General features: G+C 36.1%; 6 protein-coding genes and 2 pseudogenes across 68 annotated transcripts; 3 read left to right on the forward strand and 5 right to left on the reverse strand.

Moving 5' to 3' along the window:
• The first annotated feature begins 9,487 nt into the window (after positions 1 to 9,487).
• Positions 9,488 to 10,300, forward strand: LOC122293958 (annotated as a pseudogene).
• A 6,666-nt stretch (positions 10,301 to 16,966) lies between these two features.
• On the forward strand, positions 16,967 to 20,304 carry LOC122294636 (ETHYLENE INSENSITIVE 3-like 3 protein). Of its 3 annotated transcripts, XM_043103540.1 has the most exons (3): positions 17,084 to 17,442; positions 18,170 to 20,041; positions 20,157 to 20,304. In XM_043103540.1, the coding sequence occupies exon 2, from the start codon at positions 18,199 to 18,201 to the stop codon at positions 20,005 to 20,007; it is 1,809 nt and encodes a 602-aa protein (XP_042959474.1). In that variant the 5' UTR covers positions 17,084 to 17,442; positions 18,170 to 18,198; the 3' UTR covers positions 20,008 to 20,041; positions 20,157 to 20,304. The 3 variants fall into 3 exon arrangements, 2 of the variants coding, with proteins under 2 accessions (XP_042959474.1, XP_042959473.1); XR_006237686.1 differs by lacking the exons at positions 18,170 to 20,041; positions 20,157 to 20,304 and adding an exon at positions 17,835 to 18,160 and having other exon boundaries at positions 16,967 to 17,442; XM_043103539.1 differs by having other exon boundaries at positions 17,085 to 17,442; positions 18,167 to 20,304.
• A 6,560-nt stretch (positions 20,305 to 26,864) lies between these two features.
• LOC122294214 (pentatricopeptide repeat-containing protein At1g06143-like) lies at positions 26,865 to 28,910 on the forward strand. The gene is given in 3 exon segments (XM_043102783.1): positions 26,865 to 27,005; positions 27,375 to 28,225; positions 28,227 to 28,910. Coding segments are annotated over 2 exon segments (1,158 nt in total). The 5' UTR covers positions 26,865 to 27,005; positions 27,375 to 27,400; the 3' UTR covers positions 28,560 to 28,910.
• A 30-nt stretch (positions 28,911 to 28,940) lies between these two features.
• On the reverse strand, positions 28,941 to 31,628 carry LOC122293814 (annotated as a pseudogene).
• Positions 31,629 to 35,688: 4,060 nt separating this feature from the next.
• On the reverse strand, positions 35,689 to 115,684 carry LOC122294203 (putative disease resistance RPP13-like protein 1). 50 transcript variants are annotated; one of them, XM_043102765.1, is made up of 16 exons: positions 113,376 to 115,684; positions 96,444 to 97,701; positions 95,359 to 96,236; positions 94,776 to 94,879; positions 94,187 to 94,555; positions 93,586 to 93,882; positions 93,262 to 93,371; positions 93,033 to 93,161; positions 92,619 to 92,958; positions 90,774 to 91,796; positions 90,070 to 90,173; positions 89,386 to 89,573; positions 87,748 to 87,851; positions 87,080 to 87,228; positions 86,831 to 86,975; positions 85,856 to 86,357 (listed from the first exon to the last, which is right to left on the reverse strand). In XM_043102765.1, the coding sequence occupies exons 1-3, from the start codon at positions 115,363 to 115,365 to the stop codon at positions 95,423 to 95,425; spliced, it is 4,062 nt and encodes a 1,353-aa protein (XP_042958699.1). In that variant the 5' UTR covers positions 115,366 to 115,684; the 3' UTR covers positions 85,856 to 86,357; positions 86,831 to 86,975; positions 87,080 to 87,228; positions 87,748 to 87,851; positions 89,386 to 89,573; positions 90,070 to 90,173; positions 90,774 to 91,796; positions 92,619 to 92,958; positions 93,033 to 93,161; positions 93,262 to 93,371; positions 93,586 to 93,882; positions 94,187 to 94,555; positions 94,776 to 94,879; positions 95,359 to 95,422. The 50 variants fall into 50 exon arrangements, with proteins under 50 accessions (XP_042958691.1, XP_042958693.1, XP_042958699.1 ...); XM_043102750.1 differs by having other exon boundaries at positions 92,619 to 92,732; positions 92,901 to 92,958; positions 95,359 to 97,701; positions 113,376 to 115,683; XM_043102753.1 differs by having other exon boundaries at positions 92,619 to 92,732; positions 92,873 to 92,958; positions 95,359 to 97,701; positions 113,376 to 115,683.
• On the reverse strand, positions 61,934 to 70,653 carry LOC122294209 (putative disease resistance RPP13-like protein 1). 12 transcript variants are annotated; one of them, XM_043102777.1, is made up of 8 exons: positions 66,811 to 70,653; positions 66,380 to 66,657; positions 65,767 to 65,870; positions 65,490 to 65,638; positions 63,848 to 63,951; positions 63,158 to 63,306; positions 62,909 to 63,053; positions 61,934 to 62,435 (listed from the first exon to the last, which is right to left on the reverse strand). In XM_043102777.1, exons 1-2 carry the CDS (start codon positions 70,445 to 70,447, stop codon positions 66,455 to 66,457), a joined length of 3,840 nt encoding a protein of 1,279 aa, XP_042958711.1. In that variant the 5' UTR covers positions 70,448 to 70,653; the 3' UTR covers positions 61,934 to 62,435; positions 62,909 to 63,053; positions 63,158 to 63,306; positions 63,848 to 63,951; positions 65,490 to 65,638; positions 65,767 to 65,870; positions 66,380 to 66,454. The 12 variants fall into 12 exon arrangements, with proteins under 12 accessions (XP_042958711.1, XP_042958705.1, XP_042958701.1 ...); XM_043102771.1 differs by having other exon boundaries at positions 65,490 to 65,608; positions 66,385 to 70,653; XM_043102767.1 differs by having other exon boundaries at positions 66,385 to 70,653.
• On the reverse strand, positions 78,339 to 79,225 carry LOC122294215. The gene is made up of 3 exons (XM_043102784.1): positions 79,080 to 79,225; positions 78,780 to 78,984; positions 78,339 to 78,698 (listed from the first exon to the last, which is right to left on the reverse strand). Exons 1-3 carry the CDS (start codon positions 79,213 to 79,215, stop codon positions 78,425 to 78,427), a joined length of 615 nt encoding a protein of 204 aa, XP_042958718.1. The 5' UTR covers positions 79,216 to 79,225; the 3' UTR covers positions 78,339 to 78,424.
• LOC122293815 lies at positions 79,244 to 80,879 on the reverse strand. Its single transcript, XM_043102272.1, has 5 exons — positions 80,678 to 80,879; positions 80,459 to 80,559; positions 80,175 to 80,360; positions 79,339 to 80,034; positions 79,244 to 79,249 (listed from the first exon to the last, which is right to left on the reverse strand). The coding sequence occupies exons 1-5, from the start codon at positions 80,877 to 80,879 to the stop codon at positions 79,244 to 79,246; spliced, it is 1,191 nt and encodes a 396-aa protein (XP_042958206.1).
• Positions 115,685 to 121,238: the final 5,554 nt, after the last annotated feature.

Genomic DNA, 121,238 nt, shown 5'->3' on the forward strand with positions numbered 1-121,238 from the left:
AAAGGGTGTGGAAAAAATTACAATGTTGAAAGGAAAAGATGCTATGACAAGATGGCAGAGAAGTTTTGATCAAGGCATTATCACTCTCAATCCCAACATATTTAATGAGCTGTTTTTTTTTTTGTGTGTGGGTCTTTGCTCAGAATTATAAGTCATGATGGCCAAGTTTTGGTGGGGATAGAAAAAAGAGGAGAGGAAAATCCATTGGATAAGTTGGCAAAGGATGAATGAGTCAAAAGTAGAAGGGGGTTTAGGCTTCAAAGATCTACACATTTTGGTGGGGACAGAAAAAATGGGAAGTTTAGTGTAAGAAGCTGCTATAGATTCTTCAAAGAAAAGCAAAAAGGAGAGGTAGAGGAGTGCTCAAATGGAAAAAAACAGCAAGTAGTATGGAGAGCCCTCTGGACAATGAGTGTTCCTAACAAAATAAAAGTATTTGCTTGGAGAGCTTGCAAAGAGGGCCTACCAACACAATCAAATCTGCATGAGGTAATCACAGAAGGCTCCTGCTGTTTCTGCAAACAAGATATGGAAGACCTCCCTCATGCTTTATTTTTCTGTCAGAGTATTCAAGAAAGCTGGTTTAAATATGTGCCACTAATCAAAAAGCTAGAACTGAATATGAAGGTGATGGAGGTTGCAATAAAGGTGTGAGGAAGGAAGGATAGGGGAGTTGGAGTTGACAAGTATATCATATCTCAATCGTTTCCCAATACACAGTAAAAAATTGAGAATTACTGTCTTCTGCATTGACCAGTAGTCTTCCTTCTAATACAGGAATTTTTGGGAGTGAACGTGCTGCGTAGAACGTGCACACCACTTGCTGTCTATACCATTTTTTTTTTTTTCCCTTCCCCGTGGACACCACTTGTCGGTTCTCAAAATCAGTTTTTTTTTTTTTCCTTTCCATTGTGGGACTCACGTTTTTATTAAATCTCAAAAAATAAAAACTATTTCATCTCATTTTACTATCTAAACATATTTTTTTATAAATCATCTCATCTTAATTCAAAAATTATACTACTATTCAAAATATAAACGAAGCCTAATATTATGCAGGTACTTAACCAGGAATAGGCACATATTTCAATTCCTGCATGCATAAAGATGGGGATGGCATCTGCATTGCAGCTAGTGTACATAATACGTGGGTTAGACACACTTGATTGCATGTCTTTAGAGAGTAAAAGTTATTTCTGATTCAGGTAGGTGTTCGGCCCTTTCTGTGCAACCAATTATTCAATATACACGATAAGAAAATAATACCGGTGGCCATTTAAGGTTTGTTCTTAATTTAGATATGATTTTCGTTTATTTTTTGTCTCACTTTTGATAAGTAGATATGATTTAACATAGTGAGAGAGTGAAGAGCAATAATGATTGGGGTTAGGAAAGTTGTGGGCAAGAAAATGCTTTTGGGTCAAGAGAAGTTTTGAACTAATTTCACAAGATGTCTTCTGACCCTTCCATCTCTTTCCTGGAGAGGGACCCCCTCCCCCCTCCCCCTCAAAACCCAAAAAAAAAATCTCCCCAGGTGATCAGTGTGAGTTTCTTGGGAGAAGGGAGAGAGAATGACAAACCGAAGAAAAAAGGCAACCGTATGTATCAAAATCAGAAAATAAGCTTCTATGAGAGGCTGAATGTTTAAAAACACTCCATCTATATACGCATTGTTTTCAGGGAAGTGTTTCGTAACTCTATTTCCAACCAATTTGTCGATGACACCAGATAGCAATTTAAATTCAAAACCTGGAGGCGGGGCGGGAGGAATTTTTCACTGGTAAGAATAATTGTTTCCACAATTGGAATGGAAAAGTTGTAGACATGGAATGGACTTTTTAGGTAAGCAACTGGTTTCTATAATATGAACACTTCTAACTAGGAGTGAACAGAAACCGATGAAACTGACCGCCACCAATGGGAACTGATTGGCTGAGTTAGGACTAGGACGGAACCGATGGAGAACCGGTCAGTGGATGGTGGTAATTTGAAGAAAACTGACATTCAGTGGATTGGTCTCAATTTGAAACTGATCAGACCGTTGAACCAGCTGATCAAATAAACATATTTTTTTTAATATATTGTACTCAAAACGATGCTGTTCGGTATTAAACCAAATGGCGTCGTTTTATTCAAAGCATATGACAAAAATGTGTGAAACGACACTGTTTAATTTTAAATCAAATGGTGTCATTTTCAAGATAAGATCGTCTTCTTCCCTAGTTTCCCTTCCCTCTTCTTTCCTGATTAGGTTCCTCTGCAACTCTCTCTCGCTCTCTCTCTCTCTCTCTCTCAGATGAAGCTTGTGACTAGGGGGACTGAGAACTGCTGGAATCGATATGGCCGGTTTTTCTCATTCTCGTCGACCGGTTACGGTCGGTTGCTCCTCTCCATTTTCTCTCATCTGCCGGCACGCCAAAGGGATTGGTTTTCACCCCTACTCCCAACCAACAATCAAACTTATTTGTTAAATGTAAAGTCTGAGTTTGAGTGGTCGAAGCGTGATATATGAAAGTCACTTAAAAAAAGGATGTGACGACCAAACCAGCAAACAGGTCACTCTTTAGGGGAAAGAAAAGGTGACCATGAATGTCAAACAATTATGGGCGAGAAAGAGTAGTTGCTTTCAGATAATGAACAAGATTTTGAAAATGAGATTAATTGCTCAAAGAGGAATGCTACTCATTATTGCATACCACACACTTTACATATTTTAAAATTATTTTTTATTATTTTAATTTTAATTTAGTTTTGTTAAACTAATTGAGTTGTTCTACCTATCATTCATACACCACATACTTGTTATAGGAAAAATGAGAAAATAAAATAAAATAGATGTGCGTGATATGTGGGGATGATAAGTAGAATTATTGTTTATATATATATGAGTAATGCTATTCATTATCCCACGATGTAACATTAGATAATTGGAGACTATTTATTTTATTTCATTTGTAAACTTATCATCTAATACCACATCATGAGATGATAAGAAGATGATAAAAAATATTATAGCCATAAAATGATTTTATAAAAATAAACTCACAAATTGATATGGTTTCATGTGAGACACGTTAGCTATACTTTATAATAAAAATAATTTTATAATAATATTATATACCACATGAAGTGATGTCAGTTTATGAATTTATTTTTATAAAAAAATTTTGTTGTGGCGAAAACATATCTCATCTAATTTATCTTGTATTAAATAGTACTCCTTTTATAAACTCCTCTCAACTGCACTTTCTACAAAATTATCCTTACGCTTAAAACTCACAAGACTTTAGAGAAATATGGTCTATAAATTAATTATATAAATATATTTGATCACTTTTGATTCGTTGATTTTGATGAAGTGGGCTGGAATTGAACTCTTCCATCATTCGTGAAGTGTAGAGCCTCATTTTCTTTAGAAAAGCACCATATACAGGGCATTTTTAAATCCTACTGCGAAAAGGGAACGCCTCTTTAGTCTGTACGTACGTGTAAGCAGCAGGTGTATAATACATAGGATTATGATTCCCATGTTCACTTGGGCATGCATTTTGGATCTAGTACTTAATTGATAACCTTTTGTATCCCTCCCATGAGTTATTGAAATTCACTCAACGGTTGCCCATTTTTGCGGCGCCTACCATCACCACAAATACACCTTCCAATCACCTCATTTTCATGTTTGTGACCAATTTCTATCGCCGCATCACGACCGCAAAATACAGGTCTAATAAATTATGTTGAGGCGAAACGAACACAAAACACAGTTAGTTGCGGCGATCATATGTTGCCGCAAATAAGGTCTGGTTTCATCCACATATACAAAACCCAACGGTTTTAAAAAAACTAATTACGGCGCTATTTCACGTTGCAATTGTGTCATTATTTTGCCACAAAAAAAATGTATCCATTAGCGGCACAATTTTTCCGCCGCAATTGTGTATAGCTGAGGTACAGATATATCATTTGAAGGCAAGACTTTCAGGGTCGCAAATTGCAAATTGGCGCTACAAATGTATTTCATCTATTATCTGCTGATCATCATGGAATTATTAGCGGCTACCCATGGATCATCGCAAATGTGTCATCGTATGTCACCGCTGCAAAAAGCTAAAGAATAATCGCCACTTTTAACATCTGTCACAAAAGGCTTAATATGAGAGGTGGCATTTTGGTGGCCCTTTTCGGTGATATTAGGCTCATAGCAAACAAACTTAGACGCAAAAAAGTAATTAGCAGCATCGTTTATTGCATTAACAACGTTGTTAATATATATATATATATATTTACCCTGTTTTGCATGAAGAGCAAAATTATAGTGAACATTTTTGGGGCATCTGTTCTTATACTAGTCTCGGTAAAACCAGCATAATTTATTTTATAGGTACACATATCCCACCAAACCAATTTGGTAAAGCTAGAGTATGGGAATATGGGGCTGTACACAGATCACGTATAAAATCTCAATTACTGATAGATAGCACAATGTACACATATGCCATATTATATTTATATTCCAACCATATAGTGTACTATCCATACACAGATCTCATATGAGCACTGGATTAATTCCTACCATTCAGTCAAGTATTGGACCCGAACTTAATATCATCATGTACACAAATAACTAGTGAAAGCAATATAGCAGACAACAATAAACAGTTTAACACCGACATTATGCATATGGCACAACCCCCTTTGTCTTTTTCACTGACGCATGGGAGTTAGTTCATATTGCATAAATATAGCAGGCCCTCCTTGTCTGCAGCCCCAACATCATAGTTTATCCCTGGTCATCAAAATCCCAGCTTTCAAGTTCCCATACTCGTGCAGCCCCAACTGGGGTATTAAGAAAAAACCCCACAGCATTCTTTTCATAACCTTCTCACTTTTTATATAAATATAGCCATACATATCACACAGCTTGGCTTACACATATCTTCCCCCTCAACAGCAAAAATCTAGTAATTTATACAAACACATTACAAGCATCAATTTCAGAGGCTGTGGAATTTAGTTACCTCAAATCCCTAGTAAGAAATTTATAGGGAGAGCTTGTGTGACACCAGAAGAAAGCTTAGAGGTATGTCCCGCAGGAAATCAGTCCCTCTCCTGTGCTCCAACTACAAAATCATTGAGATTGCCCATGGCAATCCAAAATAAACCGACGTTCTCTATAGGAGTAGTCCTCCCATTACCATCAAATGAAGTCAACTTTGGACATGCCACACCACAAAAGCTGTACAGATGCTTCCAAAATAAAGCACTCTTCAAAAGTCCCAACTACAATTTATAATACCAGCCAATGGTTCTGAAACCCACATCTAGTTGTCTGCTATTGCTTCCAAAATGGCCTCCCATCTTGACCCTGCAAAATTCACAAAAAACCAAAAAACGGCATTTTCAAATACTTATGCAGCTCCCTGTGTCTCCCTTGGAGACTCTCCCTGGGATTGCTCCTGTGAAATGGAGTATGTCATGAGTTTGTCTTGTTTCCCTAAAATGTCCCGAACATTTGATCGTAATTCCTCATATTGGTCCTTGTAAAACTGAGCATCTTGCAATGCATTCTCAGCATTTTCCCCACATTGCTTTCTTCCCGATGCTTTAGGCATGACCATTTCACCCAATCCCCTCGCATATCCTGATCTATGCCCATATTCCAATCTTCATATAAATACTATTTTTGAATGGACAGTTATAGGTTTTGAAAGAGATGGTGATGATTAATCAACTTGTGAGGTTTAAGTTCAACTCTCTCCGATATTTAAGCAATCCCCTTGCTGGTTGAAGGAAGGCAAACAAGCAATTTTAAATGAAAAAATTGTCTTTACTTTTGTTGGGTTAAGGAGGAAGGAATGTGTCCTTAAATTTAAAAATAAGAATTAAATTATATGTTGTAGGATCTTCTCTATATAGATCATGTAAGTTAGATGGAAAATTGAAGATGATTATGATTCCTTGTGGTTGACTTTAGCACTATAGAACATCATGAAATTTCAAGTTAATTAGATTGATTGTGGTCTATTTAATTGGGAGCCTCCATCCAATTGAATAGACCACAATCATAGAAGACATCAAGGCATAAGCTGGGAAACCTTAATTGGAGGCCCATTAAAATATCACACGCCGCAAAAGTAATTTATGGGTCCACGAACTTGTTCTTTGGGTTGGATCCATGAATATTAAAGAATACACGAGTATCAAAGAGTTCTATGAAGTTCTTATTTATTGATATTTACATCTAATATCACCTAATATTGGAATTCTTGGAGTACATTTATTGATAAAAATCAGTTGCACGTAGTTTGTAATTAGGCTCTTTCTTATATATAACTTTTTATATATTCGGGCTTTGCCTATTTACATGAATCAATAAAACTTCTTCTTATAAAAAAATAAATAAATAAATAAATATTAAAATCTTTTCTTAAAACGGAATTTAACAACTTCAAATCCTGTAGATAAACACCTAATATCAACAAAAATAGCCCAGGTGGGGATTCACACCCAATCGGTCGACTGGCTGTGCCCCTCAACCAGATAAGCTCTTTAATTTTAAACGAAATTCACAACCAGCTATGAGCTCCATTTAAAATTAAAGAGAGCTTGACATAGCTAAAAAAGTGCAGTCCACACACCAGCTTCGGACTGTGAATATCTGGTGGTTGTGTGAACTGTTAATGATTGGTTGAAACTTTACATTGAAGAGTTAATTTCACACATTCAACCAAAAGTGAAGCTTGAACCAGATGTGTGTAATTCAACCAAAACTTGGACATTCAGCTGGTGTGTGAACTTCATTTTGGTTGAATGCATCTTTAACCAACAGTGAAATTCACACATACGTACACCAGCTTGACACACTATTTGAACTACAACTAAAATAAAACAATGAATGCAATATAGTTCACACAGCACACATTAGCGATTGTTGCAGTTTCAACTACGTACACGTGAACATATATTTCATATTATCACCAGTGAATGCAGCCAGCTACTTCAAAGTTTGTCCACAATATAAGAAATACGTTGATTGATGCAATACAATAAAGACGTTATGAAGCAGAATTGATGCAATTGTAGAGATAATTGTGCCCAATATTCCGGGGCAGCGGAGAACGGCTCGGAAATGTTGGAAAACATTATTAGCGACGATAAATACGATCGCTGCGAAAAGATTAGACGCCAAAACGGGCATCCATTGTATTAAAGATGAGTAAGAAAAAGGAACATAAAAGAAATGTAATAATGGATGGTTAGGGGAGTAAGATTAGATGTGAATTTTATGAATAATAGTAAAATAGTTTGAGTTGAGTTTTTTTTTTTTTTTAGTTTTGAGAAATAATAGAAAAAAAGTTAAATAAAAAATATTATAAAATTAAAATATTGTTAGAATATAGTTTTATAATATTATTTTTGTTTGGAGATTGAAAATGTTTTATTATTTTTTATTTAAAAATTTGTGAAAGTTGTAATGATTAGTTTGAAAATTTTACATTAGAATTATATTTAAGAAGGAGATTAAATGAGATGAAATATATTTCCAAAAAGTAATGAAACTCATGACTAAGTTGGATGGTGGCTTTTTTGAGTAATACTATATATCAAATTTCCATCAGACTTTCATCTCATTATGTAAGATGTAACATATTTATTACTATTGAATGATAATGAATTATCCTGGATGAAAATGGAATGATGGTATAATGTATATAATTTTCCAGATTTTCTAGTATTAAAAAGAGAAGAAAAATCCAGTAATCCTAAGCTAATTTAAGGAGAAAACTGATAAACACAAGTCATTTTTCACCAGATTTTCTAGTACTAAAAAGAGAAGAAAAATCCAGTAATCCTAAGATAATTTAAGGAGAAAACTGATAAACACAAGTCATTTTTCATAACACATTAAACAATCATGTTTTAAAATGAATTAAGTTTATTTTCGTGAAATACCTTATAAAAATAACATCATTTTACAAAAATACCTTCACTTTAAAACATGTATTGTGAAATTTGTTTGCGGTACCATTAATCTTTTTAAAAAATGTGATTGGTCTGAAGTTATTTATAAGAGAATTGAAGAGGCCAAATAAAAGGAAAAAGGTTCATGAGGAGATCCCAACAATGCTGGTGGAGACATCAGTAAACTTAGGAATCTCACTTGGAGAGAACAAACTATCATCCATTTTTTCTAGGTCCAACCGTCCGGACATAATATGTTAATTTGAGAAGACATCCTTAGCCAAAGTAGAACTGATTAAATTTAAGAAAAATGTTATCATATGCATGTGTGTCCATCATATTGGGGGTGGGTTAAGCACTTAGATCATGATGGATGATATGTGCATAAGAAGCTCATCAAAGCCAGAACAATGCCTAGGAACACTCTACCAACACTTATTTTTAGGTCTTGTTTGCTTACGCAAATGATATAAGATGAAATATTTTGAATAGTAATGAGATTTTTGAGTTAAGATGAGATGAAATAGTTTGTAAAAAAATGTGTATTTGGATAGTGAGATGAGATAAGATAGTTTTTACTTTTTTGGAATTTGAAAAAGGGCGGTTCCCACGGTTTGGAGAGTACCTATTCCCTTGAAATTTTGTACTGTTCACTTACTATTTCTATCAGATTTGCACTGTTTATTTACTGTTTTGCAATATTCACTTACTTTTTTGTCAGTTTTGCACTGTTCATTTACTTTTTTTTGTATTGTTTACTGTCCGTTTTACATTATTTTGCACTGTTTTACTTACTATTTATTTCAGTGAATATTTTCAAAACTTATAGATAAAATACATTGTTTGGATAGGCAAAGCCTCAATATTGTATAGCTCCATATGAGAATCTGGCTAACCAAACCGAGCCTAAATAGTTATTATAAATTTCATGACATAAAATGTCACTATCTAACATTTAAAATAAAAAATTTAAGTCAAGTCAATATTTATTGTTCTGTTCATCATGGATTACCAAATCACATAGAATTTATAATTATATGATTATGATGCAGTAAAACTTTGTAGTATGTTTAATTATTTCCTTTCGGTTATAAAAAGGAACAATGATGAGCAAAAATCAACAAAAATTTATCTGTTTCCCATTCTATTAATAGGATACAAAATGGTCATATTTGAGTATAAAATAAATGAAATTGAATAATATATGTCGACTTGGAATCTAATAAAATTAAAGATTCTATATGAAAGTCTTCCGCCACATACTTCTACTTAACTAATATATGATTTGTCATTTTTTGTTATTTTATCTTAATGCTTAAATATGTGTATATTTAAATAAAAAGATAAAAATGACAAATTACATGTTGATTAGGTGATATGTATAATATAAAGCTTTCTTCTAGCATTATTATTCGAGTATCAAATTTTAGCGTATTGAATGATGTGTTAAAATATTATCAGTATAGAGTATAAGAGCTTTACGAAATTCTAATATTTTGATATCTTTTCCAGTTTTGTAAATAGATTCAACGTATCGAGCAATTAGTTTCCAATTTTGTTTTTCTAAAAACGCAGCTGCAAGATTTACAGAAGAACCAGCTGCATGCCGTACCGGTGGAGGAGCAACCCTTCCGACGAACCCAGACCGTCGCACCCACAGTTCGCAGACTAGCGCACCCATAGTCGCATGCACCCCTTTTTCGGTTCTGTAAATTTTCCTTAGCCAAATTAAATTCTTTCACCAGCCAAATTTTCACACTAGCTACAAACAAAGCCCTATAGCTACAAACCAAGCTCAACTCTTAAAGCAAAATCACCAGTAGCTTCAGCCGCCCCAACCAGAGCTCCACACCTCCGCTAAGGTCCTATTCTCTTTTTCACTTTCTTAGAACAGAAGCAAGAAAAGATGGCTTATGCAATGAAGCCGCCGAAGCAACAGGGTGTGGATGAACCCTAGGAGCAGATTCACAAGATCACGATCACCCTTTTCTCCAAGAACGTCAAGAATCTCGAGAAAGTTTGTGCGGATTTAGTTCGTGGTGCCAAGGACAAGCGTTTGAGGGTTAAGGGACAAGTGAGAATGCTCACCAAGGTTCTGCACATTACCACCAGGAAGTCCCCTTGCGGTGAAGGCACCAACACTTGGGACAGATTTGAGCTTCGTTTCAACAAACGAGTAATTGATCTCTTCAACTCCCCTGATGTTGGTAAGCAGATCACCTCTATCAATATTGAACAGGGTGTGGAGGTTGAGGTTACCATTGCATATTCTTGAATGTTGTGCAAGGAGGGATTTTTTTTGTTTTGTTATTCTTTTCATTAATCTTAAATAATTAAATTGAGGTTTTTGAATGATTTAAAAAAAAAAAAAAAACTCAATCCTTAAAGATTCAAGCATATAAATGACAAGGAAAAGCCTATCAAAGAACTCAAACATCGACACATAGAGAGAGACAGGTTAGGGTTTGAACAATGGAGAGAGAGAGAGAGAGAGAGAGAGAGAGAGAGAGAGAGAGAGAGAGAGAGAGAGAGAGAGGGATGGGGGTTTGGGTCGAGAGAGAGCATGTGGCACTTGGGATTTTATTTTGAATAAATATTGGTAGCAGCCTTTGTTTGGGAACACTCGAAAACACACCTTACGTGACACATTGTAGATGACAAAATAGCCCCTAGCTGCCCAGCTACATGTTCCCGTCATTTTCATTTCATTAACCTGTTTTGAAGTCGCTGAACAGAGCTCGAGCCTCCCTTAACCCATTTGCTCCGTATCGCCAACAGATCTCAAGCTTCATCGTTTCGTGCGCTCTCATCGTTTCGTCCCACTCTCAGCCCAATTGGTTTGGTGTTAATGTTCTTTTCTTGTATTTTTATGGCTTGTGCTCCCCACCTAAAGCGAATCTAATCTTCTTTTTTCTCTTTTTCTCTCTTTGTATGATCTGTTTCTTCTAAACTTGTAGACTTCTTAATTTACTGGCATCCTTCAATTAGTTGGATGATTGTAGGAGACTCACATCCCACCCTATACATTCAAACTTAACCCATCATGGCTAACGTTCAAACTTAACCCACTACTTACTTCTCTAAAACTCGAATTTTTTTTTTTGAAGAGAGAGTAAGAACAGCTTCTTAAAAATCATACTTAACGAATGATGCATGCATTTCCTTTACAATGCAAAAACTCTGGCACTATTTCAGTGGTTTATTTCAGTGTAACGAAGGAGGGGTTTCGAGGGAAATAGCAACCCCCACTCATCGAGACCCAAAGACCCACTGCACGCCACCTTTCTTTCGGGATCGTAGCAAAGCAGCAAGTTGTGGCTTTGGGCCGCCATATATGAAGTTTAGCAAGTGCAACCGTAGCACCACATCTGGTCACCATCAACGGTAGCCAAGCACGCCACAAAAGACCACGCGAACCACCGTGCTAGCCTCCGAAAACCACTGGAGGGAGTACTCTGTTTTTGCTCTCTGAAACAGAGGATTTTTCTCCTCATCGTGAGCCACAGAGCTCCTCCAAAGCAGTGTCGCTAGTTTGCATTAAATGAGCTCGCGAGGAGGGACGGTGATGGGCAGATGGATGAGCTTCACGAGGTGGCGTTGAACAGAGGGACGGTGTCTCGGAGTGGTGTTGGGCAGAGGTCAAACACGAGGTGGGTTGCTTTGCGACGGAGGAGGGGTGGTCTTCGCGGTCCGTCTCTCTGGTTTGCCCTGTTCAATGATTTCCCGGGGAGTGGCGGCTCTGGGTAGATGGAGGAGAATCGCTCGGTGTCGCTAGGCAGAGAGACGACGTAGTCGGCAGCGTTGGGCAGAGGAAGGTGACGCACAGGCGAGAGTAGAGGGGTTTCGTGGGAGGAATTCGAATGGGAAGAAAATGAAAACACCGACTTTGGTTTTCAAAAACACACGTTTTGGTTAAAAGAAAGAAGAAGAATAAGAAGAAGACATGAGGGTGTGTGCTGTGTGCAACTGCTGAAGTTGTTGATCCGTAGCAAAACTCTTTTATTTTTCCTCTGCATCACACGCCCACCAACTTGAAGATATATCCCCTACGTGGCCCACAACCGTTGGTTGCTGTTGTTTTCCAAACAACGGATAAACCTGTTTGAAGTTATTCTTTATTTGTATAGAGGATAAATGGTTGATGAAATTCTAATATTTTGATCTATTTTCCAATTTTGTGGATAGATTGAACATATCAAGCAATGTTGTATTAGTATAGTGATTGTATAAAGGATAGATGATGGAATTCTATTCTTTTTTTATTTTTTATTTTTTATTTTTTTTTTAATTTTTTTTTATGAGTCTATCTATGTATAGTCCCCTATTTACAGTGGGGTGATGATAGGCTTTTTTTCTTTTAAGTGTATTTTTTAACATTCTTAATCATTAAGCGAAAATTTAAAAAAAAATATATATAAAACTTTACTAATAGTCACTTCTTTAATCATTAAGTAAAAAAAAAATAAAAAAAAAAATAAAAATAGTAAAAATGTAATAAGAGGGTAATAAGCCTATCATTGTTATTTAGAGTGCTAGCGGACTCTTCCGATAGGTCATCTTTCCTTATCATATTATTTTGAATGACCAAAAAGCTCCCTACGACATTTTTGATAGTTTGTGGGATTATTTTTGTATAATTACTTTATGGCTAAAGTATTTCTCTTTCATTATTCTATCAAAAACTTTATGTGGAGTCATTTTTGTATACTCTTTTACTCATTCTTTTGCGCACAAATCAACATGATTGGCTGTGTTAATTTTTTTAATATAAAATAACTGCGAAGTTTTGCAATGCTAGGAAAGTGCACAAAAAGTATGCATAATTGACTTTATGTAACATAATTCTTATTCTACTTTGTTTGTAGTTTTTGCATGTATGTTAATAGTAATTAGCTTTAAAATTAACCACTCACTCTCGTCTTTGTAGTACTAGAATTAGAGACTACACAAGAATCTACAAATCAACAAAGGCAAATCTTGTCACCCCAATCTTCTTCTGTAATTAGTGTGTGCTAATGTTGAAGAAATTAACCACTCACTCTCGTCTTTGTAGTACTAGAATTAGAGACTACACAAGAATCTACAAATCAACAAAGGCAAATCTTGTCACCCCAATCTTCTTCTGTAATTAGTGTGTGCTAATGTTGAAGAGCATCTCTCGTGGTCAACATTAGACAAATGAAAACAAGCATTCATCTTGTAGTTGACATTCATCTTGGCAAAAAAGGATTGCCAGTTTATAAATATATAATTTATATATATCTAATTTGAGAAGTGTTAAATTCAAAAAAAGATTTTATAAAAATAAATTCATAAATTGATATGGTTTCATGCGAAGACTATGAGGAACAATTAAGTTGCCCACCTAGTCCGAGAGTTCCAACCCGACCCGTAACCATTTAGCTGATCCGAAGGAAAATGGTTTGGAACTGGTTATTTCCATTTACTAACCGTTTGAAAATGGTCGAATCGGGTAATTACCCGATTAACTGATCACCTATGACTGCTCCAGTATTCAACGTTGGCTCGACAACAGCAACAACACCTGCGTGGCCACCATGCAAGTCCTCCACAGTAAGGAGTTCGTACCCAACCGCACCCTCTAATGCCTCATCCAGATCTGGTCTGACTCAGTCAGCAACAACAAAATCGATTAGGCCGAGTCGACTCCCCCGCTGAAGCAAAACGAAGATGTCGAGTAAAGCTACGAAGGGGTCTGTAGCTCTCAATTTGAATCCTCCCATCTGCAGAGCAAAACAAAGACACACAATGGTAAGTATGATTCTACAATCTTCCATGGTTTTGATTTCCCGGGTCTGTTTTTCTTCTTTTTTGCCTCTGAAAACCTTATTAAAAACTATTGTCTCCGACCCTGCTAGGCTACTAGTAGCTAGTAGCATATTTTATGGCTTATAGCATCCACAAAAATGAAAAAAATAAAAACAACATTTTAATTTTTTTTAATAAATACATATACATTCAGTACTATTATTATTTTTTAAATAGTTTCAGTACTATTATTTTTTTAATGGTAAAAAAAAGAAAAGAAAAAGGAATAACCGAACCCGACCCGAAGGGCAATCCCATAATTGAAGAAAGTGGAACTATTCTGTTCGGAAGCCACCCATTTCGGGTCGGGTCGGATTAGTCCCTTTATTGGCCGGGTCGGGTCGGCGTACAATCCTATGCGAGGTTGTATAAAAACAATTGTCTCATCTAGTACATCAAGTGACGTCAGTTTGTGAGTTTACTTTTGTAAAATTTGTTGTAACGAAAACATATCTCATCTAATTTATCTTGTATTATATAGTACTCCTTTTATAAACTCCTCTCAACTGCATGCACTTTCTACAAAATTACCCGTACGCTTAAAACTCACAAGACTTTAGTGAAATATGGTCTATAAATTAATTATATAAATATATTTGATCACTTTTGATTCGTTGATTTTGAATGAAGTGGGCGTGAATTAAACTCTTTCATCATTCGTCAAATGTGGAGCCTCCTTTTCTTTAGAAAAGCACCAAATACAGGGCATTTTTAAATCCTCCTGCGAAAAGGGAACGACTCTGTAGTCTGTACGTGCGTGTAAGCAGCAGGTGTATGATACATAGGCGTTTGATTCCCATGTTATGATGTTCACTTGGGCATGCATTTTGGATTTAGTACTTAACTTCTAAGTTTGTAACTAATAGTCTACAACCTTTTGTATTCCTTGCGGGAATTATTGAACGCTGAGAAAAAAAAGCACAAGGACATGTACTAAGGGCTCATGCGAGTAAGATGAGATGATAATTTTGTGAATAATAATAAGATAGTTTAAGTTGAATAGTAATAAAATAGTTTGAGTTGAATATTTGTTGGATTTTTAAAAATAGAGAGTAAACGTTGAATAAAAAATATTATAAAATTAAAATATTATTAGAATATAGTTTTATAATATTATTTTTGTTTGAGGATTTAAAAACTTGAATTGGTTTTTATTTTTTGTTTGAAAGTTTATAAAAGTTGTAATGATTAGTTTAAAAATTTTGTATTTGAATTATATATAGGAAGGATATGAGAATTTTAAAATGAGATATATTTCCAAAAAATAATGAAACTCATGACTTAAGTTGGATGGTGGATTTTTTGAATAATACTATACACCATATTTCCATCACATTTTCATCTCATTATATAAGATGTGATATATTTATTACTATTGGCTGATAAAAAATCATCCTGTGATGAAAATAGGATGATAGTGTAGTATATAGAACTTTCCAAGTTTTCTAGTGCTAAGAAAAAAGAAGAAATATCGAGTAATCCTACGAAGAAAAATGATAAACACACATTACTTTTCATAACACATTACACTATCATATTTTAAAAAATGTGGTGTGAAATGTGTTTGTGTGGATATAGTTACACTTTTTAAAAACATAGAGTCAAATGATCACGAGGGTTTAACAGTCGACGACTAATGCATCATAATTTAAAAATGTGATTGGTGATCTGAAGTTATTTATAAGAGAATTGAAGAGGCCAAATAAAAGGATAAGGTTCATGAGGAGATCCCAACAATGCCGGCGGAGACATCAGTAAACTTAGGAATCTCACCTGGAAAAGAGCAAACTGTTATCCATGTTTTATAGGTTCAACCGTCCGGACATAATATGTTAATTTGAGAAGACATCCTTAGCCAAAGTAGAACTGATTAAATTTAAGAAAAATGTTATCATATCCATGTGTGTCCATCATGTTGGGGGTGGGTTAAGCACTTAGATCATAATGGATGATATGTGATCATGTTTGGATTCGGAAAACGTTTTATCTCATCTCATCATTACAACTTTTTCAAATTTTCATAAACAATTCTAGTAATATTAAAAAATATTCTAATAATATTTTATTTAACTTTTATCTTTTATTTAAAATCATCTCATTTCATCCCGTTTCTAAATCCAAACTATAGATGATTATGATGCATTGAATTTATAATTATATGATTATGATGCGGTAAAACTTGTAGTATGTTTAATTATTTCCTTTCGGTTATAAAAAGGAACAATGATGAGGAAAAAAAAATTATCTATTTCCTATTCTAATAATAGGATATATATATATATATAGAGAGAGAGAGAGAGAGAGAGAGAGAGAGAGAGAGAGAGAGAGAGAGAGAGAGAGAGAGAGAGAGAGTAAACAAAATGGTCATATTTGAGTTTAAAATAAATGAAATTGAATAATATCTGTTGACTTGGGATATAATAATGAAAAATTCTACATGAAAATCTTATAACACGTACCTCCACTTAACAAATATGTGATTTGTCATTTTTTGTTCTTTTTTATTAATGATTAAATATGTGTATGTTTAAATAAAAAGATAAAAATGACAAATCATATATTGATTAAGTGAATGTGTATAATGTAAGACTTCTTTGTAACATTTCTTTAATAAAATTAATAAAATTGTAGAGCGAAGGGTTATTCTTCTTATTTAAATTGTCATTCTCAATTATATTTGTTGATCTGGTATATTTTGCACAATTCAAGATTAGTCCTTGTAGCTAAAGATAACTCTAATTCTAAAAACAACAATAGGCTTGCAACTTAAAATAACTATAAAGTACATAACTCTTAGGGATTGGCTTAAGTGGTAAAGGTCTTGAGTTTGAGGGTATGCTTCCAAGTCTAAGATTTAAATTACCTTAGGTGTTAATAATCTCTATGGGTCATGGGACTGGAAAATTTTTCTATTGAATTACCCCGATGTACACTTATGAGAAGCGCCTTGTCTAGATCTTGTACACTTTCGAGATTAGTCAAGACGTTGTTTCTGGATATTCGGTGCTAATTAAAAAAAGACTATAAAGTACATATTTATTTATTTAAGATAAATACTATTTATAAATTCTACACCATACACCGGTATGAATAATGCTTATTCCAAACCAAACTTAAGTATATCTTAATTATTATTTTTAATAAAAGATAATTTAATTATATTTTTATTGAAATTTTTTATTTTTTAATAAAAAAATACTTTAATTACAAAACTTTTTTTTATAAAAATAAATTTATAAATATTTTTAAGTAGATATAACGCATTGAGAGAAGCCTCATGGGTCCCAACGACGCAACGAGGAGTACTGAAATACGATGCACCAGATTTCGTCATAGGTGGTGTCGCAGTATCAACTATCGTGAATGGCTGCCTGCCTCCAAGGTGGTTTTGTCCCTTTTGACACCAAGTAGCACCTTTGGCCGCCTACTCTCTCTCTCTCTCTGAAATTTCCAGCTACTTTCTGTGGCACAAGTCGCGTCCCTCTTTTGGATTCTTCTTTTATCTTCCTCTCTTATATATTGTCAGCTGCTCGATAGGAAAAAGGATATCGAAAAGCCAACTTTGCGGGATTGCGAATTCATTTTCAACTCTAGGATTCCTAAAAAAATGAGATGATTGAAAGAAGTTGGAGATATTGGTGCTGAAATTTGGTAAGGGTTATTTTTGTTGCTTTAATTTTGCAATAACCAATCATAATCTTGTGGATTTTATGCCTATCATGCATTTTTATTTTCTTTTCAATTATCTGCGGAGTGGTTGAATAACTGTTGGTTTTGTTTTTGGGATTATCCACTCGTAATAATGTAGAATTTGAGTTTTTTATTCGAGGTACCATGGAACTATTTTATTTCTATCTGCTAAAAAGATTCAGTTAATGGAAATTTTGATAGGAGGTTTAAAAATCTGGTATGGAATTTATGGCCTTGTGTATTTGTTTCTTATATATATGTATATATATATATATATATATATATTCTGAGGCCTTTTATTAAATTTTTATAGGTTGTGTTTTTTTTTTTTTTTTTTTTCTTTTCGGACGAAGGTAGTGGCTGTTGGAGATAATCAGAAAGATTGGTTTTTTATTGAATAAAGCAAGGGGATTGTTCGACGGAATATTTGGGAGCTCGTTGAATTTTATCAATAATCATGCCCGTTTGGTTGCCGAGAAACGCTAATAATACAAAAGAACTCAACATTTTGGGGATTTGATTGTGGGTTGGTTTGATACCCGATAGAAGTTAACCTTGCGCGTTTATGGAGCCTGATTCAACCGTTTGTTCTAGTTCGAGAGAAGGTTTTATATCTTGGGGACTATTGTAAATTTGGTTTTCTTCTCTTTTCCTTTTTTTTTTTTTTTTTTTTTTTTTTTCTCAATAGCCAAGTACGGGCTCTTGTAATTTGACTCAATGGAGCAGCACCTTATGATGGTTGATGACACATTGGGCGACAGTTCAGATATAGAAGTTGACGACATAAGGTGTGAAAACATAGCAGAGAAAGATGTTAGTGATGAAGAGATTGAAGCAGAAGAATTGGAGAAGCGGATGTGGAAAGACCGTATCAGACTCAAAAGGATTAAGGAAAGACAAAAACTTGCAGTGCAGCAAGCTGCAGACAAGCAGAAGGCAAAGTCGACCACCGATCTGGCTCAGCGGAAGAAGATGTCTAGAGCACAAGATGGCATTCTCAAGTATATGCTGAAGCTAATGGATGTGTGCAAAGCTCGTGGATTTGTGTATGGTATCATTCCTGAGAAGGGTAAGCCAGTGAGTGGTGCTTCAGATAACATTAGAGCTTGGTGGAAAGAAAAGGTGAAGTTTGATAAGAATGGGCCAGCAGCCATAGCCAAGTATGAAGCTGAGTGCCTTGCCATGAGTGAGGCAGATGATATACGAAATGGGAACTCTCAAAGCATTCTCCAAGATCTGCAAGATGCAACTCTCGGATCGCTTTTATCTTCTTTGATGCAACACTGTGACCCCCCTCAAAGGAAGTTCCCGCTAGATAACGGACTTGCGCCTCCTTGGTGGCCAACTGGAAATGAAGATTGGTGGGTGAAATTAGCATTGCCCCATGGTCAAAGCCCTCCTTATAAGAAACCACATGATTTAAAGAAGATGTGGAAAGTTGGAGTGTTAACAGCTGTAATAAAGCATATGTCTCCTGATATTGCAAAGATAAGGAGGCACGTCCGCCAGTCAAAGTGCTTACAGGATAAGATGACAGCCAAGGAGAGTGCAATATGGTTGGGAGTTTTAAGCAGAGAGGATGCCCTCATTCAGCAGCCAAGTAGTGATAATGGGACATCTAGTGTAACTGATTTGCGACGTGGTGGTCATGGTGGAAATAAGCGAGCTGCAATTAGTAGTGATAGTGACTATGATATAGATGGCGTTGGCGATGGTGTTGGTTCTGTTTCATCTAAAGATGATCGGAGAAATCAACTGACAGATGTAGAAACTTCAGACAATCAACGCAATACTACTCCTCTCCAAGATAAAGATACAGGGGAAAAACAAAATAGGAGAAAAAGAGGCCGTTTCAGATCAAAATTTGCTGATCAATTGCCTGCAACGTCTCACAATGAACATCCACATATCGAGCCAAGAATCACTGTGCCTGATGTAAACCACACTGACGGGCAGTTGGTTGGATTCCAGACCGATGGTGATCAGCAGGAAGATGATACAATGACAGATTTGAGGCCCCTGGAGAAAAATATTGGCCAACTCCAGTTACCTGCGTCTGAGTTGAATCATTTCTCTTCTCTACCTTCTGAAAATGTAGTTTCCACACAGAGCATGCATGTGGATGGGAGGCCTTTGCTTTATCCTATGGCGCAAAACACAGAGATGCATCATGGAACTGCTGGCAACTTTTATAGTCCATTGGTGCAATACGGGAACACTCATGACTGGCAGCAGTCGCAGATTCCGATGAATGAACTTCAAATTAGGCCAGAGGAATTTGGAGTCCATGCACCAACACACAGAAGTGCAAATGAGATTCCTGTTGGAGATTTGCACTACCATGTAAAGCACACGTTTAACAATGAGCAACATCAACATATTGATCCGCAGTTTGGGTCTGCCATTGATAGCCTGTCATTAGACTGTGGAGGATTGAACAGCCCCTTCGATTTTGGAATTGATGGCATAAGTCAATTTGATGACTTTTTACGTGACGAAGATTTGATCGAATGCTTTGGTGCTTAATTACAGCAGATAACTATACTTCAGAGCTTAGATTGTAAGTGATGTTTCTATGGCTAACATGCATCTGACTTCAGTACTCGCTTAAAGGATTTTGCCTTGCGACTCTTGTTTTGATCCTATTTATTTATTTATTATTTTCGCATTTGGAGGAGGATTGCTACCCAATGTTCATCGCCTTGCATCTATCTGGAGAGTCCTTCATCCATCAGAGAGGATTTGTAGAGGTGGAAGGGCTTTTGTAATTTCATTAAAAAAATTTACGTCCTGATTAGTAAATAAAACAAGGAATGAAGAACATTCAAGGTGAGTTCAACTGTTCATCAAAGTGGAAAGTAATGGCAAAGGGGTAACGCCATTCTTACGGGCTTTTCTCTAGCACGAGAAATTGTCTTCGCCAATCATTTCATTGTCACAATTCATGAACAAATAGACACGCTTGAAGTAAAAGAGAATGTTCCTGTAAGACAAGAACAGGAAGATGAAAATTGTTGATTCTTGATCTTTTAACATTTTCATCTAATCATTATCTAAGCACAAAGACCAATACAATTTTAAAATTTCAAAACAAAACATAAAAATCAGTATAACTTTATCAAATTTTAAAATAAAAATAATTTTTTAATTTTTAATATTTTTATTTAAATTTTAATCTTGTTTTCTAAAACTCAATAAAATATTTTAATTCATCCCTCTCTACACCTAGAGTGGAGGTTTTTTTCTCGTCTAAGTACGAGGGTTGTACGGGGGTTCTCTATGAATGGAGGACGATTTGGAGATACTATATGCTGCGCTTACTGTCACTGAGAAGGAGAATGAGGAGGTTGTGGTGGAGAGCATTGCTTAATTATGAAATTGGTTACACGAAAGCATTATAACCACGAAGCTTTTAAGCAGACCATGCACAAGGTGTGACTCCCAGTAAAGGGGATTAAATTTCGTGATCTGAATTCTACTTTTACTATGGTTGAATTTGATGATGTTGGGGACAAACTGAAAGTGTTAAGGGAGGGACCTTGGTCTTTCGACAAACAATTGGTCCTCCTGCAGCCGTTCAAAGGTCACATACAGACTCATTCCCTGCAGATCATCCATGCGACATTTTGGGTCTGAATTTTCAATCTTCCTCTTATGGCCCGTAATGGCTATGTGGGGAATCTTGTTGGGAGTATGCTGGGGGAAGTATTAGAAGTGGATTTGGACATGGGCGAAGTTGAGTGGGGTGAGTATATGCGGGTGCGAGTTCAAATCGATATTACTCAACTGCTCCAACGTCGAAAGCGTCCAAAGTTTGGTGAAGGTGCCTCGTATTGGGTTCGTCTAGTGTATGAACGATTGCCAGATTTCTATCACTTTTGTGGGATTATTGGGCATACACAGAGAGAATGTGAGGCTCGTCCCCCGTCAGAGTTGTATTCCGGGAACTTACCGTACGGGGTTTGGTTGCGCTTTGGGTTTTCATCGACCCGAAGGGGTGTTTCTGGCATGCACTCTGCGGTACCTCCTACACGGCAGTCGAAGGAGGTAGTTACACTGTCAACCGCTACTGATTCTACCGTAGCGAAAGGGAAACAGTTGGTGACGGGTAGAGCGAACGAAGTAACTGGTAGCGGTTTATCTTTGACACAGTTGGAACCGACACCAAATAAGGCGGAGCTCCCAGTAACTGCAGGTCAACCGGTATCTAAGGTGGTTCCAGCGAAATCTAGGGCGCCTGGTTCGGCTAAAGCAATTGATACAAGGGGAGGGAGGCGATTGCAGATGGAGGAGGGTATTTCGGACTTTTCGCAAGGGGTAGATGTTGGTTTGGTGGATATACCGGTCATGGTTTGTGGAGAGGAGATATTGGGCTCCACTGGGCCCAAGCCCAAGGAACTTGAACTCATTGCCTCTCACTAGGAGCCCACAGCCAGCTCCTATCCTCTGTCTCCTAAGCCGGTCATGGATTTGTGGAGAGGGGATGTTGGGCTCGACAGGGCCCAAGCCCAAGGATATTGAACTGGATGCCTCTCAAACGGAGCCCACAGCCAGCTTTCATCTGCTTTCTCTGAACCCGATTGAGTCCTTAGGGTTTTCTGCAGTTGGCGGCGTATCTTCACCTAGTCCTGCGCATGGGACAAAATGGAAATCTGCTCTTACTCTGCGGGATGCTATCACCAGACGCAAGAAACGACATGGGTCAGGGACCCATCTCCCAGCGATATCGGCGGAGGCTGTCGAGTAGCCCCGCCGGATCTCATGAAAACCTTTAGCTGGAATCCCCGTGGGCTTGAGAACCCACGAGGTATTCGAACTCTTCGTGCTCTATTGGCGAAGGAAGCTCTCGATGTGGTGTTTTTACAAAAGACTCGGCTGAATGCTCGGCAGTGGAGTAACTGTAAGTATAAACTTGGCTTTTCAAACTGCTTTATTGTTGATGCTGTTGGACGTAGTGGTGGTTTGGCTATGTTATGGAAATCTGAACTTGTTTTAAATATTTTGAATTATTCTGTCAATCATGTGCATGCTGAGATCAAAATACCTAGTGTGGAGGGGGGAAAGTGCTTAATCACAGGGGTGTATGGTCACCCCCAAGTTGACCGTAGAGAGGAAGTATGGTCTTTGCTTAAACATTTGAGTCTCAATGTGTGTTGTCCTTGGTTAGTATTTGGCGGTTTTAATGAAATTCTCTTCCAATCTGAAAAAAAGGGGGGTAATTGCGAAGTGAAGGGCAGTTACGTGGCTTTCGTGCTGTGTTGGAACAAGGGGGGCTGTGTGATCTTGGATTTTTTGGAGCCCCATTTACCTGGTGTAATAAAAGGGAAGGGGATGGGAGTATTTCTGAAAGGTTGGATCGGTTCTTGGGTAACTTGGCTTGGACTGATTCTTTTCCTAATTTACGGGTTCAACATGGTGTCGTAGCCTATTCTGACCATATTCCCTTATGGCTTGATACTAATGGGGGTTGCATTCAAAATAAAGGACTCAAACCGTTTCGATTTGAGGCGATGTGGGTGGGTGACCGAGAGTGCACGACTCTTGTGGAGAAAGCGTGGAGTGCAGGCGAAGGGATTCAATCTTTGAGTCAAGTAATGTCCTGTATATCTCACTGTTCTTCAGATTTATCTCGCTGGAATAGGACCTCGTTTGGTCATGTTCAGAAGAAGTTGGCTGCTGCGCAAAAGAAGCTGCAAGATCTTCAGTCATCTGATCCTACTTTTCAACAGGGGTTATCTCATAAATTGGCTAGGGAGGAGGTCCAGAAATGGCTTGAGCGGGATGAGATTATGTGGAAACAGCGATCACGAGTGTCATGGCTTCGAGAAGGAGATAGCAATTCTCGGTTTTTTCACAGCAAGGCTACTATTAGAAGGCGTAAAAATAGAATTTATCATTTGAAAGATGAAAGTGGAATATGGAGAGAAGGGGTTCCGATGGAAACTCTGATTATTAATTATTTACAGAATTTATTCTCAATAACAGATTCGGGTGATATGGATGAAATTTTATCTGGGGTTGAGGGTAAGGTCACTGAGCAGATGAATGTGTTGTTGACTAGGCCTTATGTGGCTGAAGAAGTGGAAGCCACCGTTAAGCAAATGCATCCATCTAAGGCCCCGGGACCGGATGGTATGTCTCCTTTTTTTTTTTTTTTTTCATAAATACTGGAATGTTATTGGTAGATCGGTGGTTCTTTCTGTTTTAACGATGCTAAATTCTGGTTCTTTTCCACAAGACTTGAATCATACTTTCATCACTTTAATCCCTAAGAAACATGACCCCTCTACTGTGGCTGACTTTCGACCCATTAGTTTTTGCAATGTATTATATAAGATTCTTTCAAAATGTATTGCCAATCGACTTAAGAAAATTCTGCTGTTGGTAATTTCTGAATCTCAATGTGCTTTTGTTCTGGGTAGGCAGATTACGGATAATGTTTTAGTTGCTTATGAGCTATTACATTATCTTCGGTCTAAGAAAACCGGGAAGAAAGGCTTTATGTCCATTAAACTTGATATGAGTAAAACTTATGATCGGGTGGACTGGGGTTTTTTAGCAAAGATGATGCAGGCGCTTGGTTTTTCTCATAAGCTGGTTGATCTCATCATGAAGTGTGTCTCTACGGTGTCTTTTTCTGTCCTTATCAATGGAAGCCCAAAAGGCCAAATAGTTCCTACTCGTGGTCTTAGGCAAGGAGACCTGCTTTCTCCTTACCTGTTTCTGTTTTGCATGGAAGGCTTAATTAGTTTACTAAAACAAAACGCTGGTCCAGATTTAGTAGAGGGAGTGAAGATTTGTCAAGGGGCCCCACGTGTGGACCATTTATTGTTTGCTGATGATAGTGTAATTTTCTGCAAAGCAATTGTCTCTACAAACGTTCACATTCAGACCCTCTTGAGCAAGTATGAGAAGGCCTCTGGTCAGTGTATTAATAAAGAAAAGACGTCCATAGTGTTTAGTAGGAATGTGGAGGAAACTGTGAGGGCTGACATTATGTCTTTGTGGGGTGGGAGTAATGTTCAACAGTATGAGAAATATTTAGGCCTCCCACCTATGGTTGGGAGATCAAAACAGAAGGCTTTTTCAGAAATTAAGCAGAAATTATGGCAAAAGCTGCAAGGGTGGAAAGGGACTTTGTTATCACAAGGAGGAATGGAGGTTCTCTTAAAAGCAGTGGCAATGTCTATCCCGACTTACGCTATGAGTTGCTTCTTGTGATTCTAAGTTTAGGGGTGGTATGGGTTTTAAAAATCTTCATGATTTTAATTTGGCTCTTCTTGCCAAACAAGGGTGGCTTTTGTTAACTAAAGAGTCCTCTCTTCTTCATAAGATTTTTAAAGCCCGTTATTTCCCTAAGACCTCTTTATTTGAAGCCAAAATTGGTTTTAACCCCTCTTATGTATGGAGAGGTATTTTCAACTCAATGGGCTTATTGAAATCTGGCTGTATGTGGAGAGTTGGCAATGGGGAAAAGGTAAGGGTGTTTCATGATCCTTGGATTCTGGGTATTCAAAGGGAGGCACTTCAAGAAGCTATGCCAAGTGTTTCTTCTTTGAATCAAACTGTTAATACTCTGATTGATATGGATATTGGCTGGTGGAATATTGGTGCTTTGAGAGCTCTCTTCAATCCAAGATTAGTAAATCAAATTCTGAAATTGCAGGTGTTAGTGTCTTAGCCGGATTCTTGGTATTGGATGTCTGAAAAAAGTGGGCTTTATACTGTGAGAAGTGGGTGTAAGCAGCTTCAAATTGTCAAGACTCAACTAGCAGGTGAGGAGTCTTGTGCCTCTCAGATTTCCTCTTTCTGGAAAGAGTTTTGGCATTTGAAAATCCTTCATAAATTGAAGGTGTTCGGTTGGAGGGCTTGTAATGAATGTTTGCCTACTTTTAATAACTTGGTCAAGAAAGGTATTGATGTGGCAGATTGTTGTGTATTTTCTAAGAAGTCCAATGAAGATGCAGTCCATGCTTTATTCTTTTGTTCAGCTATCCAAAGTATTTGCTTACAATATGTGCCTATACTGAATTCTTTACTTCCTGATATGTCCTTTTGGGATTTAGTATTGTTGGTTAAAGCACAAGGGGGAGAGGGAAGTCTTCTTACTTTTATTACTATGGCTTGAGAAGTGTGGTATAGAAGAAACCACTTTATTTATGAAAAATCTGCACTTAGTGTTAGTCATGTGATTGATAGAGCTTTGTCTATGATTTCTGATTTTGGACAAGTGCAGATTTTTGAGGGACATAGACAGGCAATGCATAAAGTCTTAAGTTGGTCCTCTCCACCTCCAGGTTACATTAAGATGAATGTTGATGGCGCCAACTTTTTTAATCTTCAGAAAGCAGGTGTTGGAGTTGTGGTAAGGGACTGTCAAGGGAATGTGCTTGCTGCTTGTAGTAAACCTGAAAATAAGGTCTCATCTCCAGAATTTATTGAAGCCATTGTGGTATTAAGGGGTCTACAACTCTATTCTCATTGGGGTATTCAAAAGCTGATGGTGGAAACGGATTGCCTCTTTCTTGTGAATAGATTGAATTCAGATGAGCATATTTTAACAGACTTTGTTTTCATCATTGAGGATATTAAAAGATTAATGCAGGGCTTCCAAGAGGTGAAATTTCTGCATGTTAATAGGCAAGGGAATTCTGTGGCTCATCTTTTGGCAAGAAATGCTTGTAATTTTTCAGCTTCCGTTTTATGGGCTGATTGTCCTTCTTTTGCTTCTCAAGCTGTTTGGCTTGATAAACAATCTATTATAAAGACTTGATTTTAATGGAATGTGATGTTGTTTATAAAAAATATATATATTTTAATTATTTTCAAAAATTTTTTTAATTCAAATAATTTTACTATTATTTTTTAAAAAAGTGTTGTTATTATGACCAATGACGTTTGACCGTAGCATGTCATTAGTCTGTTTTTTTCTTAAAAAAAAAAAAAAAAGGCAAATGCAATATTGGTCACACTTTTACTGCTTGGGAATATTGACATTTTCCTCGAAGAATTAACAGGAGCACCGTTAGCAAATTTCCAAATTAAAAAAAAAATGATGATAATATATATAAATTCAAGATTGAAAAGACGACTTTAATATAATGTTATGGTCAAGTCTTAAAAAAATAGCAGAATGTAATTATTTTTTTTTTATCATTTGAAGGTATAAGATCTCAACATTGATGATTTAGTAATGTAATTTTAGATATTCTGAAAAATGTAATAGAAAAATAATAATAAAATATTAAAGAGTAATTAATAGTAATAAAAAAATAAAAAAATAATGAAAAGTACTTATAAAAATAAATAAATAAATAATGAAAAGAAATTCATAAAACTGCCTTAACCAAACGGAGTGAATAGTATACCGTACTACAAAAAGAGGTTATCAGTTTTTGAGTTTGTTTTGTTTCTGGGAGAGCATTCATTCGATCAGCCCTGCCACCTTCCTCTTGAAGGCTGAAAAAAATGTGTTGTTTGTCCGCGATTCTCTTCAGCCACAGGGCCTACCTCAATCATTCAAGGTAACGGCTAGAACTAGGAATAGGAAGAAGACTCCCATTCACCACCAAAGTTCATGAAATCTGCAATTAAAGTTAACTGTATTTTAATTGCGAAAACAGTACTTCATCCGCCAAACCCACCCACCCAAAAAGAAACTATTTTTAATCAGATGAAGAAATGTTCTAGCGTAAAGAAACTGGAATATGTATATGCCTCAATGATCAAAACCAATGCAAACCGAGATTGTTTCTTGCTGAACCAGTTTGTGGGTGCTTGTTCTGCCCTTTCGAAAATAGACTATGCAGTTTCAGCATTTTTACAGATGAAAAATCCAAATGTTTTTGTCTATAATGCGATGATAAGAGGCTTTGCTCATTGTTTTTACCCAGCTCAAGCTTTGGAGTGATACGTAGATATGTTAAGAGCTGATGTTATGCCAACGAGTTATACGTTCTCGTCGTTGATCAAGGCTTGTAGCTCAGTATCGGCTCTTGGGTTCGGTGAAGCTATACAGTGTCAAGTTCGGAAAAATGGGTTTAGTTCACATGTGTTTGTTCGGACTGTTTTGATTAATTTCTACTCGAATTTGGGTAAAATTGGTACATCGAAGAGGGTGTTTGATGAAATGGTTGAAGGAGATGTTTTCACATGGACCGTGATGGTTTTGGCTCATGTTCGGGCATGGGATTTGAATTCTGCGAGGAGATTGTTTGAGGAGATGCCTGAGAGGAATACTGCTACATGGAACGCTATAATTGATGGGTACGCAAGAGTGGGGAATGTGGAGTCTGCGGAGTTTCTGTTCAATCAAATGCCCGCAAGGGATATAATCTCATGGACGACCATGATCACTTGCCATACTCAGAACAGGAGATATAGAGAAGCATTAGCAATATTCAATGAAATTACAAACAATGGGATCAGTCCTGACGAAGTGACCATGGCAACTATTATATCAGCTTGTGCCCATCTTGGAGCACTCGATTTAGGAAATGAAATATATCTTTATGTATTGCAGAATGGGTTTGATCTTGATGTTTATATTGGGTCTACATTGATTGATATGTATGCCAAGTGTGCGAGCTTAGATAGGTCACTTTTGGTGTTCTTCAAGTTGCGGGAAAAGAACCTGTTTTTTTGGAATTATGTAATTGAAGGGCTTGCAGTTCACGGATTTGCAGATGAAGCACTAAAGATGTTTAGTAGGATGGAGAGGGAGAAGATCAAACCAAATGGGGTTCACTTTTATCAGTGTGCTGAGCGCCTGCACACATGCAGGACTAGTTGAAGAAGGCCGTAGGAGGTTTCTGAGCATGGTCAATGATTATTCGATCCCGCACAAAGTTGGACACTATGGATGCATGGTTGATCTAATGAGCAAAGCGGGTTTCCTTAGAGATGCACTAGAGTTGATAAGAAGCATGGAAGTTGAACCCAACTCCATTATCTGGGGTGCCTTGTTGGGTGGGTGTAAGCTCCATGGGAACTGGGAGATTGCTCAAGTTGTTGTTAATGAACTGATGGTTTTAGAGCCAAACAACAGTGGCTATTACAATCTTGTGGTTAATATGTAAGCCGAAGTAAATAGATGGGGTGAGGTTGTGAAAATCCGGGCAGCCATGAAAAATCTAAGGGTAGAAAAGAGTAGTCCTGGATCCAGTTGGATTGAAATGGGAAGGAAGATTCATCAGTTTGCAGCATCTGATAAAACTCACCCAGCTTATACTGAAATTTACTTGGTGCTGGCTCAGTTGGATGGGTTGCTGAAGCTAGCTGGCTATGTACCTGAACTAACATGGGGGATTTAGGCTAAGTTCCCCACCCATATGGGGGAATGTAACATATTAATTGTTTTGGGGTTCTCACTTGATTTTTGTGATAACAAGTGATCAGTCATTGTAGAATATGGAAGAGAATCTTATTTATTTGTGGTAACATATTAAAATCATTCCATGTCAATCAATAGGAATAAATTGGATTTTTGAGAACAATCCTTTGAATGTTCAAAGACAAACATGGGAGAGGTTACAATCCTTGATTCCATAACATCTTAAACAGTATTTATTCCCTTTATGGCTTTATCTGTTCCCATAGACATAGAACCATATCATTAGATTGTGTTCTTGTCGAGAAATCTCTAACCACACAACTGCTTGCTGTTTACAGAGTGTAATATATTAATGTGATCCCTTTGCAGTGCCTCCACAAATCCCGGTCTCTCTGCAGGTTCCTAAAACAGTTTCTTTCTTTTCATCTATATTGACAATTCCAATATGCCATGTTTTGCTTCCAGTACATCCCGATTGAACATTCCAATATGCCTTGTTTTGTTCCATGTTTCCAGTCTCTGCAGCTCTGTCATTGGCTTTCCCTTTTACGTCCCTTGAGCAAAACTTTAAATACAAATTTTAGGAAGAAAATCCCGTCTCATTTGATAACCGTGCAGAATCCAACGAATCTAGGCTTGGTCTCCTCTCATGTAAAAGCCCATGAATATCATTATGTCACAGAACACATAGCCCTTTGTCACTCACTCTCTAATCAAAAGGGTGATACCATCTTAAAAAACGAAGCACCCTTAGAATTACCAATTCGATGTGGTACCTTTTCCGCAGAAAAATAGCTGAAAGAATGTGATGCACAGGAGCCAAATTCTTGTATATTGTGCAGGAAAGTAGGACAACTTGCAATCTGAGATTGGCTTGGATCCATTGCAAACCCGATCTTTATGTCTACCAATAGTCTTTACAAGAACAACTTCCCTTTTTAAAATGGTGATATCAAATCCTGTCCCTGACAATAATCTCTTGATCATAAACTTTGAAGATGAACTTTGTTGCTTTGTGGCAGTCCCCACAAACTTGTAAGTTCTTTACAATTCGAATTGGGGTTTGGGATACTGTGTTCATCAAGCCAAAAGCAATAGCTAACTTCTCACTATGTTTAGATAGGGCTCTCTTTATCTTCCTCATCATCAATATCAAGCAAAACGTCTTCAAATTGTGGAACATAACCAGCAATCTTCAACTTAGTTGTCATCTCATTCAAGAACTGGTAGAGCTGTTTACTGGGATCTATCTCCCACAAGGAATTGATGGAACACACCATTTAATTCAATGCAGTTGCAACCTGGGATTTTCTTTCTTCTATTTAATTCAATCTCACGACCTTTACTTCATTCCATCTCGTGGATGCAGAATAAATATTAGCCAAAAGAACACGACAACCGATATGGCTAGGATCCAGTTCTTTTAATATCTTTCCTATTCTCTCTCCCCTTTCCATGTCTTTATGGATTCTACAAGCACCAAGTAATGCTCCCCATATGGCAGCGTCTGGAGCCATTGGCAAGCTAGATATGATCTCTTCAGCTTCCTCCAAGAATCCAGCATGCCCAGTAGATCTACCATACACCCATGATGCTCTATCTCAAGCTCAATTCCATAACGACTTGCCATGGACTCAAAATAACCTCTTCCTTCATCGACCATATTTCTGTGGCTGCAAGCATTTAACAAGGCAATAAAAGTCACCTTATTCGGAGAAACTTTTTCAAGCTTCATTTGTTCAAAAATTTCCATTGCTTCCTTGGATTTTCCATGCATTGAAAAACCACCAATTACGGCATTCCAAGGCCAAACCTTCCTCCTCAGACCACGTTTATTGCAGAAAACCTTTGATGCAAATTCTATCTGTCCACATTTTGCATACATGTCTATCAGGCTAGCTAGCAATTGCTCATTCATCTTGACCTCACCCCTTTCTATATAAACATGGATCCACCTTCCTTGATCCAATGCCACTAGATTTGCACATGCTGCCAGGACAGTTACCAGGGTTTAGGACCTGTTTGCAGCATCTTGTGGAAGAGATCCAAGGCCACCAGGAAACAACCCACCTGAAGATAACAACCACTAACTCTTTCAAACAAAGCCACCGGCCATAAAAATGTTTAATAATAATAAAATAAAAGCAACATTTTTTTTAGTACTTACAAAAAAACACAACATTTTTGGACTGGCAACTCTTTATGTTCATTCCAAATAGACTCTAGAGGTGCAAAGGTAATTTGTAAACAATGGGGCTTATTGTTCTGAAATGAAAAGGAAAACAATGCATTGCAACAACATTCTTGACCAAGGTGTCAAAAAAACATTTGCAAAGCATGCATACGAGGTAGTCATTTTTTTTTTTCAAATACAGTTACCTGTACGTAACCAGCTATGATAGTACTGCATGATACAACATCTCGTTTAGGCATTCGATCAAACCACTCCAGAGCTCAATCCATATCACCGGTCCCTATGTACCCACCAACCATAATATTCCATTAATACAAATCCCGCTCCACGCTGCAATCAAACATCCTTCTGGCCTCCTCAACCGAGCTCCAATTCGTATACATCCCAATCAACGCATTGGTAACAAACACATTGTTCTCCAGCCCAACTTTTATGGCATGAACTTGAACTTGAACTAGCTCACCCTCAATACCCCAAACTGTTCCCACATGCTTTAAACAAAAACACAAAAGTGTAACGATTAGGCGTAAGGCTCAGACCCCGGACCACTGCCCGAAATATAATCATAGAGTCATAGGAAGAAGTGGAAGACAGTGATTGATAAACAAAAATTTTGTACATTATAGCATCTATTGTGTGTCTAATTTTAAATCTCATTTATACAAACACTAACCTAGAAAAGAAATAAAGATATTAGAATTTCATCATCCATTTATCCCTTATACAAATACTATATTATCTCTAAACAAAAAATAAAAAATTAAAAAAAAAATCAAATACTATATCAACACAGCATTCAATACGTCAAAATTTGACATTTAAATAATAAAGTCTAACATTAACTAGCTATCCTTTATAAGAAAAATTTTAAAATGATCGATCTTACAACGTTATTTGCATATAGTTTAAAAATTAAAACAAATTTTAAAAAGCTAAGTATTCCAAAGACAAAGTGCCATTATTATATTGATGTCACACCCACGGAATCGGGTCTAAGCGGACGCCCATTACGCTGGAAGTAGAGCATATAAACCTATAGAAGTTTTTATATACATACATATATATATGTATATATATATTTAATGTGATACTTTATAATTGATGAGCCTCGTTAACTCTTTACATACATTCATTGAACATTAAAGGAGTTTTGCATGATTAAATTAGTATTGACTGACTTTGTGAATGAAAAAAAAAAGGAACTTTTCAGTCAGAATCCTCATATTCCTAGATTATGAGTTCAAAACTGCTATCAGACTAACAAAAGTTTCTGAGATATTCAAAAGTTAGTGCTTCTTAACATAATTTTGATCAAGATGAACATCAATGTGTTATGAATGCCAACTTACTGAAGGGGATCATCTGTGCAGGCTGATGAACATGAATGATGCAAATCTTTTTTCCTCCAGAGTTTTGTAATGCCCGCAACAGGATTGCTCTGCTCTCTTTCACATTTTCTTCTATAGAATGAACAATGTTAGTCTCTACAACTCTCTTAAAATCTTTTGCTTCGAAAAACTCGAGGTGACAATCTTTGAGAAGATAATAGGAAACAAATTCCCAAAGGAAATGACAGATGCTTAATTACCATCTTCATGAGTATAATCTTGAGCTAGGATGTTAATTCTGCCTTGCTCTTACGAGATATATCAGCAAACCAAACAGGGGTGTGAGCAAATGTGAGCATTAAAGCAAATCAAGCAGAGCGAAACCCACAAACCTGATTTCCTACGCAACGCCGCTCTCGAATAGCTTAGAAAAACCCCCGAGTCATGACCAAATTCACCATACGCAACACCTAACTGGTTGCATGCCTCAACTTCTAACTTCTAATGATTTCCAGAATAAATATACATAATAGGAACAAAACAGATTGAAAATCTTTAGAATAAGAAACAATTAATAGCCAAGATCTAATAAATAAAAGATTATCATGTAAAAGAACGTACCAAGAAATGAAAAATGAAGAGGAGGAGGAGCAATGAAGGTGGCAGTGTGGGTTTGGTTTCGAGGTCTGGAAGGAGCGTATCTCACATCCATTGTATTATTTTTTGAATATTGTTTTAGAAAGTCGTTAATTAAAATATTTATTTATTTTTTATATCTAAAATTTGAAACTCAAATTAAAAAAGAAAATATTGATAAAATGAGACCGACACTCAAAACATATAACATAGTGCGTGCGTGTATAAATTATATTAATTTGATAGATGGTCAGATGAGAGTTGTTGTTACAATAAATATTTAGATTACTATACAATGGAAATGGTTCATCTGACTTCATCTGTAGATTGGTCTCTTGCTTGTTGGTCATGAACTTCAAGTTGGTCTATTGCTGGTTGTGAGTGTTCGACGTTTTGAGTTGAGCAAAACTGCAGGGCTGTACGTCATTCACCCAAAGGTTTTGAGTATTTCTCTATCAGATTCATACGATTTTACAACCATATAAGTTGGATTGAAGTCAGATTCATACAATTGACCTTTGATTGTTAAGAAATGGCCTTATTTAATAACTCCTTGACACTAATAGATGATATGTCAAATAAGTTCGTTGAAAACTTGTCAATGGCATGATTTAGTGCATGTTTGGGATTGTAGTAAAAAATATAATTTATAGCTTTAGGACTTAGCTTATAACTTAAATAATAAGTTCTAGTATTAAAAAGTTATTTATTACTTTGTAACCATATGTTGAAAACATTTTTAAATATATTACGTTTGTTTGAAAAAAATTAAAAAAAAAATTCTGACGTAGAAATGACCATTATTTGAATTTTTAAAAATTATGATCATATATTTAAAATTTTGAAAGTTATAATTATATTAAAGTTGTATGGATATTTTCGTCAATTGATAGTATTTTTAAAATTTGAATTGCGTTCTACATTATCTGAAAAAGCACATTTAAGGAAAAACATCCAAATGATGATTTTCCTCAAACATACATTTTAGCGCTTATTTGAGATTAAAAGTGTTTTAATATGTAACATCTAAACGACACAACTTTTTCATTAAAGAGCTCTTAAGGCTATTTAAGCACTTTTTAATACTCCTACCTCAATCTCAATCAGGCCTTTACTTGGTTGTCTAGATTGCGGTAGGAAATAGAACTTTTCACAGCATTCATAGTAGTACTTTTTAATTACAGAGTTTTACTAGAAAACCTCTACTATCAAAAAGTTTTTTTTATTGTATGGTAAATATGTACTTAAAACGTTTTTAGAATTAGTTACGATGGTTTTTTAAAAATGTAACATTACTTTTTCAACAAAAGCTTCCATTTGGTTTTTTTATAGTAGCATTTTAGTATTATTCTAGTACTTAAAGTAATTTTTATAAATTTATCAAGTAATTTTTATTTTAATTTTTTTTTTTTTTTATAAAGAGCTTTTCAACTATTAAAAGCACTTTTTGAACCTCCAAACTCAAACCTGAAAAGTTTCTTAGCTACTGGCCATGAATGAGTTTAAACTAAGCGACTTGCGATAATTGAAATATTTAGAATACTACATTACGAGTAATGTGGACCGATTCATAGGAACCACATGACTGAAAGTAAGATTGTACCTAAACAAAAAGGTCAATTATATATATATCTTCTATATATAAAAAATGTGTATGAAACGGAAAATCTTGTTTTAACGATTTTTCTTATTTTTCCGTTAAAGTTAACACCGTTTATTTTAACGGTTTGACACATAAAATAAAGACATAAATGTTGAGAGAGATAGCATTCAATGTTGTTATATGATTTATTAATCTCAATAATTATAATACTTAATAGTTTATATAATAATAAGTAATTAAATATTAGTTATTATATTTTTCTCTTTCTCCTTAACATATACACGTGTATTAGGTGCATAAGACGTTAATCCCTAAGTATAATATACATATATTATACGTTTCATTAAATCAGATTATTGAGTATTCCAAATTTTAAAATCTCATATAATATATAATACAAGTGTGTTTAATCAAGTGTTTTTTTTCCCCCATGGTAGTAGGACGTAGCTTCCGCTAAGTCATATTCCATACGTAGGCTTGTTATGATAGGCACGTGACAAAGGCCGTGATCTTTAAGCTAATCAAGAAAGAGTAAATTCCGCCAACAATTTCAAAATATATTTTATGATTTATATATATGCTATATATAGAAAATATTATACCACAAATTTTATAAAAAGATTATGTTTTAACTTTGTATTGTCCCTGATCGACTCAACCAACAGCAAAATAAGAATTTCAATGTTGTCTCTATTGATTGTCTACAGGATGATATAAATTGATGAATTATAATACAAATATCAAACGACACATATTTTGAACTACCGTTTATGTTAGACTTTTATTAAATTTTTCGCATACATCTTTGTTAAAATTATAGATGTTATAAACATGTATTGGATTATATGATATTTTGAACTAATTTTTTTATTTTCTCCAATATGCCTTAAATTATTAAGTGACATCAATAATTTTTATAAAATATATATTATTTTTTACAAATAATCATTTCATAAAATTAGACAAACGTGCTTTGCACGTTACTCCCATCTAGTATATATATATATATATATATCTATATCTTGCGCACATAAGTCATAACTGCACCACAAGTTTTATTTTAAGAAAAAAATACAGATAAAAAATTTTTAAAAAGATTGGTTTGGAACCTATAAATACGTAATATCCACTTCTTTTTTTTATATAAGAAGAGGACGGTACCCTAATTTTATTGATAGCCCTCGCTTACGACAAAAGAATACCATGGTTACAACCGAACACCTGGGGGCTACATATAATTATAAAATCCAAACCCAAGCATCAAAATAAAATATAAAATAACTCAAACACTATACAATATACTAAAATAAGCATATAAATCAAAATCAAAATCAAAACTACATACATACCTGAAAAAAATAACAAAATCTAAAATAACCTGCATAAAATATTTTATCTATATCAAATTACATGTAAACAAGCTTGATCAAGTTGAATAGCTCCCGGAATGTCTTTTGGAAGGCGATTATTATTCTCAAAGATTGCCTCTTGACCGCTGGAGCCTAGCTTGGCTAATCTGTTTGAGATGTAATTCGTTTCCCTAAAAGAATGATAGATCCTTACCACTATCAAGCGAGCCTGCATTTTTGCCTCATTTTAGTACATTTGACTCCTCCAAGAGACTAACCCACCCTTTTCCCACCAATTAACTACAAGCTTAGAATTAGTTTCAATTTCGATGTGAGTTATATTTCTCTATGCACATAAAGTAAGACCATCTAATAGGGCTCGGATCTCAGCAATATTGTTTGAACTTATACTATAATATCTGACAAAAGCAAAAATCATATGCCCCTCCACATCTCTCAGGATTGCTCCACCTCCACTTCTTCCTGGATTGCCACTGCTACTCTCATCAACGTTTAGTTTAGCAAAATCTTGTTTCGGGCAGATCCATTTCAAAATCTGAATTTCCTTATTCTTGACAGGCATTGCTAGAAGGCCTAGTTGTTGTAAAACTGCACCATCTCAACACTTGATGAATGGTTTATTCGTTTTTGTATGTATAATTTGAACCAGAAATCTCTTGATCTTATAGCACACTTGCTCCCTAGTTTTAGTAACCCCCTCCATGCGAGCTACATCTGTATAGTCATAGAAACCAGCTAATTATAGTGGAAAGAATTCCAATCACAACATTGATATGAGAAACTGCCTGAGCCTTAGATAACCATTGTTGTATTTTACCTGTCCATGTCCTATTTGGCCCAAGTTTCAGGTCTAGAGCAACTTGAAAAAAATTCCAGACATAAGTAGGAATCTCTCCCTTTAGAAGCGAATGATTCACAATCAGAAAGTTTGCAACATTTACATTGAGAGGCTATAGATATATTCAATTTCATAATATTCTGGTCACAAGGCAAACCTTTATACATACCTTCATAATATTTCATAATATGTAATATCCACTTGATGATATGAAAGAGTGTGATTCCTTAATGATCAGGAATCACATCATGCCATGGCCCAACCATCACAGATCTCATATCCAAACTCCAGAAATATTTTGAATTCTTCCACCTCTATATCTCCTGCAACTGAATGAACTACAAGGTGCCATTGAGATGCATGTGAGATACAAATACATGCACAGTCTTATAATAAACAAAAGAAAATATGTTTCACAGCAGATTATATTTTGAAATTTCACATCCCCAAGTTAAATTAATATTAAAAATTTTTTGGAAAAAAAGATTAGATGCTGAAATTCATAGTTGACATCAACAAGAATAACAGCATTAAAATTGCTGGCATGAGACAGAGCTGTACATAAAATTTTGTTGAAAAATATTAAATTGGTTTCTGTAATTATTGTAGAACGATTTGCATTCAAATTGCTTGCCACTTACTAAATCCATCTCTTCTGTGGAGTTGCATACTTAGATATCGCATTTTACTCTTTCTCAACAGCTACCTGCTTTGGCCCTAGAGAAGAAATTTGGAACCTGAGGCTTTTGCTGGTGTTGATTATATCTGGTTTGATGTAGAATCGGAGTTTCTATTCTTCACAAAAATTTCATCAATTTTAGCGAAAGGAACATGTGGATGTTGCCCGTAGGTTGAGTTCGAGTTTGAATCAGAAGATGAAGGACTAATAGCAGTATCCATGTCATATAGGAGATCATCTGTCATGTGTGGTTGTTGCCCGCAGTTTGAGTTAGTCTGAGGCAGGGAAAGACTTGAGGCTTCGAAGCCTTGTGAAGTGCACAACCTGCTTTCATATATATATATATAAATATATGTATATATATATATATATATTAGTTGTAAATTCAGAACATGATGACCATCTTCTTTTATTATTGACATTAACAAATATTATTGCATACTGCTCATTTCTATATGTACTGTAGGTAGAATTGTGGAGTGATGATGATATATGCGTCTCTTGTCAGATGTATAGTAATTACGAAAGGCCTTTTTTTTTTGGTAAAATATTAAGACAACGGCAAAAATACCTATGAATATGTACCAGCCGCTTGCATATTTCCCCCAAGCATCATTTTAGAAAACGTGGTCACACATCTCATATTCAAATTGTAGAAGTATTTTGAAGTCTTCCACCTCAATATATCCTGCATGCATCCAAGGATAAATGCATTAAGATTTCTGGCATTTTCTTGAGACACGACTGCATTAAGATTTCTGGCATTTTCTTAAGACACGACTGCATTAAGATTTCTGGCATTTGATGAAAAAAAAAAATCAAATTAAAGGAGGAGCAGAATCTATATTCAAGTTTCTTGCCGCACTTGCTAAATCCATCTCTTCAGGGGGAGTATAATTTAGATGTCGCATTTTACCCTTTCTTGAATTCTCTACATCTAGCTGGTTTTTCTTAGGAAGAGAAATGGTGTCGGATTTCGATTTTTGTGAAGATTTCTTTAGAAGGACTTACCGATCAAGCTTTTCCTGGCAGTAACATCTGATTTGTTGTAGAAGCAGAGTTTTTATTCTTAACAGAAATTTCCTCAATTTCAGCAACAGGTAAAGGTTGGCCACCTGCTTTCAAATATATTTTGTTGTGAAATTCTGAACATGATAGACCATCTTCTTTTAGAAATTACACGGGAACTTTTCTTTCATTAATCAAAAGAATCCTTAGATATCTAAAGTTCACCATTAGTCATGGCTTATTTTTTGCAAACAAGTCTAGTTTTATTCTTCATGCCTATTCTGATGCTGATTAGGGAGGCTGTCCTGATGATACTAAATCAACCCTAGGATATTGTATATTTTTGGGTAATCACTTAATTTCTTGGAGCTTCAAGAAACAACACACTGTGGCTCATTCTAGCACTAAAGCAGATTACAAATCTGTGGCCAATACAACTGTTGAACTCATTTGGTTACAAACTTTATTAAAAGAACTTGGTTTCTCATTATTTCAGCCTCCTGTTTTATGGTGTGACAATTTAGGTGCTACCTATCTCACGGCTAATCATGTTTATCATTCTTGGACAAAGCATATGGATCTTGATTTTCACTTTGTTAGAGAAAGAGTGGCAGCTAAGATGCTTCAAGTTAAATTCTGTAGTGGCAAGGAGTTACTAGCAGACATTTTTACCAAACCTTTGGTGTTTGATCGATTTTTTTCACTGTTGAACCCAAGATTTCAAGTTTTGTGTAATTATATATTTACACATGGATTTTGATGATAACAAATGAATTCAAAGAATAAAGAAGTCTCAAGCTCAAGTTATCTACACAATGGAGTCAAGCACATCAAGGAAACAAGCATGAGCAAGAAGGGAACAAGTTCACATTAAAATTATAGAGTAATGTTGTAAATCTCTTCAAAATTCGAAATTAGGATTAATGCTCAAAATTAATATTTCATCATAAAGCATTAAAATACATTTTCCACATGTGCATGAATATTTTTGAAAATTAAATTTGAATATTTTGAAAGATGATTGATTGTCATCTTTTGCATGTGCATGCCTTGATTAAAGGGTTGAACTTTGAAAATATTAAAGATGATTGATTGTCATCTTTTGCATGTGCATACCTTGATTAAAGGGTTGAACTTTAAAAATATTAAAGATGATTGATTGTCATATTTCACATGTGCATGTTTTATTTGAAAATTTTCAAAAGTGATTGATGCTTTTTTAGACTTATACAAAAAGTAAAAGATTAGGTTTGAATTTTTTGAAAATGAAAGTGTGCTAATTTTGTCATATGCCAGAAGTAAAAGATTAGGTTTGATTTTTTTTGAAAAAGTGAATGATGTTGTCTTTGACAATTGAAAAAGAAGAACCTTTTATTTGAATTCTTTAAAAAAGTGAATGATGTTATCTTTGACAATTGAAAAAGAAGAATCTTTTATTTGAATTTTTTGAAAAAGTGAATGATGTTGTCTTTGACATGTGAATCTTTTTAAATTTGAATATGAAGTCTCATATGCCTATAAATAGATCATTTGAGAGCTTCACATTGACAACACTAAGAGCATACAACATTCATTCAAAGCTTTCATTCTCTCTTCTCTAAGTATTGAGCCTTAATCCTTGTTCATTTTGAGAGATATAGTTTGCGCTGTATTGTTCTTATTTCACTCATTGAGTAGTGTTTTCTGATAACCTACCCACTATCAGCTCTTGTATTAGAAAAAGGGTGTGTATAACCCTTGTGTGTGTAGAAAGTATTCTACACGGGGAATAGTTGAATCACCACGTGTAAGGTGATTGCAAGTGTAGAGGGTGTTCTACACGGATCCTTTGTAGCGGTGTTGTTCAAAGGTGTAATAGGTTTCTATCTCCACCTGAAGGAGGTTGAATAGTGAATTTGGGAATCCTCAAGGGGTAGCTTGAGGCGAGGACGTAGGCAGTGGGGTCGAACCTCGTTAACATACTGAGTTTGCTTCTCTCTTACCCTTACTCTTTATATTTATTGTTATTTCATATTTTGTTTATATTTTATATTATATATTTGATTTATAATTGTTATTTTTTTTTAATACAACTCAATTCACCCCCCCTCTTGTGTTAGTCATCTGGGCAACAATTGGTATCAGAGCTAGTTGACCTGTACTGTTCATACAGGCAGATCACTCATGGGAACTCTCGCTTGTGACTGTGTCACCGAAGCAAGACTCTCCGACCATGGGTGACGGTGCACCGGTAGAGACGGTGGCCGGCTAGTCTGGTAGGTACAATTGTTAGGTGACATAGGTGCGGCCTATGATCAGTAACAATTGGTATCAGAGCTAAGAGCTCTATTATAAGATTAACTATCTTTTGAGTTAAGATTTTATGGCTAACATTGCAGCTTCATTTGGTGAAGGTCAATCTAGTAGTCGGCCTCCACTCTTTTGTGGAGATAATTACTCATTCTGGAAAGTTAGAATGAGAATATTTCTTCAAGCTCAAGGTAGAGAAATATGGAAATGTATTGTAAATGGACCTTATATTCCAACAAAAGTGGTTGGTGGAGTAAAGGTCAAAAAGGAAGAAGAAGAGTTTGATCGTGAAGACGATAGACTTTATACTTTAAATTTAACTGCTATGAATTTATTATATAATGCTCTTAATGGAAATGAGTTTAATAGAATAATGAATTGCGCTACGGCAAAGGAAATTTGGGATAACTTGGAAGTAACTTATGAAAGAACTTCGCAAGTCAAGGAATCAAAAATTTATATTCTTACTCATGAATATGAAATGTTTAAGATGAATGATGATGAATCTATTTCTAGTATGCACACTCGTTTTACTAACATCATAAACAGCTTGACAGCTCTTGGCAAAGTTTATTCCAAGGTGGAGATAGTAAGAAAAATTCTCAACTCTTTACCAAAACGTTGGGAATCAAAAGTTACAGCGATTCTTGAAGCTAGAGACCTCAAGAAGCTTGAAGTCAATGAACTCATCGGGTCACTTATCACCCATGAGTACACATTGAAAAGAGGAGGAGAAGAAGGAAAGCCAAAGAAGAGCTTAGCACTTAAAGCTGTTCCTCATGAAAGTGAAAGTGATGAAGATGAGGAAAATGACGATAAAGATGAAGAAGTTGCGATGATAACAAGAAGAATTCAGAGGTTCTTGAAGAAAAATAGAACTCATCCGAGGAAATCTTTCAAAAAGTTTTCCAAGAAAGATTCAGGTAAAAACGACACTTTAATTTGTTATAAATGCAATAAACCTGGTCATATCAAGCCAGATTGTCCTCTGCTAAAGAAAGATCGAAACAAGGGCAAGAAAGCAATGAAAGCTACATGGGATGATGATTCAAGTAGCTCAGATAGTGAAGTAAGCAATGAAGAATCAACAAATCTTTGTCTTATGGCTAAAGATGACATTGAGGTAACAAATCTTGATAATATTGAAAATCCTTCATATGAAGAATTGCAAAATGTTTTAGAAGAGATTTATGAGGAATTTGAAAAATTGGGTATCAAGTATACTGCTTTGAAAAAGAAAAATTCTTCTTTAACAAACGAAATTGAAATTTTAAGAAAAGAAAGTATCATTTTGAAAGATGAAAATCTTGAATTGAATAAGAAGAAAACCGATTTAGAAAATATTGTTGAAAACTTTACGAATGGAAAAAGAAATTTTGAAAAACTTCTTGGTAGTCAAAGATGTGTTTTTGACAAGGCAGGTTTGGGATATATGCCAAAACAAAAATACAAACCTTATAAAAATTTCTTTGATAATCATTCTACCTCAAAAACTAATATTCAAAATTCTTTTCATAAAAATAATTTTGTCAAAAAAGGATATTATTATAATCATTCAAGTTTTTCATATATGTCACATGCTATTTGTAATTTTTGTAATAGAAATGGTCATAATTATCATACTTGTCCTATTAGAAGAAATCATACAATGACTATTAGGGCCATATGGGTACCTAAAAATCTTATTTCTTCTAATACTAATAAATAAAGGACCCAAAGAACTTGGGTACCAAGAAAAATCATTTTAATTGTTTTTATAGGTATGCATGAAGTCATCCACAAGTAAAAATAAGTGGTTTTTAGATAGTGGATGTTCAAGACACATGACGGGAGACAAGACTAAATTCTTTGATCTTAGATCTAAAGAAGAAGGACACGTGACATTTGGAGACAACTCGAAAGGGAAGATCGTGGGAATAGGTAAAATTGGTAATGAATCTTCTCTCATAATTGAAGATGTTCTACTTGTTGAAGGTTTAAAACATAATCTTTTGAGCATAAGTCAATTATGTGATAAAGGATTTACAGTTACTTTTAAAATGGATAAATGCATTATTTTGAATGATCATGATTGTAATATTTGTTTTATTGCTTTTAGAAACAATAATGTTTATACAATTGATTTTGAAGAAATTACCTCACAAGATGTTATTTGCTTGTCAGCTCAAAATGAAACTAGTTGGTTATGGCATAGAAGATTAGGTCATGCCAACATGGAACTTATTTCCAAACTTTCAAAAAATGATCTTGTGAGAGGTTTACCAAAAACATATTTTCTTAAAGACAAAATTTGTGATGCATGTCAATTTGGTAAACAAACAAAAACTTCTTTTAAAACTAAGAAACATATTTCCACTACTAGACCATTGCAACTAATACACATGGATCTTTTTGGACCAAATAGAGTTGCAAGTTTAGGAGGAAAATATTATGCATTTGTTATTGTTGATGATTTCTCTAGATATACTTGGGTCATCTTTCTTGCTCATAAAGATGAGGCACATAATGCCTTTACCAAGTTATGCAAGAGAATTCAAAATGAAAAGGGCTATACTATTTCAAGTATCCGAAGTGATAGGGGAAAAGAGTTTGTTAATAAAAATATTGAAACATTTTGTGATGAAAACGGTTTTGCACATAATTTTTCTGCTCCTCGAACTCCTCAACAAAATGAGGTAGTAGAGAGGAAAAATAGATCTCTTCAAGAAATGGCAAGAACAATGCTCAATGAGAATAACTTGCCTAGTTATTTTTGGGCCGAAGCGGTAAGTTTTGCATGTTATGTTATAAATAGAGTTATGCTAAGGTCTAAGTTAGATAAAACCCCCTATGAGCTTTGGACTGAGAAAAAGCCCAACATTGGTTACTTTCATGTATTTGGATGCAAATGTTTTATTTTGAATGACAGAGATAATTTAGGCAAGTTTGATGCAAAATCTGATGAAGGTATCTTTCTCGGGTATTCTACTAATAGTAAAGCTTATAGAGTATTCAACAAAAAGACTTTGACTGTATAAGAATCTATGCATGTAGTATTTGATAAAACTAATTCTCCACTCTCCAAGAAATCTATTGATGAAGAAACAGAAGGTATAAATAACACAGAAAGTCTCAATCTCAACAAAGAGAAAACAATAGAGAAAGTTCAACATGGAGCCATCAGGAAAGATCATCAAAATTTAATACAAGATGCAACCAAACAGTGGAAATTTGTGAAAGATCATCCAGTGGAACAAATTTTGGGAGAACCTTCACAAGGTGTAAGTACTCGATCATCTCTTAGAAATATTTGCAATCATACTGCTTTTCTATCTCAAATTGAACCCAAAAATATTGATGATGCACTTCTTGATGAATCTTGGATTCTAGCTATGCAAGAAGAGTTGAATCAATTTGAAAGAAATGATGTTTGGACACTTGTTCCTAGACTCAAAAATCATACTATTATTGGAACAAAAAGGGTTTTTAGAAACAAGAAAGATGAGTCCGGAGTCATTACTAGAAATAAGGCTCGACTTGTAGCCCAAGGTTTTAATCAAGAAGAAGGAATCGATTATGATGAGACATATGCACCTGTCGCAAGATTAGAAGCTATTCGAATGCTACTTGCATATGCTTGTTATAAAGATTTCAAACTTTTTCAAATGGATGTTAAAAGTGCTTTCTTAAATGGTTTTATAAATGAAGAGGTATATGTTGAGCAACCTCCAGGTTTTGAAAATCATATTTCCCCAAATCATGTTTTCAAACTCACAAAAGCACTATATGGACTCAAACAAGCTCCTAGAGTTTGGTATGAAAGACTTAGTGGTTTCTTGATTGAAAAAGGTTTTTCAAGAGGAAAAATCGACACAACTCTTTTCATTAAATATGAAAATGATGATATTCTTTTGATTCAGATTTATGTTGATGATATAATATTCGGTGCTACTAATGAAAATATGTGTCAAGTTTTTGCTAAGACTATGCAGGAAGAATTTGAGATGAGTATGATGGGAGAACTTACATTCTTTCTCGGATTGCAAATTAAGCAAGTAAAAAGTGGGACATTTATCAATCAATCAAAATATATTAAGGAATTACTGAAGAAGTTTGGGATGGAAAATGCTAAGGAAATTGGAACACCAATGAACCCATCAACTAAACTTGATAAAGATGAATCCGGTAAGCCAGTTGACTCGAAGATATATCGAGGTATGATTGGTAGCTTATTATATTTAACAGCCAGTAGACCAGATATTATGTTTAGTGTGTGCTTATGTGCACGTTTTCAATCATCTCCAAAAGAATCACATTTAATTGCAGTTAAGCGCATTCTTAGATATCTTAGTGGTACAATTAACCTAGGGTTATGGTACCCTAAGCACACATCTTTCGATCTAATCAGTTACACAGATGCAGATTATGCTGGCTGTAAAATAGATCGAAAAAGCACTAGTGGAGCATGCCATTTCTTAGGTCATGCATTAGTTTCCTGGTTCAGTAAAAAACAAAATTCTGTTGCACTATCTACTGCTGAGGCAGAATATGTTGCTGCGGGTAGTTGTTGTGCTCAAGTTCTCTACATGAAACAACAACTTGAAGATTTTAAACTCAAGTATAATCACATTCCAATCAAATGTGATAATACAAGTGCTATAAATCTTTCAAAGAACCCAATACAACATTCTAGAACTAAGCATATTGAAATAAGATATCATTTTCTTCGAGATCATGTGCAGAAAAGCGATATAGTACTAGAATTCACAAACACACACGATCAGTTAGCAGATATTTTCACAAAACCTTTACCAGAAGATAGATTATGTATGATCAGAAGAGAAATAGGTATGATGCATGCTATGAATATCTCTTGAAAGATAGACGAGAATCAATAAAAATAGAGATAGATTTTTTAAATACTTTTACATAAACTTGAGATTCTTAGCCTCATGTTTGAGACGCTTATTCTCTTCATATAATATCATGTCATTTTTATTCATGGGAACCGGCAAGCGGAATGAAGAATCTAATAAAGATTTCAACTGTTTATTCTTCTGCCGAATGATTCATTCCCTTGTATAAGACTCTTGAACAATTCGTTGAAGTACAACAATTTGTTCTTTGAGCCTTTCAACTTCATGATTTTTGGCTTGTAGCCGCTGAGAAAAAGCAACAATAGAGGAAGAGTAGCGAGTCCCAAGACTCACCAAGTCATAAATAGCATCAGAATCTGACTTATTAGTCAGATTATTATTTTCTTGCTGCAACATGACACCAATGGCAGCTGCAGAAAGGACAGGAGGTTGAGATGCAGAATGGCTCATGGATGGATCTAGAGAAATGTTAGAAGAATGAGCCATTGAGAAAAGAATAGAAGGCTTAAAACGAGAATACTAAAGGAATGCAGATGAGTTATAGAGATGAAAACTTGATGCGGATTGGATGAACTTCAGGACTGATTTTATAGAGATAGCATAAAGAATAAGACAAGCTATCATCCAAGTCAAAGAGCAATGTATTTTTTCCCGATCGGTGAAAATGACATTTTTTTAGAAACTCGGAGCCTTCAATCTCGTTTGTCAACAACATCAGACGATTTTTTCAAATCTCTAGCCGCATTTTTCGGGTCACGGACGGATGAAATTTATTTATTTATCTACAGTGTCTACTAACGCACCGTTTTATTCAGTCTATTTATTTGTTGCGGATCCTTTTTAATGATGCCAAAAGGGGGAGAAGTGTTAGACTAGAACATTAACATCGTTTGAATTGCTAAACTTATTATATATATTTGGAATTATATTTATACTTTTGCTTGAAAAACTAACGCACATTTTCAGGGGGAGCTTAAGTATTAATTCAGGTTTCAGGTTCTATCAAGTATTTGTCATCATCAAAAAGGGGGAGATTGTTGAACCCAAGATTTCAAGTTTTGTGTAATTATATATTTACACATGGATTTTGATGATAACAAATGAATTCAAAGAATAAAGAAGTCTCAAGCTCAAGTTATCTACACAATGGAGTCAAGCACATCAAGGAAACAAGCATGAGCAAGAAGGGAACAAGTTCACATTAAAATTATAGAGTAATGTTGTAAATCTCTTCAAAATTCGAAATTAGGATTAATGCTCAAAATTAATATTTCATCATAAAGCATTAAAATACATTTTCCACATGTGCATGAATATTTTTGAAAATTAAATTTGAATATTTTGAAAGATGATTGATTGTCATCTTTTGCATGTGCATGCCTTGATTAAAGGGTTGAACTTTGAAAATATTAAAGATGATTGATTGTCATCTTTTGCATGTGCATACCTTGATTAAAGGGTTGAACTTTGAAAATATTAAAGATGATTGATTGTCATATTTCACATGTGCATGTTTTATTTGAAAATTTTCAAAAGTGATTGATGCTTTTTTAGACTTATACAAAAAGTAAAATATTAGGTTTGAATTTTTTGAAAATGAAAGTGTGCTCATTTTGTTATATGCCAGAAGTAAAAGATTAGGTTTGATTTTTTTTGAAAAAGTGAATGATGTTGTCTTTGACAATTGAAAAAGATGAACCTTTTATTTGAATTCTTTAAAAAAGTGAATGATGTTATCTTTGACAATTGAAAAAGAACAATCTTTTATTTGAATTTTTTGAAAAAGTGAATAATGTTGTCTTTGACATGTGAATCTTTTTAAATTTGAATATGAAGTCTCATATGCCTATAAATAGATCATTTGAGAGCTTCACATTGACAACACTAAGAGCATACAACATTCATTCAAAGCTTTCATTCTCTCTTCTCTAAGTATTGAGCCTTAATCCTTGTTCATTTTGAGAGATATAGTTTGCGCTGTATTGTTCTTATTTCACTCATTGAGGAGTGTTTTCTGATAACCTACGCACTATCAGCTCTTGTATCAGAAAAAGGGTATGTATAACCCTTGTGTGTGTAGAAAGTATTCTACACGGGGAATAGTTGAATCACCACGTGTAAGGTGATTGCAAGTGTAGAGGGTGTTCTATACGGATCCTTTGTAGCGGTGTTGTTCAAAGGTGTAATAGGTTTCTATCTCCACCTGAAGGAGGTTGAATAGTGAATTTGGGAATCCTCAAGGGGTAGCTTGAGGCGAGGACGTAGGCAGTGGGGTCGAACCTCGTTAACATACTGAGTTTGCTTCTCTCTTACCCTTACTCTTTATATTTATTGTTATTTCATATTTTGTTTATATTTTATATTATATATTTGATTTATAATTGTTATTTTTTTTTAATACAACTCAATTCACCCCCCCTCTTGTGTTAGTCATCTGGGCAACATTCACTAAGGACGAGTTTGACTGTGTTTGACACCCCGATCAACTTGAGGGGGCGTATCAAGCTTACTTAGCAAGATAAAATCTGCATAAGTGTCAAGTTGCCAAAACTTCCTGATCCACCTCAGCAAGCCTAGAAGATTCTAGCTTTTTCTTTGATATAAAATCTGTTGTAACAAACTTCCATTTCATTTTACATTTTTATCCTTAATATTTACATTGTAAATATGCCTATAAAAGATAGCCGAGACTCCTTGTACTATTCACTAAAAAACAATTCAATTCAAGTATATTCAGAGAATATTGATTGCTACATTTATCTTTAACTCTTTTAACCGGTACGGCTTCTGGTACGGTATTCAAAATTTTGCTCCAAACACACCATTGCCGTTCTATCTCTATCTCAATGAATAGGCTGCCCCACATGGCATTGCCACAGCCCAAGGTATTCTACCACCTCCTTTGCCCGGTCTCCATTTTAGTAAGCTCTCTCCCTCTCGCACTTTTCCTAATGTTATTCAGTCTGCTTCTCTCACAAATGATTTCTACCTTTGGAACATCATCTTGATATTTGGATCTTGTTGATTAACTGCTTATTTTATTGCATTTAGATCGAAATCTTTGGTCTCCAGGTGTATTTCCTACAATTTTTTTTTTTTTTTTTTTTGTCTCTTGGGGGTGATTCGTGTGAAATCAACACTTGTCTCAAAAGTCTAATTTGATAAGAATATATAGATTTATTATTTATTTTATATCTTAATACTCCCCCTCACGTGTGTGCCAGACTCCCCATCAATGGATGACCCAAGATGTGGGATATTTAATTAAATAAGATAGAGTCTAGAGTCAAGACTCGAATTCAGGATCTTTGCTCTGATACCATATAAAATCATCACTTGTCCCAAAAGCTTAAGCTGATAGTAAGAGATAGATTTTATTATTTATTTGATATTTTAACAATTCAATGGTTTTGTTTTCTCATAGTAGTGTGTTATTAATTTACTTTTTGGGCTCTCTTCTAAACTAATATACACCTATTGTAATCTAGGGCTAGTTTATTCTCTTAACATTGAGGGTGTTTGGCTAGATGGAAAAAAATGTGTCTTTGTTTTGGCTCCACAATCGGGAGACAGGAATTTGTATTTTATATGCAAACAACATATGGAAATACACCTCTTATTACCACTAAATTCACAGAGATTATTAATTAGCTAATTGAGGTTGATGAATACTTTTAGCTTATGCCACGCACATTTTTTCCACTGATACTTTGATTTCGTTGCCCATTGCTCCAGCAGAGATTTCCCACAACCTTGCAATAGCATCAAAAAATTTTGGTATGCATGATTGTTGATCCAAGAATTGAAATACAAACATCTAAAAAAAAGTTGATGGTATGCATGATAAAAAAAAAAAAAAAAAAAAGAAAAAAAGGGTTGATGGTATGCATGATATAGGTTGTGGATCTTTCAGGCCTTTTCAGATTTCAACATTTAACTATCATTTTAGTTACCTAGATTGACCATCTAGCTATCAACATACATCCCTGTTCAACACCACTCCATCTTCCAATTCAACCTTACACATTCCCATGCAAACTTATCCATATTCCTCATATAAATTTACAGCTCTTCCTTGATCACATGAAATTATTTTGGGCTGGTTTTTCCCTACCCTAAAGCTTGAAGTTGTTTTGGATGGGAAGTTGTCTATATTTCGCTGGACTGAAATGCTTGTAGAAAATGAAAAATGGCTTCAAAAAACTCTCTTGTCATTTTTACTCTACTTTCTGTTCCAAGAGCAGGCTGATTAGTGCATCATATGATAGAATGTATTTGCACTATTTTTTGGATTTTTCAAATGTTATTCTCTAAGTCGTTTAATTTTCCCCCACAGACTATAGTTTTGGTTGTATCATTTCCCTGCCACTGCTTCTATTTATTCTAATTTCTCTCTTAGCTTATTCATGAATTTCTCACGTTAGTTTCAATATCTTTAAATAAAAATTCTGGATGATATCAACTCATTACTCACTACATATCTGCTCTTACATCCGGGATGAATATGGTCGATTTCGTTCTGTAAATACTGTGGTTTCACATGCTTGGGCCAATGTCATCATAAATTTCAAGTTCTCTCACAGATGGATGACACACTGGCACTCTGTTTTGATGCTCATGCTTTGTCACAAAGGATTAAACTTATCTCAATGTCACCATGGTAAAACACCATCTTTAGGGCCCAATGGATAAGGTTATTCTCTTATTGCTGTTTTATCAAATCTTCCCCTATACTTTCTGATGTATGAAAGACTGCAGGATAAATTAACTTTTTTATATTTCAGGCCCAAGGATAATACGAAACTGGAACAAGTGAAATTAGTTGCAAGAATATTCAAAGCACGCCCATTGAACAGAAAAGTTGGTACTTGAGTATATTTCCTATGTATTTGAGCTACGCCTATTTACTTGGAATAAAATTCTCTTATTAATTTTTTTTAAAAAAAGTTGGTACTTGAAACCTGTAAAGATGGAATTGGTATAAATTGCGTCGTTTTGCCACCTTCCCTTGATGCTTGTGATGTGCAGATTCTCAAGGCCCCTCATTGCCACTTCCAAAGAAGATCCAACTGTTTGAATTTTCGTCCACCATGATTGGAGCTCTTAATCAGACTCCAAAAGGCTAGGGTCAGGGTAGCAGTGGTTGACATAGTCTGTTAACCATTGTTTGATGGAATCCCAGAGTATCAGACCATATTGGCGTAGGGGTAGTCTTTGATTGTTAGCCTTAGTCCATGAGGAGCAGTTGGATCCTCAACGGCCATTCCCCTGCGTACACAATTGCAAAAGAGACGATCGATCTTAAAATTTGATATATGGGAATTCATTAGATTATACACATTAATGAAAAGCTATAATATTATTCCACTTGATTGCCAATAAGTTGCAAAACAACAAGTTTCTGTTTGTTAGAGTACTTCTACTTATAGCTGATGTGGATTACTCATCTTTTACCAATATAATAGGATTTGATTTAGGATAGCATTTTCCTCCAAACTGGTTTGAAAAAAGTTTCCTCTAATCCCATATATAAAAATGACAAGTGTTCTTAGAACATATGACAATTTATAAGCATATACCTTTTTAAAAATCTAAATTTAAAAACTGTATGTCATGTGTCCCTTCAGTAAGAAAATATGTGTTTCTTTGCACACTCAAAGGACACATGAAAAATTTTTAAATGGGTTGGAGAAGCGGTTTGGAGGAAAACTCTTGTGTTTAGTTTTTTATTTTTGAAATCTAAAAGATTGGCTAATTGGAAACTAGTTATACATGTAATATTGTTGTTACATGTATAACTATACTTGTATTTATATTAATTTGATAGATGGTCAAATGATAGTTGTTGTTACAATAAATATTTAGATTAGAAAAATTCTAAACAGAAGCCCTTGTACCACAGACCACACTTTTTTATTTATTTTTATTTTTTTATTTTACCAAATGTTTGGTATATAGATAATGAGTAGAATAATTCAATTAGTTTAAAAAGAATAAACTTAAAAAAAATTTTATAGTGTGTGGTGTGTGAACTTATATGTAGCAAATCTTAGAGAGTCACAATATTCCCAACCCCCTCCGCCCTAACTCTTGGAGAAGCTAGCTACTAGCTAGTAGCCAGGAAAATAAGATAAAAACTCAAACACTGAAATTAAAGAACGCATACGTTCAATATACAAAAATCAGTCTTAAATAACTTGTTGGCTTAAAGCATACACATTAAATATATATATATATATATATGTATGTATACACACTATTACCACATGATTTCATCCACTTCAATTGGTTTTACAGGTAGGAATTGATGCCTATTCCCACTCTCTCAAAAATAAAAATAAAGATATTACATATTACAAGTAAAAAATATATAGTTACAAACTAATGTGGTTTTTTATAATCCGTTAATATATTTACTTTTCAATAAAAATAATTTTATCATTTGGCATATTACATCAAAACGCGTCAATTTACTCATTTATTTTTATATAATCATTTTATATACATATTATTTCTCTATTAATATATCATTTTCACACGCAAATGCGCGAAATGGTTTTGTTAGATGTAGTACCAACTTTCATCCAAACAATACCATGTCACAAACGATTTATTTAAAAACTATAGGTAATAACTACTTTTTGACACGCCGTCATTCCTTTACCCTGATCCTTTCCACTTCGTCATCCTCGCCATTGGTCGGTAAGGTATATTCCACTTTCCATTGCCCCAAACACCCTCGTTATTACCATTTATAGATTAGGTGGTAAATAGGGAGGGAAAAGAAAAGAAAAGAAAATTAAAAATAATTATTAAAAAAAAAAAAGGAAAACTAGGAGAGAAAGGACACGCTTGAAAGGCTTTGGCTATCTTTCTCTCTCAAACATATGTAGAGGATGCACATTAATATGGTTTGAGTCCAAGTTTGGAACTTTTAAATTGTATAATGAGAAGAAGTCTCAACCTATTCTTCTCAGAAGTAGATGGCTATGCAAGAATAAGAAACCCAACTACTACAAAAACCTCAAATGCTCCTTGATGCTATGTTCTATAAGGGAGTGAGATCGAACACTGATGAAAAAATGAAAAAGCACAGGCGTTTTCCGTTTGGTTATGGTAAAGAATGACATGGCATGGAATGATGATGAGCTTGTCCCTTATCTCTAAAGAAGGAGAAACCCATGTGTATATGAGGAGTCTGATCTTAGATAAGCCTCTAATGGTGGCTGTAAGAGACTTGAAGGAACTGGGGTGTGGGGGAGCTGGTGAACAGGGTCTGGGACTCTAGGGGCTCTGGTAAAGGAAAGGGTGGAGCGGGGTTAGGGTGGGCAAGGGGATGGCGTCTCGGGGAAGGGAGAGGTCATAATTTGTGAGATCCTCTGTATCTATAGTGTTTTCCTTACTATTTTTCAAGGCTTGAAAAATTAGAATCGGGTAAATACTAATTCAATCAATTATCGGGTGATTCAGGACTATTTTGAATCAGATACTTCAATGTTGATAAAAAGTATATCATATTTGATGCAATTCAAACATTTTATATCATGTATAAAAGAGTATAAAATATAAATTTATTAATTAGTTTCAATAAAAATATCATATAAACCTAAATAATTTTAATAAATATGTAGTTTATGTATTTAACCTCAATAGTCAACATTTTTTTGCCTTATATACAAAAAATATAAAGATCATTTATAAGTTATAAACACATGGCAATTATAGTATTTTATGCACAACTATAAATTTAATAGCAAATACTTATATTAAAGAACTGCACATGTTTTATGCACAACCATCTCCTCAACTTTTTGTTCAACTAAAAAAAATAAAGAACTACATGTTTTATTTTTTAATTTCTTTACAATTCTTATTGAATATAATGATGAAAAAGTTAATATATGTTTAGTTCTACCATATTTTTATACAAAAAATTAAAAGAAATACTGAGTTGTTACAACTTAAAATAAATATAGTTATGATTCGGTTCAAATTGGTCTAAAATAGGCTTAAATCAATCTGAATCAGTCGATTGAAGTAGTTCAGTGAACAATTCAAAATGTTCATTAAAATTGATTTGGTTTCTTACAAATTCAATTTGAATCGATTAAATCGACTTGAATGGAATTGTTTTTTCAAGCCTTGCTATTTTCATTTTTTGTGATATTCGTGATAAGAAGATTGAGGTAAAATTGATTATTTCAATGTAATATAAATATATATAATTCAGTTAATTATAAATATAATATGAACTCAAAGGTCTCTATCGCGTCAAGAAATTGGAATGATGTTGCCTATTCAGACCGACGTATGTGATATTCTGCAAATTTTTACGAACACATCAAGACATTTCAGCTTATCTTGAAAATCACATTGCATTGTAGCTTATTTGAGATTAAAAATTATTTTAATATGTGCTAGAATTTAGAGAGACTCAAGTTTTAGAAAGAATTGTCTTTCCTTGTATATTCATCTCACCAATTACATTGGTGGTAGAGTAAATATATATACACGTGAGGGAAGAATATTCCCTTACAATTACAACTAATACATACAAGAGAAAAGGACGTGCTATTATAACAAATGGTTTGTTGAAGGTAACCTAGAGGATTTCGTCGTGTTCTGTGGCATGGCTTGAGGAGAGTCTGGGCATGGTGCTGTTGGTGCATGAGTTTTTGCTTCTGAATGGTTTGCATGTATTGGGTCGTGAGTGTAGTTGTCTGCGTTGCTTTCATGCACTAGACGTGGTGCTTTGTCAGAACCCCTCAAGTCAAGCGGTAGAGTCCTTAAGCGTAGACTTGAACACAAAGCTTGGAATCTTGCAACAAACAGTGGCTTGGTTAGGGCATCTGCTAACTGGTCTTTCCCTAAGATGAAGGCCACAGGTAGGGATTTATTTAGCACTCTTGTTCAAACAAAATGAATGTCTATTTCCACATGCTTAGTTCTAGCATAGAAAACAGGATTGGATGACAAATACATAGCCCCTAAGTTTTCACAGTATAATACCGGTAGAACAGTGAGATTGATCCCAAGATCTCTACACGTGTTGAACCCACATAATTTCGGCAGTGGCATTGGCTAGTGACTTAAACTTAGCCTCTGTTGAAGACCTTGCAATGCTATGTTTCTTCTTGGATGACCAAGATACCAAGTTTGAACTTGAAAATATGCAATAAACATTTGTTGACTTCCTATTATCTGGGCAACCAGCCAAGTCTGCATCCAAAAATGCAATGATATTCATTGATGATGATCTTCTGAATTGCAGACCAAGGTCAGAGGTGTTTTTAAGGTACCGCAGTATCCTTTTCACAGCTTGCCAGTGAAGTACTTGGAGAATGCATGTGCTGACAAACCTTGTTCACTGCAAAGGCCAAACCTAGCCTTGCAAAAGATAAATACTGAAGTGATACAATTATACTTTTGTAGAGTGAAGGGTCTTCAAACAAATTTCCACAATGCCTACTTAATCTGTCTGAAGTGGCCATCGGCATTTTAACAGGCTTAGTTGAAGCCATGTTGGTCTTTTGGAAGACTTCAATGATGTATTTCCTTTGAGTGAGAATGAACCCATGCTCTGTTTAGGTTGCCTCAATGCCTAGGAAGAAATTAAGTCGACCAAGATCTGTGATGCGAAACTCTGAACTTAGAGCATGAATTAAGTTTGTGATGCACACCATATTCGACCTAGTGACAAGTAGTCATCTACGTAGACCAATACATATAAGCTTGAAGATCCATGAATGTGAATAAAAAGTGAAGAATCGGCAGTTGAAACATTGAAGCCAAGATCAATTAGTTTTTGACTTAGGTGAGAGTACCATGCTCGTGGTGATTGTTTGAGGCCATAGATGGCTTCGCGGAGCTTACACACATGCATGGGGTATTGAGGATGGGCAAATCTTGATGGTTGTGTCATGTACACTGTCTAGGAGAGAGGGCCATGTAGGAATGCATTTTGCACATCATACTATTGAACATGCCATCCGTTGGTTATAGCAAGGGATATTACGAGTCTGATTATTGTGGCCTTCACAACTGGGCTGAAGGTTTGATCATAGTCCAGACCTGATTTTTGTAGGAACCCCTTTGCTACCAACCTCACCTTTCTCCTTTCAATGGTTCCATCGGCAAATCTTTTTGTTCGAAAAATCCACTTGGATGACACAATGTTGGGTGCCTTGGATGCAGGGACTAAAGTCCAAGTTTCATTTGCCAAGAGGGCGTTGAATTCTTTAGACATGGCTTAACGCAATTCTAGGAACTGTTGGGCAATAGAGAAGCATGATGGTATTTTTGGTATTTCCATAGGGATAGATACATGAGCCTGTGGTGGTGGTGACGGCCACCAGAAGGCGCCATCAGTGAATTGACGTGGGTGGGAGGACTGAGTTTGGGAATGGATTACAACTATTCGAGGTAAGGTATTTTGGTCACGAGGTTGTGTGTTATCATGCAAAGATTCAAGGAAGGGGGGTCGTGAGGTAGAAGATTATGGAATTGGGCCTAGGATGCTCTAGGCATGAGTTTGTATGACTTGGGCAATATTAAAAAGAGGAAGAGAAACAATGTTGGGCTTGGTCATGGGTTGAGGAAAGGTTGCTTCATCATGTTTTATGTCTTTAGAGATGTATGTTCTTTTAGTTGGAATGTGATAGCATATAGACCTTTTGTGGGCTAGGCTAATGCCAAGGCAAACACATTGTAGAGCCCGATACTCAAACTTCTGTTTGTTGTAAGCTCGTGTGAGAGGCCAGCCAGTAGAACCGAAGATATGGATTGACTTAAAATCTGGTTCTTTTTTAGGAAAACGAAAAACAAAAAATAAAAAAAAATGAGACGATTGATTTAGTGATGATGAATGAATCATGTTAATTAATTGAACTGCATGCTGAAAGGCATATGGCCAAAAAGCTAAAGGAATGGACGCATGTGCAAGGAGGGCTAATCCAGAGTCAACAATATGCCCTTGTTTTCTCTCTATAATTCCATTTTGAGTATGTGTATGAGGGTATGTAATCCTGTGAATTATTACAAATGTGGCAAGTAATTCTTTGAAGGGCCTGAACTCCCCTCCCCAATTAGTTTGGAGTTGTTTGATTTTAGTATTGAATTGCAATTCCACATATGCTTTGAATTTTATGAAAGTTTAAGGGCTTGAGATTTGGTTTGTAATGGAAAGATCCATGTAAATCTAGAATAATCATCAACAAAGGAGATGTAAAATTTAAAACCATCCTCAGAAATGTGAGGTGAGGGGCCCCATAAATCACTAAATAAAAGTTCAAAAGGTGCAATAGACTTTGTCTTTCTAGTCGGAGCTGATACTCTATGATGCTTTGCTCTTGCACAAGCATTACAAAAGCTCATAGGATAGACATCATCAAAAGGTAGACCATGTTGCCCAAGGCATGAATGCCAGAGAGGAATAAATTGAAGTGTATTGGAATGGGCATGAGGCAATGCCAAGGAGAAAGTGTAGAGATCATTAGATGCTATCCCTTTGAGCAATAGGGCCCCTGTGGTGCAATCCTTTACAGAGAAATGATCAGAAAAGAATTGAAAATAAACTTCATTATCAGAAAAAAATTGTTTGACTGAAATTAAGTTTTTGGTGAAAGATGAAACACAAAGTAGTTTAGTTAAAAGAAATTTAGATGAAGTTGAGGGAAAGGATGCTGAACCAGTGTGAGTTATTTGGACAGATGAGCCATCTCCAACACACAATTGGCCAGAGCCTTGGTATTCGACAAAGTGAAGGTTGAGGTTTGCAAGTTCACTGGTTATGTGGTTTGTGGCTGTTGTGTTAGGATACCAGGTACCGTCAGTGGCATAGGTTGAGGCATTATAATCAGCAGAGGCAGGGGCAACAGATGTATATGCTTGATTAAAGCAGTAAAGGCATGTGAGAGCTATGTGACCCATCCTATTATAAACTTGGCACACAGAATGGGATTTAGAACCAATTGAAAAGGAACTAGTTGAGATATTACCTAAAGAGCCTGCAGGGCCACGACCATGATTGCCTTGACGGCCCCCTCGATTGCCACGATTTGAGTTTTGCCTGCTGTGTTGAGGTGGGCCACGACCACATCCTCTAGTAGAAAAATTTGCTAAGGGATTTGAGAAATTAGAGGTATTGACTACATGATGTTGTAGCCTTGCCTCATGAGCAAGGAGATGACTCATGAGTGTCTATGTTGGAATAGGATCTACTTTGCTGGTAACTGATGAAACCAAAGAATCATAGTTTGGACCTAGTCCAGCAAATTGGTATGGTACAAACAGAAGAAGGCAGCAAACGCCCAGCCATAGCCATTGTATCGGCAAGCGATTTGGCACGTCCAGAATAAACTGCTATAGAATCAGAACCCTTCTTAAGGAAGGTCAGTTTAAGTTGTGTTTGCACTTTCCACAGTAAGTAGTTTTCGGGAGTGAGTTTTACAAAAAGGATGTGAGAGAAGTTTGGTAAGGGAAAGGAGGAAAGGGAGGATGGAGTGGTGGAGGAGACGATGCCAGAGGAGTCGGATAATGTTGGACGATTAGTCCTTGATATGCTCTGATACCATGCTAGAATTTAGAGAGACTCGAGTTTTAGAAAAAATCGTCTTTCTTTGTATATTCATCTCACAGATTACATTGATGTTAGAGTAAATATATATACACAGGAGGGAAGAATATTCCCTGACAATTACAACTAATACAGACAAGAGAAAAGATCATGTTGTTGTAACAAATGGTTTGTTGAAGGCAGCCTGGAGGATTTCTTCGTGTTCTGTGGCGTGGCTTGAGCAGAGTCTGGACATGGTGCTGCTGGTGCATGCGTTGTTGTTGCTGAATGGTTTGCATGTACTAGGACGTGAGCGTTATTGTCTGCATGGCTTTCATGCACTAGACGTGGTGCTTTGACAATATGTAATACTTAAACAACTTAATGTTATTATTAAAGAGCTTTCAAGACGATTTAAATTCTTTTTAAGGCTACCAACACAATCCCAAACAGGTTCTTATAGTAAAACCTCTCACATTAACAACTATACAAATTAAGACAAATAAAATCAAAATAAAAAATTGAGTCAATAAATCATGCATTCATGAAAATTCTTGAATTGATTATTTTAAAATAAATAAATAAATTTAAAATTTATATATAATACAATTTAAGTATTTGAAATCATGTATAAAAGAGTATAATATGAATCCATTTATACAATTGGAATAAGAAGATGATTTGAATCAATATGAGAATGTAATTAATGTGCTTCTAAGCAGGAGGTTAAAAGGCTCTCCAGCGACCCCAATGTGGGCGAGGAAGGCATCAAAAGGAGACCCTACAGGTGGGTTGCTTCTAGCTGATCTCTGGTCCTTGTAAACAAGGCACAACGGTGAATGTGACAAATTTGCTAGCGGAGACGTCTTTTACCTCGAGAATTAGTCAAGAACCAGAGCCTTATCTAGGGCAGTGAAAGTTCTCGGATACCTCATCATAAAAAAGAATGTAATTAATGTATTTGACCTCAACCATCCTCATTTCTTCCTAAAATATTCTCATCTTAGAAGATAAGTACCAATTATGGGCATATTGAAATGCTACTATTTTGTGCACGGTCACACATGTAATATGAATTAATCATTTTTGCTTAATTTTCTTGCCTGTCTAAATAAAGTAAAGAACTTCATGCTTTATTTTTCAATTTTTTCTATTCATCTTGTTCGACCAAACATCCTTAAGGTTCCTTAATAACGTTAAATTCTATAAAATTATTTTTAATTAATTTGTTAGGATTTTTATTTTAATTAGACTTTAAAAAATTATAATTAATTTTTATTCTCACAAATTGACTATTTTATCATAAAAATAATATTATAATTTGATAAATCACGTAAATTTTTAAGATTATTTTTCTGTAATTTTTTTTTCTATAATATTTCTCATATGATAAATTACAAACCCAAACTCCTTACTCACACCCAAACCCCGATTGAGTAAGGGAGCCTTATTAGTTGCGTGGGCTTTAAAATTAAGCTTACTTATTGACATTTTTTAAAATTAAGATTGCTTTATTAATCAATTCATTCTCAAATACAAGGAGGCCGGGCGAGCCTCCATATCCACAATTACATCAAAATATATTCAAAGTATTTCTTGCAAAAAAATGTGTTATCTCGTTAGCATCTCCTCTTACATGATTGACTGGGCGGTGAGTAAACCTAAGAAGTTTACTTTTGATATCACTCACTTACAATCTCTTGCTAGTCTAAGAATCTCCAACATCTATTATGGTTTTAATAACTTGAAGAGAGTCTCCTTCTAAGATGATGTTTATTAGCCTCAAATCTACCCCAAAGATGGTTGCTTGAAGGGTACCATAAGCTTCTGCTAGTGAAGGATCGGAGAATAGATTGTTGGTTTTTAGACTTAAAAATGATTAAAATATTTGAAATTAATTAAAAAATAATAATGTGAACCATTGTCTTTGTTTAATGTGTCAGTTCGATTATCAATATTTAAATAAAAATATACCATGGTGACTTGAACCAATACATGCCTCTTAGGGATATGTGCAACAAGATTGATGTAGAATGTTTTAACTCAATTTCTTTGTGGAAAAAAAAAAAATTAAACTTACTTATTGATATTTTTTTAAATTAAGATTGCTTTATCAATCAAAGAAAAATGAAAAATGAAGTGCGAACTTGCAATTAGATTAAATATTAGAATTAAGATTCCGTACTTCTATTCCTATGGCTTTGGAATATTCTTTATTCTTTTTTTTTTTTCAAAAAATACTTTTTCTTATTTTTTTTGTTTTAGTAATGTTACATGTACTTACAGTTTTATTTAATTAGTACTTATAATACTCATTGTGTTAGTTTTTTTTTTTTTAATTCAAATTTTAAATTTTAAATTTCACGATTTTCAACATATCAATAATTGACATGTAGAGAAATAAATTTTTTGTAAGTTTTTCTTAAATATATTTAGCATTTTCCTTTTTTTTTTTAATTTCGTAGATGTATGATATCCTTCATTCTTGCGAGATCGTGTTACTGTAAATCTTTTTTTGAGTATCAATTTCAAGAGCATAGCATTGTGGATTATAATTTGGAATTTTGTCAATGGATTTCTTCTACTTTTTCATTCTTTCAATAGCTAATAATGTCCATCATCTAAAAATGCTAATAGCTGAAGGTATTCAAAATGCTAATGGCAGCCTTTCATTTTTCCACAATCAACACCCATCTTAACGGATGTCATTCAGGCAGCTACAAGAATATCATGTTCCGCTATTGATTAACTTCGACATCGCGTGTATAATCCCTGTGATTCCAATTTGGCAACACCATGAGTTCTGTAGGCTCAAACATGTCATAGAAATCAAAACATGTATTAGAAATCAAGCAATTTGGAGCATTTTTTTTTTCAAATGCTCCAGCAAAGATTTCCCACAACCTTGCCATAGTTAGCATCAGCAAATTAATGTATGCATGATTGTTGATCCAAGAATTGAAATACAAACATCTAAAAAAAAGTTGATGGTATGCATGATATAGGTTGTGGATCTTTCAGGCCTTTCAGATTTCAATATTTAACTATCATTTTAGTTACCTAGATTGATCATCTAGCTATCAACGTACATGCCTGTTTAACACCACTCCATCTTCCAATTCAAACTTACACATTCTCATGCAACCTTGATCACATGAAATTATTTTGGGCTGGTTTTTCTCTACCCTAAAGCTTGAAGTTGTTTTGGACTGGAAGTTGTCTACATTTTGCTGGACTGAAATGCTTGTAGAAAATGAAAAATGGCTTAAAAATACTCTCTTATCATTTTTACTCTACTTTCTATTCCAAGAGCAAGCTGATTAGTGCATCATGTGATAGAATGTATTTGCACTATTTCTGTGATTTTCAAATGTTATTCTCTAAGTCGTTTAATTTTCCCCCACGGTCTATTGTTTTGGTTGTATCATTTCCCTACCACTGCTTCTATTTATTCTAATTTCTCTCTTAGCTTATTCATGAATTTCTCCCGTTAGTTTCAATATCTTTAAATAAAATTCTGGATGATTTCGTTCTGTAAATACTGTGGTTTCACATGCTCGGACCAATGTCATCATAAATTTTAAGTTCTCTCACGGATGGATGACACACTGGCACTCTGTTTTGATGCTCATGCTTTGTCACAAAGGATTAAACTTATGTCAATGTCACCATGGTAAAACACCATCTTTAGGGCCCAATGGATAAGGTTATTCTCTTATTGCTGTTTTATCAAATCTTCCCCTATACTTTCTGATGTATGAAAGACTGCAGGATAAATTAACTTTTTTATATTTCAGGCCCAAGGATAATACGAAACTGGAACAAGTGAAATTAGTTGCGAGAATATTCAAAGCACGCCCATTGAACAGAAAAGTTGGTACTTGAGTATATTTCCTATGTATTTGAGCTACGCCTATTTACTTGGAATAAAATTCTCTTATTAATTTTTTTAAAAAAAAGTTGGTACTTGAAACCTGTAAAGATGGAATTTGGTATAAATTGCGTCGTTTTGCCTCCTTCCCTTGAAGTTTATGCTTGTGATGTGCAGATTCTCAAGGCCACTTCATTGCCACTTCGAAAGAAGATCCAGCTGTTCGAATTTCCGTCCACCATGATTGGAGCTCTTGATCATACTCCACAAGGCTAGGGTCAAGGTAGTAGTGGTTGACATGGAATCCCAGAGGATGAGACCATCATTGGCGTATGGGTAGTCTTTGATTGTTAGCCTTAGTCCATGAGGAGCAGTTGGATCCTCAACGGCCATTCCCCTGCGTACACAATTGCAAAAGAGCTGATCGATCTTAAAATTTGATATATGCGAATTAATTAGATTATACACATTAATGAAAAGCTATAATATTATTCCACTTGATTGCCAATAAGTTGCAAAACAACAAGTTTTCTGTTTGTTAAGAGTACTTCTACTAATATAATAGGATTTGATTTAGGATAGCGTTTTCCTCCAAACTGGTTTAAAAAAAGTTTCCTCTAATCCCATATATAAAAATGACAAGTGTTCTTAGAACATATGACAATTTATAAGCATATACCTTTTTAAAAATCTAAATTTAAAAACTGTATGTCATGTGTCCCTTCAGTAAGAAAATATGTGTTTCTTTGCACACTCAAAGGACACATGAAAAATTTTTAAATGGGTTGGAGGAGCGGTTTGGAGGAAAACTCTTGTATTTAGTTTTTTATTTTTGAAATCTAAAAGATTGGCTAATTGGAAACTAGGTACCTTCTAATTGGGTCAGTAGGAAGTGATTTCCATGGAATATTTTCCAGTTGCGAATGCAGACTCAATGGTGCCACTTGCATTGATAAGTACTTCTTGAGCCAGAGCATTGATCTCTATTGTGTAACGAAAATGAGGGTGCAACAGTCTGAGATTGGAAAAGAAATCAGTCAAATCATTTCCCTCATTAATATAAATCATATTGAGGTTTGAAGGGAAAACCATAGCAAATAATTAGTTTATAATATATACTAGTGACTAACGAGCTGGTGATAGCCAGAGTCATGGGCAAGGACATGAGCTTTAGCAATCCTCCGTAGCCAAACTTCTGTTGAATGCCAAGAAGGTGCATAAACTTGCTTTCACTACGGCTTTCTGTCCATAACCATAATATGAAATACCTTATCAAAATCAATACTCTATTTTAATTAACGACTTTTCTGAAAAAAAAAAACAATAACAATAGTTGTTTAATTAGGACAGTTTGCTATATAATACAACTCATCACTCAAGCACACCATCTGCAAAATCTTCACGCCATCGCAACAAATCTGCTTTGGAAGAAAAAGAACTATAGTTTTAAAAAGACTTGTAAATAGATTCATTTTTAAAACAATGCATCCAATGTATCCATCTTTTTGTAACTTATCAAACTGCTAAGACAGTGCCAAAACAGAACCAAATTAATTAATCCCCATCCAAAAAATAAATGAAACAACGAGAAAAGACAGCATCATTCATTTTCTTAACTATATAATATACATTAGAAACCATAAAAATATGAACTTATCAAACTGCATTCAGATTTCTTGCCACTTGCTAAATCCAGTTAGATGTTACATTTTACTCTTTCTTGAATTCTCGAAATCTAGCTGGTTTTTCTTAGGAAGAAAAATGGTGTCTGATTTTGATTTTTGTAAAGATTTCTTTAGAAGGACTTACTGATCAAGCTTTTGCTGGCAGTGACATCTGATTTGTTGTAGAAGCAGAGTTTCCATTCTTAACAGAAATTTCCTCAATTTCAGCAACAGGTAAAGGATGGCCACCTGCTTTCAAATATTTTGTTGTGAAATTGTGAACATGATGACCATCTTCTTTTAGAAATTACAGGGGAACTTTTCTTTCATAATAAAAAAATCACACAGGAATTCTCTAACGAGTAAACATAAGCAAATAGAGTTGCATATATATGCTATGGCCAGTATTTAAAATAGTGTACTTAAAATAGAGGAGCAACACCATATACAAGTCTCAAAGGTTTATGAATAATAAAAACACAAATCCGACTAACGTCTACAAGCACTCCATACTACAATTAAATTAAGTACAATCTTAACATGAATACCTTATCAAAAATCAATACTCTATTTTAATTAACGAGTTTTCTTTAAAAAAAATTAAAAAAAAAAAAAAAAGGAAAGAACTGCTAAAAGCAGAGAGCGTTTAGAAAGAAACTGTTTATGACACTTTGCCATATAAGTATAAAACTTATCAATCAAGCAAAACAGCGGCTTAATTTGGAAGAATAGTCATGATATTGTTTTAATTCTAATTTCTGATGCTTAGCTAAGTTCTCTGTACTGTAAGTAAAAAGACTTGTAACTATAAGTACACTTTGCCAACGGCAACACCCACCTTTTTGACATTGATTTTCACTACATCTCTTTACGTTTGAGATGCAATCATGTTCATCTAAAAAATAAGACTACTGTCAGATTTTCTTTATATTTTTTAATGGAAATAGGATCTCTTCAACTGAAATCTGACAATAAAAATAAAAATAATTTTTAAATATAACAATAAATGAAAAACCAGAAAAATAAACTGAGAATGAGATTTTCCCAAAATTTCAGGGGGAGTAGCCAGTTAGATGTCGCATTTTACTCTTTCTTGATCGAATTCCCGACATCTAGCTGGTTTTTCTTAGGAAAAGACACGGTATCAGGTTTTGATTTTGTAGATATTTCCTAATTAAAAGAACTTACTGATCAAGGTTTCGGTCGGTTCGTCAATAAGTTGAAAAACAACAAGTTTTCAGTTTGTTAGAGTACTTCTACGTATAGTTGACGTGGATTACTCATCTTTTACTAATATAATAGGATTTCATTTATGATAGCGTTTTCCCTCCAAACTGGTTTGAAAAAAGTTTCCTCTAATCCCATATATAAAAATGACAAGTGTTCTCAGAACATATGACAATTTATAAGCATATACCTTTCTAAAAATCTAAATTTAAAAACTGTATGTCATGTGTCCCTTCATTAAGAAAATATGTGTTCCTTTGCACGCTCAAAGGACACATGAAAAGTTTTTAAATGGGTTGGAGGAGCGGTTTGGAGGAAAACTCTTTTATTTAATTCTTTGGCATTGTGTATTGAAAATGAGGGTGCAACAGTCTGCAGATTGGAAAAGAGATCAGTCAAATCATTTCCCTCATTACATAAGGCTCTGTTACACAATGAGTTCTTAGCCTGTGAACGAGACCAGTCAAATCATTTCCCTCATTAATATAAATCAAATTGAGTTTTGAAGGAAAAACCATAGCAAATAATTAGTTTATCAAGTACTGGGAAATAATATATACCAGTGACTAACGAGCTGGTGATAGCCAGAGTCATGGGCAAGGACATGAGCTTTAGCAATCCTCAGTAGCCAAACTTCTGTTGAATGCCAAGAAGGTGCATAAACTTGCTTTCACTGCGGCTTTCCGTTCATAACCATAATATGAAATACCTTATCAAAATCAATACTCTATTTTAATTAAGGACTTTTCTGAAAAACAAAAACAAATAACCGCGGGAAGAGAGAGCATTAGGAAACTTTGCAATCGATGTTGAAGATATTTCTTTAGAAGGACTTACCGATCAAGCTTTTCCTGGCACTGACATCTGATTTGTTGTAGATGCGGAGTTGCTATTCTTAACAGAAATTTCCTCAATTTCAGCAACAGTAAAAGGTTGGCCACCTGCTTTCAAATATGTTTTGTTGTGAATTTGTGAACATGATAGACCATCTTCTTTTAGAAATTACACGAGAACTTTTCCCTCATAATAAAAAATCACACAGGAATTCTCTAACGAGTAAACATAAGCAAATAGAGTTGCATATTGCTCGTTCATTGATATACATGCCATGGCCAGTATTGCACATCAATGATATAAATGTTTTTTTTTCATTAATTGTCCTTTTATAACTGAAACTGAGATCTATTGAACCACATTCAATCGAAAGAAACCTGCAAACCATACGAGAGAGACACAACAATATGTTCCGTCAAAGATAGTTTTAAGCATACTTTATTTGAGGAGTAACGTTATGTAATTTATAAAAAAAAAAATGAATCCACTAAAAACGAATAGTTATTTTATTTTACATTTTGTCATGAAGAGATCAACTGTAATTGTATAAATCATTTTGCTCAAAATAAAAATAATCGAATTATATTGATTAATGGTTGTAAAAGCTAATACGTACCTAACTTTGAAAGGTGAATGTACAGTCGCAGCCATCCACCTGTAGTTCATATGTTTGGCTTGTAGAAGAAGCCATTCAAATCTTTTTATAATTAATCCTTACGCTGGGGATGTGAGCAACCTTGCGCCATTCTTTTCCTTTTTTATTTTGCAACTGTTTCTCCAATAGTGGACATCCGCGGATCTCTAGAGAAGAAATGGAGGCAGGAAACCCATCTTTTGGCACGAACTTCAGATTAGGACAATCATAGATCTCCATCTGCTCAAGAGAGGTGAGGCCTTGAATGCCCAAGTTGTCCAAAGATGTTATAGTTGGAATTCCAGAGATGGTAAGAAAGATCAGAGTAGAAATGGAGTCGAACAATCTGTTGTTTGCCGTGACCTTCAGCCTTGGGAGCTTACAGATATATAATGTTTCAAGAAAGGTGAGTTGTTGAAGGCCCTTCTTGTCTAGAGAGGTCATATTTGAAAATCCAGAGATGTTAAGACTGGTCATCTTCATGGGCAGCAAATCCGGCTCTGGAAAACACTTCACATCTTCGCAATTGCCATGGATTGACAATTCTTGAAGAGAGAAGAGTTTTTGTAGGCCCCATGTCGTTCGACAGGCAACGAGCTTGTCACAATCTTCTACGAAAATCGATTTTAAATTGGTAGGCAAGCCCCCTTCACCGAATGATTGCAGCATTGGACACTTACGGATCAATAGTAACTTTAAATTGGTAGGCAAGCCCCCTTCACCGAATGATTGCAGCATTGGACAGTTATAGATAGATAGTGACTCCAGGGATGGAAGGAGTAGGTGCATCTTGTCAGGTAATGACCTTAAATTCCCACAATCACTTATCTCAAATGTTTTCAATTTTTCGGCACGCAATCCTCCATCTGGAAATGATACGAAATTAGGGCAATTCTTGATTCGTATAATCGAGGCGGCTAAATCGTTTTGATGTTGTTCTGAATTAATAAGAGACTTCAGATTCTCACACCCCTTGATGGTGAAAATATCAATCTTTGTGATTAAGTTTACATGAAAGCACCTAAGAGAATCGCAACTATTTCTCAAGTATAACTCTTTGAGGGATGAATAGTTGAAGTGCACTGGGAATTCTAACTTCTTACAGTTTGAGATCGTAAGACTTTTTAATGTGGAGGGTAGACCATCATCGGAAAGTAACATGAGCGAGCAACAACGATCAATTTCCAATTCTTGAAGAGGACTGCTGGAATCCATCATTCCCTCCGGTAGGGACCGTAATGCATCAGATCCTTTAAGTACTAGTTTTTGCAATCCAGATGGCAATTCATTTAACAGAACCTCGTTAACATTTATTAACTCCAATTGACGTAGAGTAGGAGACCTTGGAAGTGAGGCCGCCAGCTGCGAACATTCAACAATCTCAAGTCTGGCTAAAGAAGGAAGATGGATGGGCAACCCTCCTGTTAGCTTGGGGCACTTGATAATCTGAAGTTCTTCAAGACAAGGAAATGCTGCTTCACCTTCATTTTCAGAATCAAAACAAAACCAGTTTTCCCAATTTGGCATGTCTTCAAACGTAAGATATCTCAAGGCTTCGAATGGCCGCTTAAACGTAAAAGAACTGCTACCATAGAACTCCTTACCCACTCTAGCAATTCCATGAAAGCCAATAATATAGAGCTTCTGGAGAGAGTGTAGTTGTCCAAATGATGGCAAGATGTGGCAATATTTACAATTATAGAGATAAAGATATTCTATCTTAGAGAGTGAAGGATGAGCGATCCAATCCGGTAAGCTTTTACCACCATAATTGTTGATAAAGAGATTTTTCAAGTTTGTATGGGGTTGGAGATTCTCCAGTACAGTTATTTGATCACTTTCTGAAATATTGCTAGTTGTATCGTCCCATTTCAACTCCAAACTCGTAAGGTGCTTCTTATCCTTCAACCTTGCATCCAAAGCATCTTCAGGCGATTTGATATTTTGGAGCTTCGTAATAGTGAGATTCCCCCCAATATCTTCAAGATTCCCCAACTCCCCAATGCTCGATCCACAATGTTTGTTGACAACAAATATATCCAAAGTCTGTAAACATTTTAGTCTACCCAGATGTAACGGCATCTTCGTTATGGCACTTCCATATAAATCAAGATGACGCAAACTAATGAGTTTATGCATATCTCTAGGTAATACAGTAAGATTCCAACAACGCCATAATCTCAATGTTTGCAAATTGCACAATTTACATATAGAATTAGGTAGTTTTCTAATTCCTGTCCAAGACAGATCCAAATATCGTAGATGTCGAATTTTGCCAATTGAATCAGGCAACTCAGTCAAATTTCTATAATTTGCAAAGGAAAGCACTCGTAAGAATCTCAACATGGGCCACGAATGGTCATGTGCGAATTTTCTCCTTACGATTAATCCATTCCAATGATCTGTTATTGGGAGAAAAGTGCGCAACCCCTTGGCCTCGTAAAGTGCCTCTAACGTCTTTGGGATGTTTTCCAAGCTTTGTCCAACAATTGATAAATGGCGAGTCTTGTTCGTAAGTTGGAGCGAATTTCCATCCTCCAGTCTAAAGATAAATTGCCCAGATACTAATCTTGCTAAGTCGTTGACAAGATCATGCATTCCGAATGTTGAAGAAGTACTTGATTCTTGAAATAATAACGATCTCGATACCAGATCAACGAAGTTATCATCGCCAACTTGCTCCATTGTTTTGCCTTTAGACTTTTGTAATAGACCTTCTGCCATCCACAATGAGACTAATTCCTCTTTGTCGAAAAAATGATCTTTTGGATATATAGAACAATAAGCAAAGCAACGCTTTAAATGTGAGGGCAAATATTTATAACTTAATCTTAGAGCAGGAATAATTTGATCAGTCGACATGTCCCACAACTCGCTCTTTAATATTTTATTCCAATCATCAGCATCTACATTAGACCACAAGAGAGATCCAATTGTCTTGACAGCTAAAGGGAGACCTTTGCATTTTTCCAGGATTTGTCTTCCAATTGCTTCTAGCTCTGGATGCTTATTGGAGACACTGCCACTAAACGCATGCCTTACAAAAAGTGACCAACATTCTTTTTCTGGTAATGGCTTCAGATTGTGTTTGAAAGTAGTTTGCATAACCGATGCTACTCGTTCTTCACGTGTGGTTATCAAAACTCTGCTCCCTTGTGCTCCAAATCTGAAGGGATTACTTAAGACCTCCCAATTAATATTATTCCAAACATCATCTAAAACAAGTAGAAATTTATTTCCTGTCAAACTCTCCTTTAGCGTACTTTGAAGCCAATTTAGAGTCTTACCATCACCATTAGCGGATGAATATACTCCCTCTAGAATTGCTTTTGTTACCTTAAAGACGTCAAAGTCATCCGAAACACAAGCCCATGCTTTAAGGTCAAAATGTTCCTTCACTTTCTCGTGATTGTATACAAGCTGAGCAAGGGTGGTCTTGCCGAGTCCCCCCATACCGACAATAGCAATCACAAACAACTTATTGCCACTTACCTCATCCGAGAACAAGAAATTAATTATTTTCTCCTTATCATCTTCTCTACCACAAATACCAGATTCTTCAACCAAAGAAGTTGTGGGCAATCTTTCGGATGGTTTCCCTTGAGCTCCTCCTTTTAGACCTATAACGTCCTTTTGTCTTACAAGAGCATTCAATCGGTCAAGCACTTGTTTTATCTTTGGTTCTATTTCCTTGACAAAAGGTTTAAGAGAAGTAGAGATGGTTTTTCGTACCTTGCTTGTAGTGGTATGAAATTCAGCATCCAACTTGCATCGCATGGCTTCGGTATCAATCTCATCCAAGATGTCCTCTGCATCATAGATAGCATCTTTCAACTCACCAAGCCATTCTTTCACGTAGGGATTTGTCACTTGTTTTTCCTCTGCATCTTCAAACACAGCATTCACAGATAGCAAAGCCATCTTCAGGTTGTTCAAGAGTGTGTGGTCGAGTTTTTGTCGCCGAAAAAAGTCAACAAATTCACGAGATGCCACCCTTTCAAAAAACACTTGGAGGAGTGGGGAGAGAAATATGCCTGCAAGCTCAACCATGGTTTCTGCTTTGTAATGGAAGGAATCAAAGGAAATGAAGCAAAAGTGATGAAAAATAGTGGAGAGAAATAAGATTACAAGCCCTCTTTTGCTTCGACGCTAAAACTGAATTTCCATCTACCGCGAAGTGAAGAAATTAATGAGAAATTTCGCAAATCACTTTACCCGAAAACATTTCTTTGTTAATTAGCTCTCTGGCCTTATTGAATGTGGTCGACATTGAACACGTATTGAAGACAAACTGGTGGAATAATGTCATTCAACATGCCACCTACCATTCCATGCAATAATATAGTTTGATTTTTTAATTCATTCCAAGCTTGACTTCCCATCACGACTTGATGAATGTTATAGTCTCATCTACTGAAAAAGGGGCTCTATTGTGAAGTGTGAAGAGTGATATAAAATAAAAGTTAAGATTATCTGCCACTAATCAATCAATATCCTCCAAAGTCTCCATCTTCGTATTCTGTACGGGCTTAAATCTTAATTGTGGAAATTAAAACTCCACAAAAGATTAAAAGAAAAATAACATTTTTGGAGAACGTACAATGTTCATTCCAACTAGACCAATTCATTGCAACGACATTCTTGACCAAGGCGTCAAAAAAACATTTGCAAAGCATTACTGGCCTGGATGTAACCCGCTATGATAGTACTCCATGATACAACATCTCGTTTAGGCATTCGATCAAACCAATCCAGAGCTCAATCCATATCACCTGTCCCTACGTACCCACCAACCATAATATTCCATGAATACAAATCCCACTCCACGCTGTAATCAAACATCCTTCTGGCCTCCTCAACCAAGCCCCAATTCGCATACATCCCAATCAAGGCATTGGTAATAAAAAAAAAAAAAATCCCACATCGACAATATATCAAACCTTCAATACGTTTATATATTATAGACATCTATCATTTATACGGATTCTAAATTAGTAACGCATCCAATAAATTTTTTGTATGTCAGAAAGTTTATTGTGTGTCTAGCTTTTTTATAAAAGAAAAATCAATTTTAAAATGATTGGTATAATTACAAAGTTTGTTGTGTCTATAGTTTTAAAAAACAGGCTGTATTACAGAGTTTTATTGTTTGTCTAGTTTTAAACAAATCATTTTTTAAATGATTGGTATTACGGCGTTTATTGTGTCTAGTTTTTTAAAAAATTGATGAATTGATAAACTGGGATTTTTTATATTATAACATTTATTGTTTGTCTACGTTTTAATATTATTTATACAAAAACTAGCCCGAAAATAAAATCAAAATATTAATACAGCATTTAATACCATAAAGTTTGACACAAACCAACTATCAATTTTAAAATGATCGATATTACATATAATTTAAAAATTAAAACAAATTTAAAAAGCTGGGTATTACTAGACAATATGCCATTGTTATATCGATGTGTCATCCACGGGATCGGGTCAAAGCGGACACCCTTTATACTGGAAGTAGAGTATATAAACCTATAGAAGCATTTATATATATATATATAGTCGGTGTGGGACTTTATAATTGGGGTTTAGACTAAACCCACCACCTTTTTTACCTCTCTTCAAACCTCGTCACCTCCTTCTTCTTCAGTCACGTTAAACCAGAGAGAATAGAGAGACAAAGATATATAATAGTTGGCTGTATTCATAACAAGTTTTTAGAAAATTAAGAAAGAAACATTTGACGGGCAATTCTCTCGTTAGTCCAACTGTCAATTATTACTTAATTACCATATTCATGATTATAATTTTGAGTTAGGATGTTAATTCTACCTTGCTCTTCCAAGATCTATCAGCAAACCAAACAGGGGTGAGAGCAAATATGAGCATTAAAGCAAATTGAGTAGAGCGAAACCACAAACCTAGTTTCCCTCGCAATGCCGCTCTCCAATAACTTAGAAAAACCCCAAGTCATGACCAGATTGACCATACACAGCATCCCATTGCTTGCATGCCCACTTTCTAATTTCTAATGTTTTCCAGAATAAATATACATAATAGGAACAAAACAAACTGAAAGTCTTTAAAATAAGAAACAATTAATAGCCAAGATCCAATAAATGTAAAGAATATCATGTAAAAGAACGTACGAAGAAATGAAGCATGAAGAGCAAAGGAGGAGGAGGAGCAATGAAGGTGGCAGTGCGGGTTTGGTTTGGATATCTGGAAGAAGCGTGTCCCACATCGATCGTACTGTTTTTTGAATACTGATTTAGAAAGTTGTTAATTAAAATATTGACCTTTTTTATAATTCAAAATTCAAAACTCAAGTTAAAAAAGAAAAACTGATAAAATGATACTGTTATTTAGTACATGTAATATTGTTGTTACATGTATAACTATACTTGTATTTATATTAATTTGATAGATGGTCAAATGAGAGTTCTTGTTACAATAAATATTTAGATTAGAAAAATTCTAACCAGAAGTCCACGCACCACATACCACACTTTTTTATTTATTTTTATTTTACCAAATGTTTGATATATAGATAATTAGTAGAATAATTCAATTAGTTTAAAAAGAATAAACTAAAAAAATTTTAAAAATTAAAAAAAAATATAATGTGTTGTGTGTGGACTTATGTGTAGCAAAGATTGGAGAGTCAATATATTCCCAACCCTCTCCACCCTAACTCTTGGAGAAGCTAGCTACTAGTTAGTAGCCAGGAAAATAAGATTAAAACTCAAACAATGAAATTAAAGAACGCATATGTCAATTTTGGTTGCGAATAGTCTTTTCGTTGCAATAAATTTGTCACAAGAGTCTGTTTTTCTTGTAGTGCGTTCAATATACAAAAATCAGTCTTAAATAACTTGTTGGCTTAAAGCATACACATTATATATATATATATACACACACACGATTACCACATGATTTCATCCACTTCAATTGGTTTTACAGGTAGGAATTCATGCCTATTCCCACTCTCTCAAAAATAAAAATAAAGATATTACATATTACATATAAAAAATATATATTTACAAACTAATGTGGTTTTTTATAATCCGTTAATATATTTACATTTCAATAAAAATAATTTTATCATTTGACATATTATATTAAACCGCGTCAATTTATTCATTTATTTTTATATAATCATTTTATATACATAGTATTTCTCTATTAATATATCATTTGCACAAGCAAATGCGCGAAATGGTTTTGTTAGATGTAGTACTAACTTTCATCCAAACAACACCATGTCACAAAGGATTTATTTAAAAATTATAGCTAATAACTACATTTTGACACTCTGTCATTCCTTTACTTCGATCCTTTCCACTTCGTTGTCCTCGCCATTGGTCGGTAAGGTATATTCCACTTTCCATTGCCCCAAACACCCTCGTTATTACCATTTATAGATTAGGTGGTAAACAGGGAGGGAAAAGAAAGGAAAAGAAAAGAAAAGGAAAATAAGAATAATTAAAAAGAAAAAAAAAAAGGAAAACTAGGAGAGAAAGGACACGCGTGAAAGGCTTTGGCTCTCTTTCTCTCTCAAACATATGCGGAGGATGCACATTAATATGGTCTGAGTCCAAGTTTGGAACTTTTAAATTGTATAATGAGAAGAAGTGTCAACCTATTCTTCTTAGAAGTAGATGGCTATGCAAGAATAAGAATCCCAACTACTACAAAACCCTCAAATGCTCCTTGATGCTTTGTTCTGTGAGGGAGTGAGATCGAACACTGATGAAAAAATAAAAAAGCATAGACGTTTTCCGTTTGGTTCTGGTAGAGAATGACATGGCATGGGACGATGATGAGCTATCTAAAGAAGGACAGACCCATGTGTATCTGAGGAGTCTAATCTCATATGAGCCTCTAATGGTGGCTGTAAGAGACTTGAAGGAACTGGGGTGCGGGGGAGCTAGTGAACAGGGTCTGGGACTCTAGGGGCTCTGGTAAAGGAAGGGGTGAAGGGGGTCAAGGTGGGCAAGGGGATGGCATCTCGGGGAATGGAGAGGGTAAAATAAAACAATGGACGTGGCAGTGTGTCATAGTTTGTGAGATCCTCTGTGTTTATAGTGTTTTCCTTACTATTTTTCAAGGCTTGAAAAATTAGAATCGGGTAAAGACTGATTCAATCAATTATCGGGTGATTCAGGACTATTTTGAATCAGATACTTCAATGTTGATAAAAAGTATATCATATTTGATGCAATTCAAACATTTTATATCATGTATAAAAGAGTATAAAATATAAATTTATTAATTAGTTTCAATAAAAAATCATATAAATCTAAATAATTTTAATAAATATGTAATCTATGTATTTAACCTCATTTGCCTTATATACAAAAAATATAAAGATCATTTATAAGTTATAAACACATGGCAAATATAGTATTTTATGCACAACTATAAATTTAATATAAAATACCTATATTAAAGAGCTACACATGTTTTATGCACAACCATCTCCTCAACTTTTTGTTCAACTAAAAATAAAAAATAAAGAACTACATGTTTTATCTTTTAATTTCTTTACAATTCTTATTGAATATAATTATGAAAAGGTTAATATATGTTTAGTTCTATCATATTTTTATACAAAAAATTAAAAGAAATGTTGAGTTGTTACAACTTAAAATAAATACAGTTATGATTCGGTTCAAATCCGTCTAAAATAGGCTAGATCAATCTGAATCAGTCGATTGAAGTAGTTCAATGAACAATTCAAAATATTCATTAAAATCGATCTGGTTTCTTACAAATTCAATTTGAATCGATTAAATCGACCTGAATGGAATTGTTTTTTCGAGCCTTGCTATTTTCTAGTTTTTTTTTTTTTTTTGTGATATTCGTAATAAGAAGATTGAGGTAAAATTGATTATTTCAATGTAATATAAATATATATAATCCAGTTAATTATAAATATAATATGAACTCAAAGGTCTCTACCCCGTCAAGAAATTGGAATGATGTTGCCTATTCAGACCGATGTATGTGATATTCTACAAATTTTTACTAACACATCAAGACATTTTTGCTTATCTAGAAAATCACACTACATTGTAGCTTATTTGAGATTAAAAAATATTTTAATATGTGCTAGAATTTAGAGAGACTCGAGTTTTAGAAAGAATTGTCTTTTCTTGTATAGTCATCTCACCGATTACATTGATGGTAGAGTAAATATATATACACATGAGGGAAGAATATTCCCTCACAATTACAGCTAATACAGACAAGAGAAAATGACGTGCTATTATAAAAAATGGTTTGTTGAAGGTAGCCTGGAGGATTTCGTCTTGTTCTGTGGCATGGCTTGAGAAGAGTTTGGGCATGGTGCTGTTGGTGCATGAGTTTTTGCTATTGAATGGTTTGCATGTATTGGGTCGTGAGCGTTGTTGTGTGCATTGCTTTCATGCACTAGATGTGGTGCTTTGTCAGAACCCCTCAAGTCAAGCGGTAGAGTCCTTAAGCGTAGACTTGAACACAAAGTTTGGAATCTTGCAATAAATAGTGACTTGGTTAGGGCATCTGCTAACTAGTCTTTTCCTAAGATGAAGGCCACAGGTAGGGATTTATTTAACACTCTTGTTCAAACGAAATGAATGTCTGTTTCCACATGCATAGTTCTAGCATGGAAAACGGCATTGGATGACAAATACGTAGCCCCTAAGTTATCACTGCAAAGGCCAAATCTAGCCTTGTAAAAGATAAATACTGAAGTGATCCAACTATACTTTTTTAGAGTGAAGGGTCTTCAAACAAATTTCCACAATGCCTACTTAATCTGACCGAAGTGGCCATCGGCATTTTAAAAGGCTTAGTTGAAGCCATGTTGGCCTTTTGGAGGACTTCAGCGATGTATTTCCTTTGAGTGAGAATGGGCTCATGCTTTGTGTAGGTTGCCTCAATGCCTAGGAAGAAATTAAGTCGACCAAGATATGTGATGGGAAACTCTAAACATAGGCATGAATTAAGTCTATGATGCACACCATACTCAACCCACTGACAAGTAGTCATCTACGTAGACCAATACATATAGGCTTGAAGATCCATGAATGCGAATAAAAAGTGATGAATCGGCAGTTGAAACATTGAAGCCAAGATCAATTAGTTTTTGACTTAGGTGAGAGTATCATGCTCGTGGTGATTGTTTGAGGCCATATATGACTTTGCGGAGCTTACACACATGCATGGGGTACTGAGGATGGGCAAATCCTGATGGTTGTGTCATGTACATTATCTCGGAGAGAGGGCCATGCAAGTATGCATTTTGCACATCATACTATTGAACATGCCATCCGTTGGTTACAACTAGGGATATTACGAGTTTGATTGTTGTGGCCTTCGCAACTGGGCTGAAGGTTTGATCATAGTCCAGACATAATTTTTGTAGGAACCCCTTTGCTACCAACCTCACCTTTCTCCTTTCAATGGTTCTATCGGCAAATCTTTTTGTTCGGAAAATCCACTTGGATGACACAATGTTGGGTGCCTTAGATGCAAGGACTAAAGTCCAAGTTTCATTTGCCAAGAGGGTGTTGAATTCTTTAGACATGGCTTGATGCAATTCTAGGAATTGTTGGGCAATAGAGAAGCATGATGGTGTTTCTGGTATTTCCGTAGGGATAGATACATGAGCCTGTGGTGGTGGTGGTGGCCACCAGAAGGCGCCATCAGTGAATTGACGTGGGCGGGAGGACTGAGTTTGGGAATGGGTTACAATTGTTCAAGGTAAGGTATTTTGGTTAGGAGGTTGTGTGTTATTATGCAAAGACTCAGGGAAGTGGGGTTGTGAGGTAGAAGATGATGGAATTGGGCCAAGGATGCTCTAGGCATGAGTTTGTATGACTTGGGCAATATTAAAAAGAGGAAGAGAAACAATGTTGGGCTTGGTCATGGGTTGAGGAAATGTTGCTTCATCATGTTTTATGTTTTTAGAGATGTATGTTCTTTTAGTTGGAATGTGATAGCATATAGACCCTTTGTGGGCTAGGCTAATGCCAAGGCAAATACATTGTAGAGCCCGATACTCAAACTTCTGTTTGTTGTAAGCTCGTGTGAGAGGCCAGCAAGCAAAACCGAAGACATGGATTGAATTTAAATCTGGTTCTTTTTTATGAAAAAAAAATTGAGACGATTGATTTAGTGATGATGAAGGAATCATGTTGATTGATTGAACTGCATGCTGAAAGGTATATGGCCAAAAAGTTAAAGGAATGGATGCATGTGCAAGGAGGGCTAATCCAGAGTCAACAATATGCCCATGCTTTCTCTCAGGTTTGTGGCCGTTGTGTCAGGATACCAGGTACCGTCAGTGGCATAGGTTGAGGCACTATAATCAGCACAGGCAGGGGCAACAGATGTATATGCTTGATTAAAGCGGTAAAGGCATGTGAGAGCTATGTGACCTATCCTGTTGTAAACTTGGCACACAGAGCGGGATTCAGAACCAATCGAAAAGGAACTTGTTGAGATATTACCTAAAGAGCCTACAGGGCCACGACCATGATTGCCTTGACGGCCCCCTCGATTGCCACGATTTGAGTTTTGCCTGCCGTGTTGAGGTGGGCCACAACCACATCCTCTAGCAAAAAAGTTTGCTAAGGGATTTGAGAAATTAGTGGTATTGACTACAAGATGGTGTAGCCTTGCCTCATGAGCAAGGAGATGACCCAAGAGTGTCTTTGTTGGAATAGGATCTACTTTGCTGGTAACTGATGAAACCAGAGAATCATAGTTTGGACCAAAGTTTTAAAATCCGTTCAGGTGACCATTCCGGTTGAGGCACTGGAACGGAATATTTCGGTACCGGTAAGTTTCGGTGTACCGTTCCGAGATAGACATTATATAGATAAATTATATATAATAACTATATTTCAAAACAAAATCAATACAATTCTTAAAAGCATACATACCTGATAACTTAATAATATTTCTCCATAGTGAATACAAGTCTTAAACACACATTTATAAAACTAAATAAAATATCATAAGTTCTCAATCCAACTGTAATCATTCATTTTCATCAATAAGACAAAAAGGATCAACATTAGCAAAGCTACTCAAAATATTTTCGTCAATGTCATTGTCACCACCATCATCATCAATATCAAGACCAACATTAACACCCTCTTCCAAATTTTGTGAGGCTAATGGCTCCTCAATACTTCCCCAATCCAAGTCTTCTCCATCAATAAGCTCTGATTCTTCACCTACCAATTCCTCCATCAAGTCAATATTCTCAAGATTGATTGGATCCAAAGCATCTCTTCCCCTCTTTATGTTTCTGCCAAAATAAAAGTCACACGTAAGTGAAAATATTACATATTTTTCAACAATTAAAAACATTATTTTTGAAAAAGTTTACCTCTCACGGAGCTTCAAGTTATAACGAACAAATACTAAATCATTCAAACGTTTATGCTCTAATCTATTCCTCTTCTTTGAATGAATAAATTCAAATGTACTCCAATTTCTTTCACAGCCAGTTGCACTACAACATTGACTTAATATGCAAATTGCAAACGTTTGAAGAGCTGGAAACTCATTTCCAAAAGTACCCCACCATGCAACTACAACAAAAGTGCAATTATAAATTATTACTTAAAATTAAATAAAAGAATTAAAATATAGATTCACACTATTTAACAAAGGATATTGAGGTTACCTGGATTACTTTTTTCACGCTGGCGTATTGCTATAGGTTGTCCAAAATCACCGTGTGCATTCTTATACATGTCAATTTGTTGAATGATCTCATCTTGCTTATCAATATCAGGTTCCATCTTTACAACGCAAGTCATAAACTCTCTAGAAACATCATTTTTACTTTTAAAGCTAGGGTTAAAGTAAATTTCAGGATTAAGAAGACAACCTGCTGCATGTAATGGACTATGAAGTTGCTTATCCCACCTAGCATCAATGACCCTGATGAATGGCATAAATGCAGAAACTTTGTTCTTCAATCTTGCTTTTATATTCTCTTTGGCTTTCTCCATTGCATTATACAAGTATCCCATTGCAGGCTTCTCATCCCCATCGACAAGTTGTAGTACTCGAACCAAAGGCTCGCTGATTGTTACAATAAACTGACATTGAGCCCAAAACTCTCTATCTTCTAGAACAATCCCAGCTATCTCCTTCCTTATGTTGCTTTTAGAATAACTTGATACAATCCACTTATCACAAGTGAACATTTGTCGAAGCTCTTTCTTAAACAACAGTAAGCATTGGATACTTAAAAAATTTGTAGCAAACCTTGTGACTGCAGGGCGACATAAATCATGACCTTTGGTGAAGTCCTTTCTCATCAAAGCCAAAACCCAAGCATGGTTATAAATGAATTTCGTTATCTTCCTTGCCTTCTTTATAGTTTCATCAATAATAGGAAAATGTCTGGGATCACAAAAATTCTCTAACATCAAATCTATACAATGAGCTGCACAAGGGGACCAAAAGAAAGAGCCATACTTTTGTTGTAACTTTTTTCCTACAGCCTTATAATTCACATCATTGTCTGTTATGAATTGCACAATATTCTCCACCCCAACTTCTTGAACAACTTCATCAAAAATTTTAAATAATGTTTCAGCATCTTTTCTAAGGCCCGATGTATCAATAGACTTTAAAAACATTGTACATTTGGGCAATAAACCAAAAAGTTAATTATTGGTTGTTGCCTCTGATTTGTCCAACCATCTGCCATTAGTGAACAACCACTATCCCTCCAAGATGTTTTAATATCTAAGAGATAATTCTGAACCTCAGTCACAGAATTCTTCAACAAATTTCCTCTCAACTCATGTAAAGAAGGACCCTTGAATCCTGGCCCGATGGCAGCTATAACATCTATAGCTGGTTGATAAAACTTAGATTGAGATGCATTGAAAGGTAAATTAGCATCATACCACCAATTTGCTATAGCCATTTTTGCTTTGTCAATCATTTCCTTTGAACACATAGCACTCTTAATAGAGAAGGTTGAGAGTCAGGACTTGCTCTTGGAGCAAAAAATCTGCTAAATGGCCCCGTTGACTTTCCACTTACTTTCTCCTTCCCCTTCCCCTTCCCCTTTGAATCATGAACGTGTCCTTGACTCCCTCCCTCATACTCATCATCACCAACATCAACATCATCATATGTTAAATCTACAGGGCTTCCACATCCAATCTCTAAGCTTAGTTTTCTTTTTTTCTCTTTGTTTTTTTTTCATTTCATTGATCAACTCTTTCATTTGCCATTTTATATCATCAGGGAATTTTTTACATGCTTCTACATCACCTGAAATCCCACCTAGATGATGCTTCAACCTCGTGACTCCGCCACCTCTAATGATTTTGCTACAATAAAGACATTGAGTATTATTTCTTGCTCCTGGCACTACACGTGCATGGGACCATGCTGGATCCTCTGATCTAGCAAGAGCAAATGCCGTAGAGGTAGTACTATTTGATTGACAACTAGACATTTATAATTTATATACCCCTACATTATGAAAAAAAAAAAATCAACTAATTTAGAAATGCACATATATTTGGAAAGACTTAAACGAAAATAAGAGAGAATTTCAAGATCTTTTAAATAATATTCATTCAATAGATCAGATATTATATGGTCCGAATCCAATGATCAATATCGATATATGTTTCCGAAATAGTAATTTGGATAATTAAAAATAACTAAAAATAGTCATGTTGATTATATTCACATACATATGTATGATATTCAACATGATCGAGCTTTATGAGGTCTAGCTGGGATGCCAGATATCATCAAATGTATTATTAAGATTGAGAAATGTTATAAAGAAATCTTCAGTACTACACACCTCAACATAATCAATATGTGATTTATCGTTTTTGTACTGATATTTAAAGGCAATATGTCTCATAACTCAATATTAAGAAATTATATTTAATTATATCCTTTTTATCTTCAATCATATCCTTTTTATGCACATATAGTTAGCATCATTCGACGAAATCGGAAGGGAAATATGGTATACCTGCACAGATCGATCTAGATCTAGGAATTGGGAATCGGAATGGCAGAGGGAAAATCAGAGGAACGAAATCAGAGGCCAAAAGCCAGAGCTGCCGGCTGCGGGCGACGGCGACGGCATCGTTGTTGCTACCCAAGACTGACGAACAGAGCTGCCGGCTGCAACGGGGAGGTGGCGTCGTCGGAGTGCTCCTGAGGAGATCAGATTTGGATTTCCGGCCGGAAATGAGAAGAACGGGAAATGAAGAAAATAGAAATGGAAGAGAAAGAGAAACTGAGTTGAAACTTGAAACTTGAAACGCGAAGGGGGGAGAAATGAGAATCGGGAGATGACAGAAGTTCAGACTTCAGAACGGCGCACGGAGAAGAACAAAAGAAAGAAAGAAAGAAACCGGAGAAAAAATAAAACCAAAGGAAAAATGAAGAAAAAATGTAAATTACGAAAATGCCATGATATTAATCTTAATTACAAAAATGCCACCGTTTGTTAAATTTCAGACCGAAAAGTGTATTCCGGCCGGAATGGACCGGAACACGGCGAAACGGCCAGAATTTGTAGCTGAATGAAATATATAGAGTTCCGGTTTCGGCTACTGTTCCGGAACGGAAAATTCCGACAATTCCAGCCGGAACAGAACGGATTTCAAAACTTTGGTTTTGGACCTTGTCCAGCTAATCGGTATGGTACAAACAGAAGAAGGTAGCAGATGCCCAGCCTCAGCCATTGTATCGGCAAGAGCTTTGGCACGTCCAAAATAAATTGCGATAGAATCAGAACCCTTCTTAAGGGAGGCCAGTTTAAGTTGTGTTTGCACTTTCCATAGTAAGTAGTTTTCGGGAGTGAGTTTTACAAAAAGGATGTGCGAGAAGTTTGGTAAGGGAAGGGAGGATGGAGTGGTGAAGGAGACGATGCTAGAGGTCGGACATTGTTGGACGATTAGTCCTTGGTATGCTCTGATACCATGCTAGAATTTAGAGAGACTTGAGTTTTAGAAAGAATCATCTTTCTTTGTATATTCATCCACAGATTACATTGATGTTAGAGTAAATATATATACACATGAGGGAAGAATATTCCCTGACAATTACAGCTAATACAGACAAGAGAAAAGGTCATGCTGTAGTAACAAATGGTTTGTTGAAGGCAGCCTGGAGGATTTCGTCGTGTTCTGTGGCGTGGCTTGAGCAGAGTCTGGACATGGTGCTGCTGGTGCATGGGTTGTTGTTGCTGAATGGTTTGCATGTATTAGGATTGGAGCGTTGTTTTCTGCATGGCTTTCATGCACTAAACGTGGTGCTTTGACAATATGTAATACTTAAATAACTTAATGTTATTATTAAAGAGCTTTTAAGACGATTTAAGTACTTTTTAAGGCTTCCAACACAATCCCAAACAGGTTCTTGTAGTAAAACCTCTCACATTAACAACTATACAAATTAAGACTAATAAAATAAAATAAAAAAATTTGAGTCAATAAATCTGCATTCATGAAAATTTTTGAATTGATTATTTTAAAATAAAAAAAATTAAAATTTATATATAATACAATTTAAGTATTTGAAATCATGTATAAAAGAGTATAGTATGAATCCATTGATCAATTGGAATAAGAAGATGATTTGAATCAATATGAGAATGTAATTAATGTGTTTCTGAGCAGAAGGTTAAAAGGCTCCCCAGAGATCCCAATCTGGGCGAGGAAGGCATCGAAAGGAGACCCTACAGGTGGATTGCTTCTAGCTGATCTCTGGTCCTTGCGAACAAGGCACCGAGGTAAAGATGACAAATTTGCTAGCGGAGACATCTTTAACTCAGAAATTAGTCGAGAACCAGAGCCTTATCTAAGGCAGTGAAAGTTCTCGGATACCTCATCATAAAAAAGAATGTAATTAATGTATTTGACCTCAACCATCCTCATTTCTTCTTAAAATATTCTCATCTTAGAAGATAAATACCAATTATGGGCATATTGAAATGCTACTATTTTGTGCACGGTCACACATTTAATATGAATTAATCATTTTCTCTTAATTTTCTTGCCTGTCTAAATAAAGTAAAGAACTTCATGCTTTATTTTTTCGTTCTTTCTATTCATCTTGTTCGACCAGACATCCTTAAGGTCCCTTAATAACGTTGAATTCTATTGAATCATTTTTAATTAATTTGTTAGGATTTTTTTATTTTAACTAGACTTTAAAAAATTAATTTTTATTCTCACAAATTGACAATGTCTCGAAAAATATTCACAATTATATTAAAAATATTCAAAGTATTTCTTGCAAAAAAATGTGTTATCTCCTTAGCATCTATTCTTACATGATTGACAGGCCAGTGAGTAAACCTAAGAAGTTTACTTTTGATATCATTTACTAACAATCTCGTGCTAGTCCAAGAATCTCCAACATTTGTTATGGTTTTAATAACTTGAAGAGTCTCCTTCTAGTATACTGTTTATTAGCCTCAAATCTACCCCAAAGATGGTTGCTTGAAGGGTACCATAAGCTTCTGCTAGTGAAGGATCGGGGAATAGATTGTTGGTTTTTAGACTTAAAAATGATTAAATTATTTAAAATTAATTGAAAATAATAATGTGAACCATTGTCTTTATTTAATGTGTCAGCTCGATTGTCAAGATTTAAATAAAAATGTATCATGGTGACTTAACCAATACATGCCTCTTAGGGATATGTGCAACAAGATTGATGTAGAATGTTTTAACTCAATTTCTTTTTGGAAAAAAAAAAAATTAAACTTACTTATTGATATTTTTTAAAATTAAGATTGCTTTATCAATCAAAGAAAAATGAAAAATGAAGTGCGAACTTGCAATTAGATTAAATATTAGAATTAAGATTCCGTACTTCTATTCCTATGGGTTTGGAATATTCTTTATTCTTTTTTTTTTTCAAAAAATACTTTTTCTTATTTTTTTTGTTTTAGTAATGTTACATGTACTTACAGTTTTATTTAATTAGTACTTATAATACTCATTGTGTTAGTTTTTTTTTTTAATTCAAATTTTAAATTTTAAATTTCACGATTTTCAATATATCAATAATTGACATGTAGAGAAATAAATTTTTTGTAAGTTTTTCTTAAATATATTTAACATTTTCCTTTTTTTTTTTTTTAATTTTGTAGATGTATGATATCCTTCATTCTTGCGAGATCGTGTTACTGTAAATCTTTTTTTGAGTATCAATTTCAAGAGCATAGCATTGTGGATTATAATTTGGAATTTTGTCAATGGATTTCTTCTACTTTTTCATTCTTTCAATAACTAATAATGTCCATCATCTAAAAATGCTAATAGCTGAAGGTATTCAAAATGCTAATGGCAGCCTTTCATTTTTCCAAAATCAACACCCATCTTAACGGATGTCATTCAGGCAGCTACAAGAATATCATGTTCCGCTATTGATTAACTTCGACATCGCGTGTATAATCCCTGTGATTCCAATTTGGCAACACCATGAGTTCTGTAGGCTCAAACATGTCATAGAAATCAAAACATGTATTAGAAATCAAGCAATTTGGAGCATTTTTTTTTTCAAATGCTCCAGCAAAGATTTCCCACAACCTTGCCATAGTTAGCATCAGCAAATTAATGTATGCATGATTGTTGATCCAAGAATTGAAATACAAACATCTAAAAAAAAGTTGATGGTATGCATGATATAGGTTGTGGATCTTTCAGGCCTTTCAGATTTCAATATTTAACTATCATTTTAGTTACCTAGATTGATCATCTAGCTATCAACGTACATGCCTGTTTAACACCACTCCATCTTCGAATTCAAACTAACACATTCTCATGCAACCTTGATCACATGAAATTATTTTGGGCTGGTTTTTCTCTACCCTAAAGCTTGAAGTTGTTTTGGACTGGAAGTTGTCTACATTTTGCTGGACTGAAATGCTTGTAGAAAATGAAAAATGGCTTAAAAATACTCTCTTATCATTTTTACTCTACTTTCTATTCCAAGAGCAAGCTGATTAGTGCATCATGTGATAGAATGTATTTGCACTATTTCTGTGATTTTCAAATGTTATTCTCTAAGTCGTTTAATTTTCCCCCACGGTCTATTGTTTTGGTTGTATCATTTCCCTACCACTGCTTCTATTTATTCTAATTTCTCTCTTAGCTTATTCATGAATTTCTCCCGTTAGTTTCAATATCTTTAAATAAAATTCTGGATGATTTCGTTCTGTAAATACTGTGGTTTCACATGCTCGGACCAATGTCATCATAAATTTTAAGTTCTCTCACGGATGGATGACACACTGGCACTCTGTTTTGATGCTCATGCTTTGTCACAAAGGATTAAACTTATCTCAATGTCACCATGGTAAAACACCATCTTTAGGGCCCAATGGATAAGGTTATTCTCTTATTGCTGTTTTATCAAATCTTCCCCTATACTTTCTGATGTATGAAAGACTGCAGGATAAATTAACTTTTTTATATTTCAGGCCCAAGGATAATACAAAACTGGAACAAGTGAAATTAGTTGCAAGAATATTCAAAGCACGCCCATTGAACAGAAAAGTTGGTACTTGAGTATATTTCCTATGTATTTGAGCTACGCCTATTTACTTGGAATAAAATTCTCTTATTAATTTTTTTTAAAAAAAGTTGGTACTTGAAACCTGTAAAGATAGAATTTGGTATAAATTGCGTCGTTTTGCCTCCTTCCCTTGAAGTTTATGCTTGTGATGTGCAGATTCTCAAGGCCACTTCATTGCCACTTCGAAAGAAGATCCAGCTGTTCGAATTTCCGTCCACCATGATTGGAGCTCTTGATCATACTCCACAAGGCTAGGGTCAAGGTAGTAGTGGTTGACATGGAATCCCAGAGGATGAGACCATCATTGGCGTATGGGTAGTCTTTGATTGTTAGCCTTAGTCCATGAGGAGCAGTTGGATCCTCAACGGCCATTCCCCTGCGTACACAATTGCAAAAGAGCTGATCGATCTTAAAATTTGATATATGCGAATTAATTAGATTATACACATTAATGAAAAGCTATAATATTATGCCACTTGATTGCCAATAAGTTGCAAAACAACAAGTTTTCTGTTTGTTAAGAGTACTTCTACTTATATAATAGGATTTGATTTAGGATAGCGTTTTCCTCCAAACTGGTTTGAAAAAAGTTTCCTCTAATCCCATATATAAAAATGACAAGTGTTCTTAGAACATATGACAATTTATAAGCATATACCTTTTTAAAAATCTAAATTTAAAAACTGTATGTCATGTGTCCCTTCAGTAAGAAAATATGTGTTTCTTTGCACACTCAAAGGACACATGAAAAATTTTTAAATGGGTTGGAGGAGCGGTTTGGAGGAAAACTCTTGTATTTAGTTTTTTATTTTTGAAATCTAAAAGATTGGCCAATTGGAAACTAGGTACCTTCTAATTGGGTCAGTAGGAAGTGATTTCCATGGAATATTTTCCAGTTGCGAATGCAGACTCAATGGTGCCACTTGCATTGATAAGTACTTCTTGAGCCAGAGCATTGATCTCTATTGTGTAACGAAAATGAGGGTGCAACAGTCTGAGATTGGAAAAGAAATCAGTCAAATCATTTCCCTCATTAATATAAATCATATTGAGGTTTGAAGGGAAAACCATAGCAAATAATTAGTTTATAATATATACTAGTGACTAACGAGCTGGTGATAGCCAGAGTCATGGGCAAGGACATGAGCTTTAGCAATCCTCCGTAGCCAAACTTCTGTTGAATGCCAAGAAGGTGCATAAACTTGCTTTCACTACGGCTTTCTGTCCATAACCATAATATGAAATACCTTATCAAAATCAATACTCTATTTTAATTAACGACTTTTCTGAAAAAAAAAAACAATAACAATAGTTGTTTAATCAGGACAGTTTGCTATATAATACAACTCATCACTCAAGCACACCATCTGCAAAATCTTCACGCCATCGCAACAAATCTGCTTTGGAAGAAAAAGAACTATAGTTTTAAAAAGACTTGTAAATAGATTCATTTTTAATCTTTTTGTAACTTATCAAACTGCTAAGACAGTGCCAAAACAGAACCAAATTAATTAATCCCCATCCAAAAAATAAATGAAACAACGAGAAAAGACAGCATCATTCATTTTCTTAACTATATAATATACATTAGAAACCATAAAAATATGAACTTATCAAACTGCATTCAGATTTCTTGCCACTTGCTAAATCCAGTTAGATGTTACATTTTACTCTTTATTGAATTCTCGAAATCTAGCTGGTTTTTCTCAGGAAGAGAAATGGTGTCGGATTTTGATTTTTGTAAAGATTTCTTTAGAAGGACTTACCGATCAAGCTTTTGCTGGCAGTGACATCTGATTTGTTGTAGAAGCAGAGTTTCTATTCTTAACAGAAATTTCCTCAATTTCAGCAACAGGTAAAGGTTGGCCACCTGCTTTCAAATATTTTGTTGTGAAATTGTGAACATGATGACCATCTTCTTTTAGAAATTACAGGGGAACTTTTCTTTCATAATAAAAAATCACACAGGAATTCTCTAACGAGTAAACATAAGCAAATAGAGTTGCATATATACGCTATGGCCAGTATTTAAAATAGTGTACTTAAAATAGAGGAGCAACACTATATACAAGTCTCAAAGGTTTATGAATAATAAAAAAACAAATCCGACTAACGTCTACAAGCACTCCATACTACAATTAAATTAAGTACAATCTTAACATGAATACCTTATCAAAAATCAATACTCTATTTTAATTAACGAGTTTTCTCTAAAAAAAAAAAAAAAAGCAAAGAAGAACTGCTAAAAGCAGAGAGCGTTTAGAAAGAAACTGTTTATGACACTTTGCCATATTAGTATAAAACTTATCAATCAAGCAAAACAGCTGCTTAATTTGGAAGAATAGTCATGATATTGTTTTAATTCTAATTTCTGATGCTTAGCTAAGTTCTTTGTACTGTAAGTAAAAAGACTTGTAACTATAAGTACACTTTGCTAACGGCAACACCCACCTTTTTGACATTGATTTTCAATATATCTCTTTGCGTTTGAGATGTAATCATGTTCATCTAAAAAATAAGACTACTGTCAGATTTTCTTTATATTTTTTAATGGAAATATGATCTCTTCAACTGAAATCTGACAATAAAAATAAAAATAATTTTTAAATATAACAATAAATGAAAAACCAGAAAAATAAACTGAGAATGAGATTTTCCCAAAATTTCGGGGGGAGTAGCCAGTTAGATGTCGCATTTTACTCTTTCTTGATCGAATTCCCGACATCTAGCTGGTTTTTCTTAGGAAAAGACATGGTATCAGGTTTTGATTTTGTAGATATTTCCTAATTAAAAGAACTTACTGATCAAGGTTTCGGTCGGTTCGTCAATAAGTTGAAAAACAACAAGTTTTCTGTTTGTTAAGAGTACTTCTACGTATAGGTGATGTGGATTACTCATCTTTTACTAATATAATAGGATTTCATTTATGATAGTGTTTTCCCTCCAAACTGGTTTGAAAAAAGTTTCCTCTAATCCCATATATAAAAATGACAAGTGTTCTCAGAACATATGACAATTTATAAGCATATACCTTTCTAAAAATCTAAATTTAAAAACTGTATGTCATGTGTCCCTTCATTAAGAAAATATGTGTTCCTTTGCACGCTCAAAGGACATGACATGAAAAGTTTTTAAATGGGTTGGAGGAGCGGTTTGGAGGAAAACTCTTTTATTTAATTCTTTAGCATTGTGTATCGAAAATGAGGGTGCAACAGTCTGTAGATTGGAAAAGAGATCAGTCAAATCATTTCCCTCATTACGTAAGGCTCCGTTACACAATGAGTTCTTAGCCTGTAAACGAGACCAGTCAAATCATTTCCCTCATTAATATAAATCAAATTGAGTTTTGAAGGAAAAACCATAGCAAATAATTAGTTTATAAAGTACTGGGAAATAATATATACCAGTGACTAACAAGCTGGTGATAGCCAGAGTCATGGGCAAGGACATGAGCTTTAGCAATCCTCCGTAGCCAAACTTCTGTTGAATGCCAAGAAGGTGCATAAACTTGCTTTCACTACGGCTTTCCGTCCATAACCATAATATGAAATACCTTATCAAAATCAATACTCTATTTTAATTAACGACTTTTCTGAAAAAAAAAAAAACAATAACAATAGTTGTTTAGGACAGTTTGCTATATAAGTAAACAACTCATCACTCAAGCACACCATCTGCAAAATCTTCACGTCATCGCAACAGATCTGCTTTGGAAGAAAAAAAAACTATAGTTTTAAAAAACACGTAAATAGATTCATTTTTAAAACAATGCATCCAATGTATCCATCTTTTTGTAACTTATCAAACTGCTAAGACAGTGCCAAAACAGAACCAAATTAATTAATCCCCATCCAAAAAATAAATGAAACAATGAAAAGACGGCATCATTCATTTTCTTAACTATATACATTAGAAACCATTAAAATATGAACTTATCAAACTGCATTCAGATTTCTTGCCACTTGCTATATCCAGTTAGATGTTACATTTTACTCTTTCTTGAATTCTCGAAATCTAGCTGGTTTTTCTTAGGAAGAGAAATGGTGTCGGATTTCAATTTTTGTAAAGATTTCTTTAGAAGGACTTACCGATCAAGCTTTTGCTGGCAGCGACATCTGATTTGTTGTAGATGCGGAGTTGCTATTCTTAACAGAAATTTCCTCAATTTCAGCAACAGTTAAAGGTTGGCCACCTGCTTCAAATATGTTTTGTTGTGAATTTGTGAACATGATGACCATCGTCTTTTAGAAATTACACGGGAAATTTTCTTTCATAATAAAAAATCACACAGGAATTCTCTAATGAGTAAACATAAGCAAATAGAGTTGCATATTGCTCATTCACTGATATATATGCTATGGCCAGAATTGCAGATCAATAATATAAACATTTTTTTTTTCATTAATTTTCTTTTTAGTACTGAAACTGAGATCTATTGAAACGCATGCCATCGAAAGAAACCTGCAGACCATACGAGAGACACTCAACAACACGTTCCATCAAAAATAGCTATAAGTTTACTTAAGATAGAGGAGTAACGCTATGTACAAGTTTCAAATATATAAGTTCTACATAAGTTCTTTATATAAAAAAAAAAAAAAAAATGAATCCACATAAGTTCCACTAAAAACGAATAGTTATTTTATTTTACATTTTTTCATAAAGAGATCTACTGTTCTTTTTATAAAGAGATCGTGGGGAGTTTATCTATTTGATAATTGTATAAATCATTTTGCTCAAAATAAAAATAATCAAATTATATTGATAAATGGTTGGAAAAGCTAGTACGTACCTAACTTTGAAAGTAGAATGTACACTCGCTGCCATCCACTTGTAGTTCATATGTTTGCCTTGTAGTAGAAGCCATTCAAATCAATACATAATTAATCCTTATGCTGGGGATGTGAGCAACCTTGCGCCATTGTTTTCCTTTTTTATTTTGCAACTGTTTCTCCAATAGTGGACATCTGAAAATAGCTAGAGTAGAAATGGAGGCAGGAAACCCATCTTTTGGAACGAACTTCAGATTAGGACAATCATGGATCTCCATCTGCTCAAGAGAGGTGAGGCGTGGAATGCCCAAGTTGTCCAAAGATGTTATAGTTGGAATTCCAGAGATGGAAAGATGGATCAGAGTAGAAATGGAGTCAAACAATCTCTCTTCTGGTGTGAACTTTAGCCTTGGGAGGTTACGGATAACGAAATTTTCAAGAAAGGTGAGGTGTTGAAGTCCCTTCTTGTCTAGAGATGTCATATTTGAAAATCCAGAGATGGTAAGACTGGTCATAGTCATGGGCAGCAAATCCAGCTCTGGAAAAGACTCAACATCTTCGCAATTGCCACAAATTGACAATGCTAGAATCTAGAGGTGCAAAGGTAATTTGTAAACAATGGGGCTTATTGTTCTGAAATGAAAAGGAAAACAATGCGTTGCAACAACATTCTTGACCAAGGTGTCAAAAAAACATTTGCAAAGCATGCATACGAGGTAGTCATTTTTTTTTTTTTTCAAATACAGTTACCTGGACCTAACCAGCTATGATGGTACTGCATGATACAACATCTCGTTTAGGCATTCGATCAAACCACTCCAGAGCTCAATCCATATCACCTGACCCACCAACCATAATATTTCATGAATACTTATCCCGCTCCATGGTGCAATCAAACATCCTTCTTGCCTCCTCAACCAAGCCCCAATTCGCATACATCCCAATCAATGCATTGGTAACAAACACATTGTTCTCCAGCCCAACTTTTACGGCATGAACTTGAACTTGCTCACCCTCCAATACCCCCAAACTGTTCCCACATTCTTTAAACAAAAACACAAAAGTGTAACGATGAGGCATAAGGCTCAGACCCCGGACCACTGACCGAAATATAATCATAGAGTCGTAGGAAGAAGTGGGAGACACTGAATGATAAACAAAAATTTTGTACATTATAGCGTCTATTGTGTGTCTAATTTTAAATCTCATTTATACAAACAATAACCTAGAAAAGAAATAAAGATATTAGAATTTCATCATCCATTTATCCCTTATACAAATACTATAGTATCTCTAAAAAAAATCAAATACTATATCAACACAGCATTCAATACGTCAAAATTTGGCATTTAAATAATAAAGTCTAACATTAACTAGCTATCATTTATAAGAACAATTTTAAAATGATCGATATTATAATGTTATTTGTATATAGTTTAAAAATTAAAACAAATTTTAAAAAGCTAAGTATTCCAAAGACAAAGCAGCATTATTATATTGATGTCACACCCACGGAATCGGGTGTAAGAGGACGCCCATTACGCTGGAAGTGGAGCACATAAACCTATAGAAGTTTTTATATACATATATACATATTCAATGTGATGCTTTATAATTGATGAGTCTCGTTAACTCTTTACATACATTCATTGAACATTAAAGGAGTTTTGCACGATTAAATTAGTACTGACTGACTTTGTGAATGAAAAAAAAAAGAACTTTTCCGTGAGAATCCTCATATTCCTAGATTATGAGTTCAAAACTGCTGTCAGACTAACAAAAGTTTCTGAGATATTCAAAAGTTAGTGCTTCTTAACATAATTTTGATCAAGATGAACATGAATGTGTTATGAATGCCAACTTACTGAAGGGGATCATCTGTGCAGGCTGATGAACATGAATGATGCAAATCTTTTTTCCTCCAGAGTTTTGTAATGCCCACAACAGGATTGCTCTGCTCTCTTTCACATTTTCTCCCACTGCAACATACAATGTATTTTCTATCTCTTCGATCCATAGCTATAGAATGAACAATGGTAGTCCCTACAACTCTCGTAAAATCTTTTGCTTTGAAAAACTCGAGGGGACAATCTTTGAGAAGATAATAGGAAACAAATACCTGAAGGAAATGACAGATGCTTAATTACCATCTTCATGAGTATAATCTTGAGTTAGGATGTTAATTCTGCCTTGCTCTTCCGAGATCTATCAGCAAACCAAACAGGGGTGTGAGCAAATGTCTTCATTAAAGCAAATCAAGTAGAGCGAAACCCACAAACCTGATTTCCCACGCAACGCCGCTCTCGAATAACTTAGAAAAACCCTAAGTCATGACCAGATTCACCATACGGAGCACCCCACTGCCTGCATTTCCCACTTTCTAACTTCTAATGTTTTCCAGAATAAATCTACATAATAGGAACAAAACAGATTGAAAATCTTTAAAATAAGAAACAATTAATAGACAAGATTCAATAAATGAAAAGATTATCATGTAAAAGAACGTACCAAGAAATGAAAAATGAAGAGGAGGAGCAATGAAGATGGCAGCGTGGGTTTGGTTTGGATGTCTGGAAGGAGCGTGTCCCACATCGATCGATCGTATTATTTTTTGAATACTGTTTTAGAAAGTCGTTAATTAAAATATTGATTTAATTTTTAAATTTAAAATTTGAAACTCAAATTAAAAAGGAAAAAATTTGATAAAATGATGAGACTGACACTGAGTATATATAATATTGTGCGTACGTGTATAACTATACTTAGTATTATTTATATTAATTTGATAGATGGTCAGACGAAAGTTGTTGTTACAATAAATATTTAGCTTACCATACAATGGAAATGGTTTATCTGACTTCATCTGTACGTAGATTGGTCTCTTGCTGGTTGGTCGTGATCTTCAAGTTGGTCTATTGCTTGTTGTGAGAAAGAAATACAGACAAAAAATTACAAGAGACAAGTCTGAAACCTATAAATATGTAATATCCAGTTGATGATATGAAAGAGTGTGATTCCTTAGTGATCAGGAATCACATCATGCCATGGCCCAACCATCACACATCTCATATCCAAACTGCAGAAATGTTTTGAACTCTTCCACCTCTATATCTTCTGCAACCAAATGATCTACAAGGAGCCATAGGGATGCATGTGAGATACAAATACATGCAGAGTCTTATAATAAACAAAAGAAAATATGTTTCACAGCAGATTATATTTTGAAATTTCACATCCCAAGTTAAATTAATATTAAAATTTTATGGAAAAAAAAAAGATTAGATGCTGAAATTCATAGTTGACATCAACAAGAATAACAGCATTAAAATTGCTGGCATGAGACAGAGTTGTACATAAAATTTTGTTGAAAAATATTAAATTGGTTTCTGTAATTATTGTAGAACGATTTGCATTCAAATTGCTTGCCACTTACTATATCCATCTCTTCTGAGGAGTTGCAATATCCTTTGATATCGCATTTTACTCTTTCTCAACAGCTACCTGCTTTGGCCCTATAGAAGAAATTTGGAACCTGAGGCTTTTGCTGGTGTTGATTATATCTGGTTTGTTGTAGAATCGGAGTTGCTGTTCTTCACAAAAACTTCATCAATTTTAGCAAAAGGAACATCTGGATGTTGCCCGCAGGTTGAGTTCGAGTTTGAATCAGAGGATGAAGGACTAGTAGCAGTATCCATGTCATATAGGAGATTATCTGTCATTTGTTGTTGTTGCCCGCAGTTTGAGTTCGAGTCTGAGGCAGGGAAAGACTTGAGGATCTCCGAAGCCTTGTAAACTGCACAACCTGCTTTCATATATATATATATATACATATATATATATATATATATATATATATATATTAGTTTCACGCCGCACTTGCTAAATCCATCTCTTCAGGGGGAGTATAATTTAGATGTCGCATTTTACTCTTTCTTGAATTCCCTACATCTAGCTAGTTTTTCTTAGGAAGAGAAATGGTGTCGGATTTCGATTTTTGTAAAGATTTCTTTAGAAGGACTTACCGATCAAGCTTTTCCTGGCAGCAACATCTGATTTGTTGTAGAAGCAGAGTTTCTACTCTTAACAGAAATTTCCTCAATTTCAGCAACAGGTAAAGGTCGGCCACCTGCTTTCAAATATATTTTGTTGTGAAATTCTGAACATGATAGACCATCAAATATATTTCATAATAAAAAATCACATAGGAATTCTCTAACGAGTAAACATAAGCAAATAGAGTTGCATATTGCTCATTCATTGATATATATGCTATGGCAAGTATTGCAGATCAACAATATAAACGTTTTTTTTTTCATTAATTGTCCTTTTAGTACTCAACAACATGTTCCATCAAAGTACTTAAAATAGAGGAGTAACGTTATTTACTTTATAAAAAAAATGAATCCACGTAAGTTCCACTAAAAACGAATAGTTATTTTATTTTACATTTTGTCATGAAGAGATCTACTGTTCCTTTTATAAAGAGATCGCGGGTAGTTTATCTATCGCGGGTAGTTTATCTATTTGATAATTGTATAAATCATTTTGCTCAAAATAAAAATAATCGAATTATATTGATTAATGGTTGTAAAAGCTAATACGTACCTAACTTTGAAAGTTGAATGTACACTCGCTGCCATCCCCTTGTAGTTCATATGTTTGCCTTGTATTAGAAGCCAATCTCTATGTTGGGGATGTGAGCAACCTTGCGCCATTCTTTTCCTTTTTTATTTTGCAACTGTTTCTCCAATAGTGGACATCCGCGGATATCTAGAGAATAAATGGAGGCAGGAAACCCATCTTTTGGCACGAACTTCAGATTAGGACAATTATAGATCTCCATATACTCAAGAGAGGTGAGGCGTTGAAGGCCGTCTAGAGAGGTCATATTTGAAAATCCAGAGATGGTAAGTCTGGTCAGAGTCATGGGCAGCAAATCCAGCTCTAGAAAAGACTTCACATCTTCGCAATTGCCCCAGATTGACAATTCTTGAAGAGAGGGGAGTTTTTGTAGACCCCATGTCGTTCGACAGGCAACGAGCTTGTCACAACGTACGATGGAAATTGATTCTAAATTGGTAGGCAAGCCCCCTTCACCGAATGATTGCAGCATTGGACAGAATTTGATCGATAGTGACTTTAAATTGGTAGGCAAGCCCCCTTCACCGAATGATTGCAGCATTGGACACTTATAGATAGATAGTGACTCTAAATTGGTAGGCAAGCCCCCTTCACCGAATGATTGCAGCATTGGACAGTATCTGATCGATAGTGACTTTAAATTGGTAGGCAAGCCCCCTTCACCGAATGATTGCAGCATTGGACACTCATAGATAGATAGTGACTCTAAATTGGTAGGCAAGCTCCCTTCACCGAATGATTGCAGCATTGGACAGTTATCGATCGATAGTGACTTTAAATTGGTAGGCAAGCCCCCTTCACCGAATGATTGCAGCATTGGACAGTAAAAGATAGATAGTGACTTTAAATTGGTAGGCAAGCCCCCTTCACCGAATGATTGCAGCATTGGACACTCATAGATAGATAGTGACTCTAAATTGGTAGGCAAGCCCCCTTCACCGAATGATTGCAGCATTGGACATTTTTCGATCGATAGTGACTTTAAATTGGTAGGCAAGCCCCCTTCACCGAATGGTTGCAACATTGGACAGTATCTGATCGATAGTGACTCCAGGGATGGAAGGAGTAGGTGCATCTTGTCAGGTAATGACCTTAAATTCCCACAACTACTTATCTCAAATGTTTTCAATTTTTCGGCGCGCAATCCTCCATCCGGAAATGATACGAAATTAGGGCAATTCTTGATTCTTATAATCGAGGCGGCTAAATCGTTTTCATGTTGTTCTGAATTAATAAGAGACTCCAGATTCTCACATCCATTGATGGTGAAAATATCGATCTTTGCGATTAAGTTTACATGGAAGCATCTAAGAGAATCACAACTATTTTCCAAGTATAACTCTTTGAGGGATGAATAGTTGAAGTGCACTGGGAATTCTAACTTCTTACAGTTTGAGATCGTAAGACTTTTTAATGTGGAGGGTAGACCATCAATTTTCAATTCTTGAAGAGGACTGCTGGAATCCATCATTCCCTCCGGTAGGGACCGTAATGCATCAGATCCTTTAAGCACTAGTTTATGAAATCCAGATGGCAATTCATTTAACAGAACCTCGTTAACATTTATTAACTCCAATCTCAAGTCTGGAAGTGAGGCCGCCAGCTGCGAACATTCAACAATCTCAAGTCTGGCTAAAGAAGGAAGATGGATGGGCAACCCTCCTGTTAGCTTGGGGCACTTAATAATATGAAGCGCTTCAAGACGAGGAAAAGTAGCTTCACCTTCATTTTCAGAATCAAAACATAGCCAGTTTTCCCAATCTGGCATGTCTTGAAACTTTAGAACTTTCAAGGCTTCGAATGGCTTAAACGTAGAAGAACCGCTACCATAGAACTCCATACCCACTCTAGCAATTCCATGAAAGCCAATGATAGAGAGCGTCTGGAGAGAGTGTAGTTGTCCAAATGATGGCAAGATGTGGCAATATTTACAATTACGGAGATAAAGATTCACTATCTTAGAGAATGAAGGATGAGCGAGCCAATCCGGTAAGCTTTTACCACCATAATTGTCGATAGTGAGACTTTTCAAGTTTGTATTGGGTTGGAGATTCCCCAATACAGTTATTTGATCACTTTCTGAAATATTGCCAGTTGTAGGGTCCCATTTCAACTCCAAATTCGTAAGATGCTTCTTATCCTTCAACCTTGCATCCAAAGCATCGGTGGGAGATTTGACATTTTGGAGCTTCGTAATAGTGAGCTTCCCCCCAATATCTTCAAGACTCCCCAACTCCCCAATGCTCGATCCGCAATGTTTGTTGACAACAAATATATCCAAAGTCTGTAGACATTTTAGTCTACCCACACTACAACAAAATATGGTTTTTGCCACCATTTTTTTTCCCACAGATGAAAAGTGGCCGCTTATACATATGATTTCTCACAAAATTCTTGTCTCCAAAAATATCCATAGAAATTGTCAGTAAAAATGTGTTGTTTCGGCAAAAAATAGTCCCCGAATTTGATTTTGTCACAATAGGTCATAATCTGCATGTTTTCTGGTTGTCCTAACGACATACAGTCGTCACTGAAGTGTTTTGTCTTTCATTAATCACTGAATTCTATTGTGACAAGCAAAAGTCGTCATTATATTGTGATTCTATAAATAGCCTACTTAGCGCGCAGGGGATCTTTTCCCTCTCTTCTCTTCGCGTCAGTCGACCTCGCCCCTACCATCCATACCATATTAACCCCAAAACCCACAGCCCTACCTCCGAAAATTCTTCCCAGAAATGTTTTTCAAAGATTGTAAATCCCAAGTGCTGCCGTAATCCATCAGTGATGCAGATGGAACAAGCAACCAGTGAATCGTCCTCGACAGCCCACATACAATCGACGATGATCTTCTGATTTTGCATGCTTCGATTCGCAATTTAGTTGGTCGATTTTCTGGGCCCTAGCTGTCTCTGCTTGGGCATCCCCTTCTTTTCACTGAGCCCTACCAAAACACTATGGTCGGCTCCCTTTACTGTGAGCAATCGAAGAGAAACTAAACTGCGAAGCTACGGTCAGGTTTTCAATTTATCAGTTTTTTGGATTTCGCCATTCCTGTTATTCTATATTTCTCTGATGTCGAGGCTTTGAAATGTCTTTTGAAGGGATAATGTCGTATTGGCTTGAAGGATTTTTATGACCAGATTGAACATTGGGGCATTTTATATACTTGAGAAATTGAAAGATTTCCTTTAGTCATCAGGACCATGGCAGAAGCAAATACGGTTTTATTACTCTTTTTTTTTCTCAGTCAATTTGTTTGTTGTTGTCATTTACCTTTGATTATTGATTGAAATGGTTAGGTTGATACATTTCACAGCTATTATGTTGGATGGATATTGTATGGCTCTGTTTTCCTCTCCTTCTTTACCGGCATGCCAACTCTTTTAATTTCTTCTATTTTTTCTGTTGGGTTCAGAATATTGATTCCTGCAATTTACTTGGTGGAAAGCTGTAAAACTAGAAAACCCTCTGTATATTCTATTCTTTTTGATGCCTTGACTGAGATCTCTACTTATCTTTATGTTTTACTCAATATTTTCTGTGGGTTTTTCCATTTTTGGCATCCTAAATCACAGTTCTTGTTTGGGAGAGTAAAAGTGGATGAATAGGTAAATTTTGCTTGGTTTTTTGGCTAACCGTTCTCCAAACAAAACGTATGTTCAAGATATATATATTGAACTGTCCTTGTCAGTTATAACGAATTCTTTTTCAATTTTCAATGATTTAGACTCATGAGTTTCCGGTTTGAATCAGTCTAATGTTAATGCAACTTTCACTTGTTGCTGTTGAGTCTTGATTGTTTTCATTAATTTGCAAAATACATGACTTCCATCATGATACAGTTTTATATATTACGCTAATGCATTTGGGGAGCCTAACCTATTCTTAAAGTAACCCATATGCAGAGGAAGAGAGACACTACAGTTTAGATTATTTTTGCTACTTTAAGTGTATGCTATTTAATATCCTTTACCTACTCTTTTCATTTCTGTTTCTGTTTGCTGTTTTTTTTTTTTTTTGGTTCATTTATTAGACTTCCCATCTTGCATAATGTGGCTACCTACCCACTGAAATAATGAGTTAAAGAAAATGTTGTTTATATTCGTTGAGCAACAATGTTAATCATTTTTGGTATAGCCCTTCAGTTCTCAGCAGGTACCTACTAATTTGTCATAACTAATTTATTAACTAAAGGAGAGCAGTCTATTTGTAACAGATTAGTTAAAGTGTTGCAATAATATAGCTACGAAGTTGTGTTCATTTTATTATTATTTAGACTTTAAGATAGGTAGTCAAATGTTCACAATTCTATCTAGAAGTCCATGTTCTATATAGATTTTTTAACAATCCTCTTTCTAATTGATCTGTTTATCATCATCTACCAATTTGGTCCAATAGACTTTCACTTCACCTGTGGTGTATCGAAAATATGTGCATTGACAGCTTGAGTCTAATCTAATTGTTTGTTCACTTTAGACTAGTTTTATCATCTCTCCCATAAAAACATAATGAAGACTGGTACGAATGTTTTGCTTCCAGTATTGCCTATCAACTCTGGTTTTCCATACAGCTTCTGGATCCATGGATGTAGAAGATGAATATTTATTATGTAAAATTTACTTGGCTTTTACCATGTTCTATCTAGGATTTGATCCACATTTAATTATTGCCTTGTCCCTTTGTATTTTTTTCCAGGCTTCCACGGCTGGCTGAGGCAATCCTCCAAATTGACCTCATCATGTATTCATGACAGACTGTGTGTAAGTTGTCAAATCTGTTCGTACTTTACATAGGATGGAACAGATTCTGCTTGATATGTAATACTTAAAGTTCCTACTACTATATATCCCAAAAAGGGGTCTTGTGATGAACCAAATCGGTAGATAGTTTGGTCATTGTATGAATATTTTGGGACCTATGAATGGGTTATCAAAATGGGTTTGCATGGTAGTAGATTCAGGATTGCACTTAGAGTCTATTTGTAATCGAACTCATCAATCTAGCATCGTTAAACTGCCTTTTTAACTACTTCTATTGTACTAATAGAGCTTGGAATCTTGGGCTGATGGGTAATTTTCATGTTGGTATAGCTGCTGCAATTTTATATAGGCACCCAGTGGGTGTATGCCCCTTCCCGAAACATTTCAAACGTTTAAATGGACTGGATTTGTGGTTTTCTGTGATTTTTCCAAGCCGTTGTATGTTACGCTGTGATAACTGACACAGCAGTACTTATGATACTATGTTTTCCATGAATCTTTTCCACATATCTCCCTACAAAGGTTCGGCTATAAACCACATGTTATGAGCTACTCCTACCATAATGGATTAGACCATAAATGGGTTACATGTGTCTTGTAGTGACGATTATAAAATGCATTGTTTGTTATGATTCCCCTCTGTATCATCTGTGATTTCTGATTTTACCCCTGTCAATTCGTGATAATATGGGCAGCTTCTATTGGCAGCCTATAAGCTCACACCTACCCTTTGTACGTTATTTATGTAGTTATGTACCCATATATATTTATAACTATATATATATATATATATATATTTCTGAAAGTTTCCATTCCTTTCAACTGGAATTGCTCTTGATACCGTTGGGCCAATCCCACTTGAATTTTTCCTACCTTTAACCCTTTGGCCTTTAATATTTCCAGATATAATATTAGTCTAACTTCACACTAACTACAAATATTTTCACATGCCATTATTCAATAAAAACTAGCACTCATCCCTAAAGCAGATCTGAATATTTCACTCTAGTGTGCTGCATTAGAGTGTACGGGGGGAAAATATAGCCCGCACACTTCCCGTGTGTCGCTATATATCAGAATCATGTTGCCCACTCATATGTTTTATGTTATTCTTAAAGTCCCCCTGCTCCTGATAAGTTTGCACCTTATACCTTCCCATAGAATTCTGATATGGACAACCATTCTATCATTTGGCATGGAAATTAACCCCCTCAATGTTGCATTACAAATTGTCCATTATTGGGTGCATAAGGTGCAAAGGGCTATATTCTTTTGTCCCTCACATCTTTGTGATAGCTTAATAAGCACCTTCCCTCTCCTCTCCAACTTTTATTGGAAATCTCAAACTAAATGGCGTAAAGTGACTTCACAAATTTATTGTCATTTGTCAGGGACCTAATGGGAGCCGGTCGTGATGATTCAACTTGATAATCTGTTTGTTGAAGAAAATTTTGCATGTAGGCCTTTTTTTGGTATACAACAGTTAAATGGATAAATCTTGGATGCATATTAGAGATAGATTGCGGTCCCATGAATATGCCGAAGGAGTTAATCATTTCTTATCCATGGCTCAATCCAATGCTCCTGCCAGTGATGCCATTCGATGTCCTTGCCAGATATGTCGTAATAATTTTTTCCAACCATTTGATGTTGTGAGGGATCATTTGTTCTTGCAAGGGATTGATATAAGTTATACTCAATGGATATTTCATGGAGAAGATGATCCTTTTCATGCCAATCGATCAGATGATGAGGACGATGGAGATGATTTTGGTGAGTACGTTGATGATGTTGATGAGATGTTAGATGACATCCGGGTGGGATCCTTCGTTAATAGTGCTCACGGTTTAAATGCTGGTGGTGGTGACGATGATGCACCAGAACCCAATGTTGGGACTTCAAGACACCATACATTTGAACAGTATGTAGAGGATGCTCGACGTCCACTCTACCCATCATGTGCAAACTACTCAAAGCTATCATTTATGGTGAAGTTGCTTCACATCAAGAGTATTGGTGGTTGGAACGTGAAGTCTTTTAACATGGTGCTAAAGCTATTGAAATCTGCCTTCCCGACTGCTCTTTTGCCTGAAGACTATAACGATGCACATCAGCTAGAACGTGGGTTGGGATTTAGTTACACCAAAATTCATGTATGTCCAAATGACTGTATCTTGTTCTGGAAAGAATACGAAGACAAAGATCAGTGCCCTAAATGCAAGTCATCTAGATGGGTCTCACTGACAAGTAAACACCGGGTACCTCAGAAAGTGATGCGTTATTTTCCATTGATGCCTAGGTTGCAACGCCTTTATATGTCAAAGAAGACAGCACAAGCGATGTGATGGCATAAAGAGCAGCGTATTGATGACTCGAGCTGTATGAGGCATCCAGCTGATTCCAAAGTTTGGAAAGATTTTGATAGGAAACATGATTGGTTTGCGAAAGATGCTCGTAATGTTCGTCTTGGACTTGCGAGTGACGGTTTCAACCCGTTCAATAACATGAGCAAGCCTTATAGTATATGGCTAGTCATACTTCTGCCTTACAACTTGCCACCTTGGTCTTGTATGAAAAATCCATACTTTCTCTTGACATGTTTGATACCTGGTCCTAAATCACCAGGTAATGATATCGATATCTTTCTTCGTCCTTTAGTTGATGAATTGAAATCATTATGGGAGGTTGGTATTGAGACATATGATGCATTCAGTTCCGATGTTTTCCAATTACATGCATCTCTACTCTGGACTATAAATGACTTTCCTGAATACGCCAATCTTTCGGGGTGGAGCACAAAGGGGAAATTGGCATGTCCTGTGTGCAATGTAGATACAGACTCAATGTGGTTGGCCTATGGGCGTAAACATTGTTATATGGGCCACCGTCGCTGGTTGGCCCCGGACCACCGTTGGAGAAAGAATAAACGTGCTTTCAACGGTGCGCTCGAGGTGAGGCCTCACCCACCAAGACTTACGGCCCAAGAAATACTTGAATCATTATGCATGGTCTCCAACGTGCAATTTGGAAAAAGTGAACGGAAGAGGAAACAGGCACCACACGAACAAAACTGGACAAAGAAAAGCATCTTCTTCGATCTCCCATACTGGCAAGACGTGGGATTGAGGCATAACCTAGACGTAATGCATATCGAGAAAAACATCTGTGATAGCGTCTTGGGCACCTTGCTGAGTATTGATGGAAAGAGTAAGGACACTGCAAATGCACGAAGGGATTTGGAACGTCTCGGACTGAGGAAGGAATTACACTTACGTCCGGAGGGTGATCGTTGCCGGATGAGTCTGGCATGTTACACACTAAACCATAATGAGAGAATTTCCTTTTGTGAGTGGGTGTCACAAGTTAGTTTTCCAGATGGCTTCGCCTCTAATATTGCTCGGTGTGTGAATATTCGGGAAGGCAAAATTACAGGAATGAAAAGTCATGACTGCCACATTTTTCTCCAACGGTTGCTTCCGGTTGTAATTGGCAGTTATTTGCGTCCCGACATCCGGCTAGCTTTGACCGAGCTAAGTACATTTTTCAAGGAATTGTGTGCTCGAACATTGACGTATGAATCATTGCATCGCCTTCAGGCAGATATTTCTATCATCCTATGTAAACTTGAGATGATCTTCCCACCTGCATTTTTTGATATTATGGTCCACCTCGCAATTCATTTACCAGACGAGGCATTACTTGCTGGACCAGTGCAATACAGGTGGATGTATCCGTTTGAGAGGTACCTGGGGAAGTTCAAGCGCTATGTCCGGAACAAAGCCCGCCCTGAGGGTTCAATTGCAGAAGCATATGTTCATGTTGAGTGTTTAACATTTTGCTCAATGTATCTCAACGACATTGAGACCAGATATAAACGGGTTGAAAGAAACGCGGACATTCCAGATCAGCTTAATGATGAATTTTTTTCTGTATTCTCACAAAAGGTTCGTCCGCTTGGGGCGGCCAACATTCACATGCTAGCCGAGAAATGGTTTTCAAGAGCCCACTGGTATGTTCTCAATAATTGTGGCGAGATCGAGCATTACCTCGAGTAAGTGGTCCACATTTTTGTGTAAAGCAAAGATTGTTTAACGGTTACATAGTTACACCATGAACTTATACCACTCTGTTTTGCAGTGACCATTACAACATGATTACAAGGGAAAGCACAACCAACTCTGCGCGCAGGCACCAAGCTCAATTCCCAGCTTGGTTCAAGAAACACGTACGTATTTCTCTTTAATATTAAACCGTCTGATACCTTGGGGGTTGACGGTTTATCATTCCATTTCAACTCGACATGTTTTACTGCTATAACAAAATGCATAAAATAGCATTTTTCCAAACCTGCTAAAAAAACTAATATGCCTCATTTTTAACTAACCAAAATAACTACTAAATCTTCTAGCTATTTTATTATTACGTTGGTTTTGTCTTTTGATTGGAATATAGATTCGAGAGAAGCGTGCGATGAACCCAGCCAGTGTACGAGATGAAATATATGCACTTGCATGTGGTCCCGACAAGTGGGTTGCGTCGTACGCCGGTTGCATTATGAATGGAATTAGATTTCAGACAAAGGATCGAGAGAGGCACCGACGAACTCAAAATAGCGGTTTGGTTGTTCGTGGTGAACATCAGTCAAATCCCGTTGACTTCTATGGGGTTTTGAAAGATATTATAGAATTAAGATATATGGGTTGGCGTAAGGTCTATTTGTTTCAATGTGATTGGTGGGATGTTGGTAATAAGCGAAAAGGGATTCGCGTTGGCGACCATTTAACAAGCCTGAACACTTCTCGAACATGGTATAAAGATGAACCTTTTGCTCTTGCATGCCAAGCCCAGCAGGTGTTTTACTTAAAAGATATGAGTGTGGTGGGTAGTTGGTATGTGGTCCATAAGATAACGAATAGGAATGTATACAACATTCCTTTAGTTTCGTCGGTCCAGGATGCGGATGATCCTGCAGAGTTAGTTCACGATGATGCTTTCGAGGAAGATGAAAACATTCCGACAAAAGTGCCGCATGCCCAATCTAGTGATCCAGACTTGATGACTCCATTGAACAGGCTAGATGAAGAACCAATACTGATAGACCCTTCGACCATATTAGAACATCAACCATCTGATTTAGTTGACCACGATGCATTCCTCGAGGATGATGGCGTTGATGATGATCAGGGAATCGACGAAGCCGATGCTAATAGCGACAGAAGCGATGATGACAGTATTGCATTTGCCAATGATGCAACCTCAGATTCAGAAGATGGTATGCCCTTACTTATAGTGTCATTATTTCAATTTCTCACAATGCATGGTTTGATAATTTACCTAAGTTAGGAATATACTAATGTGTCATTGCTACCAATAACAGTCAATGTTAACTCTGTCCTTTATAATGTTAGATTATCTAGCTGGAAATGACAAGTAATGAACACAGTTTACGGTCAACGTAATTTCTAACATGTCGTTTGGGCCATGCTTGCCAATACGACAATGCAGTATTTTATCTAAACTGTGTTGCTATTGATTGATTATTCCACTAACTTACACTCTATGATATCCAGAAACAATGAATGTTATGTGAAATCCGGCCAGATTTCACATAACACCATGGAATGCAGGGAGCTGATGCACCTTCCTTTGGTGCAGCTGAGGCAGATGTTGTAATAAGATTAAGGTGATAAACTACTGTATTTTTTTAAGGAGTGGTATTTCAACAATTCAGAATTGTCATGTTTTTGTGTGTAAGTTCCATGAAGTAGAAGCTATCAATATTAGAGTAATTTTTTCCAAAACTTACAGTCAATGTTATATGATACTGAAGGGTGGGAAAAAACATGCTTGAGGCCTAGTTTTTTATCAAACACTATACTTGATAGAAATTATTGGAATGTTGATTATTCCCATAGATTTTGTATAGAATTAATGTAGATTAAATACTCCTTCACACTTGCTTAGTAATTGTCAAGACACAGATCTGATTATTGAGTTGTGTTGTGTCATGTTGGCAGGGGCCAAAGCTGTGATCTGCAGCCGCATATTTATAATCTGTTACATTTGATGTGCTGCAAACTTGTTAGTTGTTTGATGTGATTCTAATCAGTTGAAGATGGAATGACAGGTATCAAGAAATTGATCTAAAACCAATAGGCCATTTATACACAATCAGGTTGCTTCATTTCCAGCTCCCTGGCATGTGAGGTGGTCTTATATAACATACAGCATATGAGGTATACATGAAGTCCAACGAACATCCATACCAATCAACCAAAAAGTATGGTGTAATGCACTGCCATTAGGTATTTCTTATCAATCCAATAACCTCAATACAAGTAAATTGGATAAATGAAAGTGTGGACCAATTAAATTGGATAAAGTAATATATGGCTCAAATAGGTTAGACCATAGTTGAGAATAGCATAATTATCCAACTGGGCAGCATAATTGGTTTTGATATCTTTGTCTTACATGAAGCCTACAAATTAGCAAGTACATGGATCTAAGCTAGTCGGCTGCCTTACAAAACAAGTTGCATAGTCTATATCACTTATTGGCAAATCTGTAAAGAATATCTACGAATGTCATCAAATATCAAACATTCCAATTAGCTTGACAATATCTTCTCATAATTTGTCCAATGAATGAGCGTTTTACTCAATTGAAATGTGTTATTTCAATGCCTTACGAGGGGGGGTATGAAGCTGGACAACTCAATGCAAGAATGGCAGAGCATTATAGACTACCAGTAAATATTGATTATTAATGTATGGTGGAGCAAGCTTAGAAAAATCCTGGATCCCGAACAAATTAAACTGCCAATTGTATAATTAAGGTTTGCAACGATAACCAGTTCAGAACTCCAAAGGGTCTTGCAATGCTGGTTATATAACTGCAGATTAAAAGCTAACACCTGTACTAAAAGATTAGACATCTGTCAATATAAGCTGACACCTATATTGATTATTAATCTGCCACTTGTATATAAGCTGAGCCTGTAATGTGACCATTACAAATATTAACCTGCCACTTGTCCATAAGCTGACACCTGTATTGTCTCATTTCACCCCTATATGCCACTTTGCTGGTTATATAGGGAGTTATTTGCTGTACTTCTATAAAAAATTAACTGCTTGTATTGGAAACCTATACAAGTTAACGTGGTTGTGCAGAAAAATTAGCTAAGTAAACCAGAAGTAAATGGTTGAAAACTTATTATTAATAAGTTTTTATGCACTCAGTGAGGGACAAGAAAGTTGTGGAATGTTATATAGTTTAAATCCACGTAACAGAGCAGAATTTACTCTTATATGACAAAAAACTAGGCGGGAACTGACCAAAAAATTAGGCGGGGTGCTCTGAGTTGGGTTGTCAACTCATAGGCCGTATCTCCTGGTTTCTCCTGCCAACACCTAGGTCACAGTACCCAATTGCTTAAAAAAGATTGTTTTAGCTGGACAACATGTTTCAAATTGCTCTTTCAACAGAGAAGGAACCCAGTTGACACATCTGAGCGAGGAGCAAGAAAGCAGCCAATTGTGATATGAAGTTTAGATTCTCCCAACTTCAGAAACCATCGGTTTGGAGAACACATTTGATCATCCAAGCAGAGAGAGGAGCCGAGTCTTTTACCTTCATCCACGAAGACAAGTGGGTTAACTCTCTCTCATCTCCTCTCATTTACATGTTGGATCTTCCCACCTGGGCATAATTCTCTCAAAGCTCATGTTCTGGGCATGTAAACCTTACTGACGACCATTTTCTCTGTGTGCTGTTGTTTTCTTTAAAGAAATGGCTAAGGCCAATGCATGCAACTATAAGAAGGGTACTTACAGGTTAATATAATGTCTTTAGATGTGTCATGAAGAACCATTCCAGTATAGACCCTAAACCATACTGATTTGTTTCAACTGTTGTGAGCTTTAGAAATACTTACTGTTGGACCTCAATATGGAAGTTGGTAGTCAGCCATATGGACAGCAAATGCTTGCTTCTTACTCTATGTGTAAATGATTCAACATATTAAACACATTTATAGAGACCAAATTATGCACATTAGATTCATGGAGAGGGTTCGATATGTTCTAACCATGTATCTTTAAGGAAATAACTGTTTGTATGGCATTTTCCTGTGCTTATATCTAGACTGGAAAATGGTCTTACCCTAGGGTTGAAAAGTGTAGTGCATATTTTGAACATCATTGAAAAATTAGGCACAAAGTAGAAAGCAGATACTGATTTTCTGAGCCAGTTAAGTTATATCTAGGAAAGTAAGTTTAACAGAGCTTGTGTGTGTGTGCATTAGACGGATTGCCATTTAAAAAAGTAAGACCATGGTGAGATGGGTAAGAGGAAGGCTCCCTGGACGATATGGACGTGGGGGCCATACTACACGACTTCATCACGGGCCACCACTGCTGCGTGATACGGAAGCAGATGTAGTAATTGGTGATTCCACTCAACCTCCAAATGTGGGTGTAGCGGAGCCTAGTTTTGATGAAGCTAATATAGCTTCCAGGATTGTTTCAACTAATGCACGTAAGTTGAAACAGCATTATCGAAAACACTTTCTTTATCATGTTTTAGTTAAAAGGCAAAATGCATTCAGCTTGAACTGATTTTTCTGTTATTGGTGGATAGAAGGAACTGATGCACCTTCCCGAAAACGTGGTCGAGGACCAGCAAAAGACACATTGTTTGACAGAGTCAGAAAATTTGGTCAGATACCCCTGAATATTAAGGATGGACAAAGAGGACCATCGTGCGAAAATTACAACCTATTTTCTGGACGGGTGACCACGATCGTGAGACTTCATGCTAACATGATGCATGCAAGCTGGAAAGCTGTGCCCAAAGAGGAGAAAGAAGAGCTCATCGACCGTGTTAAGGTAGGACAAAGCAAGAGTGTAGGGTTTGCATCTACCAAGCATATTGTTATGTAAATATGAATATACATCCTACTTCTGTATTTTTTGTAACAAGACAAATAGTTGAACTTGAAATGGACTGACTTCTTGATGTTATCGTAGGCTGATTTTAAACTGGACTGGACACAAAGTTCGCATCGTGAGTGTGTGACAAATGCAGTGGCAAGGAAATATAATGGATTTCACTATTTATTGCGAAAGCAGTACATAAGGTATGGGTCGAAATAAGCAGCCCTTTCTGGCAGGACATCGTGGGTAGAGAAGCCCGTATGGGAACATCTATGTAGGATGTGGTCAACTGAAGAATTCGAGGTATATGAATCATCTCTATACTAGTTACAACTCCTTCAATGTGATTAACTAAAAAATGGAAAACTGCCTTGTATATTTTGCAATTTCTGGAGTGGCACAAAATGCAAATGACTTGGTTCTTGGGTGGTAGTTAGTTTAGAAATACTTAAAAAGTGATAAAGCCGTCTCTTTAATTTTGGTGCATGCTTGCAAGGGGTGGTTGGATTAAATTATTGGAAATGGTTGTAATTTGTAAACACTAAGGCATGTTCAAGCGATGTGTCAATAGGGGATGTTAGTAAATCTAGAGAGATAATCTTAGACAAGTTTACACAATCTACACCAGCTAATGTGTTACAACTTGCATAACCTCTTATATCAACCTAGAATGTATGAGGCAAGTGTGCTGTACTCCCAATCAGATTACATGTACTCAGTTTTCGGACAGAAGGGTTTTGCTCTCACATTTTGCTGGTATGTGTATTGGGTTATGTTGATTGTTTATGACAAGTGGTGTTGCATGGGTTATCCATATAGGCCATTTAAACCAGTATTTTGTGCTTAACAGAGAAAAGTGTTGTCAATTTTCAGCATTTTGGCATGAAGACCATCATGTACAACTACAATATTCAATAACATAATTAAAATATTGTAGTTGACATTAGTGTGCATGGTTAAGATAGACACTCTAGGGTGTTTCCAATTACCCCCATCCGTGCCTATAAGAATGGGTTAAAGCCCATATTTAATTGAAATACTTTAAACTATTATTTATAAGAGGGAAAACTATATCAGAAATTTTCAGGCTACTAAAGAAACTGAATAATAGTTTAATGCAATAGATCATTATCTCTTGACTGTCAATGCCCCACAGAAAATGTCAAAGAGAAACCAGAAAAATAGGCAGAAACAAAATGTCAACCATACAGGAGGGAGAAAGCCATTCGTACGAATATTGGAGGAAATGGTACGTCTACTTGAATTTCTGATTCAAGTAACAGGACATAATCGATTTTATCCACACTAACTAACTAACTAATGTGTTGATGGTTGCAGAATGAAGAAGACCCAAACTTGATACAGTTTTACAGAGAAGTTCATTGGTCAAGAAAGAAGGGATGCTTTATAACTGGCCAAGCAGAACAGAACTACGTAAGTGTTTATCTAGTTGTTGTTGAGTCGATTTTTTAAAGGTTAGGCTTAAAGTAAGTGTTGCCTGGCATTAATGGTGTTACCCTTGGGCACATGGATGTAGAAACTAATGCTTGAGCGATTTGATGAGACTGAGGTGAATACTGAAAACAACAATGAGAAGTGCAATGCAGCTTTCAAGGAGGTTTTAGGATATAAAGCAGGATATGCAACAGGACTTGGACACTCGGTTATACCTGAAGCTTCAATAGCATTGCGCAAGAATAGGGACTATGTTAGGATTGTTGAAGAGAATGAAAGGAACAAGAATGAAGCACATATGTACAAGAGCCAGTTAGAGGTGCTAAGAGATGAGTTGCATAGTTTCAAGAATCAGTTTAAAGACTACCAGAGTACGATCAACAATCGTGTAGCTGACCTGGAATGCAATCAAAGAGAGTCTCATCAGGAGACTAACATGGATGCCTAGGCATCCGGTTAATGTGTGGCTTTTTTGTTGCCCAGCTGACTGATCTTTTTGGAAAGTCGTAGTTGAAGTAACAAGTTGCTTATATTCGTGAAGTACTAATGTCTTTTGGTCCTTTCTTTTGATGATGCACATATATGGATGTGGTGGCAGTCTCTACATTGTGTCTAGTTTAACAGTCAGCATAGTATATAGGTTGACAATGTGCCAACGGTTGCTGCCATGCATTTCACACAAAAAAGCTTGACTAAGGTATGCAATTTACTCCCAATGCTTCATGATGTTAATATTCATTATTTCAGACACATATTCAGAGAGATTCCCCCCCCCCCCCAAAGTTAACCCTATAAGCATTGACAGTTTGAGTGAATTTGGATATCCACTCAAACTGTCAATGGTTTAGATCAACTAAATAGTTGGGCTGATTGGTTAAAAATACATGCAATTGGTGGCTGAGAGTACAAATGATTAATGATTACCTAGATTGGATTAAAAACTGATGGAAATTTATTTTGCTTCTCTGTGGTTTATCAGCCTTGCTACTTAGGAATTTATCTGATGCCTCATTGTGTAGGATTTCCCTGATGCTACAAGTAAAATAGTTGAATTGTTTGGGTTTTGTATTCCCTCCACTCTTGATATAGTTCTTTAGATTAACAGAATTTGTCTGCATGCGATGGATAAAAATACTACCAAGTGGTGGTTGTTGAGTGCAGATTGTTGCATGATGTTATAGGGTAACCAGTAATCCCACAATATTGTCATTCTGCACATAATTTCTCAGCTCACCTAGGATGGAAGTAACCCAACTCACATGTTTCGGATTATGATGAGGTTATGCAAAATGCATATGTGCAGGGAGTCTGAAGCCTGGCAGCGGGAGAAAAGTTTGATGCTAACATGAACAGGCAGTCAAACCAAGACACAATGAGGGCCCAGCCTTGCCATCTATGTGGACAAATGGAGGTGTTGCTTGCTTGAGTGAAGATCCCCACATATCCATTTGACCAGGAAAGAGATTAGAAGCTTGATAAATATCTATTATTGATATGTAATAGTTATGTTTTGGGACATAGATATGGGACTCATATAACATTTCTGTTGGCTGGGCATGTCAGATGGAACAGGATGCCAATTTTGGCATCATCATTAAATTTATGAGACTGGTGTTGATCTATGTGTTGATATGATCATAGTTTTACAAAATGGGTTTATGTTTCTTGGATATGTTCACACGGATGACCAGGGTGCATTTGGATGGATATTGTATGTCCAATGGAGAACTAAGTGATATATTAAATACATGATTAGCAATTTCAGGGCAAATTGTTTTCTGTTCTTTGCCATGGGAATGTAATATGTAAAACTGAAATCTTGATTTATCTGATGGATATTTTGGAAAGGTAGTACTGCGCGCGGCTAAGGGGGGATCATCCACTTAGTACTACAATTTACCAATAATATATATTTATAAAATACAGATATATGGAATTGTAGTGTAGTACTGGAAAAACAGATAAGGTATATATTGGTAGGTTGAAATGCATTGTTGCTACGCCGGCCAGGTAAATCTCCCAGTACTCCAAATACATGGAGAGGTTTTCTGGGAAATGAGGATTATTGGCAACAATTGGTCATCAGGACCATTCAATACTGGCAATACAATGCAGGTAGTTGTATTTGGAATATATACGTAAATGCAAGCTGCAAATCAATTGAGCTATAGCGAAGAATGAGATGGCCAATAAAGGATATTTTTGGCTTTGCTGAATTGCCAATAATTCATGATCTGGACCATATAGGTTAACAGCTATAAGGCAGACTTGATGAGCCAAATTTACTGCTAAAAATTATTTTCCATAACACATAGTTGCCAATACTAACGTATTACAAGGAAATCAAGTTGTACGAAATGCCAATTGAAGTCGGTGCTTACTTTCCTAACCTCATCGCAAGTAAGAAGTTGTAAGTCATACAAGTTGCCAAATTTACATTTCGTTGGCGACATAAGTTCCCAACACCCTTCTATTACAGACAACCTATATCTGTGGTAAACATCAATACCCAAGTTATGAATTGATGAGATAGCATATTAGTGGCAAGGTTGCATTCTAGGAAATGAGTTTAGTGTTCGAGATTGGGAGGATTGTTTGGCGTATTACTGACAAACTAAATGTCTTATGCCAACGGCATAAATTGCCAAGATAGACCATCATTTTCGTCAATTCATAAGATTGCCAAAATAGGTAGTTAAATTGGCAATTCATTATTGGCAAAGCTGTGGCGGTCATTTTCTGTGGCTTAAAGGTCATTACCTGCAATTTTTTCCACAATTGCTGCAAAAACTATTGGCGGCAATAGGCTGTATTTGTTGTAGGGCCAGATGTAACGGCATCTCCGTTATGGCACTTCCTCCTAATTCAAGATGACGCAAACTAATGAGTTTATGCATATCTCTAGGTAATACAGTAAGATTCTCACACACCCGTAATCTCAATGTTTGCAAATTGCACAATTTACATATAGAATCAGGTAGTTTTCTAATTCCTGTCCAAGACAGATCCAAATATCGTAGATGTCTAATTTTGCCAATTGAATCAGGCAACTCAGTCAAATTGCTATCATCTGCAAAGGAAAGCACTCGTAAGAATCTAAACATGGGCAACGAATGATCATGTGCGAATTTTTTGATTAAGATTAATCCATTCCAATCATCTGTTATTGGGAGAAAAGTGCGCAATCCCTTGGCCTCGTAAAGTGCCTCTAACATCGTCTTTGGGATGTTTTCCAAGCTTTCATCAACAATTGATAAATGGCGAATCTTGTTCGTAACTTGGAGCGAATTTCCACCCTCCAGTCTAAAGATAAATTGCCCAGACACAAATCTTGCTAAGTCGTTGACAAGATCATGCATTCCGAATGTTGAAGAAGTACTTGATTCTTGAAATAATAACGATCTCGATACCAGATCAACGATGTTATCATCACCGACTTGCTCCATTGTTTTGCCTTTAGACTTTTGTAATAGACCTTCTGCCATCCACAATGAGACTAATTCCTTTTTCCCGAAAATATGATCTTTTGGATATATAGAACAATAAGCAAAGCAACGCTTTAAATGTGAGGGCAAATGTGTATAACTTAATCTTAGAGCAGGAATAATTTCAGTCGTCATGTCCCATACCTCGCTCTTTAATATTCTATTCCAATCTTCAACATCTACTTTAGACCACAAGAGAGATCCAATTGTGTTGACAGCTAAAGGTAGACCTTTGCATTTTTCCACGATCTGTCTTCCAATTTCTTCTAGCTCTGGATGCATATCGGAGATATTGCCTTGAAACGCTTTTCTTACAAAAAGTGACCAACATTCTTCTTCTGGTAGTGGGTTCAGATTGTATCTGAAATCAGTTTGCATAACTGATACTACTTTTTCTTCACGTGTGGTTACCAAAACTCTGCTCCCTTGTGCTCCAAATCCGAAGGGTTTACTTAAGGCCTCCCACTTCATATATTTATCATTCCAAACATCATCTAAAACGAGTAGAAATTTCTTTCCCGTCAAACTCTCCTTGAGCTTACTTTGAAGCGATTGTAGATCAGTCTCACCATCACAATTAACAGATACTCCCTTTAGAATTTTTTTTGTTACCTGAACGACGTCAAAGTCATCCGAAACACAAACCCATGCTTTAGAGTCAAAATATTCATTCACTTTCTCGTCATTGAATACAAGCTGAGCAAGGGTGGTCTTGCCGAGTCCCCCCATACCGACAATAGCAATCACATGAAACATCTTATTGCCACTTACATCATCTGAGAACATGGAATTAATTATTTTCTCCTTATCATCTTTTCTACCACAAATACCAGATTCTTCAACCCAAGGAGTTGTGGGCAATCTTTCGGATGGTTTCCCTCGAACGCCTTCTTTTAGACCTATAACGTCCTTTTGTTCTACAAGATTCTTCAATCTTTTAAGCACTTCTTTTATCTTTGGTTCTATTTTCTTGTCAAATGGTACTTTAAGAGAATGAGAGATGGCTTTTCGTACCTTGCGTGTAGTGGTAAGAAATTCAGCATCCAACTTGCAGCGCATGGCTTCGGTATCAATCTCATCCAAGATGTCCTCTGCATCATAGACAGCATCTTTCAACTCATCGAGCCATTCTTTCACGTAGGGATTTGTCACTTGTTTTTCCTCTGCATCTTCAAACACAGCATTCACAGATCGCAAAGCCGTCTTCAGGTTGTTCAAGAGTGTTTGGTCGAGTTTTTGTCGCCGAAAAAAGTCACCAAATTCACCAGATGCCACCCTTTCAAAAAACGCTTGGAGGAGTGGGGAGAGAAATATGCCTGCAAGCTCAGCCATGGTTTCTGCTTTGTAATGGAAGGAATCAAAGGAAATGAAGCAAAAGTGATGAAGAATAGTGAAGAGAAATAAGATTACAAGCCCTCTTTTGCTTCAACGCTAAAACTGAATTTCCATTTACCGCGAAGTAAAGAAATTAATGAGAAATTGGTAAAATAAATGAATGAGAGGACGTTATTCAAACACGTCGGAAATCACTTTACCCAAAAACATTTTCTTGCTGCATTTGTAAGAATATGATTGGCGGAAACCAACTTTCTTTGTTAATTAGCTCTCTGGCCATATTGCATGTGGCCGACATTGAAGCAGAGGAAATGAAAGTTGGTGGAAACATTTTCTTGCACGTGTTGGAGCAGAGGAATCAAAGAAAAAGAGAGATGAAACAAAGGAAAGACGACAAACAGGTGGAACCATAATTCAACACGCCATCATCCATTCCATGCAATAATATAGTTTGGTTTTTTAATTCATTCCAAGCTTGACTTCCCATAATGAGTAGTAATGGACGAATAATAAATTCACACGGATTCAGGGGTGTTAAGCTTTTAGTTTGTTAGTTAGGCTGAGCAAAGTGATAGATGGACTTCCAATCTTGAAAGCAGCTACATGTACGCAATGAAGTATGAAGATTGAAGACTGATATAGAATTGGCCTTCATCATCGGTCTGTTGGAGCTAATCTCGAGACTTTTATACACAGAGGAGACAAGGCATTCACTGAAAAGTAATGATATATATCCAACACATATCATAATATACGCAGAAAAATAGTATTATTTTTATAAGGCATTTTATAAAACTACCTCTCCTTTTAAAATAGAGCTTCGCGAGGCAGAGGAGAAATCATTAGTGCAATTGTTCCTCATTGTACTTCTTGTTAGAATCATTTGCAGGAATTCCTGATGGCCTGTTGATATTTTGTTGTTTTCATGCCGTACAATCACTGAGTGGGTGCTACCTATTATTAAAATCAATCATTCTTTGAAAATCAAGTCGAATGAACCGATCTAGATCATGTTGGAGATATTTGCTAGTTTAGTTGACTCATAGTTATAGCCCAAATTATTATTGGAAAATACTCCTTTAATGTATTCTAAATGCATGCACATCTCTATGATGAAATTGCAATAGGACACAAGATGCAGGTAGAAATGGAGACGTATGTCACCACCTAGGGTTTTTTTGAAAATTTCTTAACCTTCTAGAAGCCTCCAAGTCCTTTGTAATCTTGTGGAATTGTGTAGAGTCATCTAGAAGGGGCGTTATAGACAATTCTAGAGTAGTGTTCTAGAAAGGGCATTATAGACAATTCTAGAGTAGGAATCTAGAAAATTCTTTACCCTTAGATTGATGACAAGTGTCACAATCCTAACCATTCTTTGTACCAAGAGCTCCCTATAAATAGAGGGGCTCTCATTTGTATAAATCACCAAGCAATAGAGCTAACAAGTTCTCTAGAGCATCTCTCTCTATCTTCTCTCTCTAGCTTTGTTCTCTATTGTCTTGAGTCCTTTAGAAGGCTTACTTAGGAGCTTTGTGGAGAGAAAGCCTCCTAAGGCCGCACGGGTCGAGTGAAGAAATTCTAAGTCCGTGACAGTTGGTATCAGAGCCAACCAAGTTAGGATGGCGGATCAAAGCGGGATCACCATGGAGGTCCAGGACACACGGAAGAGCAAGAGGTCGAAGGACTCAAGCTCATCTATGGAGTCTCGTCTCGATGGGATCGAGAGGGCCATGGCCAAAATATTGGCCAAGATCGAAGAATGGGATCAATCTCACATGGAGGTGAGCACCCTCGACAACACGGTGACGAGGATGGAGGTGGCAGTAGCGGATGTCAGGGACCAACTTGACATCATGGAGTAAGGTTTGGAGGAGCTAGGATTGGAGGGACAATCCGAATCGCTCAAGAAGTCCATTTTGAGCACCATCCACCCCACCATCGAGGCACAACGTGTTGAGAATGTTGATTTCCAAGACTGGGTCTTGGGGGAGCTAACAAAACTCCAAGGGCAAATGGAGGAATACCGCGTCGGTCTGGAGGAGACCAAGGCGAATTGGGCCATATGCAAGCGGGCAATGGCTAATGGGGGCGCCGTCGGAGCTGGAATGATGGCGACACCAAGGGTGGATACCCCCAAACCAAAAGAGTTCGATGGCAAGCGGGATGCCAAAGAACTTGACAACTACATGTGGCACATGGAGCGCTACTTTGAAGCTTTGAACATGCAAGACGAGCGTGTCAAGGTACGTACTGCTTCCTTCTATCTTACTAATCTTGCTGGTACTTGGTGGCGTCGTAAGCATAGTGAGATAGAAAGGGGTACTTGCACCATTGATTCTTGGGAGGAGTTCAAGCGAGAACTCAAGAGGCAATTCTATCCCGAGAATGTGGCTATCCATGCGCGGAAGAGAATGAAGGAGTTGAAGCACACCTCTTCTATCCGCAACTATGTCGAGGAATTTTCTGCCCTCATGCTTCAAATTACAAACATGAGTGAAGAAGATCTCCTCTTCAACTTCACCGATGGTCTCAAGTCTTGGGTGGCTCAAGAACTCAAGCGTCGTGGGGTCAACGACATCTCCACCGCCTTGACCGTGGCAGAAACCTTAGAAGAATTCGAGTATCATAAGAGTGACAACTCTTTGAAACCCAAGTCTTCAAAGGATAATCACAGTAAGGGTGAGGGAGCGAAGGGGTTCAAACCACAGTACAAAGACCGTGGAGACAAGCCTTCAACATCAAAGGAGGGCAAGAAAGACTACTCCAAAGATAAGAAGCCAAAGGATGCTTGCTTCCTTTGCAACGGACCACATTGGGCTAGAGATTGTCCCAAGAGGAAGGCCCTCAATGCCATGTTGGAGGAGAAGGAAGTTCAAGAGAAGTCGCACCTAGGGTGTCTACAACTTCTCAACTCCCTCAAGGCAAGCACGAAACCAACCACCAAGGATGGATCCCTGATGTTTGTAGAGGTACTTGTCAATGGGAAGAAGAGTCATGCCATGGTCGAATCAGGAGCTTCTCACAACTTCATTAAAAAGGAGGAGGCCACACGGCTAGGGATTCCTCTTAAGAAGGGTCAAGGATGGCTGAAGACTGTGAATTCTGAGGCCAAACCCCTTGATGGCGTAGCTCACGGGGTGGAGCTACAACTTGGCACTTGGAGAGGTACGGTGGATTTCTCCGTCGCTCCCATGGATGACTTCAAAATCGTATTGGGGATGGAATTCTTGAGACAGTTCAATGTAGTGTCTCTTCCCCACTACAACTCGGTGTGTATCTTGGAGGGCGGTCCATGCATGATACCCACCGTGTCCAAGCCAAACACCACCCAACTTCTATCCGCCATGCAATTCAAGAAAGGATGGAAGAAGGGCGAGGTGTCTTACTTGGCTTCTATGGAGGAAGGTGAAGTGAAGATTTCCTCCCCTCCACCCAAGGAAATCCAAAAAGTCCTTAGGGACTATGAGGATGTCATGCCCCCAGAGTTACCCAAGCAACTACCACCTAGGAGAGAGGTGGACCATCAGATCGAGATGGAACCCGGCGCCAAACCACCGGCCAAAGCACCTTATCGCATGTCACCTCCAGAGCTTGAAGAACTAAGGAGGCAATTGAAGGAGCTACTTGATGCCGGATTCATCCAACCCTCCAAGGCACCATATGGGGCACCTGTGTTGTTCCAAAAGAAACATGATGGGTCGTTGCGGTTGTGCATCGACTACCGAGCTCTAAACAAGGTAACCATCAAAAACAAATACCCAATTCCTTTGATTGCTGATTTATTTGATCAATTGGGCCATGCAAAGTACTTCTCTAAGCTTGATCTAAGATCGGGATACTATCAAGTGAGGATTGCGGAAGGGGATAAAGCAAAGACAACTTGTGTAACTCGCTCTGGAGCATACGAGTTTCTAGTGATGCCCTTTGGCCTCACAAATGCTCCAGCTACCTTATGTACGCTCATGAACAAGATCTTCCATCCCTATCTTGATCAGTTTGTGGTAGTCTATCTAGATGATATCGTCATCTATAGTTCTACCCTTGAAGAACATGTGGAGCATCTAAGGGTTGTTTTCCGTGTCCTAAAGGAAAACCAACTCTATGTCAAAAAGGAGAAGTGCTCGTTTGCACTAAACGAAGTCCATTTCCTTGGCCACAAAATCCAAGGTGGAAAACTTAGCATGGAAGAGGGGAAAATTGAGGCAATCAAGAAGTGGGATCCTCCCACTAAGGTTACCGAGCTCCGATCCTTCCTTGGGCTTGTCAATTATTATAGGAGATTTATAAAGGGATACTCTACAAGAGCATCCCCCCTCACCGACCTGCTCAAGAAGAACAAGACATGGGAGTGGTCTTCAAGGTGTCAGGAAGCCTTTGACGATCTGAAGACAGCCGTAACGGAGGAACCGGTCTTGGCCCTACCAGATTGTACCAAGCCTTTTGAGGTACAATCCGATGCATCAGACTTTGCCATAGGGGGAGTTCTCATGCAAGAGGGACATCCCATTGCATATGAGAGTCGCAAACTCAATGAAACTGAGAGGCGATACACCGTGCAAGAGAAGGAGATGACGGCTATCATCCACTGCCTCAGAGTTTGGCGACACTATCTGCTTGGCTCCCATTTTGTGGTCAAGACAGACAACATTGCCACTAGTTACTTCCAGAGTCAGAAGAAACTAAGCCCAAAGCAAGCTAGGTGGCAAGACTTCTTGGCAGAATTTGACTTTGTCTTGGAGTACAAACTCGGCAAGGCCAACCTCGTTGCAGATGCATTAAGTAGAAAAGGGCGAGCTTTCTGCGATCACTCTAGCTCAAGGGGAGCTACTTGACATGATCCGTGAAGGCATGAAGCATGATCCCTTAGCCAAGAACTTGGTGAACATGGCTAAGGAAGGGAAAACCAAGAGATTCTGGGTAGAGGACGGTCTTCTCTACACCATCAGGCGGCGAATCTATGTTCCAAAGTGGAGAAACCTGCGGAGGAACCTTATCAAGGAATGCCATGATTCCTTGTGGGCTGGACATCCGGGCCAACGACGTACTCGAGCTTTGCTGGAAGCTTCATACTATTGGCCTCAACTGAGAGACGAGGTGGAACTCTTCATGAAGACTTGTCTTGTGTGTTAACAAGATAAGGTGGAGAATCAGAGTCCTGCAGGATTGCTAGAACCACTACCCATTCCTTCACATCCATGGGAGAGTGTGAGCATGGATTTTATAGTGGCTCTACCTAAATCCGAGGGGTGCGGTACCCTCATTGTGATGGAAGATCGATTCTCCAAGTATGCCACCTTCATAGCGGCCCCTAAAGATTGCTCAGCTGAAGAAACTGCAAAATTATTCTTCAAGCATGTGGTGAAGTATTGGGGCTTACCACGGAGCATCATTAGTGATCGAGACCCTCACTTCACAGGAAAATTCTGGTCAGGACTATTCAAGCTTACGGGGTCTGCCCTACATTTCTCTACCAGCTTTCACCCTCAGACAGATGGACAAACTGAGAGGGCGAATGCCTTGCTGGAGTTATACTTGAGGCACTTTGTAAGTGCCAACCAATCCGATTGGGCTAAGTTATTGGATGTCGCTCAATTCTCCTATAATTTACAAAGGAGCGAATCCACAAACAAAAGCCCATTTGAGATTGTAATGGGACAGCAACCACTTACTCCCCAGTCGTTGGAGACAAGCTATGAGGGGAATTGTCCAACGGCCTTCAAGGTTGCTAAGTCTTGGAACGAACAACTGGATGTGACCCCGCTCCTACTTAGACAAAGCAACCAAGAAAATGAAGAAGTGGGCTGATCAGAAGAGAAGGCACGCAGAGTATCGTATAGGCGACTTGGTGTTAGTAAAGATCTTGTCGAGCC

The sequence above is a fragment of the Carya illinoinensis genome, chromosome 14 (genome assembly GCF_018687715.1).
Source record: "Carya illinoinensis cultivar Pawnee chromosome 14, C.illinoinensisPawnee_v1, whole genome shotgun sequence".
Taxonomy (NCBI): domain Eukaryota; kingdom Viridiplantae; phylum Streptophyta; class Magnoliopsida; order Fagales; family Juglandaceae; genus Carya; species Carya illinoinensis.

Bases quoted from the DNA above. Each gene is read 5' to 3' on its own strand.
- LOC122294203 (XM_043102759.1), bottom strand. From the start codon at position 115,365: ATGGCTGAGCTTGCAGGCATATTTCTCTCCCCACTCCTCCAAGCGTTT. The intron at 97,702-113,375 runs TGGCCCTACAAC...TTTGTTGTAGTG, and splicing joins AACGGAGATGCCGTTACATC to TGGGTAGACTAAAATGTCTA.
- LOC122293815 (XM_043102272.1), bottom strand. From the start codon at position 80,879: ATGTCTAGTTGTCAATCAAATAGTACTACCTCTACGGCATTTGCTCTT. The intron at 80,361-80,458 runs GTAAGTGGAAAG...ATGTGTTCAAAG, and splicing joins AGGGGAAGGGGAAGGAGAAA to GAAATGATTGACAAAGCAAA. The intron at 80,035-80,174 runs GTTCAGAATTAT...ATGTTTTTAAAG, and splicing joins TGAAGAATTCTGTGACTGAG to TCTATTGATACATCGGGCCT.
- LOC122294209 (XM_043102773.1), bottom strand. From the start codon at position 70,447: ATGGTTGAGCTTGCAGGCATATTTCTCTCCCCACTCCTCCAAGTGTTT.
- LOC122294636 (XM_043103540.1), top strand. From the start codon at position 18,199: ATGGAGCAGCACCTTATGATGGTTGATGACACATTGGGCGACAGTTCA.
- LOC122294215 (XM_043102784.1), bottom strand. From the start codon at position 79,215: ATGACTTGCGTTGTAAAGATGGAACCTGATATTGATAAGCAAGATGAG. The intron at 78,985-79,079 runs GTAACCTCAATA...CTTTTGTTGTAG, and splicing joins GCGTGAAAAAAGTAATCCAG to TTGCATGGTGGGGTACTTTT. The intron at 78,699-78,779 runs GTAAACTTTTTC...TTATTTTGGCAG, and splicing joins AACTTGAAGCTCCGTGAGAG to AAACATAAAGAGGGGAAGAG.